Here is a 130,110-nt window from a genome sequence, read left to right as displayed (position 1 = left end):
GGGGATCCCTCATCATTTGGGTCTAAGATCTTCCTCACAATTAGGGATCCCTCCCCTTAGGTGCTAGCTGCTTTTATAGGCATGGGAGAACACTAAAAATAGAATGAGACAGTACAATTTCATGATTGATCAACATGAGAAGCAGGGGCTGGAGGGGAGAAACTTTTAAATTGTTTGGGGGCCATGTCCATCAATCATAATCACTTTGTCAGCAAGCTTTTGAGTCATCAACTACAGAGGTTTTCCTGGTAAAGGCATTCCACCTGACACCTCAGCAGGGGTTTTCCTAGGAAGCCAAACGTCTGGTGTTATGGTCAGCAGTATCCTAGGAGTTAAGGCAGTGGTGGGCAAGAGGAAATGTCACCAGGTAGCAGTGATAATGATTTATAGGGGTGAGGGGCATTGATGCTGCTGTAACAAGCTCCAGGGTTAATCAAATTATAATGTAATATATAACAGTCACATGATTTTATCCTGTATCCTACAGTGATATGACTAATACATAATATCAGTATCACTAATATAAAAGAGGTTATTTGGTCCTAACATATGTAACTCTTATCCTAGAATAATATATCTTGACTAACTTAAACCTCTTTTGCCTAATTCACCAGTACGATCACTGATACATCAAATCATGGGTAAATGCTTTTTAATTTGAGTAGGGAGTATCAAAATTATCACCACACATCTGCATCTTGTAATCTTTGCTAGGGGATCAAAACTACCAGCCTTGTCTCCTTGGAAGAAATAAAAACTCCTCTAATTGCACAAGGACAGGCAAAGACAGACAACGTATATTTTGGGGGTGGTACCAAGTTAACTTGTAACTTTTTTTTCTACTTTTTTTTTTTTGGTGAGTCAATCAGGGTTAAGTGACTTGCCCAGGGTCAAGTGTCTGAATTCGGATTTGAACTCAGGTCCTCCTGACTCCAGGGCCAGTGCTCTATTCACTGTGTCACCTAGCTGCCCCTTAACTTGTAAGTTTAACTCTGAAATTAAGCTAAATTCCTGAGCTCAACTCAAGGACATAGAAAGGTTTTAGGCAAATGCAGACAGTTGTAAAATTAATACAGCACAAATTATAAAATTACATAAAATTATATAAATTTATATAAAATGATATGCAGCATAAAATCAGTAAACTTGAAGTAATAATTTTGATCTTTTCAGTATACCCCCAACTCTTCTCAATGAGTGCATCCCCTCTATGGCATAAAACTGATTAGATGTCTGTTTTACAGGAGCATCACTTGTTAGTGATGGGAGCTCACAAATGAGGTAAGTCTGTTCCATATCTGAGGAGCTCTAATTTTTAGATCTTGTATTAGGCTAAATATTATTCCCACCCATTTGTCCTGTTTCTGCCGCACATCATGTTTAATCTCTCCTGTACAGGAGAGCCCTTCAGATGCTTGAAAATGGCTATTGTGTTCCCCATAAGTTGTTTCTTCAGGTTAAACCTCTCTAGTTGCTCCTGCTATTCCCCAAAGGATGTATGAAAGAGACCTCTCTGCAGCAGTCCATAGGGGGTTTGGCGATTGTCGCATAGTTTTGGCAAGAGGTGAGAGGCGAGAAGATTTGGACAGGTTGCCAAAGGAGAGAAGATGATGATGATGGACATGGAGCCAGGACGATTTTCTTCCACTTGTAGCCCTCATTCTGAGAAGCTGTAGTTGCAAGGCCTTAAATACTTTGGAGATCCGTGGTGAGATGCCTTGACTCTCAGTCCCTTGACCTCCTAGGTTGGCTCACTGGGCAAGTGGCTAACATCTCTTTTTTCTCCATTAGGTTTTTTTAGCATGTTGGTGCGGTAGCACGGGGAGTACCAAGTGGGCACACTCAAAAACTTTTTATCCTGTTCTTCTAACTTATGGTACTAGGCATTTAGGTCATTGTGGAAAATAAAGCATAGAGGACACCCAGCCTACATTCTCTAGAAGTTTGGGAAGTTGTAGTTTGGGAAAAGGGTGGTGAGAATACTTGTTATACTTAAGCCTTATGTTGCTAATATACCTTGCCTTCTATTTTAAGTCAGTGTCTTTTTATATTGCTATGATGTCATATGATTAATTCTGGATGGTCAGAGGGAGCTTCAGAGTAAAAAATGGTGGCTTGTAAGTACTGGCTGAATAGATGATGAATTCGAACAGGTTCTAGTCATCTGAAGGTGGTACAGACATGTAGTTTTAAATCCCATATACTTCCTGATCACCCTTCTCTGGATATGCTCTTAAAATGCCATGCGAACTTTTTGTGGCGGCAAAAAAAGCCCAAGATGACCATCGTTTGGGGAATGGCTAAACAAACTGTGCAGTAATACTGAGCCATAAGAAATGGCAAAGATTATGGAATTAAGAAATTTACACGAGCTGATATAGAATGAAGAAAGCAGGATCAGAAGAAAAATGCACGCAGTTAATAAAGGCAGCTGAACTCAGATTAAATTCAGGGAACCAGTCTGTGTCAGAGAACAGGTGGGGGATTCCAAGTAGGGAATCTTAAATATGCTTGCTACTAGAAACAACCTTGGTGTTGGCTGGTCGTGCTTAACTGTTTCAAGGGAGAGTTCAGTGGTAGAAAAGTGCATTGGGAAATGACTGTGGTACTTTAAGCAGAACAGACAAACAGGTATGAGTAATATAAAAAGTCATGCAAGAGCATTTGGGTAACCCCAGCACACTCACTGAGCTTTAAGTCCAGTAAAATCTTCAGGTTAGGTCTTTCCCCTTTTGTCATAGACATGTTAGCCATGCTTTCCAGTTTTGTGTCATCCATAAATTTGCTAAGCATGTTTACTATGCCTTCATCTAAATCTCAGATAAAAATATTGAACCAGAATAAGTCAAAAATTTTGTCCCCCCATCCTTCCAGAGCTTGCCCTCCAGTTTGGTCTCAGTTTCTTAATGGATACTCTACATCGTCTAATATTTTTCATACTAAAGAAGAACAATAAAGAAGTTCGAAGATATAATCACTTTTATTTTGCAAAACACACCAGCTCAGGAGACTGCTTTTGGGCAGAGTTGGGCAGACCTCACTCACCTGCATAGGCCTTGAAGTGACCCTATCATGGTTCAACAGGGCAAGTCCTCCCCAGCCCTCTGGCTGTGGATTGAGTGCTGTAGGTGGATCAAGAAAATAAACACTTTTTAAAAGAAAAGTTAAAAGAAAAAAATGCATGTTTTGGGGAGGGAGAGCTTAGGGACCGTCACATCTAAGGAGTATCTTTAGGAATGAGGAGCGCACCTTTTGTGTTTCCTTTGGTACTGAGGAAGCTCTCCAAGCTTTAGAGTGCCCTCTGCCTCCTCTACTTTTCCTAGAGTGCTTTGGTTTTCCCTCCCTCTCTCTCAAACATACTGCAGAGGAAAGAGCACTGAATGTGGAGCCAGAGATCCTGGATTGAAATCCCAGGTCTGGTTCTTACCACCAGTGTGACTTTGGGCATGTCATTCCCCTCATCTATAAAGGGAGTCAGAGGAGGTAACCTCCAAAGGCCCTTCCAGCCCTAAATGTATTATCCTGCATGTCGTAGGAGTTATAACATCATAACATTTTAGAACTCAAAGGGTCTTTAGAGATGAGTTAGCTCATAGGATAGAGATGGGAACTAGACCTGTGATTTTGTTGGCATGGGAACTTCCAGTTGAGGAAAATCTCTACCAATGTGGAGAGTCTTAGAAATGTCTGGAGAACTGAAAGGTTGAGTAACTTAGGATCACGCAGTTGGGAGGCCAGCCCTCTATTCACCACAGTATCTTTCTCATCATAGGCAGCTGGTAGCCCAGGGGACAGAATGCTAGGCCTGGAGTTAGGAAGACCAGAGTTCAAATCTAGCCTCAGGCACCTCCTAGCTGTGTGACCCTGGGCAAGTCACTTAACCTGTGATTGCCTGACAAAAGGATCTGCTGGATTAATAAGGGAAGTTGCAAACCACTCTACTTATTTTTGCCAAGAAAACCCCACGGACAGCATTGGAGGGTAAGGCAGACTTGGAACTGCTAAGAACAAAACCTTTCTCATCTTGTGCAGCCCTCTTCTCAAGGCCATGCAAATAGCAGCCAGAGGGAAGCGAAACTCCGGTTCTCTTACCTCCCTGGTAGGGAATTTGTGGAGTCCCTGCTCTACTATTTACTCTGTGGTTTTGGGGAATGCAGCTATTGGGTCTGACTTTTGGATTTGTGTATGAAAGGCAGTGATGTTATCTCTCAATGGGCCCTGGGGAAATGTCCAACCCTACCCTGGGCACCACATTCCAGGTCCTTCTAGTTAGCACTTACTGTTGTGGTTGTAAGTTCCCTGAGGGCAAGGATTATTTCTTATCTTTTTGTTCCCCCAGCCCAGAGCACAGGTTCCCACCTCCCACCCACTCCCTCCCCCCAAAAAAACCCCAAACCAAACCATATAAAACAGGTGCTTAAGAAATATTCACGGGGGGGGCAGCTAGGTGGTGCAGTGGATAGAGCACCGGCCCTGAAGTCAGGAGGACCTGAGTTCAAATCCGGCCTCAGACCAAACACTTGACACTCACTAGCTGTGTGACCCTGGGCAAGTCACTTAACCCCAATTGCTTTTTAAAAAAAGTACATGGAAAAAGAAGAAATGTCCATTGAAATGAATTGGTGCCTGCTTTCCTTTGCCTGTCTCTGCAGTAGTCCTGCTTTATATCTTGCCACTGGACCCAGATAACTCTGGAGGAGAAAGTGAGACTGGTGACTTTGCACAGCCCCACTTCACTTAAATCCAGTTCACTTGCAAGTCATGCCATCATCTTCCTGACGTCATGGTCCTCTTCAAAAGCGAAGGACAAACAACAGCTATTTAGGGGTAGGTGGGGGCCTCCCAAGGATTTTCACCTATCACCTAACCTCTGTGTGTGTACATGTATGTATGTATGTATGTGCCTATATGTGTATATATATGTATGTGTGTATGCATGTGTATATTGTGTGCATGTAATATATATATATATGTGTGTGTGTGTATATATATATATATATATATATATATATATATATATATATATATATATATATAATGTACACGAGCGAGCTTGCCCTGGTGAAAACAAACTGAGAACTGCAGGAGTGCAGGAGCAGGGCCACTTCCTTGGAGCTGTCATGGGGCTGTGGAGCAGACTTGTTCCCTGCTCTCAAACACCTGGTTTCCAGTCTTATATCACCTCTGTCTCCTGGTTTCCCTGGCTTCAGGCCTCAGCTGAAATCCTACTTTCTTCAAGAATCCCCTCCAGGTCTCCCTTGTTGCTAGTGCCTTTCCTCTGAGATTACTTTCTGTCCACTCTGTACATATTTGGAATGTCCGTGGTTGCATGTTGTCTCCCCTGTTAGAATATGAGCTCACTGAGAGCAGAGACTGTGTTTGCCTTACTTTGAATAACCGACATTTAGCATAGTGCCTGGTCCGTATTAGGCACTTAATATATGATGGTTGGCTGACTGGTCCCTTCAAATACTGGGACCTCCCAGTTCTTGACCCTTATCAACTTCCATCACCCTGTTCGCTTCACTCCCTTCCCTTTGCAGTCTTCTGAGATAATCACAGAACAGAAGAAGTGCAAGGGGCGTAAGAACTACATCTCCATTTGGAAGGGAGCCATGGAGGAAAGTTGTAGGGAGACAGATTTCAGCTCAGAATAAGGAAGAGCTTGGCAAAGGAGAGCTATCCACTGGTGGCCGTCTTGGCAATATGGGGAACTCTGGTCTTTGGAGGTCCATAGGTAGAGGCTGGAAACTACAGACTGCAGAGGATGGTTGGACTAGAATCAGAGGGTTCTTAACCTGGTGTTCAGATTGTTTTTAAAAAATTATTTGGTAACTTTCAAAATACCAGTTTCCTTTGTAATCCTATGTATTTTATTTTATCCATATAAAAACATTATTCTGAGGAGGGGTCTGTAGGCTTCACCAAACTTCCAAAAGCTGTTCATGACGCACAAAAAGTGGTTTAAAATCCCTGGGCTAGATGCTCCCTGATGCCTCAACTCTAGGTTCCATAGTTCTGGGCTAGAAAGCCATCAATAGTTGCCCTGCTTTGTGACCACTAGAAGGCAGCAGTGCGCCAGCTACATTCATCTCCAGCTACAGCCAGGATGGACAAATGTCCAAGAGAGTCATGGTTGAATTCATAATGCCTGTTCTTGAAGATGAAATTTTCTTTTTTTATATTCAGAATATTAAAAAAATTTTTTTCTTTGTGTTTGGCCTTTCAGCTAAAAATTTAATGTCCTTGTTTTTTCTCTTAAAGTACAGGTTAATTAAGGTTTCACTGTATACAGAACAGCATGGTTTACAGAACCCAGGTTGAAAGGAGCCTTAGCGACTATTAAGTCCACTCTGAACCAGAGTCCGTTTCATAACGTACTTTAAACTTTTTTTAAAATTTCACTTTTCATTAATTTATTTTGATTTATCAACAATCACTTCCATAAGCTTTTGAGTTTTAAATTTTTTCTCCCCCTTCCCCCCCGACAGCATGCAACCTGATATAGGCTATACATATACATTCCTGTTAAACATATTTTCACATTAGTGGTGTTGTGAGTAAGAATTAGAACCAATAGGAGGAACCACCAGAAAGAGGAAACAAAACAACAGAAGAAAAAAAATAGCAAATAATATGCTTCGATCTGCATTCAAACTCCATGGTTCTTTCTTTGGATGTGGATAGCATTTTCTAACATGAGGCCTTTGGAGATGTGTTAGATCCTTGCATTGCTGAGAAGGGCTAAGTTTTTCAAAATTAGTCATCATACAACGTGGCTGTTACTGTGTACAACGTTCTCCTGGTTCTGCTCACTTCACTGAGCATCAGACCATACAAGTCTTCCCAGGTTTTTCTGAATTCTGCCTGCTCATCATTTCTTATAGCACAATAGTATTTCATTACATTCATATACCACAACTTGTTCAGCCATTTCCCAATTAATGGGCATCTTCTCAATTTCCAATTCTTTGCTACCACAAAAAGAGCGGCTATAAATATTTTCGTACATGTGGGTCCTTTTCCCATTTGTATGATCTCTTTGGGATACAGCCCTAGAAGTGCTATTGCTGGGTCAAAGGGTATGCACATTTTTATAGTCCTTTGGACATAGTTACAAATTGCTCTCCAAAATGGTTGGATCATTTCACAACTCCACCAACAATGTATTAGAGTTCCAATTTTCCCACATCTTCTCCAACATTTATCATTTTCCTCTTTTGTCATGTTGGCCAATCTGATAGGTGTGATGTGGTACTTCAGAGTTGTTTTGATTTGCATTTTTCTAATCAGTAGTGATTTTTAATTTCTTCATCTGAGAACTGTTTATATCCTTTGACCATTTATCAATTGGAGAGAAAATGAAATTTTCAAGAAGAATGTTCCAGTACTTTCAGACCCATTTCTGATTATCTCTTAGGTATGCTAGAAACACAGTTTCCAAATTCCATACACGAGGTTGTTCCAACAACCTAAGATTTATCATGCCTGGGAAATTTCCAGAAAAAGGCAAGGACTTCAAACAAAATAACAGAAGGAACTCATGAGATTTTAGGTTCTGTAAGAGATCTTAGGGCTCGTGTCCCTTTATTTTTACAGAAGAAACCCTCTCAGGAAAAAAAACAAAACAGGATGGTAGCTTCAGGAAGTAGCAGAAAACATGGAATGTTGGAGCTGGGAAGGACCCCAGAACTTAGAATATCAGAACCCCCTAATTTTACAAATGGAGAAACTGAGACCCAGGGTGGTGCAATGACTTGCCCAATATCAGGCACTTAGTGGCAGTGCCAGGATTAGATCTCCTGTTTCCCAGTCGTGTGGTTGTTTTTCCCTCTCATTACTCTATTCTGTTGCCCTCTAAACTGAAGATAACTTGGAACAGAACAGAGACTGGTCAACGTGAGCTCTCAGCTCTCCCTCATGCCTCGTAAGGGAGAGAGTTCCCCTGGTTCCACACCAAATCTAAAGCTTCTTTTACATCCTCATCCTCCTTTAAGAATGCTTTTTATTTCTCTCCAGAAGACTTTAAAAGTGCCTCCTCAAGCATCATTTTCTGCTTGGGAGCATTACAGAGCAATTTTTTTAGATAAGTGAGGTGCCATATATAAGTAAGACCTCTACAGATAAGTAAGGGAGACAGTCTAGAGAACTGACCTCAGAATTGGGAAGTCCTGGGTTCAGATTTTGCCTCTGACACATTCTGACTGTTAATCATGAAGTGCCCCTGGCAACTTATTAAGATGATAATTTGCAAAGCAAGTGCTGTGTGCTTTGGTAGAATTTCCTCAATGGGAGTTCCTTCTACTAATGAAATCACAAATCTGGTGCAAAAGTAAAGGGAATCCCAAAGATAAGGGGCCTTTCCTTAGGTCATGTAGCATTGTCAGGATCATCTGAGTGGGCATGTAGGATGCTGACAAAATTGTCCCCAGTGGCTCAGGAACTCGAAATCTAAGAATGGAAATCTCTTCTGAAAGCAAATGAACTCAGCAGATCTTTTCTGGGTGATACTGTGTGGGAGAGAGAGAGAGAAGGAAAAACTGCCTACTCTTGTGGAATTCCCATTCCATTTGTGAAGACAAAGCAGTGACAGAACAAGACAGGGCAGTGTGTGCTTCTGGGCTGGATTGTGGGGTCTAAACACTAAGAACTAGAGGTCAGGGAAGAGATAGAGGCCTAGGGCTAGGATGATCAGTGAAAGCTTTCAGAAAGAGATTTAACTTGAGCTAGGCGTTGGAGAGATGGGGATGGAGGTGGGGAGAAAGAGAGGAAGAAGGAACTACTTTGAGCCAGGATGCTGAGGGGAGAATGAGCCTGGCAGGTTGTGGGGAGAAGTAAGAGGTGAGTGGAGGGCAGGGGTGAGGGAGGAGAGGAAGAAGTGACCGGACAGGTAGGGTCAGGGCAGAGGGTAAAAGGGCTTAGATTGTTGCATTTTGACTTCCTGTAGGCAAGATTTCTGAGCAGGGAAATGGCATGAAATCAACATTTTAGAATAATAATAGCTAGCATTTATATAGAGCTTTAAGGTTTGCAAAGCTCTCTTTGTGTTAATTTGTTTGACCCTCACAACAACCTTATGAGCTAGGTATTATTATCCCCATTTTACAAATGGGTAAACTGAGGCACAGAGCTGTTAAGTGACTTTCCCAGAGGAACACAGGTAATAAATGTCTGAGGCAGGACTCAGACTCAGGTTTTCCTGACTCCCAAGTCCTATGCTCTATCCCTTGGGTTACCTACCTGAAGACTTAGCCTGACTGTTTGGGTGTGTGCAGGATGTATTGAAGGGAGAGCAGCCAGAGGCAGGGAGCATAGTTAGGGCTTTATTAGAATAGCCCAGATAAGAAATTGGCAGGAGGTGGGGGTGGGATTGGGGTTGGGGGCGAGTCTGAACTAGGTTGGTGTCAATAGGATGGGTAGATGAGGGTAGAGATATAAGAGATGTGGGCATGGAAGGTAGAATTGACAAGAGTTTGCACATGATTAGGTAATGATAAATACATTTGACTGATTTTATTTGATTGATAAATTGACCTTTTTAGTTAAAAAAATTTTTTTTCAAATGAAAATCTGGCTTCCTTATCTATCATCATGTATCCCCTCCCCTTGAGAAAGCAAGGAAAACAAAACCCCTGTTACAAACGTGCCTGACGTGTTTTAAAATGCTTTAAAATTTGCAAGATACTTTTCTGTGAATAGTAAGGGCAAAAAGAGAGGCCAGTGAGCAAGCATTTATTAAACGCTTACTGTGTGCCAGTCACCGTGCTAAGTACTGAGGATTCAAAGAAAAACCAAAGATAACACTTGTTGCCAGGGAACTCACAGTCTAATTTGGGGAGACAATGTGTAAACAACTATGTATAAACACGACCCACGTGGGATAATTGGAGATGATCAACAGAGGGAAGGCACTAGACTAGAATAATATAGACTCTCTTGGCCTCCACTGCCTGAAGACTCTTACCCCTCCCCTGGGATTCTCTAGTACTCTTGAGAGGGATTGGGAGTGTGTAGGCTCTTTACCAATGACTCCAGCTTCCACTGATGGTGTTCCCCCGACTATTGTAAGGGTAGTCCCCTGCACCTCAGCTCCATTTAGCCACTGACATCTGAATTGGCTTTTACAAAAGAATATTTACTTCAAAAGGCATAATCACTTGGGGAAGCAGAGTTCCTCCCTCCTCATCCATCAGTGTCTGAGGAGAGGAGGGGATTCAATTCACAATTTAGCTCATTTCCTATACAGCACAGTCATAGTTCCAAGTCCAAAATCCACCTTGGGCTCACGTCCCAGGCACTCTGGCTTCTCCAGATTTCTCTGCTGGGTGGGCTGGCTGGCTGCCCCATCCTGCCTGGAATCTTTCCTCCAATGTTGCTATGACTTTGAACTGGTAGGCGTCACTGGCAGCACCTGAAATTGAGGACCAGTGACACAGGACAGAAATAAATGTCCCTCTTCCCATTTCTCTGAGCTGAGGTAAATGAGAGCTGAGCCAGGAATAGGCATTCTTCCCTTTTCACTTTCCCTTCCTACTTCCATTCATGGTGTCTGTGCTGGACCTTAGCAGGAACGAAGGTTTAGAAAAGAATGGGAACCATGCAAGAGAGGAGAGTGACTGTGCCAGTTATGCCAGTCTTAAATATGCCTGTTCCAGTTATGGGAGCCAATCAAAGGAGGCCTCATCCACCTCCATCTCAGAAGAACCTGCTATGATAGGCAAGGTCCCTTAGGGGTGCCTCCATGTTAGGTGGTACAGTGGTATGGGGTGGGATTTAAGCTGGAACTTGAAGGAAGCCAAGGGAGTCAGGAGGCAGAGGTGAGGATGGAGAACATTCTAGACATGGTGGACAGCTAGTAAAAAAAGCTCTGAGTTTTTTAAAAAAAAAACAACTATGAATTAAGAGGTAGATAGAAAGGAGGCCAGTGTCACTGGCTCACACAGTACATGGCAAAGAGTAAGATGCAGGAAGACTGGAAAGAGAGACGTTTCAGTTGAATGATGAGAGTGGAAGCCAGACTGTAGAGAGTTAAGAAGAGAGAGGAAAGGAAGTGGAGACATGTCTTGTAGATGGCCTTCTCAAGGAGTTTAACCAGGAAAGGGAAGAGAGCTTTAGTGGGGGCAGGTGGAAGATTTTTGAGGATGGGGGAGACATGGGCATGATTGTAGGCAGAAAGGGAAGGGAAGAATGAAGCTAAGTGAGAGACTGGGGTTGATAAGGGGGGCAATCTGCTGGAGAAAACAGAATGAGATAGTATCACTTGTGCATGTAAAGGGGTTTGTCTTGGCAAGGAGCAGGGCCACCTCGTTATGTGAGACAAGGTTGAAGGAGATAATAGCAGAAGGCATCTGAATGATGTGACATTAAGAGGATGGGGAGAAGAGGAAGCTCACAGCAAATAACCTCATTTTTCAGTGAAATATAAGGCAAGATTGTCAACCAATAGAGTTGACAGAGGCAGAGCTGTGGAAGGTTTGAGGGTAGATGAAAAGATTTGGAAGAGCCACTTGGTGAGTGGCATAGTTAATTAGGGAGATGTAAAAGGATTGCCTTTTAGCAGTGAAGGCCCACTTGAGGTTATGCAACATAAATTTGTGATGCACCCAGTCATCATGGTTTCATGATTTTCTCCAGCTTTGTTCAGCTGTGCGAGTAGGAGCGAAGCTAGTAGATGGTGGGAATGATCCAAGGCTGAGGTTTGTCAAGGTAAGATTGGTAATAAGGTACGTGGAGAAGAGGACTTAAGAAGAAGATGGTATAGCGTTGAACTGGCTTAGGGTCAAGATGAGTCAAGAAGGCGAGTTTACCTAGTGCAGGAGTGATGGTCTGGGAGAGAATCAAGGGGCTGAGGGATTGGAGGTCATGATATAGAGGAAGAACAGGGTTTGGGGTTACAAAGCAGAGGAAAAGGTAGAATGATAATAGATTATGATCAGATGAAGGAATTTCAGAGTTTATGAACGTGGAAGTGGAGCATTTGTGGGTCATGGCAAGACCAAGGGAATAACACGTTAGGACCCTCCACTTTCAGGGGGAGACAAGGACAGGTCATGTGGCTGTAGTCTAAAAGCCTTCCCAAATTCTTTCTTTTCCTCAGGAATCGAACACCTGTAGTGGGGACGTTGACACCTGTTAGCTGGGAAGGAAGCACTTCCCCACTCCCACCCCTGCCAGGCCATGGGTGGCTGGCTTCCTGCCACCACTGCCTCCCTTGTTTCCTCTGGGCTAAGATTGGCAGGGCAGAGGAAGGTCAAGAAGCCAGAAACTGGCTATTTCAGCTCCTGAACATAGTCAATATTTGTCTTTCCAAAATCCTCTGTTCTCTGTGTCTGGAAAGGGAGGAGCACTGGTTGGTGCCAGCTCCTGGCCAGCCTGTCAGATGGGCTGGTTGCAACCTGGGCTTCCTGGCTGCCAGTCACCCAGGGAAAGGTGCAGTGGAGGCAGGAGAAGGATCCTCAGGCAGTGCTGATGACCATCCCCGTAGGCGGAGCGGCTACTTGCTGGGCACGATGTAGCAGCCACTGGCTTGTCATGATGCCTGAAGTTTCCCCTCTGTCACTTCCATTCTTCCAGCTTTACTTCCTGTCAAAATGCAAATCTGCTGGTAGGAATAGGGCAAAAAAACTCCAAATAACCATGTGAGCAACACTGTTAATTTGCTGTGTGACTTTGAGCAAGTTATTACTGCTCTCTGGGTCTTGGGTTTCCCGATCTGTAAAATAAGGGATTGGGGCTCAGTGGTTCCTCCAGCTCTGTGCATTCTGTGATTCAGTCATAGAAAGGCAGAGTGGCAGAGAGATTTTGTTCAATGCCCTCATTTTACAGATAGAGAAACTGAGTCCCAGAGCCAGGAAATGACTTGTCCGAAGTCACAGAGAATTAGTGGTAATTTTGGGACTAGAATTTTGAGATTAGAACTTGGCAGTCCTGACTTCCAGCACAGGGACTAGAACTGCTCAGTCCCATGGTCAGGCCCCAGTAGAAGGGCCAGGAGGGCATTCCTCCTCCCACTTCCTCTCCTTCTTCCCACCCTATCCAGGGAACCCAGCTGGACAGGACCAGACCCCAGGGCCTGGGGAAAACGTAAACAAAGGAAGCACATGTGGCTGCATTTCTCTTTAATTACCCAGGGGCTTCCTGAAGACTGCAAGAGGGGCTTGTGTGGGAGGGTTGAGGTGGGGAGTTCAAGGGGTGATGGCTTGGATGACCGACTGGCTCCTCAAAATCAAGATGTCTCAAGCAAAAGTCATCATCTCTCCCGAAGGCTTCCTCCTTCCAACTTTACTTTTTTTGTTGAAGGCATGACCATCCTTCTTACCAGCCCTGCTTGAAGCCTTGAAGTCAGCCATGGGGTAGTGGCAAGTGTTCTAGATTTAAAGTCAGGGATCCCGCTCTTCCAAATACTGGCTGTGCAACTTTGGGTAACTCATTTCTCTTCTTTGGATCTCAGTTTCCTAATCTGTAAAATGCATTGGTTAGACTAGATCAGAGATTTCTTTTTTTTTAAATTTTATTAATTTATTTTGATTTATCAATAATCACTTCCATATGCTTTTGAGTTTAAAATTTTTCTCCCCCTTTCTCCCCACCATCCTGTCCAAGACGGTGCACAATCTGATATAGGCTATACATTTACATTCCTATTAAACATATTTCACATTAGTGATGTTGTAAGTAAAAATTAAAACCAATAGGAGGAACCATCAGAAAGAGGAAACAAAACTCAACAGAAGAGAAAAAAAAATAGCAATTCAACTTCCGTAGTTCTTTCTTTGGATGTGGATAGCATTTTCCATCATAAGGCCTCTGGAGATGTCTTAGATCCTTGTATTGGAAGAGTTAAGTTTATCAATATTAGTCATCACACAGCGTGGCTGTTGTTGTGTACTATGTTCTCCTGGTTCTGCTCACTTCACTCAGCATCAGACCATCCAAATCTTTCCAGGTTTTTCTAAAGTCAGCCTGTTCATCATTTCTTATAGCACAATAGTATTCCATTACATTCATATACCACAACTTGCTCAGCCATTCCCCAGTTGATGGGCATCCTCTCAATTTCCAATTCTTTGCCACCACAAAAAGAGCTGCTATGAATATTTTTGTACATGTGGGTCCTTTTCCCATTTGTATGTAGATCAGAGATTCTTAACTCTGTGTGTGTGTGTGTGTGTGTGTGTGTGTGTATGTGTGATGGACCCTATGGCGGTATGGACTCCTCAGAATGTTTTTAAATGCATAAAATACAGAAAATGCAAGATTACAAAGGAAAGCAAATGCTAGTGAAAATAAAGATGTATTTTTTTTTCCCCATCCATGTTCACTGATCCCTTAAAATCTATCCTCAGACTCCTTGGGGGAAATGAAGGGGATAAAAACTCTTGGACTAGATGATCCCCAAGATTCCTCTCAGTTTTAACCTCTATCTAAATTTGTCTCCTCTCTCAAGCTTCTCCCCCTGTCCCCCTGCCCTACATTCACTAATTTACTAAGTTGGATCGTGACTTTATCCACTCCAACAGTCACCCATGCCCTCTCCACCTTTATGATTCCTGTCTTTGTCCTCCCTTAAATCCTTCAAGGTGAGTCTGCCTGAAGTGCTGGAGGCCCACAAGCCATCTCTTGGTTGTCCCTTGGTATGGATATGGGATTGGCCTTCCTCCTTTACTTTCAGGCTACTTCCCATTCTGGTTTCATTTATAGCAAGCTCAAGATTATACTCGTCAGTTCCTCCAGTATTATATCCACTCATTAGTCATTGGACAAGGATCTCATATTAAAAGTACTGATAGCTATGTTGGTACTTCCAGGTGGTGTGGTTCTTAGCACCCTGCCTGTGCTCTCTTTCACCTGTCTGTCACTGTCACTGCAGAAGGGGAAGGGGTCCACATAGGACTGTACTTTTCTGTTTTGTTTTTTTTTTAATGGGTTACCAAAGTCAAATAATTCATTTACAAATTGTGAGCCCACTGGAGAGGACTCTGTCCACACTTAACTAGTCCAGGGCTCAGAAAATGAGCATAAAATGTAGCCAGGACCATACTCAAAGCCTTTCTAGCTTGGTAGGACCTTCTAGAACCTTCCCTCTGACACAGCCTTTAAGAACCTAAGATCACCTACATGCCATGGTGATGGAGAAAATGTTAATAATGTAATGTGAGCTGGTTGTTAAACATTAACCAGCACAGCCCTACCGAGGACAAACTATTTTTAAATAATTATTTTTATTTTTTTAGTTAACAAGCATTTGCAATTAACCTGTCCCCTCCCACTATTCCCTCTTGAGCAAACTGAAAAACAAAACAAAACAAAAACCCCCAATCCCTCAATACATCACCACATAGTTGACAAGACAAATTCCCATGTTAGCTCTGTCCCCAAATGCCTGTTTCTACATTTTAAGTTCATTGCCTTCTGTCAGGAGATAAGTGGTATGTTTCATCTTCATTCTTTTGGAGTCATGATGTATCTTTGGGTTGATGCGAGTTCTGAGGTCTCTTAAGGTTGTTTTCCTCTAAAATGTTAAATTGTTCTCCTCTGTTTATTTCACTCTGTTATCAGTTCATAAAGGCCTTCCCAGCTTCCTCTAAAACCGTCTATTTTATCATTCCTTATGGCACAATAATATTCCATTATTTATATGCCACAATTTGTTTAGCCATTCCTCAATAGGAGGATATCCCCTAGGTTTCCAAGAAAGAGGCTGCCATAAATATTTTTGTACATGTTTAAGCTCTTGGTTGAAATCTAAACTGCTTAGCCTGGCATACAAGACCTTTCCCAAATTGGCCCTAGCCACCCTTACCTGCCATTACTCATTTCATAACTCACAGAGTCTCAGAGTGGCAAAGGACCTCAGAGGCCATCTAGTTCAATATTTATCTGGGCAGGTATCTCCTCTATAACATTCCTGGCTAGTGGCTATCCTGTCTCCCCTTGAAGAAAAAACTTCCCATGGTAGAAGCCCAGTACTTCTCCAGACAGTCCATTCCACTTTGGGATAGCTCTACTTATTAAGAAGTCTTCCCTTATATTAAGCTGAAATCTACCTCCCTGTAGCTTCTACCCATTGCTGCTAGATGGAAAAAGTCTAATTTTCTTCCTTATAAGAATCCTTCAAATATTTGAAGTCACCAGGATCCTAAGATTCAGAACTGGAAAGGGTCATCATCAAGTCTATCTCAATTACTGCGACCTCTTCATTTCACAGGGGACAAAATTAGTCCTTGAATGGTGAAGCATCTCACCCAAGGTCATTATGTCTTCCCAGGTCTTATTTTGTTAGGTGATACTTCCAAGTTCCTTCGCAAACCCTCATGTGACATGGTTTCAAGTCCCTTTAATAGTCCTGGTCATCTTTCTGCATAGTTTGTCCATTTTCCTCCTAGAAGATGTCATAGAACTCAACAGGTATGGTTCAGAGGAGGGGATGCTACATTTGGGATCAGAAGAACTGGCCAACTCTCCATCTGTGACCCTATAATCTATGCAGCTGTGATTTTATGATAAAGCAGGAGTTCCCTGGGATTGCGTAGGTAGGTTAAGAGCAGAACTGGGGCCACAGCCTGCAGGATGATGGCCAGGACCATTAAAGGGACTTGAAGCCGCGTCAGTGAGGACTGGTGAAGGGATTTAATCGTTCTGGACCCGAGTGTCCTCATCTGTCTCATCTATAAAATGGTGGGATTGACCCATATGGCCTCTCAGGTTCCTTCTAGTTCAGAATCTGTGCTCCTTTGACAGCCTTCATTTTGGATGCTTGGCTTCCGCTCCGGCCGGTTAGTGACCTGCATAGTAATGTCACCTGGCATAGACTTAGTTTTTTTTTTTTTCTGACTGCCATATCACTCTGATGATTCATATTGATCTTTCAGTCCACTAAAACCCTCAGCTCTTTTTCACAGGAACTGATTGCTACCTTGCCATGGGCTATAAATAGAATAGCTATCTATCTTGTGCTTGTGGAGTTGAGTTCTTGAACCTGAGCATAGGGCTTTCTCTCTCTCTCTCTCTCTCTCTCTCTCTCTCTCTCTCTCTCTCTCTCTCTCTCTCTCTCTCTCTCTCTCTCTCTCCCCCCATATATATATATATATATATATATATATATATATATATATATATATATATTCTTTTTTTTTTTTTTTGGTGAGGCAATTGGGGTTAAGTAACTTGCCCAGGGTCACACAGTTACTGAGTATCATATGTCTGAGGCCAGATTTGAGCTCAGGTCTTCCTGACTCCAGGGCCATGCAATATGTTACTATTAAATGCCATCTTTTATATTTGTCTCAACAGGAATGTTAAATTCAGTTAAGCAAATAATTTACTGAACACCTGCTGTAGAATCGCAGAATTGTACAGTCAGAAAGCGTATAGGAGTCAAACATGTCCAGACCCTGACTGAAGCTGAATCCTTTTCCAACAAGTGATAGTCTAACCCAGGGGTGTGGACCCTATGGCCTCCAGGCCACATGTGGCCCTCTAGGTCCTTAAGTGCGGCCCTTTGACTGAATCCAAACTTCACAGAACAAATCCTTTTATTAAGGGGATTTGTTCTGTGAAATTTGAATTCAGTCAAAGGGCTGCACTTGAGGACCCAGAGGGCCACATGTGACCTTGAGGCCACAGGTTCCACACCCCTGGCTCTGCTTGGTGACTCCAAGTGACGGGGTGCTTACTAAACCTGTCCCCCTCCCACAATTATCTTGTATCTATTTGGTACCTACCTATATGTAAAATAGGGGGCGGCTTTTTCAGATTTTGAAGATTTTACTGATTAAAAGGGGGTTGGACCAAGACAAATATAACTTGTTTGTGTGAGAAACACTAAGAAAGCAGCCCATAGAGATAAGGCACGTATTCTGGGTAAGGACAGCAGTAATCTCCTTTTCCCAGCATCTAATTTGCTTATGACTGATAGGGGAACTTTGATAGTTGTGAGTTGGGAAATCCTGAAGCCCAGAACTGTTCTGTGATTATTGGACAAATGCACATGGCCTGGTTGCCCTTAGCTGGCAGAAATGAGATTTGGTTAATCACTATGAACTAGGGAAGGGATACAGCTTTGGGCCAATAAAGTAGGTTTAAGAATAAACCTCAGAGCCTGGGGGAAGAAAGGCTCTACCTCTCTCCTCACTACCACCTGCTGCCTGGAAGCTGGAAACCCCCTTGGAGTCCAGCCAAAAGATCAGGACTGGAAAAATGTTGGAAATTCCAAGCTGAGGGTACTGCCGTTTCTGAAAAAAGTGCAGCACTTCTCTGAATTGATAGCCTACTCATTAGTGAACTTGTTAATGGATTGTGCTGTAAGCTTTTGTATGGATTGTTCTGAAGGAAAAGGAAAGGTGTCAAGGCGTGCAGTTCCAGAAGTCTCAGCACATGGGCGAGCGTCTAAGGCCACATTCGAACTCTGATCTTCCTGACTCCAGGCCTGGCACCCTTATCTACTGCACCAGCTCCTGGTTGAAATGCTAGATTACAATTATTCCTGCTTTGCTTTTTGTTCAGTTAATGTTTTGGCTAAGAGTTAATGTAGTCTGATTTGTTGCACGCCGAAAGGGACTTAGAAACTGCAGATGGAAAACCTGAGTTTAAATGTGGCCTCAGACATTCAGCTGTGTGACCCTGGACAAGTCACTGCACCACTGTGCCTCAGTTTCTTTAACTGTAAAATGGAGATGGTCATAACATCTACCACCCAGGATTGTTGTGAGGATCAAATGAAATAGTAAGTGCTTAGCACAGTGCCTGGCACACAGTTAGTGCTTAGTAAAGCTTTGTTCTCTTCCCTTCTCCCTTCCCCTCTTCTTTACTGCATGACATTCACATCATCCTTCAAGGCCCAACTTAAATCCAGCCTCTTCCTGTAAGCCTTCCCTGACTGCTCTAGCTCACAGGACTCTCTCCCTGCCCTTTGAGCCCCTGCTACCCTGGCTATCTGCGCCCCTCATTCATCCCTTGGCACATTCCGCCTTGCATGCCCCTTTCCACTACTATATGGGCATGGCAGGGTCCATCCCATCTACCTCTTTTATAAAGTGCTTGAACAGGGGAATGGTTTTCTCATTAATCTTTGTATCCTCAGGGCTCAGAGCTGGCTTAGAAACATCTTGATATAGTAGGAAAAAGACTAGATTTGTAGAAGGTCTGGGTTCAAATCCTGGCTTTGCTATTTAATTATCCATGTGACCCTGGGCAAGTTGTTATAGAAATGAGAACCTAACTTCTCTGGGTTTCACTTTCCTCATCTGTAAAATGGGCTAGATGATTGCTAAGGTCCCTTTTCACTCTAAGTCTATGATCCTTTTTTTCCCAATTAAATCATTACCTATTGGCATCCCTCAAAGTCCTGTCCTAGGGTTCTTCTCACCAGGGAGCAATCCTACAAATCATGCCCCCTACTCAGAGTACCCTCCTGTTCACTGTCCACTCAGATCTGTCTGCCTCCTCCTGAGCTGATCTGTTTTGTTTTTTTTAATTTAAATTTTTATTTTTAGGCGGTTGGGGTTGAGTGACTTGCCCAGGGTCACACAGCTAGTGAGTGGCAAGTGTCTCATCTGAGTCAGGATTTGAACTCAGTTCCTCCTGACTCCAGGGCTGGTATTCTATCCACTGTGCCCCCTAGCTGTCCTGGCTGCACTGTGTCTTCCATAAAACCTACCCACCAATCCTTCTCACTAATTCACATGTTGGCTGCTAGCCCTGTGACTTTGACTACCTTCCTAGCAGTCAGAGCTGTACAAAAATGGGGTGGGCTGCCTTCTGGGGGAAGGGGGAAGGGTAAGCTTCCCATCACTTGGGGGGGTCCTCAGCTAGAGACTGAAGACAATTTATTTGAGGGGATTGATTCTCCCTCAGGGACAGATGAGATCAGATACCTTCTGAGGTTCTTTCAAGCTCAGATTCTGCAAATCATGGCACACCCCTGAGCCTCAGTTTCTCCACCTGTAAAATGGGAATGACAATAATAGCACCCACCTTTCGTGGTCGTTGGGAGGGTCAAATGGGACAATACTTGTAAAGTGCTTTGCAAATCTTAAAGCGCTATAGAAATGCTTGATGATGATGATGATGGTGATGGGATACATAGTCCTGTGATGGCACCTGGGGGTCTACAACACTAGGGGAAGACACAGCCTTCCTCCCAGAAATGTGCAATGACACAGGTGTGAAAGAGCAATAGAAGATAACAATAGAGAAGCTGCCCTAAGGCTGTGTGTAGTCATAGTCAGCTGAGAGACAAGAAGGGACCTTAGAGAGCAGAGCCCAATTTTGCAGACGGGCAGAAGTCACTAGGCAAGGTCACGGGGTGAGGAAGAGGCAGAGCTGGAATTTGGACCCAGGTGTCCCTGATGGCCAGTCCGACCCTCCTTCAGCTCTTCCACGACTGTAAAGCCTAGTCCTGGGGGACGGCTTCTGAATTTGTGTGTTTTCTTTCCTCTTGCAAACAAGGCCCGGACAACGTGCTCATTGCCCACCGTGGCCCTGTTCAGCATGGGGATCGAAGGGAGAGAGAGAGGGCTGGGCCCCAGAGGGGGGGCGCGGTGAGGAGCGGCGGGAGGGGCAAGAAGTTGGTGAAGGCTCGGGGTTGGCAGATCCCGGCCCTTGGCCTGCTGAGAGTTTCTGGGATCCCGTAAATTTCGTTAGGAAGAAAAAAAGGGAAAGCAAAGGTCTCCTGGCTCAAGTCCAAGGGAGGAGCTCGTACCCCCCAGGAAGCTGGCCTTACCCGAGTGACGCCCAAGCTCCTCGAATGGATTCTCTTTCTTTAAACACACGCTTATTTTTATTTCTGTCCGGGGCAAAGTCTAGCCTTTGCTGGAAGGTGGCACCTGAGTTTAGGGGCTGGGGCACTGAAAAGGTACAGGGAGTGGCCTGGGACCTGTTGGTGATTGGTCTGAGCAGAGTCAGAGACATCCATGGGGGGCGGGGGGGGGGGCGGGGAGCCCTAGGAACCTGGAGGGTAAGAGGACTGACTGAAGAAGGGGGAAAGAGTTCTGGACTGGGAAATCATGTTGTAGTAAGACTGAATGATAATAATAATAGCTAGTGTTTACATAGCACTTTAAGGTGTGCAAAGCACTTTACACATTAACTCATTTAAGGTGCTATTATTATCCCCATTTTACACATAAGGAAGCTAAGGCAGAGAGAGATTAAGTGACTTAGCCAGGGTCTCATTGCAAGTAACTATCTGAGGTGGGATTTGAATTCAGGTCTTTTTGACTAGAGGCCCAGCCCTTTATCTACTTTTCTACCTCACTTCCTATTTAGAAGGGGAAGGGACCTTAGAAATCATCTAGTCTGAATTTAATTCCCACAGAGGTCACAGAAACTTTCTGAGCCTCAGCTTCCTCAGCTGTAAAATGGGAATAACATTTGCATTCCCTGCCTCTCAGTCATGAGGAAAGCCTTCTGTGAGCCTTGGAGTGAAAAATAGGGATTTTTACCATCGTCTACCCCTCATTTTCCTGATAAGAGAGGGGGAGCAATTTGTCCAAAATCATACAGATATCAAGCAACAGGGCCAAGGGTTGAACTTAGATCATAGGATCATATAGTTAGGGCTAGAAGGGAGTTTAGAGGTCATTTAGTTGAACCCCCTCATTTTACAAATAAGAAAACTGAAGTCTCGATTTACAGATGAAGAAAGAAGAGTTAAGTGACTTGCCCAAGGTCACACAGATGGGATTTGAACTCATGGCTTTTTAACTTTAAATCCAAAACTCTGTCCTCCAGCTTCAACTGCATGACTCCTTTCACATAGCATTTAGCATACGCCATATACTGTATGCCATATATCATATACCTTTTGCCATATAACATCACAGGGTCATGAGCCTCACAACTCTGACCTTGGGTGTCTCTGTGACCTTGACTGGGCTTTACCCACTGTTGAACAGGGAGACTTCCTCTCCTTCTCTACCTTTGGATCAGTTTGCTACTTGTTTCTTTGTTAAAAAAAAGTACTTTATAACTGTTCTTTATTATTATTATCACTTCTTCCCTGAATGCCTTTCCCCCCTTCCTTCCTCCATCTAAGTCCTCCCCAACCTTCAAGGCCCTGCTTCCATCCCCATCCTTCTCTGACTACCTGCTTGCAGCAATCTCTCTTCTCTTAGCTACCAATCTTAGGGCTGGAAGGGACCTCAGAGGCATTGAATCAACCTATAATTGCTTTCTCTGCTCCTCAGTTTCCTCATCTGAAAAATTAAGGTGTTGGAATTGAACCTTTAGTCCTAGAGTCAATACTGTCCTGTATTCTTCTCAGATTGTTCTCTGTGTTCACATTGTCTCCTGGCTGGAGCACCACAGAAGGGCTCTCTTCCTTCTGTGTATTTTCACCTGATACTTCCTGTTAGCCTGGCCCAGGACTTTACAGGGAGTTCAGTGAAGATTTGCCGATGGATTCGTGGAAAGCCCGTGTGACCTGGGGCAAATCCTTTGCCTTCTGGGCCTCAGTCCCTCTGGTTCACTCTAAGGCCTCTTCTAGTGCTAAATCCTATGATCCCAAACATCTTACTGGAAAGAAACAGATGGTTATACTCAACAACGGAAGTATAAATGGTTCGGAATGCTTGAATCTGCTAATTGTTCTTCTGTCTTGATCGGTCACCAGCATAAAAAGGTCAAAGACGAGAGGGACTGTTCCCAGTTTACTGTTATGGAAATAGCATTGACTTTGGAGTTCAAATCCCACCTCTAATGATTAATTCCACCTCTACCCGTCTGATCTAGGGCACATCACTTAGCATGCCTGGGCCCAAGTTTCCTCATCTGTATAATGAGAAAGTGGTTAGATTATATAATCTTTACACTCTATTCTATGTGCTAAGTCACAGTCAAACTCTGTGAGGCAGAGATGGATAAAATGACCTTCTGAAGCTCCCTTCCTAGGCATGGTACACTTGGGGACACACACACACACACACACACACACACACAACACACACACACACACACACACACACACACACACACCCCCTTCAAAATCTGTGGGTTTAGCCTTCCTTAGCTTCATCTTCCTGTGTGACTCGGTGTCTCCAGGGCCATTGACTCCTCTCTATTAATAACCGGACAGAGTAGGGAACAGTTAATGACCACCAGCTGCCTCCATCTCCCCCAGGAGATAAGAGCATGTTCATTTTCCCAGGTCCTGGTTAATCTCTCTTTAAATAGGGCTCCAGATCTCTGTTTATAGTAACAAGGGTGGGAAGGGATTTGCTGGTGTTTACTCCACCTTCCTGCTCTCTCCTCTCTCCCCATAAATAATCTTATAAGGAAGGCACTGAAAGTCCACTGGCTCACCCTCACTGGGCTACATCAGCCAAAAGTAGCACAAGGGAGTTTGCTAAAGTCATTGCTATGGAGAGAGTGCTGGACCTGTGGTCAGGAGAACCTGAGTCTGAGCCCTATTTCAGACTCTTACTAGGTGGATGACCCCAGCCAAGCAAACATCCAATGTAGAGCCCAAACAGAAAAAGGATTCCATGTAAATGGTGAAATATTCCAGATAGATTCAAAATGATGTAGTCCACAAACTGGAGTACTGAAACGTCATGGAGCCTGCCAAATGAGATTCGTGACTACTTGGGAATTTGGCCTAACACTCCACACAGAAAAAGCCAAATGGTTGAGGAATATCTTTTGTCCAGGCTATGGTATACAGTCTGTTGAGATGTCCTGTCAGGACATATATCTAGGATAGGCATACCCTTTACCTTGAAGGACCTTGGCTGCCTGGCTATAAGAGCTGGCTGAAAACTGACAACTGGAGTGCCTTGAATTCTCTTTCCCCCTCCCCTGGAGACACCAGGGCTCTTCCAGGCTACATCCAGAGGAAGAGCGACATAGCTGTTCACATCGTTTAGGTGAGCCGAGAGTCACCAACTATAACCAGCTATAACACCAACTGTAGATAGAATATACAGATATTTGCAACTAGCCTTCCCCATTCCTAGATTAGACTCCTAACTGGTGGAACACTTGGGCAAGAAACTGATGTTTGAGAGCATAGACTGCTTCTAGAATGTTTAAAGAGTGATGCCTCTCAACAGGATACTGAAAACCCTCACCAGTGCAAATTGGCTCAAAGGAGTTTTCAATCAGCTGAAGTTATTTAGGCACCATACCTATTAAAGGACTTGCCTCACATGTTGGGCAACCTTCTGAGAAGCCCCTCAGCTTTCTAATGTCAGTTAAATGGACCGAGAACAGGAGTTGGCGACCTTTCAGAAGTGGCATGCCGAGATACCTGACCTTCCTTGTCTGTGGTGTGGATGGGGGTGGGAGGAGAGCTGCCGGGGACACTCCAGGACAATACTAGGCTGAGCTTTAGCAGATAGGAACACTGAAGAGAGACCAGCACATCCTTTTAATATCAAATATTCATGTCAGGGGTCACATAAGAGTATTGTTACCCCACTCCTTTATATGTCCAGCAGTCAGTTGTGGGACTAAAGGTCAGGAGAAGGGCTAGAAACGTGTGTGTGTGTGTGTGTGTGTGTGTGTGTGTGTAAAAAAAAACCGCACACACATACATAAATGTTCTACACAAATGACTCACATATGTGATATACATATATGCGATTTGTGTAGAAAAGATAATTGAACTCATGAGAACAAATGAAATCCCTAAAGGACAGAGTATAGCAAAAGAAAAGAAAGAGAAAGGACCCCTCAAGATACTGGAGTGAATGACGGAAGAACAGCTGAGCTTTCATACAGTTATTCCAGCAGGAAAGAAAAATATAGCACTAGATTGAGTAATGGTGAGGAAATTCAAAAAGAAAAGACAGGGGCAGCTAGGTGACACAGTGGATAGAGCACTGGCCCTGAAGTCAGGAGGACCTGAATTCAAATCCGGCTTCAGAGACTTGACACTTACTAGCTGTGTGACCCTGGGCAAGTCACTTAACCCCATTGCCTAGCCAAAAAAAGAAAAGAAAAGAAAAAACAGTGAGTGCATTTTTCCAGCCCAGATCCATACTGTACAAAGAGGAAGCCAGAAGCCCCAGGGTACTAGCAGAGAGATCCAGCCAGAAAAGTCTAACCCAGTACGTGGATTGAGGTGACCCAGGGAAAACCTGGAGCCTGCTCTTGTGTCCCTGAGGTTGAGTGTGGGGCAAACCTGGAGCACCTGGAGTCTGCAGCAGTATCTCTCTGACCCTGGAGTGGAGTCAGGAACCTGAAAAGTTCAGACTGGGAAGGCAGCAATCAGACTACATCCTGATCTGATCAGACCATGGGGCTCTGAAAATCTATAGCTTGCTAGCTTGAACTGAACGTGAGGTTTTTGAAGAGCACAGTGCTTAGTATCCAAAGGAAACATGGCAAGACCCCAGATAATATAGATCAGGGCCAAATAAAACTCCATAATTCCTTCCACAAGTGCATAGACTGGCCCTTGCACAAAATTCCAATCCAGCAAATCAAGCTGGAAAAATGAGTAAGCAAAGGAAGACACCAACAATAAAGAAATATTAAGGATCCAGAGACATCAAAGACACAAATCCAGAAGAAGGGAATAACACCACAGTATCTACAAGTAAAGCCTCAAACAAAAATAGAGGTAGGAGAAATGAAGCAAGAGTTAAAAAATAACATTCTAAATAAATAAGAGGTCTAGAGGAAAGAATTGGAAGGAGACTAAAAGTACGACAGATACAAAACCTTGTACAAGCAATAGACTCCATGAAAATTAGAATGAACCAAATAAAATTCAATGACTCTAAGAACTAATCAATAACTAATAGAACAACCAATAGAACAAAATCAAAGGACTAAAAAAAAATAGAAGAAAATGTAAGGCATATCTTATCAGAAAGAATTGATCTGGAAAATGGATCAAGGAGAGATAATCTAAGAATCATGGGACTACCTGAAAACCACAATGGGGGGAAAAAAGGCCTGGATGCCATATTTCAAGAAATTAGGGGTGAAAACTGCTAAAACTTATTAGAACCAAAGGCCAAAGTGAAAATGGAAAGAATACACTGGTTATTTGGAAGACTTCCCAAAATGAGAATTCCTAGGAATGTCATAACTAAAATCCAGAGCTTCCAGGTCAAAGAAAAAATGCTACCAGATTGCATGAGACTTGGCAGCTAACATTTTAAAGAAGTGTAGAGCTTGTAACATGATATGTTGAAAAGGAAAAGACAAAGGCTTACAAGAATGTCTTATCCAGAAAAATTGAGTATTATCCTACAGGAGAAAAAATGGACCTTTAATGAAATGAGCATTCCTGATGAAAAGTCCAGATCTTTGTTGTTGTTTAGTCATTTTTCAGTCATGTCTGAGTCTTTGCAACCTCTTTTAGGGTTTTCCTGGCAAAGATACGGGAGTGGTTTGCCATTTTCTTCTCTAGCTCATTTTACGGATGTGGAAACTGAGGCAAATATGGTGATGTGACTTGCCCACAGCCACACAGCTAGTAAGTATCTGAGGCCAGATTTGAACTCAAGAAGAGTCAACTCCAGGCCCAGCACTCTATCCACTTTGCCACCTAGCTGCCCCCAGATCTGAGTAAAAACTTTAAAATGCAAGTATTTGAGTCAAGAAAAATACAGAAAGGGAAATATATTTGAACACTTGGAAGGAATTATGTTCAATTATGTATTATTTATTTATTATTATTATTTTTTGCTTTTTGGTGAGGCAATGGGGGTCAAGTGACTTGCCTAGGGTCACACAGCCAGCAAGTGTCAAATGTCTGAGGCTGAATTTGAACTCAGGTCCTCCTGACTCCAAGGCAGGAGCTCCATCCACTGCGCCACCTAGCTGCCCTATTATTTACATTCTAAAAGGGAGAAAAGAAACAAATGTCCCTTCAAAGCCATAATGTCTTCAAGGGTAATCGTGGAGGCAGCTAAAAAAAAAAAGGTGGGGATGGTGGTTTGATGAGCTAAAGAGAAGAAAGAAAAGGTAAGGGAAAAGAAATATATTAGGGAAGAAAGGGGGTGGAACTTAGCATCTAACATTATCTATTAGAAATGAATGACTCGGGGCAGCTAGGTGGTGCAGTAGATAGAGCACCGGCCCTGAAGTCAGGGGGACCTGAGTTCAAATGTGGCCTCAGACCAAACACTTGACACTTACTAGCTGTGTGACCCTGGGCAAGTCACTTAACCCCAATTGTCTAAAAAAGCAAGAAAAAAAAATGAACGACTAAAAACAAAACAAAGACCCAACAACAACAACAAGAAAAGAGACAAATGGCTCTTGTTCATACATATTTGAATCATTTGTACTTGGTTATCAATTTTTTAGCAGAGAAACTTGTTGCAAAGATATTCTCCTAGTTCTTTCCTTTATAGTTATAGCTGCTTTGATTTTGTTTGTACAAAAATTTAATTTTATATAATCAACACTACCCATTTAACTTTCTGTGATTCTCCCTATCATGGAAGGTGACTTTTATTTTCCCAAATAAGTTGTAAAACTGAAAGGCAGGACAGAAATAAGTACAGACCAGTTGACCACTCTAACAGTGTAGTAGTGTTCTGGTCTTTCCAAAACTCTTGCAACATTGACTATTTTCATTTTTGTCATCTTAATCAATTTTCTGGGTACAACATAAAACGTTAGGCTTATTTTGCTTTACATTATTATTTGGAGCATTCTGATTATGTAATATGATTGTTATGTGATGTGATTGTTACTAGTTGACAATTATTATTAATAGTTATTATATTATTAATTATTAATTAGTTTTATTAATTATTATTAATAGTTGACAGTTCTTCTTTTGAGAACTGTTTGCTTCTATCCTTTGGCCACGTCTCTAATGGTTTTTGGCATCATATTTTTCTTCTAATTGTCTTTATGTGTATTGGATATCAGACTATTATCAGAGATGTTTGACACAAATTTTTTTTCTCAGTTGAATGCATCCCTTATCCTTTAACTTTGTTCACGCAAAAGCTTTTCAATTTCATGTAATGAATTCTATGCCTTGTGATAAGAATTCACACTTAATAATAATAATACTGAATATTATAATACTGAAAGGTATATAATCTTTTTCTATTTAATTTTTATGGATGACTTTTAATATTCAAATTACTTGTCCATTTTGAAATTTTTGTGGTATATAGAATGGCATTCCAGTTTTTCTAAGCAGTTTTTGTTAAATGGGGGAAATAATTTATGTTTTGAGGTTTATTGGACTCTAGGTTATTGAGTTCCATTATTTCTGATTCTTCTTTGTCTAGTCTGTTCCATTGATCTACTTTTCTGTTTTTTAATCTGTACTAAATAGGTTTGAAGAATAATGATTTATGGTAGAATTTGAGATCTGTAAGGGCTATTCTTCTTTTATTCTTCCTTTCCCCTCCTCCCCCCATTATCTTCCTTGAGATTCTAGGCCCTTTCCCCCTCCAAATAAATTGTCATTATTTTGTCTAACTCTATAAGAAATCCCTTTGGCAGTTGATTGGTATAACACTAAATCTGTAACTTAATAATGTGTCATCTTTTTTATTGTATTGAAGAGAACCAGCCATGAACACTAAATATATCTCCAATTATTTAAGTCATCCTTTGTTTCTTTAAAGAACATTTTGTGATTCTGTCTATACAAATCTTGATTGTGCCTTTGGTAGGAGGACTCCCAGCTATTTTATGTAATTTTGTACTTATTTTAAATGGGACTTCCTTTTATATTATATAGAACATATTATTAAAAGGAATTGCTTGTGAACATTTTTATAGTATTTTATTTTTTCTGTTACATGTAAGGACAATGTTAAACATTCAATTTTTTAAAGAAAATTTTGCTTTAAAAGTTTTTCCCCTCTTTCTCTTCCCTCCCCCTCCTTAAAACAGTAAGCAATTTGATGTAGGTTATATATATGTAATCATATAAAACATTTCCATATTAGTCATAATATGAAAGAAGAAACAGTTTGCAAAAAAAAATTATGATTTGCAAAAGGAAAAAACCATGAAAACAATAAAGAAAGTGAAAATAGTATGCTTTGATCTGCATTCAGACTCCATCAGTTCTTTCTCTGGATGTGGATAGCATTTTCCATCATGAGTCTTTTGTAATTGTCTTGGATCATTGTATTGTTGAGAAGAGTGCTAAGTCAATTATAGTTGATCATCACACAGTGTTGCTGTTACTGTGTACAATGTTCTCCTGGTTCTGCTCACTTCACTCAGCCTCAGTTCATGTAAGTCTTTCCGGGTTTTTCTGAAATCTGCCTGCTTGTCATTCCATAGCACAATAGTATTCCATTACAATAATATACCACATCATGTTCAACCATTCCCCAATTGATGGGCATCCCCTCCATTTCCAATTCTTTGCCGCCACAAAAAGAGCTGCTACAAATATTTTTGTGCATGTAGGTCCTTTCCCCTTTTTTAATGATCTGTTTGGGATACAAACCCAGTAGTGGTATTGCTAGATCAAAGGATATGCACATTTTTGTAGCCCTTTGGGCATAGTTCCAAATTGTTCTCCAGAATGGTTGGATCAGTGGCTTGTGACCATTTTGAAGGAAAGTTGTGATAAAAGTCACAGAACCTCAGAATTAGAAGGGACCTTTGAGGCCAAAAACCATACTTAACTGATATTCTTTATAACATCCTCAATGAGTACTCAAACAGAATTTGCTTGAAGATTTCTAATGATGGAGAACTCATTGCTTCCTGAGGCAACCCACTCCACTTTTAGACTAATTTAATCCTTAGAGGTATTTTAAGAAAAACACTGACAAATGGAGTCTACAGTAACCAGTACAGTGAGGGGACTGGATGCCACATTATCAAGGATTGATTGAAGGGTTCTTAAGTGTGAAGAAAAGAAGACTAGGGTAAGGGGAATATGAAAATTGTCTTCAAGTATTTGAAGGGCCGTCGTGTGAAGAGACATAAGGCTTGTTTAACTTGGTCCCAATGGGCAGACCTAGAAACAGTGATTAGAAGTTCCAAGGAAGCATATTCCAACATGATAAAAAGAACATTTTGCTAACAATAGAAGTTGTCATAAAATGGAATGGGCAGCTTTAGGAAAGAGTGGTTGGAGGTGTTTATTTGGACACTGAATGATCACTTGTAGCGTAGATTCCTGATCATATGCGGGTTGAACTAGATGCCCTCTGAGATGCCTAATCATTATAGTCTATACATCAATTACTCAAAGAGTAAAGGCAGAGGGGAGGGCCAAGTATCCTAGCACTGGGATTCAGTGAAGATCATACAAAGACATGGAGGGGCTGGGATTTGTGTTAATGATGTGATCATGAATCTTGAAGCATTGAAGCAAATAAACTTTAAAAACAGCATTTTAGATTGAGTGTAGGCAACAGTGCCATACCATCTGAAGGCAGATCTTTAGCAATATTGTACCCTCTCAGTGGTGCCTCATCCCTTAATGTCAGTAGTCCAGGTTCATGCTTTTCCTCTTTCACCCTCCCTCCTCTCCAAGTCTGCTTTCAGGAGAGGCACTGATTTGGAGTCAGATTTGGGTTCAAGTCTGCCTTTGACACTTGTTAGCTTGTGACCTCAGCCAAGTCAACTCAATTCCCTGGCCTCCATTTTTCCATCCCTAAAAGGAGGAGTTTTGACTAGATGGTCTCTAAAGTCCCTCCCAGCTCTGGTTTTCTGTGTTCTAATGTTCTTTCCAGTTCTGCTGTTCTCTGTTCTAAGGTCCCTTCCACCTCTAATATTTGTGATCACTCACAACACACCCTCCCTTTAGGTTGGAATCCCAGCTTTGGTACTTTCTAGCTATGTGTCCTTTGGCAAGTCCCTTAAAATCTCTTTGCCTTCAGTTTCCTCGTTTACAAAATGAGGCTGTTGGACTGGATGACCTCTAAGTTCTTCTTGCTCTATATCCTATGGTTCTAAGTGCTGATGGAGAAATTGCAGTTAGCGGCTAGGGAGAAGACGTTTTGCCCAAGTTGGATCCCACATCATGCTATGCAGCCTGTAGCCAGCCAACCCTGCCTCAGGGCTTAGTTCTTTGGGGAAATGAGGGCATTTTATAATCATTTTGTTGCTCTTCCTACAAATGCATGTTATTCCCTACAAATGCATGTTATTCCCAAGGACCATGCATCCCTCTTTCCTCCCTCCCCTCCTCTGTAGAGTCATTATTTTCTATAGAAGGAGAATTCATCCCTCATCTCCTTGACCTGGTTATCTGTGTCTGCCTGTCTCACTCCTCAGAGACAGAAGTCACCGGAGGAGGCAGGCCAATGCTGGGCAAGGGGGCAGCCACTTTTCTGCTTGCAGTTCCATGTAGTGGAAAGGGCAGATACAGATACACTCAGAGGATGTTGGTTCTAATCTTGGCTCCGCTACTTACTAGCTGTATGACCCTGAGCAAATCTCTTTCCTTTTCTGGACCTCCTTATCTATAGAATAAAGGAGTTGTATTTGATGATTTCTAAAGTTGTTTAAGCTCTGACATGCTCTGTCCATAGTCCCTCCCAGCTCTGACATTTTCTATGTTCTCTGTTCTTAAGTCCCTCCCAGCTCTGAACTTCTCTGTTCTGAGGTCCCTCCCAGCTCTGATATTCTCTGTTCTCTGCTCTTTCATCCTAGCTCTAAATCTTCTGCCTTCCCACCTTTCCAGTCTCCTTATACTTTATTTCCCTTGTGACTGACTGACTCCACAAGGACTTGCAATTCCTCACACATGATGCTTCCTCTGCCACCTTTGTGCCTTTGTTCTGTCCACCGTAGCTGGACTTCTCTGGTTCCTTTTTTTCTGCCTTGGCCTTTATCAGTTCCTTAAGCTGTTAATGTCTCCCCTTTGGAATGACTACTCATCTACTCTGTAAAGATCTTGTATATGCCTCATTGTTTACACGTTGTCTCCTCCATTAGAATGCCAGCTCTTTGAGGGCCAGGGACTGTTTTTTGCTCTTCTCTGTGTCTCCACCAGGGGTTAGCAGAATGGGAAGGACCTAGTTTGGCATATAGTAAGTGCTTCATAAATGTTTGTTGACTGATTGACTTCCCTGAGGGCAAGACTTTAGTTTACTCCTCATCCTTCTCTCTTCTCTCACCCCAGCATAGAGCAATACTCAATAAAATCATGGGGATTCATTGGACATTTCTGGCTCCTTCTGTTTAATACCCCAGGGAATGGTTGGTTTATGTGGTTTGGGCCTGGGACAAGTCGTCCTGAGCTATCCTTCCAGTAGTCTTTGGGGAGGCATCAGGTTCTTCAGCTGTTCCTTTCAGTCTAGTGATCCAGGTGGGAAAGAAGAATATCAGCATCCAAGAAGAAATAATAATAAAAACTAGCATTTAAATAGCAGTTTAAGTTTGGCAAAGTACTTTACAAATATTAACTAATTTTATCTTGGATTTGAACTCAGGTTTTCCTGACTCCAGGTCCAGTGCTGTAGCCACTGTGATGCCTCATGGCCTTACGAGCTCACAGCTGGAAGGGACCTGGCTCAGATTACCCCACCCACTGCCAGAATCTATCACTGTTCCTCTGGATCACAAGCTTCCTTTATTGTTCTTTGAGTGTTCTGGGATTCCCTCTACAACATCTGCCAATGTTGTCATGTGATCATTCTGCTAGGGCTCAAATACCTCCAGTGTCAGGAAACACATAATCCCCAGAGTTAACTCTTTCCTTGGTTGGATAGCTCTATTATCAAGTTATTTCTTATGGTGAGCTGAAATCTGTACATTCCCACTCCCCTTTGTCCCCTAACTCCACTGAATCCAGATCTCCTCTCTGATGGTATACCAAATGAGCCCTGCTCTAGCCATGGTGCTGAATTGATAGTTAACTTGGTTTCTCATAAACTACTCTTCCTTATAGATATATCTACCCATGTCACTCCTTATCTCAAAAGTCTCCGGTGGTTTCTTGAAGAGTTCAGACTCTTCTGCCTAGGGCCAGCCTGCCTTTCCAGCTTTATCTCCTATCACTTCCCCTCCAGCGCTTGATGCTCTAGCCAGACTTGTGTAATGGTCTCTGATGCACACTCTGCATTTTCCTATTTACAAGACTTTGCACATTCTTCTCTATGCCTGGAATGTCCTCCCTGTCTTTCTTCACCTTTTTTTTTTTTTGAGTTTTTTTCCCCTACCCTTAACAACCCAATTCAAACACCACCCATCTTTCCAGGAAGCCTTCCCTCATCCCCTCAATTGGTAATGACTTTCTGCATTGGAGAGCCTTGTCTGCACTTCTCTATACTGTGTTTTAGCTGTCTGTGCTTGTGTCATACCCTCATTTGGACTGCGAGCTCCATGAGAGCGGAGCTTTTGGCCTGCATTTTCTGTGCCCGATCCCTCGTTTCCAGAGCGGCTGGCACCCCAGTACGTGCTCCTTGTTCCTGTCTGATCACTCATATCCTTGACTCCTACAGATCCTGTTTGGAGCCTGGGCTCAGTTTGTACTTTCAGCTAAGATCCTTCACATCCCACCTTATTCTTCTTTCTTTCTTTCTGCATGCCCATCTCTCAAACTTCCAGCCTCAAGTCTGCATTTTATGTGAAACCTTTCCTGTCTCCTCCCTCAGTTACTAGTTATTCCTCTCCCTATCACCACCTTCTCTTTTGAACATTCCTAAATATGTCCACGTTTGTTTTTCCCAGTAGATGCAAGCTAGCTCCTGGAAGGGAGGGACTGCTTCATTGTCTGTGTCTCCAGCACATAGCATAGGAAAATAGCACATAGTAGATGCTTAATAAATGCTTATTGATTAGTCCCTAGTTACAGATTCTCAAGGTCAGACCTTTATTTATAAGTAGTTAATCTTGGAAGCAAATTTTGTCTCTTTTTAAAGTTAGCACCTAAAATATCTTGCTTAATTACTTGTCTCTTTGATGTGACATTTCACACCCTTCCTCCAAGGAAGGGAGGAGCTCTTTGAAATGCTAACACTTCTTCAGCGCAGCAACTGGGATGCTCTGAGAGAGCTCTGGTACTTTGCCTTAATCCAAGAGGATATTTGTCCTTTCTCATCCTGGAGGGTGTGTGTTTAGGAAGGGGTCTGGGATTTGAAGTCAGGAGGCTTCTTAAATATCATTAGTCAAGCCCCCCTCATTTTATAGAGAAAACTGAGCCTGAGCTAGGGGAAGGAACCTTTCCAGTCAGAGGTTGGATGTAGATAATCTGAGCCTTGAACTGTGGTTTTCTAAAAATCCAGCGGTCTTGCCATTACAAATATTGCCTTGAGAAAATGGCTAACCACATTGGTAACATAAGCAAACACATCCCCAAGTTATTTGGATGACTTCTGGATGAAAGATTCTTTGTGGTTTTGATTGTCTTTACTCTCCTTGGTCTGGTTCAGTTGATGACATGGTTCTGAAACTTACCTGGGCCAAGGTGTCAAGTCCTGACAGTCATCTCCTTCCTTGCCCTTCATCCCCGTGTTAGCTTTTCTTCTCTCCTCCCCAGGAAGTCACGAGCCCTGATTTGTCCCTCCCACTGGCCATGACACAGGCAGGAGAGGGGGTGGTCCTTGGGGGTATTGGAGCAGGGGCTGGAGGTCCAGGCCCTGAATGCTGGAGCAAGCAGCAGATGATGGTGATATGTGGTTAGGACTAAATTCATTTTCCTGATCAGTATACCCTTCCATGTCTGGGCTGTTTTTGACTGCCTGGAACCATGAACTGACTTCTGTTGATTACTTTCTATTTATCCTGAATATATCTTGTTTGTACATAGTTGTTTACATGTTACCTTACCCTGTTAAATTGCGAGCTCCCTGAGGGCATAAGTCTTTTGCCTTTCTTTCTGTCCTCAGAGCTTAGCAGAGTGCCTGGCACATAGTAGGAGCTTAATAAATGTTTGCTGACTGAGTGACTGACTCCTCCACGCACCTGCTCTTGGCTACCCATGCCATGCAGAGGGTTTGGGGAATGATAAGGATAACCAGATAATCCTCTCTTGCATTTGTGTACATGTTGTGGTTTGCAAGGTGCTTTCTATACATTATTTCATCTGACCCCACCAGAGTCCTGTGAGCGGAAGGGATCTGCCCAAGGTTGCCTAAGGAGTAAGTGGCAGTGTTGAACTAGAATTCAAATCTAGTTTCCTAGTCCATTGGGTCTGTAGTCCAATTCTGGAGAAGGAGCCCTTCCATGTTAGACCCAGGGAGGCCAAGGGGTGAGGCTGGGGGTAGATATGATGCATCTGACATATCCCATGGAGGAGGGGAATAGATATCTCAGTTTGTCTTTGATGGGCCATGACTTTCCTACACCCTTCAGGGACTCAGTGTCCTAGGCTACCAGAGGCTCTCCTATCCAAGAGGAAAGGCTATGATCATTCTCATCCCTCTCAGGTGCTGAGGGCAAGATAGCTGAGCTGTCCTGGGCAGAGTGGGAATTGAGAGAAGGTGTTGCATGCTACAAAGCTCTCATGATGGAACTTTTGACATTGTGACAGCCCAGTAGGGGAAGGTATTTCTTCTCAGAGGTGTCTTCCTAGAGTTCATATCCCATCAAATCCTACAGGAAAGTCTTATAACCCTTCTATCTATCCTGTCCCTGCAAGGGGCCCTGCAAGAAAGAGGTTTATAGTAAGTGTGGATAATAATAACCATAGCTTATATTTCCATATTACTTTTTGGCTACAAAGGGTTGCACGTACATCATTTCACTTGATTCTTAACAATAGCTCTGTGAGGTAGGTGACATGTGTTATTAACCCATTTACAGATGAAGAAACTGAGTCCCAGAAAAGGGAGGGGACTGGCTTGGAGCTACACCTCTAGTAAGTAACAGAGCTGGGTTTCAAACTCTGGTCTCCCAACTTTGAATCCAGGACTCTTTCCCCTACCCCACACTGAATGTGACATCTCCAAACGTGCTTCCTATTCCCCATTCTCCACAATCCTTCCCTCTTGTCTGAGCAGCAGGAAGCCCAAGGAGCCCAGGAGAGAGTGTACAGGTTCTCCTCCTAGAATCTGTTGGGAGGTATGGGTCTCAGCCTTCTGCCCTTTTCCTACTTCCTCAGTCACATAATGGAGACGGACTGACTTCTTCTCCTCCTTGCTCTGCCATGCATACTAGAAATCTTCTTCCCACATATATGTGTACAGATACATATGCCACTTTGCAAACTTCTGCCTTTGCCCAGGATCTTTTTGCCAAAGGGCAGTTTGCTTTCACCATCTGTGACTGGCAAAAAAAGAAAAGGATGTGGTTCCCTGCAGAGAGAGATGGAGGGTTTCTCTCTACCTGTCCAGCAGTTTCCTCCAGGGGGCCACGTGGATTTGCCAAGGCTGGAGAGGAATTTGTGAGCTTCCCAGAAACCTGAGCCCTTCCCACTTATCCCTCTCCCCTGGCCCCATGTCACTTGAGCTACGGCAGCGCCTGGGTCTGAGGACCAAGATAGGGGACAGCTCATGGGATAGAACTTAGTTAAGCCTGGGGAACTCCAAGAATGTTTGAGCTTCCAGACTGTGGGCTAGTTATGCCTCTGGAAGCCAATCAAAGAATTCTAACAGAGAAGAAGAATCTAAGAGGCATCCTGTCTGAGGCAGGCTTTCCTCTAGCTTACAGTCTTCTCATCTTGAGTGCCTTTTTGACTGCCCCTTTCTGTGACCAATACTCTGATATATAGGGGAGGGTTGGGGACCCTGGGGTGAGAGGTGCCCTGGTCAGACTAGCGAAAAGTCAGCCTGGAAACTGGAGGAGCGTCGGTCCTTGGGGCTGGTCCGTGTCAGCATGGAGATCTGTGTGCTGAAGTTGGAGCCATTGCTAGCCACTGATGGGTGGTGGTACTTGAGGTCCGGGCCCAAGAATCGTTCCAGGCGCCACCGCCTCCATTTACGTTTGAATTCTGCCTGGACCTAGTGAGGTGGAAAGGTTGACAGGGGGAAGAGAAAGAAAGAGTCCTTTAGACACAGACATCATGAGGAAAAATGCTCAGACACTGATAGGGGTAACCAAGAGCCAGGGTGGCCTCAGTGGAGCATTCCTGGATGTCCTCTTCTCCATTTCTATGGAGGCTAGGACTAATTGTGGTTAAGAGAGCAGAGTAGAACTTTAAGTCAAATAGAATTTTGGCCTAAGGGGAGTAGGGAGCCACTAACAGGCAATATGGGGCACAGGATGTCATTCAAAGCCTGCTGTCTTTAGAAATATGTGGCTTTTCCTAACCTTTGACCAATCTTGTTTCCATGACCTTACATCAACCTACTCAATTATCTGGGACTAGTCACTTGGTTTGCAGATTATTTAAACCTTTGGGTTTATTCATTCCTTCATTCAACAAGAACCTATTGTGTATACTCTGCTCAGCATTGGAGAGAAACAAAGTTTAGTTGAGACTGTTGGTGAAGAAGGATCCAGCCTTCAGGGGAAAAAATGAGTTCTCATAAGAAGTTACTCTTTCAAGGAAAAGTCCACTTTACACATGGGGACCCCTTAGTGCCATTTATTCGTTCTATTGAGCTGTAAGCTCCCTGAGGTCAGGGACTTGAATATCTGGGGACTATTCCTTCTTTCCCCAATCCTACCTTTCCCATCCCTCTCAATCTCCTTACTTCCCTCCAGCTCTCATTTCTCCGTCCCTGAAGTAGTTTTTCCTTCTAGTCTTTTTGCTTTCTCTGAAGTAGTTTTTCCTTCTAGTCTTTTTGCTTTCTCATTGATCTCCTTCCTTCCTTTGACCTCATTACAGATTAATGTGCTTAATATGAGACTCTGCCTATACTAGGTACCTAATAAATGTTTGTTGAATCATTTTTTTTTTTTGCAGACCACTAATTACTAAGCAAAGAGGCAGAGATGTTTGAATGAATTAAATGAATGAGGGGAGAAGAGAGGCAGAAACACTGAAAGGTGAATTGTTTGGAGTTCCAACTTACTGAAGACCCATGAAAAATAATGATGTGTTTCAGAAAAAGTCATGAACTTAGTGGGGAAACCCACTTTACATATACTCGATTTATATATTCACCTTACAACCTACTTGTTTTACACAGCTTCACTTTACGTGCTCTTATTCAATTTTACCCAGATTTCACTCCAGGCTAGCCTTTCTGGACCCTGCCGCAGGCTACAGTAAAGGCTGCCCATATTTATTCCCATGTCACAGGATCACTCTGTCATCTTACCTCCCCGTTGAGGAAGCAGTACAGGACAGCCACCACAAAGCCCTGGGGAGAAAGGAGACAGGCCTTGAGAACTAGATTGGGTCCAGGAAGTCACAGAGCTCACCCTTAGCCCAAAGGTTGGTGAGGAAGGGGGCATGCACAGGCCAGTCTGGGACCTGAGATAGTCTAAGGAGCATGGGGGAATCATTTGAACCAGTTAAAGGGCTGGGAAACTAGGAATCAGGGGTATAGAAGATGAGGAAGGTTGGGATTTAGAGACTAGGGGAAAGAAGGAGGGAGTTGAGATGAAATATCTTTTTCCAAAAGCTACCCAGTCCATTGGACTCCTAATCATCAGAAAGAAAGGGAAGGGAAGGGGAAAGGAATAAGCATTTATTAAGTTCTTATTACATGCCAGGTGCTATGTTGTGTTGTAGAAATATTATTTAATTTGTTCTACCTCCCATTCCTTTTTACCACTCCCATTTTCTATTCCTACCTTCCCCATCCCTTTCAATCTCCTTACTTCACTCCGGCTCTCATTTCTCCATCCCTGAAGCAGTTTTTCCTTCTAGTCCTTTGATTTCAAATTGATCTCCTTCCTTCCTTCCTTCGACCTCATTACCGATTAACTTTTATTCCCCTCCATTCTCTGCTTCCTTCCTTTGCTCCATCTTCCTCCACACCTCTCTTCCTTCATGCCTTTCCATTTTGCTTTTCTCTTCAACTCCTCATCTCCTTCTATTGACCCCATATTCCTAAATCCTCTTGCTTTTCACCAGCCCTGAACTTCCTCCATCTCTTTTCAGTCCCTATCTCTCCATTTCCCTCCATCCTCTTCAGTTCTCTATCTGTGCCTTGGTGAGCCCAGTTCAAGCCCTCTGACCCATGGATGTAGGGTCTGGTTATCCAGGTGCAGCTACACCTGACTTCTTCCTTTGTTTTAGGGTCAATTTCCTGTTAAAGCCACCTTCCCCAGGTAGAAAGAAGGTAGAAAAGTCACCTTCACTCCTTCCCATCCCTCTCCCTCTTCCCCCTTCCCCAGTACATATTTCCTTGGGCAAAAGGCTGGAGCAGAGGGCCAGTTATAACCCTTTCCAAATTACAAGCTTGAATTAATTATTCAGGCTATAACAGTAACACTGAATTAAACTCTGGCCTTGAACCCACATCCATTGAAATCATCAGCAGTGTCCTTTCCCACTCAACCACCTCCTCAACCCTGGACAAATCCCTGACCTTGGCCCCAGAGTGAGCCCCCAACCTTGGACCCAGTTTTGTACCTGGAAAGAGCCCCAAATAAGCTCAAACACCATCTTCAATTCTTTCTTAAAGTTGTCTGGGAAGAAGGCAAACATGATATAGTGCACGCCAAAAAGCGGGATCAGCAGCAGTGTTGATTTGGCCAGTCTCCTAGGTACAGAGGTACAATGAAAGGGTCTGCTGGTGTACATATGTGTGTCTGATTAGGTATCTTCATTGCTTGAGAACTTTCCATGATTTCCTATTGTCTTCAGAATAAAGTCATAGGATTTTAGGATTTAAAACTAGGAGGGCTCCATAAAGATTGCCCACCCTAACTCCCTCATTTTAAATAATCCAGCCCTTTTGATTCCATAAACTTTGCCATACTACTTCCCCCATGGCTAAGGGTAAAGGTATAGGTAGAAAGGTTAGTTGGGTTATCAAAGACAAGTTACTTTTCTTGTAGACTGAGCCCTGGCCAAAAGACCGAGTGCTGTCCAAATATTAGAAGGGCTACCTTTGGAAAGAAGGATTAGATTTATTCTCCTTGCTGCCAGAGGGAAACAAACAAACAAACTAGAAGCAATGAGGGGAGAGGGCAAGGGGAAGAAGGGATAAAGTTGCAGAGAAACACATTTTGGTTCCATGTAAAGAGAAACTTCCTAACAACTAAAAATGTCCCAAAGTTGAACTGGATGCCTTAGTAGGTAGTGGATTCCCCATCATTGTAGATCTTCCACCAAGAGGCTGGATGATTACTTATTGAGGCTGTCATAGTAGACTCCTACTCAGAAAGAGGTTGGATCAGACACTTTCTGAGATCCTTTTCAGCAGCAGACATTTCAGTTGCTAATATTTCCCAGCTTGATGCATTATTACAGCTCTACCTCTTATTGTCTTTGTGACCTCAGGCAAATCTCTATTTTCTGGGGCTGTTTCTTGCTCGATAAAATGAATGGGTTGGGCTCGAAGATCTCTATGGCCTCTTCCAGTTCAAAATTCTGTGATCCCAGACTCTGTCTGCCCCTGCCAACCCACATCTCTCCCCTTGTCTCTCAGTATCACTCTCTAGACCTACACTCACAGGTCACCTCAGCAAGGACAGAGCTAATGTGACAAGGGCCTATCCACTCATATAAGGGCTCCATCATCCACAACTGACCCTGACTAACCTTTCCAACTTGGGATATCTATTACAGACAGCTGGGTAACACAGTGGATAGAGCACTGGGCCTGGAGTCAGGAAAACTTGAGTTCAAATCCAGCCTCAGGCACTTATTAGCTCTGGGCAAGCCACTTTTCCTTTGATTGCTTCAGTTTCCTCAACTGTGAATTGGGATAATAATGGCATCTACCTCTCAGGGTTATTGTGAGGATCAAATGAAATAGTATTTGTAAAGCGCTTAACATAGTACCTGGGAACACAATAAATGCTACATAAATGTTAGTTATTATTATTATTATTATCATCCTTTACTACAGCCCAAAGACTCAGTCAAATTTGCACCCAGGCCAGTCGTGGGAATGGAGGAGTCAGGACTCAAGCCTAGGTCTTCTCTTACTGTTCTGCCCTGCCTTAGGTGATGAAGTTTCCCTCATGAATACAACTACATTCCTTCCCTACCAGTGGTGGGCAGAGGGCAGCATTCGTTATCCTAAATGCTTGATATAGGGAAAAATACACTGGTTCCTTGTTCAGGGATCTCTAGACCTCTTCCATCTACCCTCCCTCTCTCTAGATTTCCTCATTCTGAGAGAACATCATTTCCCATCCCACATATGTAGGACTGTTTGAGACTGTATTAATTGGTTAGCTATTTCTAGAGGTGGCTGACAGGCTCCATGGAATAATGGAATTATGAGTAGGCAGGAGGTATAACTTGGGTGCACACGATCATTATGCCACCCAGTTTCACCAGGGTCACAGTTCCAAATAGGAGATGACCATTTCTCTTGCCCCTAAACCAGGTTGGTCTTGTTTTAATTAGACATATTTGGAGTAAAATGTGTTTGAACATATTTCATAGAATGGGAAATACCAGAATAAGAATAGGACCCTAGACTTACAAAACTGAATCACAGACTCAAAATCTGAAAATCATAGGAAGGAATCCCAGAATTCTAAAATCATAGAACAGAATACTAGAGTAGAATCTTGGAATCATAGAACAAAACCCTAGAGTCAAAATAGAATTCAGCATCCCAGATTCCTGCAAAGAAGACTTCAAGAGACTACTTGGTTCAAACTCTTGTTCTCACAGAAATGACTAATAAACTCCTTCTGCTCAGATGTTCATCCATTCCCTTCTGGGGAGATGCCCTGGGAATGAGACTATATATTCCTCCCTCTGTGGAAGAGGAAGTCGAGGAGCTTGGTAATCAGTACTGTGGACAACTCCAGATGTGGGTGGGGAGGGGAGAGGTGTCACCATACTCACCTATATTGGCTGGTCTCATTTCTCCCCATGTCTGGGGGGTGTAGCTTCTGAACCAGAATTCGGATGATGAGGATGAAGAAAATGAAGTTCACCTGTAGGGCCGGGGTTGGCCAAGTGGATGAAGGGGAATGGTGTGGTTAGGTACCCCTTTTTGCCTGGGGGGCCCCATATACCTGGGTGCTCTTCCATTTAATTTGAGTCCAAAGGGATACCTTGGCCTAAGAGAGAGCCCTTCTTTGCCATTTCTCAGTGGGGGAATGATAAAGTCTTGATCCACTGAGGACTGATGTTATATAGATAATAGACTGGTACAGTAGAAAAGAACCCTGGACTTGGGAATCTGAACACACAGGTTCTATCACTTACTAGCTGTGTGATCCAGGGTAAATTACTTTTCTCACCTGTGAAATGTGGACACTTCCCCATGCACTGCCTATCTCACAAGGTAGTTGTGAGGAAATCATTCTGCAAACCTCCAAGAGCTATGGAAATGTGGTATGTTGTTGTAAGTGACATTATTTTTGGTTATTAATCCCCAGGAACCCCAGGTGCAGAGAATCTGCCTAGTTCTGTCCCCTTAGGGATCAGGAGGGGCTCTCAGCTTCTAGAAAGGGCTGGGACCTTACCAATATAGAGGCCAAAATGGGTGCCTTAATGATCCACCAGTATGGAGACTGAATGGTGTGCCAGCAACTGCAAATTAGGAAAGGGGACTCAGAGAAGGCTGGAGACTTGAGGGAAGTTAAAGCATCCCATGACCCTCCCTTCATAAAAGTGGCTTTTCCTAGCTCCAAGTGGTTCCCAGGGCTCATCTCCCCTCCCCCAGTGGTGGGAGCCATCGAGGTATTATATGATCATGGGCAAATTTTTTTTTGGTTTGGGGGCCTCAGCTTCTCCATCTGAAAAATAGGGTTAAAACTTGCACCACCTATCTCATTGGTCTAGGAGGGGAAAATTGTTACCTATCCCTCCTCAAAATTCTTCTTTCCCCAAGGCCCTGCTCTCAAAATCTCTGATATATTCATTTACAATGAAGTATTAGTGACTGATAATAGACCTTCCTCAGGTCTATTTGCTTCTTAGAACCACAGAAGAAATGCCTAGCAGCCATCTAGGCATAACATATAAATATCCATAGCTCTGACTTCTGTAGTGCTTTTATGTTTACAGTTCTTTACTCACAACAATTATATGACTTAGGCAGAGAAGTAGGATTAGCATCCTCATTTTACAAATGAGGAAACTGAGGCTCAGAATGAAGAATCAATTTTCTTAAGGTCAGGTGGCGAATGTTATCAGATCTGGGATTTGAACCCAAGACTTCTGACTCCAAGCAAAGGGTTCTTTCCACTAACCCATGTTATCTCTTATAGTTAGAGCTATTCAGGAGGGACCCCATAGATAGAATCGTTAGCCCTTTAGAGCTGTCAGGGAATTTAAAAGTCTGGCCTTATTTTAAAGGAAAGGAGACTGAGCCCCAGAAAAGAAAGGGAAGGAAGGAGCCCAAGGTCACAGAGGGATTCAGTGGCAGCCTTGGGATCCCTAGTTCTGGGACTTCTCCCACTACACCACAATGCCTCCAGTATGACAGAATTCTTTCCAGACTAGTTCAGGGACTCAGGTCCTGTTAAACAGGGAGCTAGAGGTTCTGGAGACCCAGGTAGGGGCAGGCCAGGTGATTCCACTGATCAAGGGATATCCCATACTAAGCAAAAGACCCAGGCCAAAGAAAGTGAAGGAAATCCATTTTCTGAGTTGGATGGAAAAGAGCTCCTTTTAGGGAAGGGAAGAAGGGAATCCACAGATGAGTAAGATGTGTGCTCACCCAATGTTGTAAAAATGGAGTCTGGTGAGTGCCCATGAAGTGATGAACAAGCCAGGGACCCCTGTGGATGAGAGAGAGGGTAAGGGGAGGAAGGGAGGGAGGAGAGAGAGAGAGAGAGAGAGAGCAGAGAGAAAGAAAGAGAGAGGGACACACACACACACACACAGACAGAGAGACAGAGAGACAGAAAGACAGAGACAGAGATAGAAGAAAGAGGAAGAGGAGAAAAGAGACACAGAGAGAGGAAAGAAGAGAGATGAGAGGAGAGAGCAAAGAGAGAAATGAGAGGCAGAGACAAACACTGGGAGTTAATTTATTCCCTGAATCCAAGACCAGCCCCTTGTCACCCACCCCACTAGGAAGTAGCCTAATTTAGGGAGGAGTAGGAGAATGTCCCTAGGGCCCAACTTGGGCCAGACAGACACCAACAGTCATCAGTGCTTTGCAGGTGAGTATTCTGATGACTGATTATCCCCCCTGGATACTCTTCTATCAGAGCTTCAGTCTTCTCCTTAGTCTGGTTAGGACCCTTGGCCTCAACCTGGAACAGGTCCCTGAGGCCAAGCCCTGGGGGAAATGGAGGAAAGAGTGGAAGAGGTATAGACAGAGCTAAGGGGAGATAGGGAGGGAGGGGGAGACGATAGAGAGAGGCAGAGAGGGAGAGAAAGAAAGGGAGAGAGAGAGAGAGAGAGAGAGAGAGAGAGAGAGAGAGAGAGAGAGAGAGAGAGAGAGAGAGAGAGAGAGAGAGAGAAGAGACATATAAAGTCTAGAGAGGCAGAGAAGAGGTGAGACAGAGACAGACAATAGACAGACAAAGACAGTGTGAGAGGAAGGAGACACGACGACAGAGCAAGAAAGTGAGTGTCAGAGCAAAGTGGAAGTGGAAGGAGGCATGAGGCTCCCATCCTTGTCCCCCCATTTTAGGGGAGGGGCTCTCCAGGTCACCCAAAGGCTTCTCCATGTACAGAAATGAGGCGGACTCAAGCTCAGGAGATGCACCTAGAGTGAGCTGTGTCCAAGAGTTTGTTCAATGGGGTGACAGGTAAGGTTGACTGAAGGCACTCCCTTCCCATTTGACGACCACACACCCCTGGAACAGGCAGGATCCAATTAGGATTAGCAGCAAATTAGGTATCAAGCTAACCAGTCTCAGCAAACAATGACAGGTTCTGCAAACAGTGACATGAACATGGCCACTTTTTTGACTATAAGACAGATTTGAGGGAGGAAGAAGGGAAGGGAATAAACAATTAAGATCCTACTATGTGCTAGGCACTGTGCTAAGCATTTTACAAATACTATTTTGTTTAATTCATTACAAGGATTATCTCTTGAGGAGAAATACACTTTCTCAAGTCCAGGGAAAATTTGAACTTGATATCAGTGATCTCAAAGACAGAGGTCTTTGATACCTTTGGTGTAGATGGCAGGGGAATAGGATCCCTGGTAGGCCAATTCTTACCTGGTGATATCATCCCTCAGCATTCCCAATCTCTGGAACCATGGGAGGTTGCTTTCCTTCCCCGCACCTCAAACCCAGTGCCCTGGATTTTGTGAGGGAGGACCCCATCTCATAGCACTCCCTCCCATCCCACCCAAGTTCTTACATACCCCAGCCAATGAGGATGTACCACCAGAAGTATTTCCGTTCAGAGAAGAAGGAGATGGCCAGCAGGGTGTGAAGGTAGAGGCCTTCTACCAGCAGCCAGAAGAAGTTGGCCATGACGCAGTATTGGAAGAATACCATGGTGGCTTTGCAACCTACCTGCAAGACATGGGACAAGGTCATTAAAGGACTAGGGGATGAGTGGCATGAGGCAGGGGGCAGGGCAGGGAAAGAAGTGGGGGATGGAGGGACAGAGAAAAAGAGACAGGGAAGGGGAGGGAGAGAGAGGTATGGGGAGACAGACAGGGAGGGAGAGATAAGGAGAGGAGGGGGAGATACGGAGATAGAAAGAGTGGGGGAAATAGGGAGAGGGACGGAGAGATAGGCAGAGGGAGGGAAAAGGAAGGAGAGAGGGACAGGGAGAGATAGGGAGAAGGAAGGAGAGGGAGAGAGACGGACGAGATGGAGAGATAGAGAGAGGACATGTGTTTTACATTGAGAGAGGCCAAACAAAGTGGGTGAGGTGTGTATCTGATAGGTCTATAGCCGAGGTTCTCAAATTTATTTGGCCTACTGCCCCCTTTAAAAAAAATTACTCAGCACCCCTCTGGAAATCTTTAACCCTTTAATGTTTTGATTTTTCCTTTAAAATTTGCATCATTTCAAAAAATATAAAATATGTATTTTTTAAATGACACATCTTATATTTAATAATTTATTGTAAATTTGTCATTTTTTTCTGCACTGAAATTTTGATTATGCAATATTGTGTCATGCAACCATATAGCACTGTATTTTTTTAATGATTCACCATTTTCTTTATTTGTACAAAATATTGAATAGAATAATCATACCCTGACTGGGAAAAGATGGTAGTTTAGGGTTTAAACAAGTCCTTCTGTCCTGAAGCATCTATTTTGAAGGCTTGGGACTAGCAGCTTTAGCCCCAGAATCTTTGGGTTTGGACTCAGCAGGCTTAGCACCCTTGGAATCACTGGGCTTTGTGGCCTTGGAATCACTGGGCTTTGTGGCCTTGGGATCAGACTTGGCGACCTTGGCTTCAGATTTGCTGGGTTTGGGGCCAGATTTGGTAGCCTTGGGATCAGACTTACTGACCTTGGTGGCAGACTTGGCAGCCTTGGGGTCAGTGGGCTTGGCAGCCTTGGGGTCAGGCTTCATGACACTGGGGCCTGGCCGTTTGATGCCGACTCTAGGGCCTGGGTGCTTGGTGGCCATCTTATGGCCAGCACGCTGGACACTGGCCTTGGGGATCTTGGGCCTGAGGAGCTTGGCCTTGGAGGCTGTGGTGCTCAGGGCCTTGATGGCCTCTGCTCGTGCTGTGATGGCTTTGGCGTTGTTGGTCTGCATCTTCTTCAGCCCCTTCTTCTTATGTTTCTTGGCAAAGCACATGTTTCTCAGAAACTTGGGGTCAACCCTTTCAGAGACTCGTAACTCTGTGACCTAGGTTTCTTGATGCCATTTCTGTGCCATTTTCGTGATTGATTATGGGTGGTATGGTTCTTAGACTTAGCCATCTTTACACCACAGCCTGTGCTAACAGGCACTCCACCGACCGGAAGAGGCCAAAGTGAGAGAGAGAAAGCTGTAGCATTGTGTTGTAAACAGGTCATTTCATACATATATTCCTGCTGTTACGTGCTGGACTTTCTGACAATGTGTGACTTGCTTGCCTGCCAACACTTGCTTGTTAAGACCTGTTGGTGGACTTGACCACCGATAGGCAATAACATGCATTTTGTGTGTTTATTTGGAAAATAATGTAATCACTATGACTTTAACTCTGTTACAAACAGATGAAACGTGTGAATAGTTTTTCAAAATTTTCTTCTCTTCTTTCCTTATGCTTCCACAGCCCCCTTATTTTTATTTAATGCCCCCCAATTGCACCCTAGGCTACTATTGCCCTGGATCATTCCAGCACCCACCCCGAGGGTGGTATCACCCACTTTGGGAACCTATGCCTGTATTGATCCCACCGTGACTTACATTTCCCCTCACCCCTGTTATCACCTACAACTGATTTAGCTTCTATTATCAGTATTATTTTTCAGGGTACACACTTAGATATTGTTTTCCTTTTAAATAAGTCTCACTTTAGAGGTGTGGCCTATAGTTTGTGGTGGATATGTGTGTATTAGGCTTACATAGCCCATGTATTGATGGTGTGCTTGTATACTGGGGGCTGGGGTTTGCGTGGTATGGGGTATGAAGAATGTGTGAGAGAAAGCTATTGAGAAAGAGAGATAGAGACTCCTCTCTTTGGAATTACAAATTCTTCCCAATCTGGCTCCAACCTAACTTTTCCAATTTGTTTTTGTGTTATACCCTCCTCATTCATTATTTTCTGTCTAGCTTGGCCTGGTTGCTGTTCCCTATATGTAACCCTGGTTTTTCCCTATGCCTAGAATGTCTTCTGTCTTCACCTCAGTCTCTTGGAATCCTTGGCTTCCTCCAAGGTTCAACTCAAGTGTCTCCTCTAACATGAGGCCTTTCCCAGTCCCCTCAGTTGTTCGTACTACTCCCCATTCACCTCCTGCCTTATCCTGGCCACCAAAACGGCTTTGTACAAATTTCGTACCACCAAGTGTATCTGTGTACACATTGTTCCCCCTTCCCTGGAAGACTATAAGCTCTTCAAGGGCAGATACTGTTTGATTTTTTATTTTTGTATTCTTAGTGCCTGGAACATAGTAGTTGCTTAATAAATGTTTGTTGAATCAAACTGAATATGGGGAGAGACAGAACAGAAAGAGACAAAGAGAGAGAAGGAGACTGAGAAAGAATAGAGAGACAGAGGAGAGAGAGAGAGAGAGAGAGAGAGAGAGAGAGAGAGAGAGAGAGAGAGAGAGAGAGAGAGAGAGAGGAGAGAGAGGAGAGAGGAGAGAGAGAAAGACAAGACAGAAAAGAGAAAAAACCAGAGAGAGGTAGAGATAGAGAGCAGAGACAGATAGAGAGGAGAGAGAGAACAGACAGAGAGACAGAAGGGAGAGAAACAGAGAGGAGACAGAACAGAGAGATAGAGAGATGGAAAGAGAAAGAACAGAAAGACAGAGGAAGAGAACAGAGAGAAACAGAGAGAGACAGAGAAAGAGAACAGAGACACACAGAGAATAGAGACAAAGAGAGAGAAAAAGACAGAACAGAGAGACACAGAGAGGAGGAGGGAAGGAGAAAGAGAGGGAAGAAAAAAAAAAGAGAAACAGAGAGATGGAGAGAGATGGGAGATATGGGGAGACAGATGAAGAGAAAAGGAAAGGGAGAGGGGGACAGAGAGGGACAGAGGGGGACAGAGGGAGACAGCTAAGAAGACAGAGAAAAAAAGGAATGACAGGAGGGAAGAAGAAGGGCATAAAATAGAGCTGAGACAGAAAGTGAGAGATGGAGTGGGAAAGGCAGAGAGATGTGAAGGGAGAAGACTAGGTTAAGGAGAGGCAGAAATATGAAGAGACAGATTGAAAGAGACAGACAGACAGAGAGATAACAGAGACAGAGAGACAACAGAGAGAGATAGAGACAGAGATAACCAAGAAGATAGACAAAAATATGGAGGCAGAGAGAAATGGGGGAGAGCAGACATTAAGAGATAGGGAGAGAGTTAAAAAGGATGTTGGAAATGAGGGGTACCCAGAGCCCCCCAATCTTGGCTTCAGAAATTCCTCGTGTAACAGTTTTAGTTCCCCTAGGGATTTTGTCTGCCCCTTACTGAGCCTGGGACACATTCTTCATGCTCCATGACTGGGAAGACGACAGTGTCTTTGAGGAAGACAGCAACTGCCCGAAGGATGAAGGATGTGAACAGGTGCATGTGGATGTAGTTGCGGGTGCAGTGCAGCTTTCTGTGGGCAGCAAAAGGGCAAAGATCATCCTGCCTGTCCCAGATCCTTCCTTCCCTCCTTCCTCCCCTCTCCCAAGCCATCCTGGTTAGCTTTTCACCACTTCCAGACCACAGATCATCCAAGACCCTCTACTGACCTCCTCCAGTACAGAAGCATTCTGCGGGTTTGGTTTTCTAAATGATTTCTGGTTTAATCCTGATAACATGGGGTAGGGAGATATAAAGGACCCAAAAAAACTACTCTTAAATACCAGCTCTGATCCTGGGCAGGAATCCCCTCTATAAATGCCTCAACCAAATAGTCACAGCAGCCACTGCTTGAAGACTTCCAGAGACAGGGAGCTCTATCTTCCCAAGATGGCCCAGTCCATTTTTGGACACCTCTAATTGTCATTAAGTTTTCTCATACACAGAGCCCAAATCTGCCTCCCCCCCCCCCCACCCCATAGCTTTCCCTGTTGGTCCTAGTTCTTTCTGGAGACAAGCAGAACAATTTCACCCCATGAGGCTGTCAACAAAGGCTGGATCTGGGTAAGAGCCAACATGGTATGGTAGACAGAGCACTCAATTTAGTGGAGTCAGAGGACCTGAATTCAAATTCACCCTCTGACACTTAACTAGCTGTGTGACCTTGGATGAGTCTTTCTCCCATTTTGGCTCTCAGTGTCCTTACCCATAATTATCATCATCATCATCATCATCACCATCATCACCATCATCATCATCATCATTAGCATAGCTAGTATTTATATAGCACTTTAAAGTCTGCAAAGCACTTTACAAAGATTATCTCATTTAACTCTCATAACCTCTGTCTTCTTAGCTCTAATCTGTGAGGTAGATGCTGTTATTATCCCCATTTTACAGATAGGGAAATCGAGGCTAAGAGAGGTTAAGTGACTTGCTCAGGGTCACATGGTCAGTCACTCTCTGACTCCAGGTCTAGTGCTTTATGCACTGTGCCATTTGGGTGCCCAGGAAGTGAAGGGTCTCAGTGAGATATGATCTCTAAGGTTTCATCTTGCTCTAGATCCTCTCACTCTCTGGCTATAGCACCAGGCTCTCTATTCCTGGTCATTCCAAGATCTTTGCAACCCTCTACCTTTGCCCGCGGATAAAACCATTGTACTCCTTGTTTGCAAAGTCCATTATTTGCAAAGCCTGGGACTCGTGAGTCAGGCTGCAAAGAGGGAAGAGGGCAGAAGTGGCTTGATTCATCACCCACCATCCCTGGAGCTAAGTGGGAAGGGTGTGAGGGCTTCAGCTCCTGTTAGGAGGAAGCATTGGAGGTGGTCTTAGAGATCTCACTCCCTCTTCTCCTATACTCCTCTCCCTCCCTTCTCCTCATCCCCCTGCCCCCCACCCCCCGACCCCAGCCTCACCTGAACACACACAGGATGACCATGGCTATGGTGAGTGCACTGAGGGAGAGGCTGTGGCCTATAGTGTATCCAGTCTTCAGAAAGCCAAAGAAACTCTGCTTCATGTGAAAAAGGGAGGTGGGAGGAAAGAGAAGTGCATTAACAAAATGATGGCTTTTTGGGAGTTGGGGAGAGTTAGGCCCAGCTTTACTCCTCCCAAGTTGCCCCACCACACATCTAAAGCTGCCTCACCCCACCAATAATCATCATGAGAGACCTGGGCCCTGCTACTCACTAGTAGTGTGATCTTGGGTGAGTCTTTTTCCCTACTCAGACCTCTGTTTCCCCATCTGTAAAATGAGGAGGTTGGACCAGATTATTTCTAAAGTTTGATTTCCAACTTTGAAGTTCTATGCTTCTGTAATTTTGGGGGGATTATTGTCTATTTTAGACAATGCATATCATCACAGTCACATATCCACCCTGTCAGAATGTGTCATTGACTGTTGGCTGAATACAAGAAACTACTTTCCTGGTTGCCCTTATCATCCAGGCCTCAGAGTGAAATGCCCAACATGTACTAAGTGTAAGTCTCCTGGAGCCGCTCCCCAGTAGAAGGCTCCGTCCTTTGAATTGACAAATGGTCTTGTAAACTATGCATTCCTTGAAGGCAGGGATGCTTGTCTTCTGGAAAGACCACACCTTCCCTATGGCAGGTATTTGATAAATATATATTGTATTTGTGGACCACAGATACTGTGGTCCTAATGTACTTCACAAAGTTATTCTGAGGAAAGGTAAGGCTAAAAAGTTCTGTTGAAAAGTGACTTCTAATTTTCATTATCTATACCCTAAGCTTTCTGACCATTGAATAACAGAAGAACTTGCTGCCTGCCTGCCTGCCAATTTTGGTTCAGGGAAGAGAATGTCAGCTACTTACCCCTTTCTGGTATGAAGGAAAAGAAAATCAAAGGAAAAGGGAAAAATAATAAGCAGCTTCCTCTTTCCTGACCAACTGCCCCTTCCCCAAAAGCTCATTAGGCCATGGAATTGGGTTGAGTTTGGTAAGGGAGATAACCACAAAAATGCAAAGATGTCCCTTCTGCCCAGGGAGTGGGGGGTCAGTGTGGTGAAGGGCAGCTCGTGAACTTAGCTTGTTTTGGCCTCTTGACTTCATACCTTTTGACCTAGAAAAAACCTTAGAGGTCATCTCCAGCACTTCTTAAACTGTGGGTCACAACCCCTTATGGGGTCGCAAGAAATTTGGCAACAGTAAAAGGTCTCTGAACACACAACGACCAAAAATTAATTCAAAATCGAAAAGAAAATGAATGTAAGGTGTTTCTGGCAGTGCCTGTCTGTGTTGCATCCTGCAACTTTGCTGCAGCCTTGGTTCTGAACACAAAGCATGCACACTGCATTGTGCATGTCATCACATCACGCAACACCAACGAACATTGCCGAAAAGGGAAAAGCGGCCCCAGTGGAAAAAGTTTAAGAAACCCTGATCTATGTGACTCCTCCTACTTCTGCTTTCGCTGAATGCAGAGGCTTTCATATGCACAAAATGAGCTCTGGCAACCATAAGACAAGATTCAATGTCAGACACTGGTCATCAGGAGCTGAACTGTAGGTCACTGGTAACCTGAGTCACAGTTCTTGGTGGGGGAGAGGTTGCCTGGGAGGGAAGGGGTTCAAGGAGCAATCCATCCCCTTTTCCTGGACAGTGTTGCTTAGCCCCTGAGAGCAGAACCAGGAAGTATGGAGTCGAAGCTGCCAAGTGGCAAATTTAGCCTTGAATTCAGGAAAACCTTTCTAAAGATTGGAGCTGGAGTTCCAAATGGAAGAGGTAGACCGAGGGCTTAGGAGGTTCCCACATATCCAAGGCTGGATTCCCTTGTTGGGAAGCTTGTAAAGGGGGGGACTCATGTTAGCCAGCCTCTGGGGTCCCTTTCAATTCCACAATGCTGAGATTCTGGATTTTATTGTGTAACTAAACAGACCCAGAATGTACCTTAAAGAGGGATGAGTAACAGAATCAAAGCATCTCAAAACTGGAAGTGACCTTGGAGGGCATGGGGTCCAGCCTGTACCTGAAATATAATCCCTCCAGTGGTCATCCCGCCAGCTGCTCTGCTCAAGCATTTCTAATGCTAGGGAGCTGCTTCACAAGGCAGTCTTTTCCATGATGGGGCAACCCAAAGTGTTAGATAGTCCTTATGTAGAGTTGAAATCTAATGCTATGTAACATCCTATTAGTCATAGGTCTTCCCTCTAGGGCAGGTCTGCACAACCTGCGGCCTGCCCAAAAGATTTTGAGCATGGGCCACCCGAAATCCTATGGCCGGCCACAGGTTGTGTAGGCCTGCCTGCTCTAGGGCAACAAAGTAGTCCAGTTCTTCTTCTACCTTCCAGTGACAAAAGATGGTGGTTGGCTGGAGCTGTCTCTCCAGCTAGAATCCTCACTCACTCTTTGTCTGGGTAGAGCTGATCCCTGGGAACCAGCATGGTATGGCAAAGATCACTGGATTTATAGTCTGAAGACCAGTATTACATACTTTCTCTGGAATTTGGAGTCAGGAAGGACTTGTGTTTGAATCTTACTTCTGACATGCATTATGTGATCATCGGTTTGGCATTTCCTTTCTTTGGGTCTCAATTCCCTCTAGCTTTGAAATAGAGCAAATAGCTAATAGTTTCTAAGCATTTTAAGGTTTATGAAAAGCTTTGAATGCATTATCTTTTTTGATCCTCTCAGTAACCTCATGAGGTTAGCAGTATGGGTATTGTTATTCTAGTTTTATAGACAGGAAACTGAGGCTTAGAGCTGTTGAGTGAATTAACTGAAATCACCTGCGCTCATAGGGCGGAGTTGGGTGGGACTTAGAACCCAGCTCTTCTGGCTCTTAGGGTCTCAGTAATTATGTTTCCTCATTGTCTGGGGCTAAGGGATAAGATGAGGAAGTAGATGGAACTCCAAAGTCTCTAGGAGGATGGGGAAAATATTTTGGTAGGAGGGCTCAGCATAACCCACCTTGTCACGGGGTGTTGTTGTGTTGTCATCTGAGCCACAGGCAATAGGATAGGGAGCTGGGATCATGTCTGTCCATCCTGTGATGGTACATTTCCTGGTCACGTTACCACCTGGGTAGAAAGAGGGAGACAAAGGTCATGCAGGCCCCAGGCCCCAGAGCTGGCCCTGGCAGTTCAGGCCAGAATGTAAACTGTCCAGAGGATTGGACTGTGACTGCATCCATAAACACCACTCCTCCCAACCTGGAAAGCCCTGTCTGGTCTGCTTGTCACCCTTCCCACTGGCTCTGGGTGAGCTGTTTGATTCAGGACAGAGCAGCCCTCTCTGCAAATATTCTAAGTCCAAACAGATGTATTCTGAGGATTGCAGGAGAGAAGCTTGGAATATGTCCCTTCTTTTCAGGGATAACAGCCTTATTGTTAGCCCAAAGCATGAGTTACAGTCTCTTAGGAGATGAATAGATCCCTAGCCCCAGAATAAGCTCTGACCTATGGCTCAGGTTTCCTACCTCATCCTCCTACACAAGTGCTCTGGATTTACAAGCACCTGCTCAGGTCCTGATCAAGAAGGTCATTTTCTGTCTGGCTCTTCCTGCCCTCTTATAGAATTACATATATATGTATATATATGTATATATATATGTATATATATATATATACATATATATATATACATATATATATATACATATATATATATATATATATATATATATATATATATACATATATGTATATATTCATACCTAAACACAAAGGTCTCCTTAAATGTGGGTCCCTGACTCTTACGTGAGCAGTCAGTGCACTAAATGCATGTTAGGTGTGGGATAGACATTCAGAAAGTGCAAAAAATGCAAAGGGCAGAGTTGTGAGCAGTCCACCCTGTGGACAGACAGAAAAAACACATTAAGTACCCACACAGCCCACAGACTCCTTGGGATGTTAATACGTTTTGGGGGTGGCTCAATAAACATTTCCCTTTACCATGGACCTGCGCTGTCCCAGCAGCTCATAGCAATCTAGGGGAAGATTGGCAAGCTCTAGACTTCCTGGCCCTCTGGAAGGCCTGGCTCCAGGGGCCACCAATGTGATCCTTTCCTTTCTTAACAAAGCTAGATGTGATTGCAGAATCTTCCTCTCAGAGGCTGGTGGTGCCCAAACTCTAGCACTCTGGAACTTTGAATTTAAAGCGTCCCATGAGGCAACTCCCAAATGCAGGGAAAACCACTCTCAGGGTATCTCCTCTTACGCCACTGTCCCTTGAGACTCCCATCTCAAGTTACTATCACCTTGTTTGTTCACAGCAACAACGGTCACTACAATGATTCAGGCCACAGTGGCTGCAGCCTGCAGTCTTGATTATCCCAGTGAAGTCTTGGTCACAGGAGCTAAAAGTGTGGGTTAAGGCCACCAGCAATACACGGGCATAGGACCTGAAGGCTGAGGGCTACCTGGACCAGCATGGTGGACCACAGCCTGATTCCCTCCTCACAGCAGAGACAGGCCATGGTCAAATCTCAGTCCTAATCCTACTGGCCCTGTTACAAACATATTCACAAAGGAAACTGTCCAAGGGTGTGTGGCTGGCTCCAAATGACCCAGACTCCTCCCTTCTGGAGACAGCTCAGCACTGTGGTTCTACCATTCTTGGGCTAGAGTCAGTCTAAGTGTGTTCAAAGCAATCCAGCTTCCATTTTGTGGAGGAGCCCAGGCTGTCCTTTATTTCTTTTCTGGGCCTGGGACTTCCCTCCATACCTGGAGACTTCTTGCCCTGGAATATAGATAAGAGTCATCTCTGTAGCCTTCTTAACCTGCAATAACATCTACCCTCCTTTCCTATTGGTGAGTTTCTCCTAGGGCCTCCATTTTGTGAAGAGGACCAGGCTGGCCTTCATTTCCCAACCTGCCATGTTCCTGGCCTCCAGTCTTCAAAACCATGTACCTGAGCTAGGTACTTTCATTCCCCCACCCATGTTATACTAATAAATGCTCCTTCCTTCACTTCTTTCTTCCTTTCTTCCTTTTCTCCTCTCCTCTCCTTTCCTTCCTCTTGTAAAAGATACCAGGGGAAATTTGTGGCCTATATTATCAATCCATCAATCCCCTCTCCCTTCCTGCCTTACAAGAGGATAGGACCATCACCATGGACCCTTACCTGTACTACCCTCCTCCTCTAATCCTTCCCCACTATTGTCTGAATAAGCCAAGGAGTGCTGAATATCTCTTTTTGCGCACCCCTTTTGCACTGCTTTGAGACCCATGGTGAAATCACATTCATCAGTTATGTGACCTGAGTGGACCATATGTTCCTGAAGTCTCCCTCTAAGGCTACCTTCCATCTAATCTCTCTGTCACTTGTATGTGTACAACAACAACTACATTGTAAAGAAAAGTCACCTTGAAAGACTTGGGAACTCTGAACAGAGCGATGACCAAACACAACTGATGTCACATGCTGCCTCTCTCTTGACAGAGGGAAGACACATTCAGGGGACAGAATGAAATACACATTCTCCAGACACAGCCAAAGTTGGGATTGTTTTGTTTTACTATGCGTATGTGTTACAAGGGTTTTCTTTTTCTTTTTAATGAGAATGGGCAGGAGGGTGAAAAGTTGCCAAAAAAGAAAAGAAAGAATAGAGAATCATTCAGAATTTTGTTTTTTAGATTGCACAGAAGAGAATGGGAGGAAACACAGTCAAGAAGGGCAGTTTTGGAAGTTATGTGTTGAAAATGTATTTACTTAAAAAGGAATCATTAAGAGAGGTTCACATCTATGTGTATAATTTTCTTTCTCTGTTTTACTTTATAAAGAGGAAATTACATTTTCTTTGGTGTTTATTAAGTTCAGAATAAATAAAAATATCCATCCTTATGTATTTATTTACATGTTGTCTTCCTCACTAAAATGTCAGCTTCTTGAGAACAGAGACTATGTTTTTGTCTTTCTTTGTGTGCCCATAGCTTAGCACAGTGCCTAGCATGTGTTAAACCTTAATAAATGTTCGTTTGATCAATTAGGCCGGGATTAATTTCCATCGTGCCTTGGGGCTTAATCTGGTTCTTTTTCAAAGTGCCATTAAATTGGCACTTTGTAATGAACATTGAGCCTTTGAGGGAGAGAAGAGGTAAACAGAACAAAGGATTAGTTAGAAGGAATCAAGATAGTTCAGTAAGACAGCAGGCATGGCATAGTGGAACCTAGCTAGATTTGGAGTCAGAAAGACCTGAGGTCAAATCTGATCTTGGACACTTACTAGCTGTGTGAGCCTGAGCAAGTCATTTAACTCTTTTTGCCTCAGTTTCCCCATCTTTAAAATGAACTAGTGAAGGAAATGGCAAAGCACTCCAGTATGTTTGCCAAGAAGACCCCAAATAGGTTTACGAAGAGTTGGACATGACTGAAAAACAACTGAACAAGTTGTGTGCCCCTGAGCAAGTTAACTAATTGCTCTTTGCCTCAGTTTCCTCAACTGTAAAATGGGAATAATAACAGCATCAAATAAGATAATATTTGTAAAATGCTCCATACAGAACCCAGCACATAGTCACTGTTATTTGTTCTTCATTTTTGAAGCAGACCAAGGTGACATCTTGACTTGTTTGTAAATTGGATTTAAGTGAGGCAGAGCTGCACAAAGTCATCAGCCTCACTCTCTCTTCCAGAGTCATCGAAGTCCAGCGGTAAGACAAAAGTCAGGATGTCGGGTGATGGCCCAGGAAGCAGTAGATGGCCTTGGTGTCTCTGATGTCTGACCAAGCTCTAAGCACACCACGGGGCCTGCTTCTGCTACCTTTGTGGCTGTTAGAACAAATTGTTCTCATCTGCCCATTCTGCTGGGGGAAGTCTTCACGTTGGGGTAGACGCCCCCCTAACTCACCGATGGGTTTATGGCCATTGGTTCCCCTCATCCAAGGTTACCCTGGTTCAGCCTGTCTGCCAACACGGTTCGTTGGGGTACAGCTGCTCTGTACCCTCTCGGAAGCTCACAGCTTCTTGGAGCCATAGGTGAGAGTTGAATGCTAAGTGGATGCCAAAGGTGAAGGAGTGACCCTGAAAAATACTCAGCAAGCCCTCAGACCAGAGGTGCCAGTCCTCCTCCAACACCCGTATGCACAGTGGACGTGATGGAAATGTTTATTCCCTTCCCATTCATAGATGTTGTGAAAGGGTCCCCTGAACTTGTCTTTTTGAGTTGCCATATTTTCCAGAAACACTGGACCCAGAGGATTTGGGAGACCCTGAACGTGTCAAGGATGAAGCCCCTCTGAGTTGACACAATTTATTGGTTTTTTTTCCCAACTGGACTCCCTGTATGTGCTTGGGAGTCAAGACAGGTGCCAGCCAGTCTGCACCAGACTGAGAAAATGTAGATGAGCAGACCATGATATCTTCACAGTCTAGCAGTTCGTGAGGGAAAAGAATGATGCTTTTGCCATTTTACTTATTCATGATTTCTCTTCCCCTTTGGGAGGGGATTAGTCCCTTTCCCCTCCCCTATGACTTCCCCTTTTCCTCCACTTCTGGGCTCCTTTGTATAGGGAGTTCCCACATGCATGTGGCTTTCTCTTATAATAAATCCAGGTGCAACACATGTCTCATGGACTTATGATATTGTTTTTGGCTAACAAAGTATAGAATTTAAAGGTAGAAGAGACTTTAGAGATCACCTAGTCTGACCTCCTTATTTGAAGAGAAGTTAAGTGACATCCAAAGTCGCAGAGCTAGTAAGTGGGACAGGGAGGGTTTGGACTTTGGTCCTCTGTCTTTAAATCCAGTGTTCTTTCTACTCTATGCCCAGAGAGGGGCATGTGACATGAAATAGGGTCTAAACATGTTTGGAAGATTGGTCCCAAGGAATAACTGAGGAGAATGAAAGGGTGTGTGTGTGTGTGTGTGTGTGTGTGTGTGTGTGTGTGTGTGTGTGGTGTCCCTGGTCTCTGTAGACAGCATCAGAAAAGACAAGCCCAGATTCCCCATGAGAATGGAGATAATGGCTGCAGAGTACAGGCTTGGAGTGATGGCTCATACAAACTAGATTCTTTCAGGATGAAGCTCAGAGATGCCCATTCATGGTCACTATGTGTCTTGGTGGAATCTGTTTCTGTGCTCTTTATCTCAAAAGCTAGATCCTCATCCATTGAAGGACATGTATAGGCAAGTTGGACTAATTTCTAAGGCAAACCAGCCTTTGTTTTCCTGAGATTAAATAGAAGAACTATTAAAAAAAAAAAGGTGGTGATAGTGGTGGGGACCAGAAGAGTTCTCCCTACCTGACCTGGTCCAAAGCATCTCTGGGCTGAAAGAACAGAGAGTTCCTTGCTTTCTCTTTGCCTCTGTCTCCTTCCCTCTCCTTGATCATGTTGATCAAGGACCGAGGCCAGAAAGAAGGTCCTTTCTGTATCTAGGCAGGGGTAGAAGGATGTGGTGACCCAGGAGTCAGAAGACCTGGGTTCAAATCCTGACTCTGTGACTTTCTAGCTGTGTGAATATGGGTAGGTCATTTCCCATCTTAGAACCTCAGTTTTCATGTGTCTAAAATGGAAAAAAATAATAATGTACCACCTACCTTAAAAGCTTCTGAGAACATACATAAATCCCCAAGCTCTACAGACCAGGGAGATGTCACTGTTGCTATCAGATGACCTGATGATTGGCCCCTTTGCAGTCCTATGTTCCTCTCTGATCTGAGGGCAGGGGCATTTGTTTCCAAAGACCAGGGAGTCCCCAAGGGTTTATCTTCCCCATAGCACAAGGGCTCCCTGAGGACAGGCACTAGGTCTCCTACGCAATAGAAGGATAGGTGCTATGGCTCCCCCACAATGTAGGACCTCCCCCAAACTGGGCAGGAACTTTGTCTCCCGACCCCAGTGCAGGGGCTCCCTGAGGGTGTCTTCCCCCATAGTACAGGGGCTCCATAACAGAGGGATGCCGTGTCTTCTCTATAGCATAGGGGCTTCCTAAGTGTGAGCAGGCACCGTGTCTCCCCCATAGTGCAGAGGCAGCCCAAGTCCTGGACCTTGTCTCTCTGCTCCACTCCTCAGTCACCCTGCCCTCAGTCACCATGGTGTTTAGAAAAAGCATCTCGAGAGGCAGAAACACCATGGATAAAGGGGCAGTTTGTGTGTCTGACAGCTCTGGTTTGTGTTCTCAGCCTTGAAATGGGGACTTCCCCCTTTTCACAACTTCCCTTTCACAAAGAGAGAAAAGGAAGAAATACAGGGCCTCAGCCAACAGGCTTCTGCCAGATCAGAGAGATCAGATCCCACAGCCCAAGCCTTTGTCACTGCTAATGACAGAGCCAGCTCCCTCTTACGAGACCCTGGAGTCAAGGGTCCCAGGAAGAGTACAGTCATGAGCTCTGGGAACAACCAACCTCTGTCCTTCCGGGGCCCCCAGATGGCCTCCCGGCTACTCTCTGGTGAGAGGAAAGAAAAGCCTGTGTGTGAGTGTGTGTGTAGTGTATATGTGTGTGTTGGGGGGGTATATATGTGTGTGTTGTGGGGGGGTTGGGCATCTCAGAACTTTGAGCCCTATCCATCCATCCATCCATCCATCCATCCATCCATCCATCCATCCATCTATCTGTCTACCTACCTACCTACCTACCTACCTACCTACCTACCTATCTGTCATCTGCAATTGAATCATAGCTATGTGTGGGAACTCTCAGTGTGGACATTTCTTCAGTGGAAGGAGGCGAGCAAATAGTTGAGACAGGTAACTCATCTGTAACTTACAGTCTTAGAGAAGTGTCCGAGGCATTGAAAAGTTAAGTGACAATGTCCATGGTCGGCATGGGTCAGAAGCAGGACTTGAATCTGGCTCTCTCTGCCTCTAAGGCCAGCCCTCATTCCACTATGCCGCAATGACCCATTATAGGTAATATTCCAATTTTGGTCTCCTTGCCGTGGGTGTGCCTCCCAACAATTCACATCATAATATAATTTGACAAGCTATATAATATGACATGACATGATACAACATAACAATATATAATGTGAGATGGTATAATCTATGTCACATATCGTATCATGTTATATCATATGTTAGCTATTTTGATGGGCAGCTATATAGCTTGGTGGATAGAGTTCTGGGCCTGGAGTTAGGAAGACATGAGTTCAAATACAACTCCAGACACTTACTAGCTGTGTGATCCTAGACAAGTCATTGAACCTGTTTGCCTCAATTTCCTCAACTGTAAAATGGGGATAACAATAGCACCTATCTCAGGGTTTTTGTGGGGATCAAATGAAATAATATTTGTAAAGTGTTTGGCCCATAGTAGGTGCTATATGAATGCTTACTCCCTTCTCTTCCTGTTCATATCATATCACAAAACATAAGACTAGGTTCCATGTTTATAATACTTTAAGATTTTTAAAGGACTGCTCACACTACAACTCTGTGAGGTAAAGAATACCATTATCATTAACCTCATTTTTCAGATATGGAAATAGCTCCAGTATAGTCAGCATCCCACAGCTAGGGAGTGTCCAAGCTTGAGCTCCAAGGCGAGGTGAAACAAGGCACCAACACAGGATTTTTCTGAGACCACAGAAATGGCCTCCACTGATATCTTATCATGGAGGCTGGGGTGGCTCCAGGCTCTGTGTGCTCTGAGAGGTCCTACACCGAGCTGAAAGGGCTTCACAAGAGTGTCACTAGTACCACTGGCCTAGGAGGACAAGCCTGGTGAAGCTTGGAGAGGGCATTAACAGGGAGCAAGCTGCCTCGTGATGATTAATGGTTTTTAGACTTAGGAGCTCAAGGGGCTTGTCTACTAAGGTTGGGCTGGGTCCAAGCACTCACTTTGATGAAGTCATGCACCCCCAGAATTCTGAAATCCTTCAGTGCAGTTCATCTGAGCAAAGGCTGATTAAATGATAATGATAGGCCCTGCCTTCAAAGAGTTTACAATCCATTCAGTAGGCACACAGGGAAGTATGACACCGAACAGGGTGGGATGGTGGGCAAAACAAGCTGAGAAGGGAAGAGCACTTTGTGGGGGGGAGGGGAAGAGATCGTAGAAACTGGGGCCCAGAGAAATAAACTAAGGTCGCATAGGTAGTAAACATCAAAGGCCGAATTTGAACCCAGGTCCTCTGATTCCTGAATCACCGCTTTTTTTTTTTCTTCTTCTCAATGTATTGCAAAAGCTGAACTTTGAAGGAAGAGAAGGCTTTTAACAGGTGGAGATGGGCCAGTGGGGGGAATGATTCTAGACCTAAGAGACAGACAGACAATCTGTGAGAATGACTGGCATCAGGAGAGGGCAGGACAGATTCCAGGTCACAGAGAGTCATCTCTTAGACTGGAATAAAGAGGGCCCAAAAGGGAGTGAGGTATAATCAGGGTAGCTAGAAGGCAGATGATGCAGAGCTTTGGGTTAAGGCAAGGATTAGAAGTTTCCATTTTATTCTAAAGTCATCATTCAACAAGCATTTAAGGACCTACTGTGGGGAGATTTAAAAATTAAATAAGACATGATCTGGGCCCAGTTTTCAGGGAGTTCCACAGTCTAGTAGGGGGAGAAGACCCAGGCTCCGATCCTTAATCCCTGCATCTCTCTGCCTCTTGGGGCTGTCCTAAAGCAAGTGGTTTGTAAACCACAAATCCCCGTGGAATGAGAGCTTTAGTTGTTGAATGGCCAGAGCTGCTAAGCGGGGTTTATTTATTTGGAATGATGATGCTGAGGGTCCCTAGCTGCCAGGACCACCGAGTTCTTAGGCTCTCCCAGACTTTAGAGTCATCCCATCACCACAGGAACTGACAAGCGTTTCCCAGCTCCACCCCCAGGGCTTGGACTGTTTATCCTAACTCTAACCTACCCTTCTTCCCAAAGAAACAAAGGGAAAACAGACAGAGCCCAGGCTTCTGATCTGAACCAAAGGAACCACAGCCCCACCTTGACAGGTTTGGCCAGTACTGCTTATGGGACTCCTAACCTTCATTCCATCTAACCTCACCTGGGAAACCTACCTTCAAATCCCCTCCCCACACCCATTTGTGACCTTGGGCATTCTAACCCCTCCCCTGGCTCCTTTAGCTTCCAAAGAAGTATCATATAATGGAAAGTCATAAGAGTCACAGGTCCTGGGTTCAAATCCTGATTTCTACCACTTAAAGGCAATGTGACCTTAAGAAAATCCTTTTCTTACCTGGATCTCAGTTTCTTCCACTGCACAATAAGGGTATTAGACTAGATCAGGGGGCTCTTAAAGACCCCTGAGGAGTCCATGAATAGATTTCAGAGGGTCTGTGAATTTGGATGGGAAAAAATTCCATCTTGATTTTCATTAACCTTTAACTGAAATGTAGCATTTTCTTCAATTAAGAATTTAGGGAAAAGTATTAGCAGCTAGAAGCAGCAGTGGATAGAGTGCGGGGCCAAGGAGTCAGGAAGACTCATCTTCAAAAGTTCAAATCTGGTCTCAGACACTTAGTAGCTATGTCACCCTGGGCAAGTCACTTCACCCTATTTGCCTCAGTTTCCTCACCTGTAAAATGAGCTGGAGAAGGAAATGGCAAACAGTTCCAGTATCTTTGCCAGAAAAACCCCAGATGGAGTTAAGAAGAGTCGGACATAACTGAAAAGGACGGAACAACAGTAGTAAAGTACCAAGTCTCACCAGCCTGTCTTAGGGGTCCACAAAGAACCTTGTCTCAAACGGTCTTTCTTTTTCTCAGTCAATGTACATCTATTACCAGCTTTGGGTGAGATGCGTCCTGGGCTTAATTAGACTTTGCAGGTCCCTGAGATCATGGGATCACACATGGATCAGCCCTTAACAGGGTGCCCAGCACATAGTAGGTACTTCATAAATGCTTGTTGACTGACAGCAGTCATCTAGAGTAGACCAACCTTCTCACTTTGTAGAAGAGAAAGCTGAGGCTTGGAGAGTTGCTTGAGGCCACACTGGGAGTAAGTAGTAGAGCGAGGATTTGAATTCAAGGCCACACCCTCACCTCCTTTTCTATCATTTCATCCAACTGCCCTGGGGCACAAACTCCTCAGTTTTTACAGCTGCAAAATGGAGATGTTGATGCTTTACACAGCTGATCTCACAGGGTCATGGTGAGGAAAACATTCTGTAAACTTTCAGAGGCTTTAGAAATGGGAGTTGTTATTGTTATTGTCTAGGGGACCTTTGCATGGGATCCCGGGGCTTTCACTTTTCTGTAATCTCTAGGTCTCTGTGATCCCTGAACACTTAATCAAGCCCTCAACCCCTGTCCTCCCTGGCTCCAAGGCTTGGAGCGGGGGTATGCCAGTCTCTGAAAAATGCCACATTTTATATTTAATTTGCATTATTAACATTCTCTCCATTACTTTCTCAAGTCTAGACAATAAACCAAGCCCCGACTGATGGCATCTGCTAATTTTCGAGGGGCCAATGCTAACACAGAATTTAGTAATCAGGGTCGAGCTGGCCCCAGCACATTATACTTCCAGCTCTGAAGGTCACCCACAACTAGTCAGTAATTCCTCCTCATGAAGCTGCCAGCACAATTCAGTGCACAGTCTGGTATCTCTTTACCTCTAATTCGTCTCCAGGGGATCTAGATCAGGGTAAGATCTCTTAACCTGAAGCTCGTGGACTTTTTTTTCTTTTAAAATATATTCTGATGACTCTATTCCCATAGATTCAGTTTCCTTTATAATATGTATTTTTTGTGTGCATTTAGAATCATGATTCTAAGAAGAGGTTCCATAGGATTCACTAGATAGTCAAAGGGGTCCATATCACAGAGAAAAGTTAAGAACCTTTGGTCTGCATCACAAGCGTTCCTCAGGGTTTACTTGAGGGGAAAAAAAGAACCATACCAATGCAGAAATAATACACAAAATAAAGGCTAGTTGCATACATAAAAGCAAATGCCCTGTCCCAGATAGGGGTCCTTAAGCACTCTCAGCTGCCACATATAGGCCATAGCTTCTAGGCTTTCCTTGGCTGCCATGATCCACGGAAGGCTGTTCTCTATGGTAGAGTGGACAGAGCTCTGGTTTTGGAGTTGGAAGACTCCTGGGTTAAATCTTATCTACAGGACATTGTGTTCTTCACCGTGTGACACCGGGCCAAGCACTTCCCTTCTGTAATTGTGTCACATACCTCTTGGGATAAAAGGACTTTGTCAAACCTAGAGCATCAAGAGAAACAGTTATATGCCACTGGATGAAAGACTGGCCTTGGAGGCAAAATTAACCTGGGCTGAAGTCTTATCCCTGACAAGTGCTCTTTGTGTGACTGTGGGAAAGTCTCTTAACCTTGCAATGTCCTGGGCAACCCACTCTAAGATTATAAATCACATAGATGCTGTCAATCTGCATCAAGTCCTGATTTATAGCATTTGCTGAAAATTGAAGAATTAACTCTAGAGCAGGTATGAGCTGGCTCCAGCACCATTGGCTGGAAAGGTATTAGAGGACATCTAAGCCAGACTCGGCAGATACTGAGTGCCAGAGAAAGGGGTGGGGAACTTGCACATTTGTTCTGTGAAGTTTGGATTCAGTTAAAGGGCCGTATTTGGCGGCCTAGAGGGCCACATGTGGCCTCGAGGCGACAGGTTCCCCACCCTTAACTTAGATAAAATCAAGCACCTTAGAAACCAGGGTCCTTATCACTCCCCCTGCCCCTCTCCTGCCTTCTGCCCCAACCCACTTCTGGAATCCAGGCCCTACTCACACCGAGGTATCATGCACCTGGAACCAATGTCTTCTGGTTTAGCTCTAACAAGGGCAGTGTGGTGCAATGAAAGGGTGGCAAACTGAAATGAAAGCAGAGCCACTAAATGGTAGATCCTTGTGGGCTGCGTGTCATGGTTTAAAAATGTATTGTTATCTGTGTTTTATTGCATTTTTATTTATTTATTTTGTTAAATCTTTCCCAATTTCACTTCAGTCTGGTTCAGTGCACTTTGAAGTGTCTCAGGCCTCCTTCACAGCTGAGTTTTGGACATCTCTGGTATAATAGAAAAACCCAGGAAGACCTGAGTGTGGATCTTACCTCTGATTCTTATAGGCTATGTGACTCAAAACAAGTCACTTCACCTCTGAGTCTCAGTTTTCTCCTATATAAAATGGGGATTAAAAACTACCCATGGGGCAGCTACATGGTGTATACAGATACAGAGCTCCGGCCTTGCAGTCAGGAGGTCCTGAGTTCAAATCCCGCCTCAGACACTTGACACTTAATAGCTGTGTGACTCCGGGCAAGTCACTTAACCTCAATTGCCTCACCAAAATGCAAAAAAACAAAAAAAAATTACCCAAATGGCCAGGTTATATAGCATACTTTGACAGTACTCAGAACTCAGGGGAGGTCAAGTACAGTGGTGATGGGAGAGGGTATTTGGGGAATGGGACCTGTAGAAGGTAGCTGAAGTCAGATAAGAACTATGCCTGTATCTGAATACTGTATGCAACATTTCCTACCCATGTTCATTCATCTTTCTAGTGAAAGGAGAGAGGACCATTTTCTAAGGAGACTTTGATCTGGCTCTCCCAGGAAGACTGTTTGTTACCTAACTTATCTCCTTAGGGACTTCTGTCTTTCCATTATGGACTTATTTTAATCCCTGAAAGACCCCTAAATTAGCCTCAGACCAAATCTTAACCATATTAGAGTCCTGATCCCTTCCCTAATCCACATGCTAGCCATACCAGTATGTACTTTTAGTAAAAAAAATGTGTCTGGGTAAGATTATAGAAGGGGCAGCTATCTGATACAGTGGATAGAGTGTTGGGCCTAGAGTCATGAAGACTCATCTTCCTGAGTTGAAATCTAGTCTCAGACACCTACTGGCTGTGTGATTCTGGGTAAGTCACTTAACACTGTTTGCCTCAGTTTTCTCATCTGTAAAATGACCTGGAGAAAGAAATGGCAAACCACTCCAGTATCTTTGCCAGTATCAAATGGTGTCAGGAAGAGTCAAAGACAACTGAAGAGTAAGATTAAGGATGCCTGATATGGGCTACCCATTCTGCTGGAGGAATAAATGCAAGTCTCATGGAGAAGAAATATGTTTCCTAATCTTGGGAGCCCCTACCTGAGAGGGCCAGGCTCTCATGTAGCCCATTGTCTAAAGGAGAGAGGCTCAGCACAATCATCTCTCCTATCTAGCCATATTTCTCCATTTATGCAGCCGTCTCTTCCCCAGACCACTGCAATAACCTCCTGATGGTCATCTCCGCCTCCAGTCTTTCCTCCACATAGCTACAAAACTGATCTTCCAAAAGCACTAGTCTAACCTCGTCACTCACATGCTCAAAAGCCTTCTTTGGCTCCCCAGTAGAATGCAGACTCTTCTGTTTGGTACATAATGCCCTTCAAATCTGTCCAGACTTCTTTACACTGCTCCCCTCTCACCCTAATTTCCAGCCAAATCAGCCCATTTACTGATCCCCACACATGACATTCTTCTGTCTTCATGCTTCATGTATAGGCTGTCTCTCATGCCTGGAATGCTCCCCTTCCTCGATTTCAGCCCTTGGAATTCTTAGCTCCCTCCAAGGCTCAGCTCAAGAACCTTCTCCTATGCGAGGATTTTCATGATCCCTACTCCATTTTCTCCTCCAAACTTTCTTGAAGGTGTTAGTGCTCTCCCCACCCCAAAATTCCTCTCCTCTCCAGCCTAAACAGGAGGCATAAATAGATATGTGAGCGGCCAGAACACTGGGCTGAGATGGAGAAGTCCAGAGCTTTTGTCCCTGTTCTGCCATTATTAACTCACTACATGCCTTTGCTTCCCCTTTCTGGATCTCAGATTGTCCTCAGGTAAATGAGAAAGTTGGGTGAGATCAGGAGTTCTCAACTGTTTTTGTGTTATAGACCTCCTTGACAATCTGATGAAGTCTATGGGCTTCTCAGAAGAATGTGTTTAAATACATAAAATAAGACACATAGGATTACAAGGGAAACCAATTATATTGAAAGACAGTTACCAAAATACTTAAAAAGCCAGTTCGGAGCCTCAGGTTAAAAACTCCTAGACTTCTAAAGTCCCTTCCAGCCCTAACATTCGATATTTTAAAGTCCTTTCCATTTCTGATGTCCCGAGTCTATGGCCCTAAGCTGAAAAAGCGGATAGGTGGGAAAGTTAGAGGACCAAACTCCTCAGGCTTTGGGGCAGCAACTAAGAAACTGGGTGGTAAGAATTGAGAATTTTGTTCCCGAAATGCAGGTAGGGAGAATATGGATTGTAGGCTCATCAGTTGTTAGAACCAGAGGAGAACTCAGAGGCCATCTAGTTCAACCCACTTTACAGATGAGGAAACTGAGATCTAGGGAGGCTGAGAGACTTGCTCAGGCTAACACAGCTCATAAGTATCTGAGATGAGATCTGAACCTGAGTCTTTCTTATTCACTATGCGATTACTGCAGACAACCCACTTTGGACAAGACATAGAAGGTGACAGCTGATGCAGCTTCTGCTCCAGGTCAGCAACCAAGGAGTTAATATCATTTGGCCAATAAGAAGCCAGGACCCCGGAGAAAAGGAGAACCTTCCAAGTTCAAGTAGAAAAAAAATCAGAACCTTAATGAGGAATTTAATTAGCCCCAACTATTCCAGGAAACTGAGAGGAGAGGCCAGTGAATTTGATGGCCAGGTAATGCTTAGCTATACTGATGTGTTCTAACCATGGGACATCACTGCCCTGTTCAGTTGAGACATGGTTCTTCCCACAGGAGACAGGTTTGATCTTCAGTTCAACTCCAATACCATCTCTTCCAGGCAGCCTTTGTGGATTACCTCCCACCCCCAACCATGAATCAATGGCCTTTCTAATTAGATTTAACACAGCACTTTGTTTGCAACCATTTGAGGCTTATGTAAAATGTATTGTACTTATGGATGTTAGTAGTTAGAAGCTCAATGAAGGCAGACCTTCTTTAAACTTTTACATTTCCCCCTAGTTCTGAGCATAGGACTCTGCACAGATTAAGGGTTTAATAAGTGTGTTACAGTCAGAAAACACCATGGCCTCCACTTCTGCCTGAGCTATTATAGTAGCCTTGTAACTCTTTCTGGTCCCCCTCTCAATCCATCTATCCTTCACATATCACCTGAGTAGTCTTCCCAATACACAGCTCTGACCACGGTGCTCAAAAGCCTTCCCTAGGGTCCATGAAAGAAAAGAGAAAACTCATTCTAGATTCTCTACAGCATCCAGCATACCTTTCCACTTCACTCCCCTTTCAGTATTCCATATTTCAGCCAAATTGGATTACTAGCCATCCCCTAATCTTGTCTAGCCATCTCCTACTCTATGCATTTGTCCAGGCTGGTGCTCATGCCTCTCTTGTCTTTGCATACTGAAATCTTCCTTTGTCTTTTTTTTTTCTAGTGCCTGGGTGAGGTGCTACTTCTTCCATAATCTCTTCTTTCCATGATCTGCTCAGCCAAAAGTGATCTCTACCTCTTTTAATTTTTCTGTTTTGCCTCACTTTCTCCTTTTTCTGTATCATATTCTACCTTAATTATCCTTAATTATCCTTAATTTGTCTACAAGTTCTATGCTTTCTGTTAGACTGTAAGTTACCAGATGGGAGGGGATGTGTGGTTTTTCATCTTTGTATTTCTAATGCCAAGCAAGGTCCCTGCACATAGTCAGCAATTAATAAATATTTGTTGAATTGTTTGGTATGCATTAGCGCACCCTAAATCTTGCTCCCATCCTAACTACTGATATTCCAATCAAGGACACATTCCTCCAATTTTGTATTTTACCAAGAATCACAACATAGCACCACCCTAGAATGCTGTGGTTAAGCATTTGTGATGCTTTCCAGGAATGAGTTTACAAGACTGAGCCTTCCAAAGGCGGTTAATACTAGGACATCAGACCTGGAAAGGACCTTAGAGAAATAAAGGCCAGAACTATCACTTTACAGATGAGGAAATCCAGGCCCAAAGACAGAAAAGAACTTTTCCAAAGTCATGTAGGGATTTCATACCAGAGCAGAGCCTAAAGTCCAGGATTTAAGCATTATGCCTATAGTTCAGGTAGCTGCTGAAGCCTAGGTCATGGTTTTATAGTCTATACAACTGGGCTTTCTAAAGATTATATGAACATCAGGTTAAATCATAAGACTGCAATTGATTTTGCTTTTTTAAAACAAAAATAAATTCTACTAAATTAAATAATTAAATTATATTCTATTCTATAAGCTTTTATTAAACATCTTCTATGACCAAGGGATATAAAGATGAAAAATGACAGTCTCTGCCCTCAATGAGTTTACAATCTTTGGGGTGGGGGGTAATAAGTATATATATAATTAATAAATTGTAACAATTAAATGCTTACATTATAAGTAAATAATATACAATTCATAGTTAGATTTAAAGAAAAACACCTAGGTACAATATGGTACCACTGTTACTAAACTTCCACTGTTACACAATCACCATATCATCTTTTCTGCTTCTGTTTTCAAATTTGAATCAATTATTTTGCCTTTCCTGGAATTTTTATAGCGCTTAACTGTCTGAATGCCCATTTCAACTCTGGGTCACACTCTGTCCTAATGTGTTCCTTCAGAAGCTAGTTCTATTCTTCCCCTGTTTTCCCAGACTATGAGGTTCCTGAGGGTAGAGTCTCAGGTTGCTATCCCTCTTTCTCTCCTTATTAGACAGTGAGATCCCCAAGGACAGGGCCCACCTCTGCCTCTCCTCTCTGTCGAATTGATCCTCTGCTCTCTCTCTTCAAATGAGGAGCTCTCTGAAGTGAAACCCAATTCTCTCTTTTCCTATCCACCTCCTCCCTCTCTCCTTGGTCCCCCACCCTGTATTGTAAACTCCTTGAGAGTAGTCTCTGTCTGCTCTTTATTTCTCTTATGCTGTATGTTCACCAAATGCCTTTTTCATTTCTTCTTCTGTACCCCACTAGATTGTAAACTTCTTGAGGGAAAAGCCCTCAACTACCTCTTCTACACAGTAGCTGGTCACATCACAAGGCTGGATACACAGGGATCTCAGAAAAGTCTTGATGACAGGTTAATTGAGAGATTGGGTTAAAGCACATAATGTCCCACAGGAGTCAGAGAAGGAAGTTCTGCATACTGACCACTAATCCCTCTGCTTGCTTGCCCCCTTCCCCTCCCTCAGACCAGACTCTTAATCTGAAGCCACTTACCCTGGCTTGAGTACAAGTGTTCAAAGATCTTGGGGCAGGGCTTGATGACCACTTGGCCCCAGGCAGCTGGTGGCCAGCACGTAATATTGTCCCACATCTGCTGGCAGCCTGGAAGGGAAGAGGAAAGAGAGAAGGGAGAGGAAACATTAAACATGTCCCTGGCCATTCTTGACCATGCAGGGCCTGCTGGTTGGTGTTACCAGGGCACAAATCTGAGCTTTATTATTTATCAGTTGTGCTTTGGGTCAGTCACTTCCTCTCCTGGGGACTTGTTTTTCTTATCTGTAAAACAAGGGCATGTGGGGAAGGACTAGTCTTGATCAGTGGTTCTCAGTGGTCCAGTGATTCCTTGGGCTCCCTGAGACCCTTTCAGGGCATCTGTAAGGACAAAATTATTTTTATAATAAAAGACATTTAAATTTCTAAAATGGTATACATCAATAGAGATAACCTATACTAGCAAAAGTTCTTTAAGGAGTCCTCAATAATTTCTAAGAGCATAATAGGGTCTTGAGACCAGAAATATCAGGTGAATCTTTAAAATTCTTTCCCTTTACATGAATGACCTTATGATTCCCCCCTACTCTCTTCTCATTCTTCCAACCCCTCTACCTTCTTCTTCAGCTCTTATCCTCTCTATTACTGCAAGCTCTGCTAACAATATTTTATATATAGACCTTTAAAGTTTACATCATGCTTTCCCCACAACAACCTATGTGGTTCATAGAATATTATGCCCATTTTATAGATGAAGAAACTGAGGCCCAGGGTCACAGCTAGTGAGCATACTGACAAATAATCAAGCAATATTAAGTGTCTCCTATGCAACAGGCACTGTGCTAAGTGATGAGGCTATGATAAGAGGCAAAAAAGGAGATCACAATTTAGTGGGGGTGACAACAAATATGTATAAACAAGCTGTTATAGACAGGGTGCATAGGAAATAGCGAGAACAGAGAAGGCACTAGAATTAAGATGGTTTGGGAAAGGTTTCTCATAGAAGATGGGATTTTAGTTGTCACTTAAAGGAAGCCAGGAAAGACAATAAGCCTTCCAGGCATGGGGACAGCCAAAGAAACTACCTAGGGCCCAAAGATGGGGTATCTTGTTTGTGTAACAGCCAAGAGGTCAGTGCTGCAGTCTGTGTCTCGGAGTAAGGCATAAGAAGACTGGAAAGGTAGGAGGGGGCTGGGTTATGCAGGGCTTTCAACACCAAGTAAAGGATTTTGTATTTGATCCTGGAGGCAAGAGGAAGCCACTGGAATTTGTTGAGTAGTGAGGTGACCTGGTCAGACCTACACTCAAGGAAATCCCTTCGGTGGCTGAATGGAGGATGGATTGGAGTGGGGAGACTTGAGGCAGTCACACCCACCGGTGGACTGTTATAACAATACAGGTGTAAGGTGATGAGGGCCTGCATCGCTTTCATTCCTTTCCCTGTATCCCACCAGATTGTAAAGCAATAAAGCAGAAGAAGTAAGGAAAACGCAGAGGGAAAATCTGCAGTGCTTTGGACAGTCCTCACTGAACTTAGTTGTGATTAATTTGTTGATTTGCCTGTCAACCTGGGTCATCTCCTAGAGTGTTTCATATAGGACCTACATCACAGTCAGGGATCTTTAGAACTGGAAGGGAGGAAGGAAGGAGGGAAGTCAGGAAGGAAGAAAGGAAGGAAGGAAGGAAGGAAGGAAGGAAGGAAGGAAGGAAGGAAGGAAGGAAGGAAGGAAGGAAGGAAGGGAGGAAGGAAGAGGAAAAGGAAGGAAGGAAGGAAGGAGGGAAGGAGGGAAGGAAGGAAGGAAAGAAGGAAGGAGGGAAGGAAGGAAGGAAGGAAGGAAGGAAGGAAGGAAGGAAGGAAAGAAGGAAGGAGGGAAGAAGGGAAGGAGGGAAGGAAGGAAGGAAGGAAGGAAGGAAGGAAGGAAGGAAGGAGGGAAGAAGGGAAGGAGGGAAGGAAGGAAGGAAGGAAGGAAGGAAGGAAGGAAGGAAGGAAGGAAGGAAGGAGGGAAGGAGGGAAGGAGGGAAGGAGGGAAGGAGGGAAGGAAGGAAGGAGGGAAGGAGGGAAGGAGGGAAGGAGGAAGGAAGGAAGGAAGGAAGGAAGGAGGGAAGGAGGGAAGGAGGGAAGGAGGGAAGGAGGGAAGGAAACATTAAGTGCCTACTATGAGCCAGGTACAGTGCTAAGTGCTTTACAAATATTTCATTTTATCCTCACAACAACACTGAGAGATAGATACTATTATTATTCCCATTTTATATTTGAGGAAACTGAGACAAACAAAGGTTAAGTGACTTGCCCAGGGTAGCACAGCTAGAAAGTGTCTGAGGCTGGATTTGAGCTCAGGTCCTCCTGACTCCAGGCCCAGTGCTCTATCCATTGCACCATCTAGCCACCAAGAAGTCCATGTCCAACCTAACCGTTTATGGATAGAGAAACTGAGGTTTAGAGAGGGGAGGGAAATAATAGTCCAACTAGTAAATGGCAGAACCAGAACTCAAATCCAGGTCTTTAGACTCTAAATCCAGTCTTCTTTCCTCTATTTCCCAGGTGCCCTCCTGAAATCCATTGTATATATAAACACTACACATAGACGCATCCTGATAGTAACACTAGGAGGTTGAGAACCAAAGGAAAAGGACATGTCCCCATTCCTATGGAGTATGAGGGAGGGTCACAGTGTCCACCTGGTCTGAGAGGGAGACAGCACACTAATAACTCATGAGAGCTCAAAAAGCCATTTAAGGAAATATTTACTTGGACCAAACTGGGCGTAATTGAAATTTGTGAGAAAGTTGGAAGCTTTCCAGGAAATGCCAGATAGTTACTTGGGAATGTTGTAGGGAGGGAGTGGGATCCTGTTCAGATATGGGTGAAACCAAGTGATCAGAAGACTTACAGCCAGAAGAGGGATCACCTAGTCCAATCCCACTCAATTTACAGAAGAGGAAACTGAGACCAGGAGAAGAGAGAAGACTTGCCTGTGAAAGTCAATAGAAGAGCTCCCTCCAGGGCAGGGTCCAGGTCTGTTCTTCCTCTCTCTGTGCCCCGAGAAATGGGCTGGCACAAAAGGGACCTTGAGATTCAGTCTCTCACCAAGAGCCCTTTCTGCTCAATATGAAATACACATGCTTGTTTTCAGGGATATAGGGGAACAGATCAAGGTCAGCCCATTGCCCTGAACAAGACTGGGCCTTTGTTTCCATCTTTCTCCATGCAATAAATGTGTTAATCAAGGCTTTTCCAAGCCCCTGAAGTCTCAGAATCTTGATGGAACCCCACTGAAAACCTAGCTTCTGGGAGCTGTGGTTTTAGGAAAGACATTAGAAATTTAACAATAAGAAATTGCCCACCTCTGGGGAGGCCCATAGGCAAGCTATCTGAATGTCAACCTAGCTGGATTCTCTGGAGAACTTGCTTTTCCTCAATTAACCTCTAGGTTCCCTCGCTCAGGGACAACCTCCCCTGGAGGTTGGGGAGCTCAGTCTAAGGAAGACAGAAGAGCAGGGAAAGAAGGGAAGGGAATAAATATTTATTAAATGCCTACTATATGCCACGTAAATACTTTATCCCAGAAGCACAGGGGTTCTTAAACCTCCCCAAGGCATCTGTGGATAGATGTCAGGGGGTGTGTCGCCTTGCATCTTCATTTCAATATAACTGGTTCTTTTTTGTAATCTTATAAGTTTCATTTTATGGACTTCATTATTTTGAGACGGGATCCATAGACTTCACCAGACTTCCAAACAGGTACACGACACACAAAAAAAACTAAGAACCCCTAGGTTAGAGGGTTAAGACTTACCTTCTATGAAACAATAAGAGCACAGGATAAAGCCCGTGTATAATCCAGGGTTGGATTTGGGTTTGAGCCATAAGGGCTAGAAAAGGTCTTCAGAGAAGTGGGAGAACAGTGTGGGTTCTGGTTCTGGATCAGGGAAGGCTTCCTCCAGAAAAAAAGACTTTCCTCAGGCCTTGCAAAAAAGATAGTTTTTGGATAGATGGATGGATGGATGGATGGATGGATGGATAGAAAGTTAGATAGACAGATAATTGATTAAGCACTTACTGTGTGCCAGGTACTGTTCTCACTTCTGGGGACAAAAATAGAAACAAACAAAGGAATTCCTACCCACAAGGAGCATACATTTTTAATGGAGGAAGACAATATAATAAGGGGGGGCTAGAAAGTGAGGGTAGGGAAAGGTAAGATGACTGGAGAGGTAGAGGAGTCTGGAGAGTACGTTGCAGTAGAGGAGAGCTGAAGGGAGCATGGCTGGGGCCCTTTCTGAAATGTCAGTTCAAACCAAGGAATCAACAATCAGGAAAGTGGGGCCACAGGGCAGAGGTTTCTCCAGGGTGGGAAGATGGTTATAGTAGAGGCAAGGTATATCTGCACTGGGAGCCAGAAGATCAGTATTTTAGTACTGGCTCTACCCCTAACAGGCTGTGTGACCCTGGCAAACCACTTTTCTGGGCCTAATTTTCCTTATAAAAAAAATAAAAATCCTCTCATTTTAAAATGAATGTGGTTGACCAAGATGCTATAAATCACAAAATCTCAGAATTGTAGGAGACCTCAAGGAGCATCCAGTCCCACATGTTACTATGTGATATGTGCCCAATAAGTGGTGATCTGGACTTTCATTACCTCCCAAGGAAGTTCATTCTACTTTTTGTGTACCTAAAATCGTGAAGAAGTCCTCCCTTATATCCTGTCTATATCTACCTTGCTACAACTTCCATTCTGTGCTATTAATTTTACCCTCTGAGACAAAACAGAACAAATCAAAGCCCCTTTAAGCATGACATCCCTTCAAATACTGGAAGAAGGCTACCATGTTGCCCCTCAGTCTTCTTCAGATTGAACATCCCCCATTTCTTAAAGCCGTCTTTGTATGGCATGACTTTCAGGCCCTTCATCATCCTGGTCACTTCACTTTGGGAACTCTGTAATTTATCTACACCATTTTCTAAAATACAGCACCCAACACTGAAAAAAAAAAAAAAACAACCCACTCTCTGTGCCCTCATAAGGCCAAAGCATAGAGAGACTTTCACTTTCCTTGGTTTGGAGGTTATGCCTCTCTCTCTCAATATAGCTTAAGAGCAAACGAGCATTTTTGGCTTCCATATTACATCATAGACTCTTTTTTTTTAACATTTAATTTTTATTTTATTTTTTTCTCAATTACATGTAAACAAAAAATTTTAAAATTCATTAAAATTTTTTTTATTTCCCTTTCTCTCTTCCCTCTCCGCTCATTGAGAATACAAATAATTTGATAGAGATTATACATGTGTAGACATGTAAAAACATTTCCATATGTTACAAAAGAAAAAGCAGACCCAAAAAAACAAGAATAATAAAGAAAAATTTTTTAAAGTATGATTCAATCTGCATTCAGATTTCATCAGTTCTTTCTCTGGAGGTGGACAGCATTTTTCACCATAAGTTCTTCAGAACCATTTTGGATCATTGTATTGCTGAGAATAGCTAAGTTATTCATAGTTGATCACTGAACAATATTGCTGTTACTATGTACAATGTTGTCCTGCTTCTGCTCATTTCACTTTGCATTAGTTCATGTAAATCTTCCCAGGTTTTTCTGAAAACATCCTGCTCATTATTTCTTATAGCACAATAGTATTCCATCACAATCATCTACCATAACATTCAGCCATTCCCTAACTAGTAGGCAATCCCTCAATTTCCAATTCTTTGCCACCGCAGAAAGAGCTGCTATAAAATTTTATACATATAGGTCCTTTTCCTCCTTTGGTATACAAACCCAATAATGGTATTTCTGGGTCAAAGGGCATATGCAATTTTATAGCCCTTTGGGCATAGTTAAAAATTGCTCTCCAGAATGGTTGTATCATTTCACAACTCCACCTAAGAATGCATTAGTGTCCCTATTTTTCCACATCCCCTCTAACGTTTGTCATTCTATCATTTTATCATATTAACCAATCTAATAGTGTAATGTGGTACCTTGGAGTTATTTTAATTTGCATTTCTCTAATAGGTTGTGATTTATAGCATTTTTTCATATGACTATAGATAGCTTTTATTTTTTCTTCTGAAAACTGCATGTGTAGTCATATCCTTTGACTATCTACCAGTTGGGGTATGACTCATATTCTTATTGGCTCAGTCTCCCCTCTATATATTTGAAAAATGAGGCCTTTATCAGAAAAAAACTTATGTAAAATTTCCCCCCCAATTTCCTGCTTCTCTTCTAATGTTGGCTGTATTAGCTTTGTTTGTGCAAAATCTTTTTAGTTTGATGCAGTGAAAATGATTCATCTGAAATCCCATGATGCTCTTTATCTCTTGTTTGGTCATAAATTCTTTCCTTATCCACAAATCTGACAGGTAAAATATTCCATGCTTCCCTAATTTGCTTATGACATCACTCTTTATGTCTAAATCATGTACTCATTTTGACCAGATCTTGATATCTGATATAAGATGTTGGCCTACAATAGGGCTTCTTAAGCTTTTTCTAATGGTGACCCCTTTTTGGGTTCCAGCAGTGTTCATTGCGTGGCCTGAGGGTATGCATAGAGCAAAGTGTGCATGCTTTGTGTTCAGACCTCAGATTCATTATGCATTTGATTTTTAATTAATTTTTGGTCACTGTACATTCAGAAATCTGGGTCACGACACACAGTTTAAGAAGTGTTGGTGTATACCTAATTTCTGCTGAACTGCTTTCCAGTTTTCCCAGAAATTTTTGCCAGTTTGTGATATCTTGTCCCAAAATCTTGACTCTTTGGCTTTATCAAACACTAGATTACTATGGTCATTTACTACAATGTATTGTGTACCTAATCTTTTCCACTGGTCCACTACCGTATTTCTTAGCCAGTGCCAGACTGTTTTGATGATGACTACTTTGTAATACAATTTGAAATCTGGTACTGTTAAACCACCTTCCTTCACATTTTTTTTTCATTGATTCCCTTGGTATTTTTGACCTTTTGTTCTTCCAGATAAATTTTGTTATCATTTTTGCTAGCTCTATAAAATAAATTTTTGGTAATTTGATTGGTGTGGCACCAAATAAGCAAATTAATTTAGGTAGAATTGTCATTTTTATTATATTGGCTCAGCCTACCCATGAGCAATTTTTATTTTTCCAATTGTTTAGATCTGAGTTTATTTGTGTAAAGTGTTTTGTAATTGTGTTCATATAGTTCCTGGATTTGTCTTGGCAGGTAGACTCACAAGTATTTTATATTGTCTAGAGTTAAGTTAAATGGAATTTTCTCTTTTTATCTCTTCTTTCTGGACTTTGTTGGTGTACATGGGACGACTGATGACATATGTCAGTTTATTTTATATCCTGTAACATTGCTGAAGTTGTTAATTATTTGAACTAATTTTTTAATTCCTTCTCTAGAATTCTCTAAGTAAACCACTGCATCATCTACAAAGAGTAATAGTCTTATTTCCTCATTGTCTATTCTAATACCTTCAATTTCTTTTTCTTCTCTCCTTGCTATAGCTAGCATTTCTAGAAAACATTGAATAATAGTGATGATAATGGGCATCTTTGCTTCACCCTTGATCTTACTGGAAAAGTTTCTAGATTATCCCCATTATAGATAATACTTGCTGATGGTTTTAGATAGATACTACTTATCATTTAGATGAAAACTCCATTTATTCCTATGCTTTCTAGTGTTTTTAATAGGAATGTTGTATTTTTTCAAAAGCTTTTTCTGCATATGTTGAGATAATCATATGATTTTCATTGGTTTTGTTATTGATGTGGTCAAATATGCTGATAGTTTTCCTGATATTGAACATTCCTGGTATAAATCCTACCTGGCCATAGTTTGATATATTGCTGTAATTTTCTTGCTAGTATTTTATTTAAAATTTTTGCATCAAAATGCATTAGGGAAATTGGTTTTAATATCAGCACCATATTTGTGTCATAAAAGGAATCTGATAGGACTCCTTCTTTGCCTATTTCCCCAAATAATTTATATAGTATTGGAATTAATTGTTCTTTAAATGTGTGGTAGTTGTGAATCCATCTGGTCCTGAAGAGTTTTCCTTAGGGAGCTCATTGGTGGCTTGCTCAATTTCTTTTTCTAAGACAGGGTTATTTAAGTATTTGATTTCCTCTTCTGTTAACCTGGGCAATTTATATTTTTGTAAATGTCCATCCATTTCACTTAGATTGTCAGACTTATTAGCATACAATTAGGCAAAATAACTCCTAGTAATTGTTTTAATTTCATTTCCATGGGTGGCAAATTCACCCTTTTCATTTTTGCTACTGGTAATTTGCTTTTTTTCCCCTTTCTTTTAAAAATCAAATTAATTCATGGTTTATCTATTTTATTGTGTTTTTTTTTCTCATAAAATCAGCTTCTAGTTTTGTTTATTAGTTCAATGGCTTTCTTACTTTCAATTTTAATTAATCTCTCTTTTGATTTTCAAGATTTTTAATTTGATGTTTAACTGGGGATTTTAAATGTGCTTTTTTCTAGATTTTTAGTTGTGGTTCATTGATCTGCTTTTTCTCTATTTTATTGATGTAAGCATTTAGAGATATAAATTTTCCACTAAGTACTGCTTTGGCTGCATCCTATAAATCTTGGTATGTTTGTTTCATTGTTGTCATTCTCTTTAATGAAATTATTGATTGTTTTTACAATTTATTCTTTGATTCACTCATTCTTTAGGATTAGGTTATTTAGTTTCCAATTATTTTTAATCTATGTTTCCCCAGCTCTTCATTGAGTATCATTTGTATTGTATTATGGTCTGAAAAGCATGCATTTGGCTGTGAAGTTTTTATGCTCTAATACATGGTCAGTTTTTGTAAAGATGTCATGTACAGCTAAGAAAAAGGCATACTCCTTTCTATTCTTATTCTCTTTTCTCCAGAGGTCTTATCATATTTAATTTATCTAAAATTCTAATCTCCTTAATTTCTTTCTTGTTTATTTTATGTTTAGATTTGTCTAATTCTGAGAGGGGATCCCTCCCTGGTATGGTTTTTACTGCCTGTTTCTTCCTGTAACTCATTTAACTGTTCCTTTAAGAATTTGGATGCTTTGCCATTTGGTGCATATATGTTTAGTATTGATATTACTTCAGTGTCTATGGTACCTTTTCACATCCCTGCTTCTCTCTTTTAATTAGGTCTCTTTCTGTTTTTGCTTTGTCTGAGATTATTATTGCTATCCCTGCTCCTTTGTCTTCTGGAATATCATATTCCAAGCCCTCTAATCCTTTAATATGGAAGCTTTAATATGGGTGATTTAGATCTGTGGCTCTGTGATATTTGAATTGTTTCTTTCTAGTTGCTTGCAATATTTTCTCCTTGACCTGGGGACTCTGGAATTAGGCTGTAATATTCCTAGGGGTTTTCATTTCAGGATCTCTTTCTGGAGGTGATCGATGGGTTCTTTCAATTTCTATTTTACCCTCTGGTTCTGGGGATCAAAGCAGTTTTCCTTAATAATTCTTTAAAAGTTGATATCTAGGCTCTTTTTTTGATCATGGCTTTCAGATAGTCCAATAATTCTTAAGTTATCTCCTCTGGATCTATTTTCCACATCAGTTGGTTTTTTTCAATGAGATATTTAACATTTTCTTCTGTCTTTTCATTCTTTTGATTTTTTTTTCTTGTTCCATGGTGTCTTGTGGAGTCATTAGCTTCCATTTGCCCAATTCTTGTTTTTAAGGAATCATTTTCTTTTTCTTGTACCTCTTTCCATTTGGTTCATTCTGTATTTTAAGGCATTCTTCTCTTTAGTGGATTTTTGTGCCTCCATTACCATTTGGGCAATTTTGTATTTTAAGGTGTTATTATCTTCAAAATATTTTTGTGTCTCTTTCACTAAGCTTTTGACCCTCTTTTCATAATTTTCTTGGATCTCTCTCATTTATTTTCCCAGTTCTTTCTCTACCTCTTATTTGATGTTTAAAATACTTTTTGATCTCATCTAGGAATTCTTGTTGGGCCTGTGACCAATTCACATTTTTCTTTGAGGCTTTGCATGTAGCTGCTTTGACATCATTGTCTTCTGAGTTTGTGTCTTGCTCTTCCCTGTTACCATAGTAACTTGTTATGGCCCAGTTCTTTTTGTTGTTGTTTGCTCATTTCCCCAGCTTATTTATTGACCTTAAGTTGGGCTCTACTCCAGGTTATGAAGGGGGCGCTATCCTAAACTTGAGGCCTTTCTAGCTACTGTTTGCAGAGCTAGCTCTGGGAGTCTATAGATTTTTGGTGATCTAAGGGGAGGTGCAGTCATTGCTGTCTTGGCCTGTGCTCTAGTCTTTACCCAGGAAGGTACGTTGCTCCCTTGTAGCTACTAGTGGTAGCATTCCTCCTGGCACTAGGACTGTGGCCAGGTCCCTCATTCTCCTGCAGCTGCGATTGCTAGTACTCCCCTCTATCTTGGAATTGAGATCAGAGTCCCTCCTTTCCTGTGAGTAACTGTAAACACTCCTCTCCGCCCTGGAACCCGGAACTGGGCCCTGGCTCCTTTGAGGCCTCAAGTGCTATTGTTCCTTTTGGCTCTGGTCTGTGACCCAGAATTGTGTGTGGGCAATGTAACAGGGTCCTGAACCCAGCCCTGGCAAAGGGTCTTCTGCAATCTCCTTCTGACCAGTTGTTTGACACCCCTCCCTACCACACTCCTGGGCCCACCACCACCTGGGTGAGACAGACCTTTCCTGCTGATCTCCTGAGTTGTCTTGGGCTGGAAAATTGTTTTCCCTGACCCTTTGCTGGTTCTGCCACTTCAGAATTGTATCTGAGGCACTATTTTAGGGTTGTTTGGAGGGGAATTGGGGGGAGCTTGGCTGAGTGCTTCTCTACTCTGCTATCTTGGTTCCACCTCTGCACATCATAGACTCTTATTCAGTTTGCTTATAGTCCACTAAAGTCCTTATATCTTTTTCACATGAACTGATGTTTAGACACATCTCTCCCATCCTATACTTTTTTAAAGCTAAAGTATAGGATTGTATACTTATTCCTATTAAATTTCATCTTATTAGATTTAATCTAACATTCTAGCTTGCTGAGGACTTTTTGGATCCTTACTTTGTCATGATACAAGTTAACCAACTGTTTCTGTATGCTCCCCCCAAAATGATTTTTATGTTTTTAAATATAATAAAACTTTATTTAAAAATGTAAAAACCATTCTTAGCTTGCAGGCCCTACAAAAACAGGGTTCTACAGCCATAGTTTGCCTACCTCTGGCCTAGATGCACCTTCCAACTTTTGGATTGTGGATCCAAATGAATTCATTATAAATATGTAAATCAGCTCACTAATACATACTCCTCTTGGGTCACACACACACACACACACACACACACACACACACACACAAAACACACACATTCGTACAGAGCCATAGTTGGAAGTTTCCCAACAAGACCTGGACTTACACTAATTTCATTGATTGGCACCCCCTAATGGGAGGAGGAATCATGGAAGAACTCTGGCCTTTGATCCGAGATTGCCACTACTCCATCCCCTACTTATCCCAGCCCTGATCTTCCCATCCTGGCCACTGTTCCATGAATTTCATTCTATTCATAGGAAGAGAGAGGAGGAATTTCTTTTTCCATTGATTCCTTTGGGAGGGAAGGAAGGGAATATGCATTTGTTAAGCACCTACTATGTATCAGGCACTGTGCTAAGTTATTTTATAAATATCATCTAATTTAATAATATTTGTAGATGAGGTCATGGACCTCATTGGCAGATGAGGGCTTGGACCAGGCTATTTAGTGGTTGGAGACAGGACTGTGGCAAAAAAGCAAACCATTAAAAAGAATAATAAAATTTTAAAAAGCAAACCATTAATAATTGTCCTTTGGGTCTGGTCATTCAACCAATTTAATCATTTCTCCATCTTGTCCACAAGGAAAACATAAGAGACTTTGTCAAATGCTTTGTTGAAATTTTTACATAAACTGTTATCTACAGCATTCTCCCAATCTACCTTCTAGTAAGTTCATCAAAAAGGGAAATGAGGTTGGTCTGTCACGGCCTTTTCTTAGAGTTATGCTGGCTGTCAGCGACCACAGCTTCCTTTTCTAGATGTCATTTACTCCATTAATACTTTCTGGAATTTTGTCAGGAACCAAAAAGCAAATTCATTGGCTTAGTTTGCAGTCTCTACTGTCTTCCCTTAAAAAAAAAATCAGACTCTTTACTCTTCTCCAGTCGTAAAGTATCTCTTCCATTCTTCACTATCTTTCAAAGGTTACTTACTGACAGCAGCTTAGCATCCAGTTCTTTCAGTGTCCTGGAATATGCTTTGTTTGGGTGAGCTCACTTGAATCCATGAAGGGCAGCCATCGCTCTCTCTCTCTCTCTATCTCCCTACCTATCTTGGCTTTTAACTCCCTGCCATCTTTGTTCTTTTCAGTCCTTGGAACTGTTAGGAAAACCAGAAGCAAAATGAGAGTCCACTAGCAGTTTGGCCTTCTCTTTGTCATCCAAACAGGAATACTCTCCCTTCTTTGATCTTTCTCTTTCCCTCTGAAAGCTCTGTTTGAAAAGCCCCTCCTACACACTGTCTTCTTAACCTGGAGTCCATAGATCTCCAGTGAGGATAGATTTCAGGGAGTGGGCAGGTCTGGGAACTTGGATGGGGAAAAAAAATACATCTTTACTTCCACTAACTTAAATTGAGCATTTCCTTTAATTATTTAAAAAACATTATTCTGAAAAGAGGTCCATAGGATTCACCGATTGGCATAGCTGTCTATCACCAACAAACAAAAGAAGTTAAGAACCCTCAATATAGAGGTTATGCCTGTCTCCTTAAGGAGAGATGTTAGTGAGTTGCAATAAGTAATCATTTCTCTTTTTTTCAACTTTTTTTTGGTGAGGCAATCAGGGTTAAGTGACTTGTCCAGGGCCACGCAACTAGTAAGTGTCCAGTGTCTGAGGCTGCATTTGAACCCAGGTCCTCCTGACTCCAAGGTGGGAGATCTATCCACTGTGCTGCCTAACTGCCCAGTAATTATCACTCTATCAGATCCCTATGGAAGGAGAGTGTATGTGTGAGTTTAACTGTGATCTCTGAAGATCTAGGAGATCAAGTATGAAAAGGACTGAAAATGTGAGGAGGAACTTTTTTCTCATTAGAACTATCTTAACTGTTATTTTGCGAAGAAACATACAGAGGATTTTAAGAAGTGAGAGTCTGGAGAGATGTTTAGTAAGAGCTTGAGGGAAATTTAAACAATTGTTTTCCTATCATGGGTGGAGATAAACTGGAGAAGTTAGAAGGAGATCTTGCTCTTTCTTTATGAAACTAGTGTACTTTTTATATTTCAAAGAGATTCTTTGGAAGGGAGTTGTGTGTTTTTTTATCCTGAAAGAACTAAATGGTGTGGGATTGTGTTCTCAAAAGTGAAGAGATTCATCTTCAGTTACAGTGAAGCTTTGAGGCAACTCTGGCTTTGATATTTATCACAAATAAAATATTTAAGATAATTATCTATATCTTTGTTTTATTGAGTTCACTGCTAATGCATGATTGATCAACTACTTTTGATATTTATTTAAGCCTAGATTAAGGAATTTAATCTAGAGATATGAGTAACTACTATCAGCAAAGGGAGTTTCCTCAGTTTACTAAATAAATAATTTTTGATGAACTCAGGTGGGGGCTCTGAGCTTAGTCGATTAGGTTAGAGATATGTTGAGATTTTATTAATTAATGAGAAAATACACATTTCTCTAGAGTTTGGGATGATGAAATTAAGTATGGGAATGAAGAGTGCTTCAGTATGGACTGAGAAATCATTGACGAGTGAGTTTGGTGGTGACAGATAGGTTGTCCTTCCTAATCCTGTTACACCTCAATACAGATATAAATATTATATATATATACATATATGTATATATATAATATATGTATATGTATATATCTATACATACATATTATATATACACACACATATATGTATATGTATATATACGTATATATATATACATATATATATACACACATACATGTATGTATCTATGTATTTTTAAAATGCAGCTCTATTATGTCTACCCAGTTCTAATACTTCTTAGCAGTCTAACCGTAAGCAAGTTCCTTCTTCCTCTCTGGGCTTTCATCTGGAAAATGAGAATGATAATACTTGTACTAACACTCTTATGTTAAAATGCCATAGAACTGAGAGCTCCTATTATTTTTGTCTTTTGTCTGTTTGCTTATACCTGACTGTCTCTATAGGTATGTATGTATGCATTCCATCATTCTTATGTAGAGTTCAGGAGTCTCAAATCAGGGCACAGTGGATAGAGCACTAGCTCTAAAGTCAGGAGAACCTGAGTTCAAATCCAGCCTCAGATATTTACTAGCTATGTGACCCTGGGCAAGTCACTTAACCCCTATCGTCTCCCCCACCACCACCAAAAAAAAAAAAAAAGAAGTCTTCACATCCAATCTATACCAGAGCAGAAACCAAGAACTCAAAGGTTGGTTGGAGAGGCAAGGCTCACCTGAGAATAGTCATGAAACAAGATAGGCCAGTATGTTTAGGTTTGTGAGGCATGCGGGAGGAAACCAGAGAGGGGGGAGGACTCAGGGTGGCCTGCTATGGTCAGGGGACACTCAGTAGGAGGTCAAACTTGAGCCTGGCCTTGAAGGATTCTGAATATTAGGATAGACATGCAGACCAGCATGATAATAATAATAATAATAATAATAATAATAATAATAATAATAATAATAAAAACCCAGCAGCTCTTATTGATAGAACTGGAGGTGTTAAGTTTTGCAAAGTGCTTTTCTCACAAGCCTAGAAGATAGGTATTATTATTAGTCCCCCTTTTAATGCATTATTACCTCCATTTTACAAAGGAGGAAGCAAGGCTCAGAGATGGAAAGTGACTTACCCAAAGTCACACACACAGCTGGTAAGTAGGTAAGTGGTACAGTGGATGGAGCTCCTGGAGCCAGGAGGACCTGAGTTCAAATGCAACCTCAGAACCTTACTAGCTGTGTGACCCTGGGCAAGTCACTTAACCTCTGTCTGCCTCAGTTTCCTCATTTGTAAATTGGGGATAATAATACACCTACCTCCCAGGGTTGTTGTGAGGATCAAATAAGATATTTGTAAAGTGCTTTGTAAACCTTAAAGTGCTATATGAATGTTGTTATTGTATCAGAGTGGGAATTTGGAGCTTGATTTCTTGTTTTTTGTTTTTGTTTTTTTTTTTTAGGGGGTGAAGCAATTGGGGTTAAGTGACTTGCCCAGGGTCACACAGCTAGTACGTGTTATGTGTGTGAGGTCGAATTTGAACTCAGGTCCTTCTTGGAGCTTGATTTCTTAACCTCAACTTCAGTGCTTTTTCCATTGCACCCAGCTGCCTTTCCACTCCTGGCATCCTGAGGCAGTGAAAAGAGCCTGGAGTGAGAATCGTGAGCTGTTTCTTTTAGTTCCTCTGCTCTGTAGCTCGCTAGCCAAGCAATCCAAACAAGGCCATTTCCTTTCTCTGCGTCTCAGTTTCTTTGTTTGTAAGAGGAGAAGGTTGGTGACAGTGGGGAAGCAGAGGCCGCAGTCTCAGAGTCTCTGACTGTGATTCCGAGTAGGGGAGTGTAGCACGGCAGGAGGGTAGATTTGGGGGGCTTTGTGTGAGGAGGGCAGCCTCGGTCGTCTCTGCGGGGCCTGCAGAGTCCCTGGTAAGAGAGAGTGACTGGCAGGAGGCCAGCAAGCCGAGGTTCTCAAATCCAGGTAATTGGATTCCCTGGAACAAGGCCACCTGCCTGAGGGGCATTTCCATTAACAGCCCTCATTAGAAGGGAGGCGGATCCAGCATCTGGATGAGTCAGTTAAAGGCCCTTGAGGCTAAGCAGGGTGGTGTTTAGGTACCTGTGGGCCAGCCTGGGCAGGGTGAGGCATGGCTTTGTTTGCCGGGCTCCGACCAGAAACGAGTCACAGTGAAGTGCACTGACCTGTCTCTTCCTTGTCACTTCTTATGCACGCACTTGAACACATTCATCCGCTCTCGTGGTTAGCTACTCACAACGGGCTGACACGCTCATGTACACAGGTATACACATTTACAATACACACTGAGGGATTGTACCAGCACAGACTCACACGTGTGTATCTCCCTGCACCTACAGTTACTAAGCAGGGGTTTGTGTCAGGGCGTGGGAGCATGAAAATGCGGAGAAATGCCAAGGATTACATCATCAGGGAAGGGAGTCACGAGGCAGACCTGCCTTGCATGCCCTCCTGTGCCCTGGCTGAGTGACCTGGGGCAGGTGCCTGATCTCTGGATCTGGATTATATGGGGATGCGGACTCTGGAAAGATAAGGCTACAGAAGGCCGAGGGCAAGGTCCCCAGATGTCACCCGCATTGCTCCTGGCCTTGGCATCCCTTGTCTTTCAGGCTCCTGTGCCCCCAGCCTTCAGCTGACAAAGTGCCCAGCTTGTCCAGAGAGGTCAGCCTCCCTGGCCTTTCTGCCTACCCAAATCATATTGGGCCTGTCGACCATGATGAGGGGGTCAGATTAGCCCAGTCCCAGAATCACACACTAGTAGAGTTGGCCAGGATCTCATAATACAGGACAGCAGACCTGGAAAGATGTCTCCAAGAGTTGTCCAGGCTCACGCATCTGGGAAGTGTTCGAGCCAGCACTGGAACCCAGATCTTCTGACTCTATCATGGGTTACCTTTCGATCAGTTGTAGTCCCTCCCTATGATTTTGCCCAAGCCCTCTCCACAGTGGCAGAAAGGAGACTTCAGTTGGGTCTGTGGCTACTGTGGCTGTAGGGAGCTGATTACTGAGGCAAAGAATAGGTCAGAATCCTTAGCAAGGGAAGATCAGTGATGCTCTGGCTCTGGTCCTTAATTCAATTAAAGATGTTTATTAAATGCCTATAATATATATGAGGTCCTTGTTTGTGTGTGTGTGTATACACATCATACATATGTGTATATATATATTCATGCACATATATGGGCATATCATATGAATCTAAGTATACACACACACACACACACACACACACACACACACACATGAAGTGCTCTAATCCAAGGGAATACAAAGACAGATCCATAAGGGAAGAGACTGACACAGGTACTGCTTTCAACAAGTCTACAACCAAATAGGAGGACAGACATGTGAACAAATAAACTGTTACAGGAGGGAGGGAGTACAAAGGAGAGGTTCTGGCAAATCTCTAAGAGAAATTTCAAGAGAGGAAATTAGAGAGGGCTTCATGGAAGAAGGGGCACTTGAGCTGGGCCTTCAAAGAAGGGAGAGACTCGGACAGATGTTCATGAGAAGGGAGGAGGAGTCTTATATAGGACCGTGGATATCAGAAGAAGATATTTATTCCATTTATTGCATAGTAGACGATGAGTAGCCACTGAAGGTTTTTCAGTAAAGGAAGGCTATGTGCTTAGTAGCGACTTAGAAAGGATTCTTAGGCAGAGAGTGGTATGGAGAATGGAACAAGGAAGGGACAGACTGGAGTCAGGAAGACCAGTTAAGGGACCATTGTATGGGGCAGCTAGGTGCCGCAGTGGATAGAGCACCAGCCCTGGAGTCAGGAGGACCTGAGTTCAAATCCAGCCTCAGACACATACTACTCACTAGATGCGTGACTCTGGGCAAGTCACTTAACTCCAATTGCCTCCCCAGGAAAAGAGAGAGAAGAGAGAGAGAGAGAGAGAGAGAGAGAGAGAGAGAGAGAGAGAGAGAGAGAGAGAGAGAGAGGAGAGAGAGAGAGAGAAAGAAACGATTGCAATAGTGCCATTGGGAGGGGATAAGCACCTGACTTAGGGTGGTTGTAAAGAGGGGAAGAATGTAAGCTATCATAGAAAGGAAAGGTCATAGGACTTTAAAACTGATTGGATATTGGTAGTGATTAAAAGAGAAGAGTCAACAACTTCATTCACTCTTGACTTGTCACCTCTTGGCAGACTACCGAAACAGTTCTGTCTCCAGCCCTGATCTCTCTCCAGAACTCTGGTGTCCTTTTTCCACTGGCCTACTAGATCCCTTCATCTGGATTTCTTGCCTTTAAACTTAACAAATTGCAAAATGAATCTATCATCTTCCTCCCCCCAAACCTGATCCTCCCCATAACTTCCCTATTTCTGTTATTGCTACCACCATCCTCTGAGTAGCTGTAGTTTGAAACATTCACTTACAAGGAGACTCAGGCTCATAGGGGATCAGTGACCAGCCACTAAGTGTAGTAGCGGGATTCTATCACCAGTCTTTCCTGACTCCAAATCTAGTGTGGAGGGAGGGGAAGAAAAGAGAGAAGACAAAGACGGGAGAGGGGAGAGAAGAAAAGTGGGGGAGAGAAAGAGAAGGGAAAGAGGGAGAGAAATGAAATGAACAAAGGCAGCGAGGTGGCATGGTGGATAGAGCACCGGGCCTGAAGACAGGAGGACCTGAGTTCAAATCTAGCCTCAGACATTTGACACTTACTAGCTGTGTGACCCTGGGCAAGTCGCTTAGCCCCTTTTCCTAGCAAAAACCAAAAAAAGAGAAATGAACAGCGAGAGAGAAGAAAGGGAAGAGGGAAGAAAGAGAAGGAAGAAAAAATGAGAGAGGGAGGGAAGAATTGGAGAGAAGAGGGAAAGGAAAAGAGGGAAGGAAGAATCAGAAGAGGAAAGGATAGGGAGAAGGGGTGTGTGTGTGTGTGTGTGTGAGTGAAAGAGTTAGTTACATAATCCCCCAGCTGGGCTTAAAGGAGAAAAAAAATGATTTGGAGAGGGTGGAAGCAGCTTTCAGGAAGAGATGGTTATGTAACAATTGTATCAGCTTCAAGGAGGTAACTAACTTCCAGTCGACAGATGAAGAAACCCTGGGGCTGTGGGTACATAGGAGAGAGATTGACTGATAAAGGAGAAAAGGAAAATCAAAAGACAACCAGAGAATCCACAGAGACAGATACAAATGAATTCTCATTTAAGCATCCTAGGAAAACGCATGCCACCTCTCTTATATAAAAACAGGAAGAAAGCGGAGCTCTTCTTTTCCATTCTAAACAGGAAAGGGATGAGGAAACCAAAGCAAGATGGGCTGAGGCCCACTTCCAGAAAGACCCTTCTGACACCTCACACTTTTCCATTTAAAAAAGCACTTTATTCACAACACTCCTTTGAGATAGGAAGTGCCGAGATTTTCATCGGGAATTTACATGTGGAGAAGCTGGAGGCCAAGGGCTGCCCAAGGTCATGTACCTAGTAAGTGAGAGCGCTAGGACTTGAACCCAGATCCCCAGGGTTCTTTCTATTGTCCTACAATGCCCTTCTCTCACGAGGTTGATCCAAAGGCAAGGACAGGCAACCCTAAGTGGCTGTGCCACTTTTACATCATCCAAGACAGAATAGGTATCCATTGATCCTGGCGGGGGAAGGGGCTTAGAGGGGAGAGTAAGACACTTGTCTGTCTGCTCCTGGGTGATTCTATGTCTAGAAATAGTCCTATTGCCGTCTACTCACCCCTACCAACACCCATCCTCCTTACCTCCCACCCTCCTCACCTCCCAAAGACTACCTTCATCCTAGGTATCATTCTCTCCCTCTACCTCCCCAGAGCCTCCTCTGCCGTTCAGATTCAACAAGGTGGTGCAGTGGAGAGAGTGCTGGACTTGGAGTTAGAAAAGGCTGAGTTTAAATCCAGCCTCAGACCCTTACTAGCTATATGACCCTGGACAAGTCACTTAACCTCTACATACCTTACATTTACCTCCAGGTCTGTTATGAAGATAAAATGAGATTGTGTTTATAAAGTGCTAACTATCACTAGTCTTTCTTCACCCCACTCCAAACCATTCTCTTTCTCCATCTTTTGACCTGGGCTCCTTCAAGTCCAACCTATCACTGCAGCCTTTGGTTCTATACTGTCAAGCCTTAGTCTCTAACTGCTCCATAAGTATGCATCTTCCCACCCCCATAACAGATCATGAACTCCCTGAGGGTGGGACTCAAATCTACTTTCTTTCTAACTCAGACTATAAATTCCCTGAAGGTGGGGACCATTTCCTCTCTCCCAGTTTCCCCCACAAGGTAGTCCAACATGGAAATAATAACCCCCGAAGTGGTCGAGTTATTTGAATTTACACCATATGTTTACACTGGGCTGAAATAAAGACCATATTTTATATAATCATAACTTGAAATAGCGCAGATTTGAATGCAGGTGACCATTTCAGGGGATTCCCGAGCTAGCTGTAAGTACTTAGTACATTCCTAAGGTACACTTCTATGCCTTCCCAGGGATCCAGGTTCCTTCGCTTACAGCACAATCTGATCAAACCAAGCAGTGAAGACACAGATTTTATGCCTCTTCAGTTCCTAACACCCTGTCCCCTTGAGCCGCCCTATCCCCTGTACATGACAGTGCCCAGAGATTTCCCTCCTCCCCCAGTACCTGGCCAACAGAGCTGACTGTACCCTCCCTGCTCCAAATCTCACTCTCCTCCATCCCTGGCCTAACTAAGCCATCTACTAACATCTGGCAGGGGCTACTCAGCTGTACGAAGAGATGTGATTTTAATCCTGCTCAGTTAATTAGTGAAGATAATGAACTGGCTGCTCCAGCTAATAAGCCAGCTGATGGGGTTGGGTGAGGGGAGGAGAAGGACAACAAAGATGTTGTATGATAGCCCCAGAGTGCAAGTCTAAAGGATGATGCTCTCAAATGCTTTGTGTGGTAGTGAAAAGAGCCCTGTGCTAGAAGTTAGGACAGCCAGGTCCAGATTCTGCCTCAGTTTCCCCATCTGTGCCAGGAAGTCAACTGTACCCATAGTTCTCATTCTCCCAGGGAGACTTCCAGTACCAACACACAAGTCAACCTAGTCTCTCTCAGTCTTCTCCCACTAACAGCCAAGGAAGAACTGGCACCCAGCCGGCTCTGACATCCCCTTAGTTCCCAGGCTCGGGTCTTGGTGCTGCCCGTTGTCCCAGGGAATATTAAGGGGAGTCAGTAACCCTGCCCCAGATCTCCAAGGTGATTCCTTTTTTTTAGTTCCCATTCTGTTTATTATTCCCTTAGGGCACAGCCCTTCTGATAACCACAGCGTGCTAATGTGAGCACTGATATGTTAGCCCTAAGCAGGTAAGACAGGTGCATTTTAACAGGAAGATTTCCAGAGAAGACAGTAGCTCTCTCTAATGGTAAAATTTCCAGATCAGGCAGCCGAGGCAGATCGAAATGCCTGGGGTCCCAGCTGCTGTGACATCACATTATGTGTACAAGCAAGGCTGGCTATGGTCTGCTCACCTCCTCAGAAACACGGGGCAGCCCTTGACTCAGTCTTCCCCTGGGACTGGGAGGTCCCTGAGGGTAGAGGCTGGGCTTCCTTCTGTCTGACTTCCTTCAGGGGTCTCACTGGTGCCCACTCCAACCCCTCCCCTATTAAAAAAGGGCTGGTTGAGGAAGGAGACAACTTCTCACCTTCAGTCCTATTTTGTATTTGTTCATATTCCAAGCACTTTTCCCGCTCCAACTCTATGCTCTGTACTAGGAGACATTCTTCGTGCAGGTGGTTGGCTACCTGTGAGACAGAAAGTAATCCAGATTAGTGGCCCAGGAAATCTCAGCCCCTGGCCTCTGTGAAGAAGGGGCCACTGCCCAACAACACCCCAGGCCCCCAGGGTCGGAGGACAAGACCAGCTCTCTCTCCTCCCCCAACCCAAGGCCCAACAGGGATAGTAGAGTCCCAGCCCTGACGCTAACTTGCTACGTGACCTTTGGCAAGTAACTTGGTCTCTTGGGGCCTCAGTTTTCCCATCTGTAAAATGAGGGAGTCCGACTCTGACATTCCGTGATTCTATAATTAGAGAGGTTAACAGGGCTGACGGAAAAAGAAAATTCCTGGCACATAATAGATGTTCCATTAATGCTTTTTGACCAATTGACTGTAATGCAAGAGCGGCTTTTGAACTATATACTGTCTTGCATTATCTGGGATTTGTAAGGAGATGCTTCTAGCTGACAGTAGCCCATGGCACATCTCACCCTGACATCATTCTTTATTGCTGTTGTTCAGCCATTTCAGTCGTATCTGACTCTTTGTGACCCCATTTGGGGTTTTCCTGGCAAAGATACTGGAGTGATTTGTCATTTCCTTCTCCATCTCATTTGATGGGGAAACTGAGGCAAAGAGGGTTAAGTGACTTGCCCAGCGTTGCACAGCTAGTAAGTATCCGAGGCTGGATTTGAACTCTGGAAGATGAGTCTTCCTGACTCTAAGACTGGCATTCCTATGAATCATCCATATAATGGAGCTGAGAATAATTCTTGCACCTCCCTGCCTTCTTCCTGGGCCTGTGTTTTCTCCCCTTTCTTTAAAAACACACAAGCATTTCCACTGAGGTCAAGAGGACTTTGAAATCTCTTGTTCTGTCGCCTTCAGTTTGCTTGGTGTCTGGCACAGCTGGCATTGCCTTGGCAAATTTATAAGAATAGCTTGATGTTTTCAGGGCCTCTGTGTTCTAGAATGGTTTGGGTGGCAAACCCTGCTAAAGGTACAAGGGATCCTTGCGGCATCAGGCTGCATTTTCTCCATAGCCGGCAGTTTAAGCTCAGATCTACGGCACTCACTAACTCACCTAACCCAAGAAGTAGGTCCTCTCTCCCAACGTGGTTCCTAGGAAATCCTTTCTTCCACTTTCTGTTTTCATTTGACAAGCATTTTATAAGTCCCTATGATGTGTCAAGTACTGGGCTAGACCCTAAAGATGCAAAAATAGTGCCTGCCAACCTACCCAGGGGTAAATGCTTTATTTGGATAAATAATTGTGAAATAGATAATTTCAAGGGGCAAGGAAAGCACTATTAACTAGGGAGGGTGCCCCATCAGGAAAGACCTCATATAGGAGGTGGCGCTGAGCTAAGTCTTGGGAGTAGGGAAGGATCCCACAAGGTAGGGTTGAGTAGGGAGCATATTCCAGGCATGGTGGGGGATAGCCTGTGCAAAGACATGGGAATTGCAATGGAGAGTTCGTGAAGGAGGGGTGATGTGTAATCATTTCAGAAAGAGATGTTCGAGCCAGGATTTGAAGGGTTTTAAGTTTCAAACTTTATTCTAGGGGTAATAAGGAGCCATTGAAGCTTCCAGACCAGGGGGTGACATGATAAGATCTGTGCTTTAGGAACATGAGTTCAGTGGCTATAGGAGATGATAGAGAGGGGAAAGGCTGCATACAGAGACATCCATTGTGAGCTTATATGAACAGCCTAGGCAAGAGGTAATAGGTGCCTGAACCAGGGTGGTGATGGCGTGAGTGGAGAGAAGGGGAAGGAGATGGAGTAGAGGTCAAATCGGGAAGATTTGGCAACTGACTGGTCATGGCAAATAAGGAAGAGGTGAATCCCGAGTGCCTGGAAAGACCGTTGCAGAAACAGGAGGAGAAAGAAAGGGTTTAGGCAGACAGATAATGAATTCTGTTGGGGACATGTTAAGTTCAAGATGCTCCTGGGACATCTTAGAGGAGAAGGAAATGTCCAACAGCCAGTTCGTGACACAGGACTCATACTCAGGCTGGACGTATAGCTCTGGGAATTATCTGCTTGGAGCATACCCAATAAGGGGCAGCACATGGATGAGATGATGGAACAAGGAAGACTAAGAAGGAACGTTAGGTAGGTAAGAGGAGAACCAGGCAAGAACAGTGTCATTAAAACTCAGGAAGGAGAGTTAGTATCACATGGTGCAAAGAGGGAAGAAAAATGAGGATTGAGAAAAAGCCATTAGATCTACCATTGAACAGATTTTTCAGAAGCTAGAGGAGACCAGTTTTAATCGAGTAGAAGGGTTGGAAGTCAGAGTTCGAGGGGCTGAGAAGTGTGTAGATATGTGTGTGGAAGTGGAGGCAATGATTATAAACAGCTTTTTTTTTTCTAGAATTTTGACTATGAAAGGAAGGAGAAGCACAGGATAATAGCTTGAAGTCATGGAGAGGTCTGGGCGTGTTCCTGGGAAGAAGGAGACAGCAGATGGATAGACAAATTGAAGATTAGTGATGGGATCAAGGGCACACACAGGTAGAGGGGTTGGCCTTGGTAAGGAGTAAGGGCATCTCTTCTTCTGAGATTAGAGGAAAGAAGGAGAGAGGAAAACACAATGGAATTTGAGGCATAGAACTAGGGGGCGGGGGAGTCAGTTCACAACAGATGGTCTTGATTTTCTCAGTAAAGTATGAGGCAAGGCATCAGCTTCTGAATGCTTCAAAAACTGCTAAATCTTAAATAAAGTTCCAGCAAATGGGCAACTATGTGGAAGATGGATTGGTGAGAAGAGAGGCTAGATGCAAAGATTCCTCAATCAATAGCTGCTGAGAATTGGGTTAATTTGAGAAGAAATTCAAGGAGGGGGGGATGCATGGCAGGGCATGGGGATTGTCTTCTGACTCTGATCTGGTTTCTCCCTTCTCAGAGTTCTGGATATGTTGTCTTCATTACAGTGGGACTCCCTAAGGACAGGGCTCTGCTTTCTCCCATCAGAGCTCCCCCATCCCCATCCCTGCATAGCCCAACTCTAAATAGGTTGAAAGGCTCCTTCCCTAGCCCTTCAGATATACAGCACACCAGCACATTCTCACATCAGTGCTTATCACATGACATATACCATACCATGCCATACCATATCATGCCATGCCATACCATTCCACATCATATCATATCATGCCATGTCATACCATACCTTATCATGCCACACCATATCATTCTATACCATACCATATCATAGGTGAGTCAGTAAAGAAAAGTGATATTATACTATTTGGGTTATTGAGGCAATGGGTATGTGAGGCTGTGGGTAGTTAATTAGCCAGTCAGTGATGAATAAGCCAGAGTGGAGTAGAAAGAAAGTTGGCTGTGGAACCAGATGATTACTGGTATAGAGCCTGATTCATGGGAACTCCATGACCATTGGCATTCTCTGAGTTTCAGTTTCCTCCTTTGTGGAATGAGGACCTGGAAGGTCCCTCCCAGCTCTAACTCCTCTGATCTATGACCTAAGATTTTCTTCTCTAACCTGGATGGGTCGAGGCTATGGACTAGCTGTCACTAAGGTAGAACAGCTGGCACCTTGCCCCAAGGTGCAGGAGCTTAGCAGTATCCTGGAGTGCATTCCTCCCACCATACCCCTTGGGGCCCTCCTTGCCCTCCCTTGATGACTAAAGCCTCATCCCAAGATAACCCCCCTTCCCTCTATCTCCCATTCCCACTTCCCCAGAATTCTTTAGCAGTATAGAAATTTTGAAGTGTCCCAGGGCAGGTATTCTCCTTCTCAGCCACTCTAGCCCAGGTGAGCTTCTCCCACCCCCTTCCTTGACCTTCTCTCGCTTGCTTCAGGTGCAAACATTCCTAGTTCATACTTTGCCCCTGAACACTCATGGACATAGTTGTGTGCCTGTGAATGCTGGAGAAATACTTATCTCAGTAGAAAGACCACTTGCTCTAGCATCACAAGACTTGGGTTCTAGTCTCACCTCTGATACTTACTACCTGGATGGCCTTGGACAAGTCACTCAGGGCCTCAGTTTCCTTATCTGTGAAAAGAGGGTGGGGTTGGACTACATGGCCTCATACATCTACGTTCCTAGGTTTTGCCTTTCTCTCTGTTCCATCTCCTGGTTGTATCCCTTCTTCGTTATAATGAAACAATGCCTATGTCTCCTTCCATCAATGGGTATTTCCCCTATCATCCCCGCACAGCCCTATCCTGAACAGATTAAGCCTCCTTCCTCTGCCCTCTAGACATTCAGCACACATAGCTTCTGACGCTCCTCATATCCTCATGTTTAGAGTTATGAGATAACACACAGGAAGCATTTTTGCAAACCTTAAAGTACTATAGCAGTGCTATTATTATTATTATTATTTATTACTAGAAGGGACATTAGAGATGATCTGGTCCAACCTCCTCATTTTACAGAAGAAGAAACTGAGTCTCAGAATGAGAAATCAGTTCTCCATATTTAATTGCTGCATAATTTCTTTGGGCCTCTCCACATGATTAGTTTTAATAGTCTGGGTCTGCGGCATTTCCCCACCACTAACCTTCCTCACCAACCCCACCAAATTATGGCAGCAGCTTCCTCATGGATGTCTCTGAATCCTCTCCCATCAGAACAGTGGAAAGAATGGTGAGCTTGAGATCCAAATATCTGGCCTCGAGGCCACAGCCTCCCCACCCCCATCTAGATTGAAGCCCAGGCTCTGACATTTACCAGCCGTCTGCCCTTGGGTAAATTACTTCCCCATTATAAGGCTTCGGTTTCCTCCTTTATACGATGGGGAAGACTGATACAGTGGCAAAAGCACATGACTTTGGGCATGTCGTTTAAACTCTCTAGGCCTCAGTTTCCTCAGATGTAAAATGAGGTGGTTGGACTAAACGATCTCTAGTGCCCAGTTCTAGCATTCTATGAATCTGTGATTCCCAGACTTTCCAGAGATTTCTCCTTCCTCTCTGTTCTGTCTCCTGGATGCATCCTGTCTTCTTCATCATAATGGGACAAGGCCCATGTCTTCTTCCATCAAGGGATCTTCTCCTCATCTTTCTCACACAGTGCTGTTCTGAACAGGGTCTTACTCGCTCCCCTCCCACTCCAGACTTGAACTTGAGACCTTGGCAGAGACACACTGGCGTCTTCCCTGGAGGGAAGTTGACGCTGGAGACAGATTTTACAGGAGAAAGAGATATGGAGACAGGGAGATCGAGAGAGACACGGAGAACCAAGCCATGAATGGTAAGACTGTGAAGGACAGATGTGGAAAGCTGCCTGGGGACATCTCTTTTGGATGGCCCAGCCTCCTCATCTGTCAAGTTTAGTTCCTTGGACTCTTCCCCCTAGATCTCACCTCTAACCCTGGAAATTTAGCATCTACCCGCAACCCAAGACATCTACTGTGAAGATTCAATGAGATCAAAGATTCAGAAGGGAACGTCAAGGTAATTTGGTCCAACTTTCTGCCCAGTGCGGAAATGTTAACTGATTCACATACATTATTTCATTTGATTTTTTTTTTGAGGCAATCAGGGTTAAGTGACTTGCCCAGGGTCATACAGCTAGTAAGTGTCTGAGGCTGAATTTGAACTCGGGTCCTCCTGACTGCAGGCCCATAGCTCCATGCACTATGGCACCAGCTAGCTGCTCCGATTTCGTTTGATCTTCACCTTTTTGTTATCTCCATTTTACAGGTAATGAAACTGAGGCTCAGAGTTAAATTAAATGACTTACTCAAGGACAATAATGTCAATGCAAAGATTATTATTCCCATTCCACACATAAGGAAATAGGATCCGAAAAGGGAAGTAATTTGCTTAAGGCCCTCATTTAGTCCAGAGCCCAAAGCGTAATCAAGTCTTCCAGGTTTGTGTGCAGACTTCTGTGCCCCTCTCTACATTGATTTTACAGCACCCCCAGGAGGAAATCATCCAACATTGCTTGAATACTTCCAGTGCTGGAGAGCTCATTACCTCAATAAATCAGCTCATTCCCATTTCATACAACCCTCATTGTTAGCAAATTCTTCTTTATGCTAAGGCTAAACCTGCCTCCCTATAACTCCTGTCAATTATTTCAAGCCCTCCTCTCTGAGGCCAAGTGGAATACATCTAATCTCACTTCTAACTCCGAGATTCTCTTATTTTAGTGTGGTGCACTTGTTAAAGCAAATAACAAAACCAGCCTGAACGTAGGTAACATGAATAGAACTGGCCATACTTCGCTATTCAGCAGGAAGGTGGGGGGCTAGGGGTGTGGAATGTTGCATGCACTGTTCTATGAAGTTTGTTTTGCTTAGCTTTATTTCGTTACAAGAGAGGGTTCTGTTAGGGGTGAGGCAATATCAGGAAACCACTGTGGTCACATCAGTGACTTTTTTGAATAAATAAAATGTCCAGAGCAGGAAGGTGATTGTCTAGCAGTCTTTTCCCCTTGCTTGAATTGCAGGGTACTCAGATTCTGGGCGCCACATTTTAGGGAAGGCGCTGATAAAGGCAGTCTGTCCAGTGATGGGGAGGGCACTTGAAATTATGTTATGTGAGAAAGAGTTAAAGGGACGAGGACTGTTTAACCTGGAGAGAAGCTGTGAGGCTGGGAGCAGGGCAAGGGGAGGGGAGGAGTCTGAAAAGCTGTGGAAATAGAAATAGATTTATTTATTTTTATCAATACTTTAATTTATAGATTAGTCCAAAAATAGAACCAGAAACAATTGTTAAGGAAAGTGTTGGTAGTAGGAAAAGTCACAGGTACTGGGTTCTATGAGACTTTGGACAAGCCTTCTACCCTCTTTGGGCTCAGTTTCCTCATCTGTAAAATGATGAGTTTAGACCACATGCTCTTTAAACTGCAGACTCTGATATTCTATGTTCTATGTTGTAAGATCCTTCCTGGCCCTGGCAGTCATCACTGCTCCTGTATCTAGTGGGCAGGTTTGGGTTGGGTAAGGCCAGATAGGGCTGGGGGGTGCCTGTCCACTGCTCTGCACAGAGGTAAGTGGCAGGCCTACTTTGGATCTGCCTTGAGAACTCTCTCATGGGCTGTGTTTTAAGGTTAGATCTGCCTGAAAGGGGAAGGGGAGGTGATGAATGAATGATCTGTCAGGGTGCTTCCTGGGATCAGAGAAGCCGCTATCCCTTCTGCTTCAGTAGGAAAGGACATCAGAGAGGGGCATCAGGGCTGACCTTCCTTTCCAGTTCTCAACAGCCTTCGGGGAGCTCCCATTATCGGCCTCTAGGCTGTGTCTATATTCCCCCCTGCAGCAACTTTGTATTCCCATACTACAGAGACCCTCTTTCCAGGTCACTGACAAGTCAGAGTGTGGTGCTTGTTAGCCCCATAAAGGCACAGGGATGACCCAAAGCCTCAGGCCTGCCACCCATACCTGGGCCCTTCAGGCTGCAGTCACTGGCTCTCTGTTCTTCCCTCCCCTCTCCTCCCCCCACCCCTCCATCAGCTCAAGGAACCTGCTGCTCCCAGAGAAACAGGCCAGGCCACCACCTCCAGGCCTCATGGAATCCCTGGCCTGAGAGGGAAGACTGGGACCTGCCCTCAGACAGCCAGGAAAGCCGGCCAGAAATCTTCACCCTGCCATGCCAAAATTCCGTCTTGGCCCACCCAGGCTCCATTCCCCAAGAAGCCCAACACTTCCCCCTTCTCAGTCTTTATCACCTCAGTATTAATGAGTTTAGCAGATACTTCCCCGAGACCCGGTAGGAAGTCAAGAGAAGAGAGAAAGTGCTCCTGTCACCGGCTCCCTCAGAAGGAAACGGGGTGCTGCTGTGAGGATGGAAGACATGGGAAGGGCAGACTGGGATGAGCCAACTACACAAACTTCCCAGGGGAAGTGCATGGAAGGAAGCCACTGCCCTCTCCTGACAGACAGTCTGAGGCCCAGCTTCCCAGGGCCCCTCAATCACTGGCCTGGCAAACAGGTCAATGGGTTGTTAATCAGAGAAGGAGCAGAGGCAGCTTTTGCCGCATCTTTTATCAGAAGGAATTTAGGCCTGGACTTTGGACTTCCTCTTAAGTATTTCCTTATTCTAAACATCCTCATTATCCCCGCTTACACACTGTGAGAAAAATGACTCCAATCTGTTCCCTCTGGCAATTATAGAAAGTGACTGGGACATCACTCAAGTCCCTCTGGTGTTTTCTCACGGGATACCAGCAACCCAGGGATGGGAGAGTCTTCTCCCCATTTGGCAGGTGGGGACATTGAGGCTGAGAAGGGGCAAGAGGCTTGCCTAATTGGTATGACACAGAAGGACCCTGGAGGAGCCGGGATTGGGACATAGGCCTCTTGATTTTTAGATCCTGCACCGTCTGCTCCATCAGCCAGACTCTCAGCAACATCATTAACAACAATCATAAGGATAATGACATTACGCCAACAATAGCAAGAAAATCACATTTCTGTAGGGCTTCAGGGTTTACAAAGCCCTTTCCAAACAAGTCAAGGACTGAGAGCTGCAAGGTACCTCGAAGCTTATCCATCCTCCTCCTTTTACAGAAGGAGAAACTGAGTCCCAGAGAAGGCGAATGACTTGCCTAAGGTCCGACACATCCAACAGCCTCAGAACCAGGATCTTAGAGACGAGCTGTCAAACACTGTCTGAGTCCCACAGGACCCACGCCCGGGAGGGTGCCGCAACCCAAACCAGATTAACGTGGAATTGGGAAATATTTCACAAAATAAAAATACAAGAAAACACAGATGATATCCCTTGTAAAACTAAGTCAATACGCAGCCCACGGGACTCCCATTTCTATTTGAGTTTGACGCCTCGGATTTTAGAGAAACGATTTCTCACTCAAGCCTGCCTTTCCCTGTGACCCCTGCCTTCATGGATGTTTGGGAAATAGGCAATCAGGGTCTCTTCTCTCTGCCTTCTCCTTCCTGCCCCCAGTCTCCTGCAGCAGCGTTCATCAGTATTTTTGTTCGGTGATTCATTATGTCTGATGCTTTGTGACCCCATTTTGGATTTTTCTTGGCAAAGATACTGAAGAGGTTTGCCATTTCCTTCTGCAGCTCATTTGACAGATGAGGAAACTGAGGCAAACAGGGTGAAGTGACTTGCCCAAGGTCACTTAGCTAGTAAGGGTCTGAGGTTGGATTTGAACTCATGAGGATGAGTTTTCCTGATTCCAAGCGGGCACGCTATCCACTTTAGAGATAGGAATGTCAGGGAGGGGAAGAGACAAAGCTGATTGTGGTAATTGTAAGAAACATAGGTTCTGGGCACTGGGATATACGAGAAGGAAAAGACAGTGTCCCTTTTTTGGGTAGTCCCAGCAGGAACGGGGGGGCCCTTTTTAAATTCAATACCATAAACAATTATTAAGAGTCTTCTGCGTGCAGGGGCTACACTGGGGGGAAAGTACAAAGTTCAGATTAGACATGGTCGGGGGGGTGAGTGGGACTGCTTTTAAGGAACATCCTAGTTGAGAGATGAGACCCCGACACAAAAAACCATGAAGCACGGTATTTTATGATAGATGCATCAAAGAGGGGCAAAGTGCCATTCAAGGTCCCAAAGGAAAGGCTAAGGAGAGAGAGGGATCAAGAAAAAGCTTCCCAGAGAAGGTAACCTTTAAATTGTGCTTTAAATAGCCAGTGGGAAGAGGAAGAATTCCAGCTGTTCAGATCAGCAAGAGCAAAGTCATGGAGTCACAGAAGTCCTGTGTGTTCTGGGACTGAGCTGTCCAGTGTAAATGAAGCAGAGAATGAATCCAGAGAAGTAAGAGGAGGTAAGGACGGAAAGAGCGAGTGACACAAAATCACACACGGTCTTGAGCGCCAGGTAGAGGAGTTTAAACTTCATTCAGTAATCAATAGGGAGTCACTCAAGATTGAAGAGAAAAGCACCATGCCTAGGATAAGGATAGGGAGTGGACTTGTGCCTTCATTAGTATAGGGAGTTCCTAGGTAAGGAAACCCTCCCTTTTTCTAAAGCAGGTCAGCCCATTCTCCGTAATTTTATAATCTTGGAGAGTTGCCTGCATCACTAAGCAGTTAAATGACTTGCCCAGGGTCACACAATCAATGTGTGTCATAGGCTGGACTTGAACCCAGCTCTTTCCAGCTCTGAGGCTAGCTGTCTACTGCTAAACCGTGCTGCCATGACCAGGTCTTTTCAAAAGGAAGCTTATTCTAACAATATGTGAAGAAGTATAGATTGGGGGGCTGCTAGGTAGCGCAGTGGATAGAACTCAGGCCTTGGAGTCAGGAGGACCTGAGTTCAAATCCGGTTTCAGACCAGACACTTGACACTTACTAGCTGTGTGACCCTGGCCAAGTCACTTAACCCGGATTGCCTCACCAAATAGAAAAAAAAAAGTATAGATTGGAAACCTAGGAGGACAATGGCAACAGAAAAAACCAAACCAACAAACCAGATATTGTAATTCAAAAGTCTAGGCCCTGAGTGGCAGCTAGGTAGCACAGTGGATAGAGCACTGGCCCTAGAGTCAGGAGGATCTGAGTTCAAATCCAGCCTCAGCCACTTGACACTTACTAGCTTTGCGACCCCGGGCAAGTTACTTAACTCTAATTGCCTCACCAAAACCAAAAAAAAAAAAAGTCTAGGCCCTATCTAGACTAAAGCGGCCATGGCAGAAGTAGAATTATAGGATTTAAAGTTAGAAGAGACTTTAGAAACTAGTGATTCTTAAGGATCAAGTGAAGTATATTTGTAAATTTGCAAATTTTGGCAATATTTCTGTAGATAATATTTGTGTACAGTGCCTAGCACACACAGGGCACTTAATAAATGCCTATTCCCTTTTCCTTCCCTTCTCTTTTGGCAGTCAGGTAAAACCTGTTGACCCCTTCTCTGGATTTTTCACCCTTCTGCTGGGCTCGGTAAGAAGCCTCCTGCTCTGACCTTCAGGGGCCAGAGAGCTGACCATAGCACCAAAAGGGGAAGTAATTGCTGCCTTCAGGGAGATTCGTTGATCATTCAAGTCACTTCCCATCCCCAACCCCCTCCTGCCTCCCCATTCCTTCCTTATTTTCAGGGGACACCCAGGCCAGGGAAGGGATTCCCCTGGAGATGATGGAGATCAAGGAGAGAAGATCTGGTTGCTCATCTTCCAGGAATGGTAATCATTGCTGACAGTCTTGTAGCACCTTTAAAGTTCATAAATCACTTTCCTCACAACAATCCTGTGAGGGAGACAGTGTAAGTGTTTTTATCCCTGTGTTACAGATGAGGAAAACTGAGGCTGAACAACTTGTCCATATAACAAATAGGTAACAGAGCTGGGATTTGAACCCAGGCCTTCTCATTCTTTCCACTGTACCACAACCTGGGCCAAACAGCTCTGGGGCTACCTTGACTTGGTAGTGACCTTCCAATAGCCAAAGAGCTGAAACTGCAGCTGGCTGAGTTTGTGGGAAACAAAAGGAGATTTCTGCTTCTAAGGGCTGGGCCACACTGGAATGCAGGAGATTGTCTGGGAATTCTTCACCAGAGGGTCACCTGCTAATGTTGGAGGTGGTTTTACAAGGGGTCTAGGAGCAGGCCCAATAACCCCTAAGGTTCTCCAACCCAAGAGAAGAGTCAATTCAAGCTATCACACAGCTGGGGGGGGGAAGGAAAAAACCCAATAAACACTGGAGTTCAAATTCAGCCTCAGACAAACTTAACTAGCTGTGTGACCCTGGGCAGCTCACTTAACCCTAATTGCCTCAGGGGGAAAAAAAAGGAAGAAAGAAAAAAAACAATAAGGGGTATGGGAAGGAGGGACTGAGGTTCAAGGAGATGAGGGTCACTGTGCGACCTTGGAGGCAGTGTGGTGCAGTGGAGAGAGCACAGGACTTGATAACGGAAGGCCCGGCTTTATGCCCTGTCGTTGCAACCTGATTTATTACCTCAGATGAGGTATTTCCTCTCTCTGGGCCTCAGTTTCCTTGACTGTAAAATGGGTATAATACATCAACTATCTCACAGTGTTGTTATGAAGGGCTCTGTGAATCATATAGAAATGTCAGTTGTTATGATGAAGATTCCTAACGAGATAGGTGGCTAGTCCTAACTGCTTTCTTTTCGTCTCATAGCAGAGATGGACTTATAGGGTCTTTAGGAAGGAGGTGGGGAATCGGGGAGAGGGGAAGAGAAGGGAAAGAAGAGAGAGGAAAAACAGGAGGTGAAGGAGGGAGAGAGAGAAAGGGGGAGAGGAAGGGGGAGGGAGAGGAGAGGGAAAGGAAAGAGGAGGGGGGAGAGAGGAGGAGGGAGAGAGAAAGGGGAAACAGAGTAGGGAGGAGGGAGAAAGGGGAGGGAGAGAGGGGGAGGGAAAGGGGGAGAAAGGAGGGATAAAGAGAGGGAGAAAAAGGGGAAAGAGAGGGAGGGAGAGGGGGAAGGAGGAAGGAAGGAGAGGGAGAAGGGAAGAGGGAGGGGAGAGAAAAGGAGCCAGGGGAGAAAGGGGGGAGGGGAGGGGGAGGGAGGGGAGGAAGGAGAGAGAAGGGTAAGGCAGTGTTGGTGAGTAGAAGGAACACTGCATTTTGATTCAGAGTACCTGTGTTCAGATCCCGGCTCCACAACTGATAAGCTGTGTGATCTTTCCCCTCTCTGAGCCTCACTTTCCTTACCTGTCAAATGGAAGAACTGAACTATGTCTCCGAGATCTCTTCCAACCCCAAAGCCGGGTCCTGCATCGATTCCACAGAGCATCCTCAGACACTGTGTCTGACTGAGCTCTCCCGTTGCCCACACTCCCTTCACATGGTCTGGCAGACAGAGCCCTGGCCTCTTTGTATAACCTTGAGCCCGATCATGTCCCTTCCCTGGGCCTTGGTTTCCCCACCTGTCTGACATGGGACATGTTCCTAGCCCTGTCCAGGGATGAGAAGAGCTGAGTGTGGATGACTTGATTACTGTGTTATTTTCCCTTCCCATATCTTCCCTCCCTAAAGCAACCAACCCCACCCTGAGAGCCTGGCAGCTGTGATGCCCTGGGCTCTGCCTTTAGCTGTCTCTGTTTGCTTTCTCTCCCACCCCACAGGAACTAAATCCAGGTCACAGAGAACTGTATGTTCCCCTTTCTAGCCTCCCCCACCTCCTCTCCCTGCTACTTGTAGCCAGGGTTCCAGCGCCAGCTCTCACACCCTCTAGCTGTATGACTTTTGACAAGTCGCCTTCCCTCTGAGACTCAGTTTCTTCATCCATAAAATGAGAAGGTTCCACTAGATTGGCACTTCTTAACTTGGGGGTCCACAGATCCCTACCAAGGGGTCAGTGGATAGAATTAAGAGGTTCTATGAACTTGGATGGAAAAAAATTACATGTTTATTTTCACTTTCCTTTGTAATCCTATGTATTTTATTTTATGCACTTAAAAATATTCTGAGAAGGATCCATTGGCTTCATCAGACTGACAAAGGAGTCCAGCACATTAAAAAAGAAAAAGAGTAGGAACCCTTGCACTGGACAGTCTCTAAGGTTCCTTCCAACTTGGAATTCACAGAGTCCTAGTGTACACGATTTACCAAACGCAGAGGGATTCAAACTTGCCAATGACATGATAAGGAGGCAGTTAGGTCCTACATTGACTAGAGGATTGGACTTGGAATTAAGAAGACCTAAATTCAAATCCTGCCTCAGATACTTAGCCAGCTAGCAGTGTGACCTTGGGCAAGTCATTTAACCAAATGCTAGCTATTATTGTCATATAAGCTAGCATTTATATGGTACTTTAAGATTTGTAAAATATTTAAAGTGTTATCTCCTTTGATCCTTACAACAACCCTGTGAAGTAGAAGCTATTATCACCCCCACTTTACAGATAAGGAAACTGTTCCCATATTAAATGACCTGCCCAGGGTCACACCTCTAACTAAGAGTCTGAGGCAAGATTGAACCCAAGTCTTTCTGACTCCAAGGCCAACATTCTGTCCACAGTACCACATGAGGAGGAAGGAAGAAAGGAATATTCCCTTTTTTTTTTTTTTAGGCAATTGGGGTTAAGTGACTGGCCTAGGGTCACAAGGCTCGTAAGTGTCAAGTGTTTTGGTCTGAGGCTGGATTTGAACTCAGGTCCTCCCGACTTCAGGGCTGGTGCTCTATCCACTGCGCCACCTAGCTGCCTGGATATTCACTTTACAGAAAGGTGTTTCACTTTATGTTATAGAAGATTGCTCCAATTTATTAACACCTAGTTTAGGCCTTTAATTAATATGTGAATCTATTAGACTGCCAGACAGGGATTACATCTCACCTAAAAAACAGACACAAGGGTCTGCACATATAGGCATCTAATAAATGACTGTTGAATTGACCCAAGACTGTCCTAAATTAATTTTTCTTTCAATTAACAAACATGAATTTTTTTTTTTCACCCTTCCCTCACTGGAACAACAAAAAAAGAAAAAACAAAACTTCGGTAACAAATATGGATAATCTAGCAAAACAGATTCCCATACTGGCCCCGTCCAAAACTGGGTGTCTCATTCTGCGCATTTAGTCCAAGAAGGAGACACCTAGTTTGGGATAGGGCCAGCATGGGAATTTTCTAGGCAGACTTCTCTGGGAAGATGGAAGTGTTTTACAGGACAGATTGCTACTTGACAACAAGATGGGGGTGAGAAGGCAGAGCAATTCCCATTAAAAATATTCATTTAAATCCTCTGTCCAGTTCATCTTTAGCTTCTCTGATGACTAGAAGGAGAAAAGGATTTGATTAATGATGTTCAATTTATATAAAACTGCCAGTGTAGTCTAATTGGAAAAGTAGTTCCTGGCAGTGGAGTCAAAGAACCCAGGTTCACATTCTTCCTCTGATTTTACTGCCTTGGTGACCTTGGACAAGTCCCTTAACCTCTGTGGCAGCAGTGTCCTTATCTTTAAAATGAGACTAGATGGTCTCAAAGGTCTCTTTGAGCTCAGGTGACCCAACTTTTGTGCAGTAATAATAATAATTATTACCCCTCTGTCCCAGGCAAACTGGCCTTCTTGTTCCCTAATCTCTTCTGTTTCCCACCTCCAAGCCTTTGCGTATAGGCTCTCCCTCCTCACCTTTGCTTCTTAAAATTCTTAGCTTCCTTTGAGGCTCAGTGATGTGGAGACAGGCTTGAAAAGTAAAAGGAATCAGACAGCAGGCTTGCAGATCTAGGCCAGATTCAACAACCCTTTCTTGATTTGCAGATCCTTCTGGAGCTCTCTGCAGTTTCTGACTTCTGCATACTTTCACCGTTTCGGGTTTTCATGGCCGTGCTCTCTGCTTAGTCTCTTCCTGTCATTCTTTCTCAGTTTCCTTTGTTGGATCTCCATCAAGATCATGTCTCCTCACCATGGGTATCACCCAACGCTTTGTCCTGGGCCCTCTTCTCCCTCCATACTGTCTCATTAGGTCACCTCATCATGGGTTCATTTACCATCTCTGCAGATGATTTTCTGAATTATTTATCTAGGCCTACCTTCTCCCCTGATCTCCAATCTCATATTCCAGCTGCCTATTGGACTTCTCAAACTGGATGTCCCATAGGCACCCCGAACTCAATGTGTCCAAAACAGAACTCATTATCTTCCCCCTCTTCCAAAACCATCTCTTCTTCCCAACTCTCCTCTTCACGTCAAGGGCACTACTATTCTCCCAGTCACCTTGGCTCTCACCCAGGTATCATCCTGGACTCCTCATCCTCACTCACCTCCCATATCCAATCTGTCGTCAAAGCCTTGTCTTTTCCATCGCCACCATATCTCTTGTGTGTGTTCGCCTTCTCTCCACCCACACTTTGGAGCAGGCTATCACCTCATACCAATCAGTTATCTCGTGACTCAAGGCTCTTCCCACTCCAAACCATCTTCTACTTAGCTGCCAAAGTGATTTTCCTAAAATGCAAATCTGTTCATGTGTCTCCATCATCAGTAAACTCCAGGGGTTTCCTATGACCTCAGCATCAAATACTAAACCTTGTCGCTTCTAAAGCCTTTATTACAACATGCCTTCTTTCTGGTTTTTTTTTCAACCTTCTTACACGTAGCCCTTCACATACTCTATGATCCAACTGCCTGCTATTCTTCCCACATGACCCTCTCTCCCTCTCCATCTCTGTGCTTTCACGCTGGCTCTTCCTCCTTACCTCTATCTTTCAACTTCCCTGGCTTCCTTCAAATCTCACCTTCTGCGTATGGCCTTTCCTCTGAGATTACTTATTTTCCATTAATCCTACATAGATCTTGCATGTACATGATTATCTGCATATTGTTTTTCCCCATTAGAGAGTCATCTCTTTTTTTGTTGCTGCTTTTTGGTGAGGTAATAGGGGTTAAGTGACTTGCCCAGGGCCACACAGCTAGTAAGTGTCAAGTGTCTGAAGCCGACTTTGAACTCAGGTCCTCCTGACTCCAAGGCAGGAGCTCTATCCATTTCACCACCTAGCTGCCCCAAGTTGGGGGGGGGGAGTTATCTCTTTGTTTCCCTAATGCTTAGCCCAGTTCCTGGAACAGTTGTGGTTAATGAAGGCTTTTTGACCGACTGACTGACTGTCTCACTTGGACAGCCAGTTATGGTGTCCATGGAAGAAGGGAGGAAGAGTGATTAGGGATTGGGGCAGAGCCCATTCTCTGAACCCCAGAAACCAAGCATTAGGTTCAAGGGACTCACGGTCTTCATTGGGGTTCATGGAAGATAAGGTGTGGAACTGATGAGATCTGGGTCAAGAAGAGAGAGGGCCCACACTGATGAAATCATGAATCTTTAGAAGTTCTCAAGTCCTTACATGCCAATAGCTACACTTTTCAAACAGCCTTCTTGTTAGTCTCTCATCACTCAGGGCATGTGTTGATGCTCCCATTTTATGGATGAGGACACTGAGAAGTGAAGGGGTTCACCAAAAGTCACACAGCAAGGCAGTGGCAGAACTGGGACAGGAACCAAGCCCTCAGACCTAAGTCCAGGAGTTCTTCCTACTGCTGAAAGTCTCAGAAACATCTAGAAGAGATACAGTCCCACACAGAGCCCTGGAGAAAGGAGGGTACAGAGTACTCAGAAAAGAAAATCTCAGCATTTCCAAGGCAAAAGCCAAACTCATCAGGTGCCCAAGTCTGGATTGGCCATGGGGTCAACATTAGTCAACAATCTGGAAGGAAAATACTCAGCTGAACCCACTGGGCACCTTCTGTTTCTAAAGAGCCCCAGGCCAGGAACTAGGCCTCAGGGACTTATTCTCTCCCCAGGCCTCGGGAATTTGTTCTCTCTCTGTCTCCATCTGGTCATAATCCATCTGGGGACATCAAGGAGAGAGTTAAAGCCCACAGACTACCTGACCAAGGGTGGTGGCGGTAGAGCGTTAAGCAGGATAGAGCTGTCAGAGCTCTGCCCTGGGAATGGGAAGTTTGGAGGGGCCTGACAGTACCACGGTGGGGTATGGGGTATTGCTTCTCCTCCCCCTCCCTTCACTCCCACCTTTTTCCCTGTCTGCTCCCTCTCAGTTGCAATGGTCTCCCACTGGGATGCTTCCTTCCTTTCCCCTTAGATGAATGATGAGATCAGAAGCACCATTGCAAAGGGAAAAGAGAGGGGGAAACTATATAGACCAACTATGTCTGTATCTATCTATACCAAGTATAGACAACGTTTTATAGGAGTTTGGCTGAGAAGAGAGGAGACATATAAGAGACTTGGACATGTTTATAGGCGGCAGGGAAGGAAGAGAGAGGCAGTGGGGGGGGCGAGAGAGAGAGAGAGAGAGAGAGATAGTGGGAGCAGTCTGCTGGACAAGATGGAGGGGATGGGATCAAGGGTACAGAAATAGAGGGGACATCTTCAGCAAATCCAGCAACAAACAAGGAGATCATGAACAATGATGTCAAGGGGTTGTGAGATGGGAAGGGAAGAAGGGGGAGGTTGTAGTAAATGGCCCCAATTTTCTTGGTAAATTATGAGAACAAGGCCTCAGCTGTAAGGGTGGGGAGCAGGGGATGCTGTGGGATACTTAAGGAGAGAAGAGGAAAGTTGGAACAACTGCTGTGTTGAGTAGACTAAAGAATCCATCATAGATTGAATTCTGCATTGAGTGACCATTTGGAATTAGATACTATGAATCTTGTAATGGAGTCATTGTACACTTCCTCCAGCTAAATATAAAAGGGAATGAAGGAAGTAGATGGGGAGAGTAATCCAGGGAGAAGGCTGGCAAGCAGTGAAGGATGATTCAACAAGGGATCAAAGGATTCATGGGTGGAAGATACAATACAGGTGAACTGCTACCCTACTAGGCAGATGGGAAGGAAGAGAGTGTAGCCAGAGGAGGGGTGATGGTCTGGGGAAGCACTGTGGGACTGGAGGTCATGAAAAGGGCGAACAATAGCCTTAGAAGGGGTAAGGCATACGGAAAGATGAAATGAGAGATTAGGATCAGAGAAAGGAATTTCAGAGTTCTTGTTTCTAGAACACTTGTAGGTGATGATAAGATCAAGGATATCATCATCTCTGGGGGTAATTGAGCTGAAGTGGAAGAATAGGTCATGGGTCTGGAGCAACAGAGGAACTAGGAGATTAGGGCATTTGAGGGAGCATCCATATCTATGTTGAAATTCCCTAGTATGAGGGCAGAAATTGGTGTGGAGAGAGACTATGGGCAAAACAGTGAATTTGTTAAGAAAAGGAGAATGTCTTAGGGGCTGGTAGTTAATAACAACCAGGATCTGGATTGGGTGCTAAATTTGGATACAGTGAACATATGGAAGGTGTCAGGACTCTCCCAGCAGCCCATCTTTAAAACTTATCGTCTTTGGAAAGTCACCAACAATTTAATCCAATTAACATTTGTAAGTTGCTCCTATGTGACAGACCCCTGTGGGGATGTTGCTCATCCTTCGTTTTCCAAGAAGACCAGTGACATCACAGGGTGATATCTTGACTTGCTTGTGAGTTGGATTTAAGCCAAGTAGAGTCACACAAAGTCGTCCAGTGGCAAGACAAAAGGCAAGACAGCTGGCAATGGCCCCAGGTGACAGTGGATGACCAAACTCTAAGCACTCCACAGCACCAGCTTCGACTGCCTGCACGGACATTGGAATAGATTGTTCTCGTCCCCCCATTCCACCCAAGGAAATCTTCACATGCTTGGGGTAGAGCCTACCCCAACAACAGCTCTGAGGCCTGTCGGATACCCTCAACCTGGTTTAGCTAGGGTGTGGCCACTGTTCATGCTACAGCTTTTTGGAGCCACAGGTGAAAGTGGGGCGACAGGTGGATACCAAAAGTGCATGAGCAGCCCGGAAAAGGGCTCAGTAGCCCTCACACCAGAGGTGCTAGTCTTCCCTGAGCACCCCGTACACTGTGCCCCCCCCCAACCCCACACACCCAGGAATACATGGAAGAGGGATCAGGGCAGGTTTCATGAAAGGGATAGCACCTGGGATGAAGGCAGCGGGAATTCTAAGGGCAGAGTGAGGTGAAAACACATTTCAAGAGTGGGGCAGGTCCATGCTGTCCAAAGGTATGGAATGTCAAGTTCAAGGAACAGCTAGGTCAATTTGGCTGGCTCATTCATAGAATAAATTAAGAGTAAGAGAAGATAAGTGGATCTTGGAAGGTTTGCAGGACCCAGATTGTGGAGGGCTTTGGGTGCCAGGCTGAGTTTGTATTTTGTCCTAAGGGTCAATAGGGAGACACTAAGAATTTTTCAGCAAGGGAGTGGCTTAGAAGTGATAGGCACAGGAGTCAGTGACCTATACCTTAAGAAGATTATTTTGGCAGTTGTATGAGTAATGGACTGAGAGGGGAAAGATAATTTGAGGCTATTTATTTATTTATTTATTTATTTATTTATTTTAACTAAACCATTTAATTGCTATAGGGAACTTCCAGTGGGTGAGGAACTTCCTCTGCCAGTGTAGGTCAGCTCCTTCTCTGTGCCTTTAACAGTCTTACAGGGTTGTTTGTTAGTTACTGAGAAGTTGAGTGATTTACCCAGGGTCACACAGCCAGTAGGTGTCAGAAGGTGATGAGGACCCGAATTAGGGCAGAGGCAGGATGAGTGGAGAGAAAGTGACAGATGCTAGAGCTGTTAGGAAGGCAGAGGACAAGATCTGGGCCACTGATTGACTGGATCTAGAATCAAGGATGACTCCAAGGTTGTAAACCTGGAAGTATCGTGCTGAACTTCCAGGAAGTTAGGAGGAAGAGCAAATTTAGAGAGAAAAGGAATTAGCTCTGTCTTAGCCATGTTGAATTAGAGATGCTGGTGGGACATGCAGGGGGATTAGATTTCAGGCCAGAGGGAAGGGTTGGACAGATAGATCTAGGCATCACCTACATAGAGATGATCATTGAACCCCACAGGCACAGGAGCAGATGAGATCACCAAGGCAGAAAGCATGAAGAGGAGAGAAGAGGCCTCAGGACACAACCTTGGGGGACATTCATGCTTAGGAGGCAAGACCCCAATAATCAACCGGCAAAGGAGACTGAGAAGCACTTAGTAAATGCTTGTGGCTGGAAGGACTGAGGTGGAATGGTCAGACAGGTAAAAAGAGAACAAGGAGAGAGAGGACTTTAAGGAAAGCCTTGATGGTGGTAAAAGCTACAGAGAGGTCAAGTAAGATGAGAGCAGAGAAAAGGTCGTGGGATTTAGCAGCTAAGGGATCATTGGTAAACTTGGAGAGAATAATTTCAGTCCAATGGTGGTAGGGTCTGAAGCCAAATTGAAAGAGTGAAAAATGAAGAAAAGGAGGCAGTGAATGTAGATGCCTTTTTAGGAGAGTTTGACTATGAAAAGGGAAAGAGATCAGGAATAGCGGCTTGAGATAGCAAAGTGCAGTGAAAGCTTTTTAGCAAACGGTTGAAAAACCTAAGAGTTTTTAGGATTGAGAGGGAAGGAATCTGCAGAGAAATTGAGAAGTGCCAGAAAGAATAAATTCCTGAAAGAGACAGGAGAGCATAGGATAAAGTGCACAAGTAGAGGTTTTGTCCTGGGCAAAGGGAAAGGCCTCCACTTCCTCCAAGACTGGAGAATGGAGGAATGAAGCACGAGGGGTTTTGAGGTATAGAATGGATGAAAGGAGGAAGCAGATGACAAAAAAAGTAAAATCACAAATGTCAGAGGACTACAGGGAAGCAGGCACATTAATGTCTTATTGGTGGAGCCAAGAATTAATTAGTCTAACAATTAGTCAAAGCAATTTGGAACTATGCCCGCAATGTCATTAACCTGTGTACAGCCTTTGACCCAGCAAGACCTCCCTCCCTCTTCCGAAGAGCTAGAGGGATTCTGGGTATAGAATATCAAATATAGGATTCTATTAATGTATTGGTTATTTTTGCTAAACTGCTCCTTTGTTTTCTACCCTTTCTGTTTGTTGTTACAAAGGATGGATCTCTGGGTACGGAAGGGGGAAGGGATATATTTGGAATGTATTTGGATGTAGGGAGGGGGAACGGATATATTTGTATTTAAAATCAGAAGATATCAATGCCAGCGGGGGGAAAACCTCACACTACTAGAGCTGGCATTACAGAAAAGGGAAGTCAGGGAAGGATAGGGGGAGGAACAAACAGGAAGTGGTAGCAGGGAAAAGCAGTTTTTGTTGCAGTGCGGGGAGGGGGGATGGGGATGTGAGAATGCCCAGAAGCAGGTGAGGGTGGGACCAGCAGCACAAAGAAGCCGCAGTTTGGTTGAACGTACACTAGTGGGAAATAAGGTTGATAGGTTGGAGCCCAATGATGAAGGGCTTCAAATGCCAGGCTAAGAAGCAATGGGGATAATGGGGAACCACTGAGGCTTTTTGATTAGGGCCACCATTGTCAGACCTTTGTACTGTGGACATCATTGTGGTGACAGGTGGAAAGGGAAGAGATCAGAGACAGGGAAGGCAATTAGAAGGATCTTAAGGGAGCAGCTAGGTGGAGTAGTGGATAGAGCACCGGCCTTGGAGTTAGGAGGACCTGAGTTCAAATTCAGCCTCAGACACATACCACTAGCTGTGTAACTCTGGGCAAGTAACTTAACCTCAATTGCCTCACAAAAAAAAAAAAAAGGATATTAGGAAGAGGAAGCACCCCTTCCAGGCAAAAAGTGATGAGATCTTCTCCCAGGGAGTTTACCTAGAGCACCCCATAAGACTTAGAGTCTGATTCCCATCATAATACAGAGTGTTCCCTAATAGTTCCATGTGTCTTCAAGGTCTTGTCTACTCAGCACCCTTTTCTCTCACGGCCTCCCAGAGTTTTACCGCCTGCAAGCCCTTAAAGACCATCGAGCCCTACCCCATCATCCTTTTTACGGAGGAGGAAACTGAAGTCCAAAGCGATTGCTTACGGCCATACAGAGAATGATCCAAGATAGGTGAGCGTCCAGATTTTCTAACTCCCAGTTCTGTGTTCTTCCCATCACGGAACTCGGCCTCCACCAGGGCTCCCAAATTATAGCTCAGATTCCTTTCTAGAATTTTTATATTCCAGCTTGCATTCTATTTTAAAGTTTCTATTCTGGGATTGTGGGATTTGAGTGAGGATTCGAGGATTTGATGCAGAATATGGCAGTCCAGCCTCGTCATTGTTCATGTAGCACTTGGGCAGATTTGGGGACACAGAGGGCAGGAGATGGGGGATCCTATAGTCTCCCATAGTTGCCTGGTACAGAATCCTTCTGAACGAAGGACAGGCAATATAGCAAAACCCATTCTCCATCCCTCAAATTGCCTGAGTGGAAAAATATATCTGGATTCAGTAGCCAGTCTAAAAGGTATGTGTAAGTATTGGACAGGAGAGACTTTCTTTCTTTTTTTTAGGCAATCGGGGTTAAGTGACTTGCCCAGGGTCACACAGCTAGTGAGTGTCTGAGGTCAGATTTCAACTCAGGAAGATGAGTCTGCCTGGGCCTAGAGTTAAGAAGACCCGAGTTCAAATTCTGCTTCAGACACTTACTAGCTGGGTAACTCTGGACAAGCCATTTAACCTCTGTTTGCCTCAGTTTCCATATCCATAAAATATGGGTAGTAATAGCACCTGCCTCGCAGGGCTGTTGTGACAATCCAATCAGATATTTGTAAAGTGCAGTACCTGTCACATAGAAGATGCCATCTATATGTTGGATATCTGTATTTTTATCTCTCTGAGCTTCAGCTTCCTCCACTGTAAAATAATGACTTTGTAAACCTTCAAGTTTCATTGAAACGTGAGCTAATCGTGGCACTGGGCAGTGGAGGTGAATGGGGGTGAGGGCAGGGAGGAGCTGAGAAACAGCTCTTTCAGGCTTACTTCCACCAACAGGCTGGCAGCTCATCAGAGTTTGGAGCACCACCCAGAAGGGAATTCCTCCTTAAGGACAGGCTGCCGGAGATGAATCACGTTGCTCCTGGCCAGGAGAGCCAGGCACCTGCTAGCACCAAACCCAGTAGGGGGTTGCAAGTTCCAGCTAGGTCTGCCCACAACTTGCTAGGTTACTCTGAGTCAGGTACATCCCTTCTCCAGACCTCATTTCCACTCATTTCGACCTCCACCTTCACCACCCCATCTGAAACAGGGTGCATTGTTTAACTACAATGGGTTTTTACTGAGCACGTCTGTGGGACCAGCCCTTTGTTAGACTCCACTGTAGGGGGTGAGGAGACAGACATGGCCGCTGTCCTAGAGGAGTTTATACCTCAGTTACAATATGCCCTAGACTCAGTGGTGTGCTAGTAATGGTTAACGACCAGACTTCCAGAAAGAAGAAAAAAAATATCTGTCCCCATGCAATACTGGGGTTCTTAATCCTTTCTGTGTCATGGACCCTTCTGGGCAGTGTCTGGTCAAGCCTATGCATCACTTCTTAGAAGAATGTTTTTAAATGCCTAAGGTAAAATACCAAGATTACAGAGAAAATCAATTATACTGACGTATAGTCATTGTGACTTTTTTTGTTTAAAACAAGTTCATGGACTCAGGGTCAAGAACCTGCTCTAGTCTCTCCTTGTTCAATCCACTCTTCACATGCTGCCAGATTAATCTTCCTAAGGCATTAAATGTCTGACTTTGACTCAGCTGCTCAAAATTCTTCTACGTTTCCCAATTGTCTTCAGAAGAAAATATAAACTCCTTAGCCTGGCATTCGAGGCCTTTTATAATCTGGCTCCGAAAGTCCTTTCCCGCTTTTCCTCTAACTACTTCAAGCACTCTTACGTCAAAACTAACTGCTTGCCAATTTCCAAAACAGGCCTTACATTCTCTAGAGCCTCTGCCTTTGCTGGTGCTGTTGTCTAGGCTTGCAATGTCCTGTTCATCCTTTAGGGCCTGGTTCAAATGCCACCTCCTCAATGAAGCCTTTCCTGAACCCTACCTCCACTGAACTTTATTTATTTATTTTATTTTTCCAATTCTCTCATGCATTTAACTATTATATAAAAAAGAGGAACGCATCTGTGTGAGATGTAGTAGACAGAGAGAAAACCTTAGAGCTAAAGAGACCTGGGTTCAAGTATTGCCTCTGAAGCATACTGTGTGACCTTGAATAAGTCCCTTAACTTCTCAGTGCCCTGAACAACACTCTAAAGATATAAATGGCACAGCAGGAACCCATTTGTATTGGTGGAGGGAGTTTCTTCCCTGGGACTTCCCTAATATCAATGAAATTAAAGGTCTATTCTTAAAATATATATATATATATATATATACATATACATATATATATATGTATGTATATATACGTATATATGTGTGTGGATACACACACACACACATCTTATAGGACACCTACCTCCCTTCTACCCAGAGGACTTCTTGAGGGAGGAAATTCTTCCCTAGTAATCTTTATATCTGCGCAGGCCCCTGAACATAAGAGGCATACAATATAAATGTTAAGTCGTGTTTTCCTCTACTCGACAGGGATGTGCCAACAATACAGTGACAGAATGGATGAGAAAGGGCCTTGACGAGTATTTTTAACCATACAAAATCAAGAGTTTCCTATTTCTGTGTTAACGACCATCCCCTTCTGCTCAGGTCCCCATGGCGCAATCTCTCTCCACCTGGTCAATTCAAATCTCACCAGTCTTTCAGGCTCCATCTAAAATGCTGCCTCTTCTCAGAGGCCTTCTGGGAATGCCTCGCCCAGAGGGGTCTCTTGCTACTCAAGCTAGTACTTGATCATACAGAGATTTGGATTACGTCTGTTTCATCCGTCAGTCATCCTGTGTCCCTAACTAGACTGTAGACCCTGTGGCTGGTCCCTAGTTCGGGCTGCCATCTTTTCTTGTCTAAACTCTTGCTGCCTAATGGCCTCCTCACTCATCCTCCTGCCTCCAGTTCCATTCTGCGTAGATTGCCCAAGGACTCTTCTTAATACACTGCTATGATCCTGTCACTCCTTGGCTCAAGGGCTTTCTGTGGCCCCCAACAGCCTGTTGAATAAAGTACAAAACTCCTGATCCTGGCATTCAAGGCCTTCAATAATCTGGCTTCAATCTATCATTCATCTTTATTTTAAACTACTATCCTTTCTGTACTCTGTTTCAGCCAAACCAGGCTGCTTTCCATTTCTTGCTCTCATCCCATGCTCCCCCAAATCCAAGCCTTTGTTCACTCTTCCTTATTGTTAGAATGGATTCTTTCCTTCCATTGCCCTACTGAACTCAGAATTAGGAGCAGGGTTAACCCTAACCCTTCCCCTAATCCCCCTTCTCCAAGTGCTCCAGTCTCTCCCTTCCTTGAAGGTAGAACTCAATTACTACCTCCTCCAAGAAACCTTCCCTGATCCCACTCCCAAGCCAGAAGTCATCTCTCTTAGATTTCTCAGAGCTGCTTGCCTGGACCTCTCCTCTGCATTTACTGTATCTTACTCTCCTTTGTATCAATTATTTGGGTGCAGGACATCTCTGCCCCCTGACCCCTGTAGTAAAGCATAAGTTTCTTGAGAATAGATTCTGTGGTATCCTCAGGATTGAGCACAGAGCCTTATATATTAAAGAGGCTTAATGAATATTTGTTGAATTGAATTCTTCTATTTGCCTCAGCCTGAACACAGGGATGTGGCAGAGAACTGAGGGTAGATATTTTTTGATCTGATTGAGGGTTCTCAGTCCTTTGCTAGGTAAAAACAAGACTGGTAGGCAGACAGACTTGGGAAGATACAGGATAGAGAGAGTTAATGAACAAATTAGAGGTGCCTAACCTCATACATTTTAGCAACGCTTCTTCTACATACATACTGGCTATTTTCTTCTTCTTTTCCCCCCTCCTCCTTCCCTATTCTCAGACTTTCCCCTTCCTTACTAAGGTCATGGGGTTGTAAACAGAGTCAGCAAGGCCAGCTCCTGCCCCCAAACCGAACTTTGCATCTGGCACTTTATGACTTTGCTGATTGGCACCTGAAAGACCTGAGAGAGGACAGGTTTTGCCTTGTAATAGCTGGGTCTAGGGGGATGGAACAGAGGAAATAAGAGAAAGAAATGCCCATTTCGACCACCCTCTGATCTTCCTGGGCCTGAAAGAGACCCTAGAAGTCATCTAGTCCCCAAGTCAACTCCTATGCCCTCCTCGGTTTTCTAATGAGCCACTTCAAGTCTTTCCTGAGACAACCTTATGCTTCATCTATAAAAGGAAAAGGTTGGACTAAATGATCTCTTAGGTCCCTCCTACCTCTGATATGCTATGAGTCTAGGCCAAAGAAAGAAAAGATGAGATGATTGCTGGGGAAAGCCCTCTGGAAAAGCAGGGACTTGAGGGGCGGGGAAAAATAGGAGAGGTAAAAGACAAGATGAAAGGTATTCCAGGCAAAGGGGAAGGACATAGAGTTTAGGTTGTTAGAGGGTAGAATAGAGCTTAGCATTAAGGTCCTTGGCACCATCCCCCCCCCCCAAATCATGCAGATGGGGAAACAGAAGCCTATATGGGAAGGGATCCTGATTCAACTGGAACACAAGATGATAAGAGTTTAGACCTGGAAGGTACTTCAGAGGCGATTTAGTCCAGCTCTCACCTTTTCCAAATGAGGAAACTGAGGTCCATAAACATTTAGTGACTTATCCAAGGTCTTATCCAATGGACAGCTAGGCAGTGCAGTAGATAGAGTGCCAGTCTTAGAATCAGGAAGACTCATCTTTCTGAATTCAAATCTAGCCTCAGACACTTACTAACTGTGTGATCCTGGGCAAATCACCTGTTTGCCTCAGTTTCCTCATCTGTAAAATGAGCTGGAGAAGGAAACAGCAAACCACTCCCATATCTTTGCCAAGAAACCCTCAACTGGGGTCACAAAGAGTCAGACACAACGAAACAACAACAAAACCCATGGTCACTCAGGGATTTCAACCTACACTCTTTGTCTCCAAAGCCAGCATGCCTTCCACTGTGGTAGGCAGCTTCCCTAGTACATAATGTGCTTGAAAGGAGAGAGTGAAACCCCTTTCAGGAACCAACCTGTTCCTTCTGCCCAGGAGCCTTTGAGGGGAGTCTTATCTTCTCCTTGGAGGATAGCTGGGTTAAACTAGAGAAAGCCTACCCCACCACCACACTCCCTCGGTGGCAGCCACTAGGTCTTCATTCAGTGTGAGCAAGCCTTACCCTTGTGTCTTGAGGAGGGCTGGCCTGGGGCTCAAAGATGTGGGGTCTGAAGCCAAGGAGAGCAGTTTGGAGATTGACCAGATCCCTGGGGAGGGCAGGCCTCACCCTCCCTCCCCTGGTCACTTGCTCGTGTGTTTTTGCCATTGGCTGTGTATGTATATGTGTCTATGTACACACACACACACACACACACACACACACACACACACATACACACACACACACACACATTGGCTCAAATTTTTTGGAGCTATTAAAAGGGGTAGTTGGTGGGGAGCAAATTGGTGGGGACAAAGGGAACATAACTCCAATCACCTAGCAGGCTCTGGAGATACTGATAACAAAGAATGACAATCCCTACTCTCATGAAATTTATGTTGGAATAGGGGAGACATTGAAGACAGATTGAACACAGATTGTTCCAAATCCTCAACGCAGCTATAGGTTTCAACCTTCTTTCAACGTCGATCTTTTCCCAAAATTTGTGGTGGTGAGGAGGAAGGTCTTGAGTTTAGAGTTTTGGTAGCAGAGTGGAGGATGCTAGATTGGAAGCTGGAGAACCCAGATTCTAGATCTAGATCTTACCACCAATATAAATCAGAATAGGTTATTTCTTTTTTATTCTGATCTTTAGTTTTAAAGTGAGGAGTCTCTTCTAAGCATACATTCTATAAACAAGGTATGAACTGGATTGTCAACCCTCACCACAATAAAATCAAGAGCTGGCCAGAGGGTGCCTGTCCATGAACCACAGTCCTTTACAAAACTGTCCACCCTCAGTCATTTGGAACACACAAACATGCCATGACCCCGCCTTCCATGCATTGCCAACTCTACAGGATCAGGGCCAATTAAAATCACTCTCCAAGAGGCACTGGCTCCACCTGGCAAGTTGCCAACTCAGTAAAAGAGGAAAAAACCACAGGCCCATGAGAACAGGGATGTTTGCTTTCTCAACTGCTAGCCAGACTTTCCTAAAGCTACACATTCCACCTTGGATTTAGAGTGGGAGGACCTGGGTTCAAATTCCACCTCTGCCATTTACTACCTATGTAACATTGGGCAAGTCACATATGCCCTTCTCTGGGCCTCGGTTTCTCCATCTGTAAAATGATGAGGCTGGAACAATTAGGGCTTCTCAACTTGGGGTCTGTGAACTTGTTTCTAATATTTTGAAATCTATATTTTGACATTATTGGTTTCTCTTGTAATCCTCTGCCCTTCATGAATTTTAAAAATTATTTTAAGATGGGGGCAGCTAGGTGGCGCAGTGGATGGAGCACCAGCCCTGGAGTCAGAAGGACCTGAATTCAAATCCGGCCTCAGACCAAACACTTGACACTCGCTAGCTGTGTGACCCTGGGCAAGTCACTTAACCCCAATTGCCTTAAAAAAATTATTCTAAGAAGTATTAGGTATTACCAGAGTACCAAAAGGAGCCACTACACAAAATATGTTAAGAGTCCTTGGTTTAGGTGGTTCTTAATTCCTAGGACAGCACCTACCTTGCAGGGTTATTGGGAGGATCAAATGAGATAGTATTTGTAAAGTGCTTCGCACAGTGCCTGGCACATAGTAGGTGCTGTATAAATGCTGGTTCCCTTCCCCTCAGCCCCATTCCGTACACTGTGGCACATGCTGTACCCGCCTTCATGGGAAAATGCCAACAAACTCCATTCCTTTGCCTTCCAGAAGGGTCCAGATCTCTTCAGATGCTTCAGGTCCTCTCTCTGACTGCCCTCCTTTCTGCTGCCGCCAGTCTCCCGGACCATCCATTCCCAACCATCTACCCCCATCCCATCCCTTGCAGCCTAGCTGAGCTTAAGTGACTCCTCAGATTCTTTACTCTGAGTCTTGGTAATGTTATCATCATCTGTATTAGCAACAAAGGCACAGTAGAAGGTTTCTAAAGATCAGAAAATGGAGCTTCAGAAGGGAGGGAGTGGGGCAGCCAGGGGCACGTGGCTAGCACTGATCGAATCCAGGATGTGGACCCACTCTTCCAACTTCTTCCAAGTTCAGTGTGTTTCTTCTACCCTCCCCCCCGCTATACTTCTGAGGATGACAATCTATGCTGAAGAGAGAGAAATAAGAGGGAAACATTCAGTGATAATGACTGCCTACCCCTAGTTATTGGTGAAGTGGAAGGTGCCCTGAAATGAGAGGCAGGGGACCCAAGTTTGGATAGGGACTCTTTGCTACTTATTACTGGCGTGAACTTGGACAAGTCACATCCCTTTTCTGAACCTCAGTTTCCTCTAAATTCAATGATCCCTCTTCCAAGGACTAGGGGAGGGAGCAAGCATAGAAGGACTCAGCCAGGCCAGATTGTCTTTATTTCTTCCTCTTTCCCAGGGACTCTGAACTAAGTCCTCAATGATGTTTTTCTTGATGTATGACAAAGCCTCCTTAAACTGGTCCCATCTTTACCCCAACCAGAGGGTATCAATTAAGCCCCTTCTGGCCCCCACCTATACAACAAACAAACCTACAAAGTTTAGAGTTAGAAAAAACCAGTTAGCCTAACCCTCTTATTTTATAGTTAGGGAAACTCAGGCACGGAATGGTGAAGCAATTTGCCTGAGGTCACCACAAAGGTAGTCAGTAGCAGAGCTGATTCTGAATCTTGTAGCGCTCTTTTCATGCACCAGGCTGTGTCTCCTTGGGGGTGAAGGAAGCACAGAAAGGAAGAGAATCCAACATCAGTTTCTTCTGTTCTGACAGCTATCCCTTTTCACTTCCCCCCACCACCTGCATGGAATATGGGAGTTCTTTTGGAGAGGAGGAGAGTTGATGGGAGAAATATCAGAGTTAGCATTTTCAAACATGTTTTATTCTTCCATAGGGGCTACAGGGCTCTCCCTGCCTCATCCGCAACTCACCCCATTAGATGCTGAGCTAGAAGGGAGTTGGTGGAGGAAGGGTAAAGCCAGTAAGAATACTCAGCTGGTGCTTCCTCTCTTCACATTCTCCTCCTCCCACTCACCCCCCACCCTTAAATACACACACATACTGAGCTAAGGAAGCCTCAGGAAAGACAATGGATTTGGAGTCAGGAGTAGGATTTAAATACTGGCTCATTTACTCTGACTTCGGGCAAGTTACTCTGTGAGCCTCGATTTCTCCTCAGAAAAGCTGTCTCTAAAGGTCCCTTCCAAATATAAATCTGTAATCTGAAGAATGGTCACAGAGCATGGTAGATGTGTAAAGAGATGAACTCTTAGCTGGCCGATTTAGGCATGAGAAGAAGACCTAAGCCTAGGGGCATGGGGACCCAGCACCGCAAAAGTGAAGGGAACAGTTTTTGGCACTTGGGAGTGATGGGAGCGGGTTGAAATCACTGGCTTCTGGATCTACTTGTCCCGTCCCCCCCGACTGCGGGACAGTAGTCTGGGAAAAGTCACTGTAGTTCCTTCTCAATGACATACCACTCAGGGAAGAAGGAATGAGGAGGGAAAAGCCACGGTGAGATAGATACAGGTCGGGGGGGGGAACAAGGGGAATGACAGATGGGTGAGGGAGCATAGGTACAGGGGACAGAAGCAGTGGAAAACAAAGCGGGAAGCAGAGAGAAGGTCCAAGGAAGGGGCCGGGGGTGTGGCAGACGGAGAAGGAAGGGAAGGAAGACCTGCAGGGGTAGAGGGCAGATACACGGAAGAGGGGCAGTGACACAAGGGAAGCCCCACGGAAGGAGCGGTGGTAGACACGGGAAGGGGCACTGAGGTGCAGCGGTGGATGCGGACAAAGAGGAAGCCCCGGGGGGGGAGTGGGGCGGCAGACACAGGGAAGTGTTACCGGAGACGCCGCAGAGGGGCATTTGGCAGACAGGGGGAGGGACTCTGGGGAAGCCCCAAGGCGAAGAGGAGAGATGAGGACCGCAGGCGCTGGTCACTTACCACCAAACCGAGGAGGGCGCAGACCCACAGGCACTTGAGGGTCGCCTCCATGGGGCCGGGAGCCCCTGCTCTTCTTTGCCCAACTTGGCTGCGGAGTGAGTTTGACCTGGGCTTGCCGGGGAGATGAAGCAGAGGTTCCTCTGGGCACCCTCGCCTTCTCCCGGGCTGCGCCTCTGGCCAGGGGAGGCAGAAGTGAGCCGATCGGGACGCCGACGGTTTTAAGGCTTCTCCAGTCTCGCTCCCCCGCCTTCCTCCCCCAGCTCTTCAGAGTGGGAGGACCCAAATGGGGGCTCGCCTGACGAACAGCGCGGTCGGCCAATGGAGTGTCGGAGTTGTGGGACTCCAGCCAATGGCCAGGGAGGGTGGGGCCTCCTTCTGGCAGGTACTGAGTGGGCAGGGCTCCCTCTCCTCCAAGGGACTGGGACTCCGGGATGGAGAAAGGGGAAAATGAGGAGGCCAAGGGAAGAATGGAGAGCGAAGGCTTCGTTGGTGCCTGCCCCCCAAGTGAGGGGTCCTTCAGCTCCGCGGCCAGACCAGCTCTCTTCCCAAGAGTTGCCCTAGGGCACGGTTGCTCCTGCCCTCCAACCCACCTTGGCCTCTGGAAGGGATCTTGGAACTCAGAACATGCAGTAGATGGTCAGAAATGAGAACCCTCCCCTAAGCTAAGGTTCCCAAATGACCCCAGACTGGACCCAATCTCTGACTCCCGACCCTGCTACGTCTTGCTGAGCCCCGGTCTGCTGACGTGCTGTAGAAACCATGGGATCGGGGTGGTGGGCGAATATCCTTTAACAGCCTGCACAGATGTCACCAGGAATCCAACCTCAGTTAGATGTAAATTGCTGAGAGACAAATTTCAGGATGGAATAGGAGAAAATATGTCCGAAAACGGAATGGGAAAGGTAGTGAGCTCCCCCCATCACTAAAGGTTTTCGAGGGGATGCTGAATGACCAGTTGATGGGAGTCACTGTAGAAGAGATCTGTGCTGTAGGAAAGGTTAGAAATTACCTCTGATATCTCTTTATTCTGTTGAGATTCTGTGATTTTTGTGATCCTAACACGAGTCCCTAGCCTCTGTGTCCGTAGCCCCTCTCTTTGATTGACTGGCTTCTTCCAGAACCTCACTTTAAGGAAGAGCACCCAGGCTTGCCTTGTCCCTTTCCTTCTTTGTTCCTTTCCCCACCCCCGACTCTTTTCAAATGAGATAACATTTGTAAAGCACTTAGTAAGGTGCTTGATAAATGCCTATTACCTTCCCCCCACCTCCCACCCCAGGCATCTGGTGTGCAGTAGATACAGCACCTGGACTGGAGTCAGGAAGACTCATTTTCCCAGGTTTAAATCTGGCCTCAAGCACTTACTAGCAATGTGACCCTGTTTGCCTCAGTTTCCTCATCTGTAAAATGAGCTAGAGAAGGAAATGGCAAACCACTCAAGTATCTTTGCCAAGAAGACCCTAAATGGGCTCACAAAGAGTCAGACAGGACCGAAGAATAATTCCCCCCCCCTTCAGCTTCCTTGTAGTGTTGGCTTCTTCCATTAGAATGTAAGCTCTCTGAGGGTAGGGACTGTCTTTCTACAGATATTTGTATTCCCAGTGCTTAGTACAGTTTCTGGCACGTTGTTTAATCCTTGCTGCTGCTTATCCCTCGTTTCCAAAGAAGACCAAGACTTCAGGGAGGTGATGCCACAACATGTGAGTGAACTGGATTTGAGTGAGGGATGGCTGTGCAAATGTTAATTGATTGACTGACCGGAACAAACAGACCCCTTGGTTCCTCTGCCTCCTTATTGCCTACTGAAATTTGGCCATAGATTCTGGCCAGCCAGCTCTGGCCACTGCCATCCCCTCACCTTGATGGGACCCTCAACATAACCCCCACCAGGCAACATAAGCCCTACCTCCTTTTCCGCTGCCAGGAAGGAGCAACACAGTGAATGGAGACATGAGAGATGGAGGAAGACAGGATTTCTTTAACCAAAAGTCTTGAGTCTTTACCAGCAAAAGGCAAAAGGAGACTTGATTAGAAAATTGTATTCTGATAAAGCTTTGGCTACAGTCGCCTCTGATCAGATTGAATGCAATGCATTTCCCTCACTGCAGCCCTGGGGAGCCCCTCTGTAATTTTATTGGCTGCATTAAGAGAGAGATTGGTAAGGGCCTAAAGCCAAGAGGGACTGGCTGGGGAGGACAGCAAGCTGAACCCAAACAGGGAACAGACTAGACTCTCAGTAGCTGCCAGGAACTGTAGAGAACATCAGGTCCAAACCCCTGTTTTACAGAGGAGGACATTGAGGCCCAGAGAGGGGACAGGGCTGGCCCCAAGGTCACCCAGCCAGTCAACGGCATGGCCAGGACTTAACCCCAGATCTGCTGACAATCAGGCCAGGGTTCTGTTTATCTTCATAACCACAACCTATATTTATGTGGCACTTTTAAGGTTTTCAAAGTGTTTCACCTATATTATCTTTATTTTATAGCAAAAGTAACTAAGGAAGATCAGAGGTTAAATGACTTGTCCAGCATCCCCCAGTGTCTGTGGCAGGATTCAAATGCAGGTCTTCCTGGCTCCAAGTCTCTAGCTCTGTCGATAGACAGGGCCGCCTCACCTACTGGTCTAGGAGTCAGAATAACTGGGATCATACCCTAAATCTAACACTTACTGGAACGTCACTTCCCTTCTCTGTCAAGTACAGTTTGATGATCTATGATCTCACGTGGGTGGGAACTCCCAAAGGTCTATGACTTAGGAGATAGGGTGTTACCTGAGGCATAAAATGTGGTTAAGAGGTAGTATTGGAACCTAGATTTCCCTGACTCATAAGCCCTGTGGCTACCTCCACAGGCCAATTCACTTGAAGGTATTAATGACCCATAAGGGAACCTGCTTCCTACATTGTAGGAGGATTTGTACTTTAAAGGTTTTTGTTCAGTTGTGTCTGATTCTTTGTGAACCCACGGAGTTTTCTTGGCAAAGAGACTGAAGTGGTTTGCCATTTCCTTCTCCAGTGGATTAAGGCAAACAGAAGTTAAGTGACTTGCCCCGGGTCACACAGCTGGTGAGTTTCTGAGGCTGGATTTGAACTCAGGCCTTCCTGCCTCCAGGCCCGATGCTCTGGCCACTGAACCACCTAGCTGCCTCTCTAAAGGTTGTTGTTGTTCAGTCTTGTCCAACTCTTCATAATCCCATTTGGGGTTTTCTTTGCAAAGATCCTGGAGTGGTTTACCATTTCCTTCTCCAGCTCATTTTACAGATGAGGAAACTAAGGCAAACCAGGTTAAGTGACTTGCTCAGGGTCACACAGGTAGTAAATGTTTGAGGCCTGATTTGAACTCAGGTCTTTGTAACTCCATGCCCCGTCTTCTTATCCCCTGCACCAGCTAGCTGCCCTCTTTAAAGGTTCAAACTCTTTAATTAAAGGACCAACCCTTTAATCCTGGGGCTTCAGCCAACAGATGGAGAAGGCATTTGGGAGATGGAGGTTGAGGTCTTCTCCAATCTCTTGAAATCACAAGTGGTTAGCTGTTTGTTTGTTTGTTTGTTTGTTTGTTTTTCTCTGCCCAGGGTTGGTCCCAAGATAGACAGAGCTGTTTCCCTATTATCTTACTCAGACTCAAAGGATCTGCATTCAAATCCTAACCCTGCCTGTTGCTAACTGTGTAACTAGGTGGGAAAATCACAAAACCTCACTGAACCCCATTTCATCTGTGTTGGTATTGTAAAAGGCATATTAATTATACTAAGAGCGAAGCAGCCTGGGTTCAAGTCCTGGTTTTAATATTCACTAGCCATATGACCTTGGGGCAAATCACTTAATATCTAAGCCTCAGTTTCCTTCTCTGTAAAATGGGGAGAGGTTAATACTTGCATTACCTACATCACGGGATATTATGAAGATCTATTGAGTTAATAAATGTGAAGGAAGCAGTAAAGCATCATATAAATGTCAGCTGCTGCTATTATTATGGTAACCCAAGTTTAGCATCCTCCAGTTCCCAGCCTCTCACTTCTGCTTTGAGAGAGCTGGCTGGCTAGGGAGAGCTAGTGGGTGTGAGAACACGAAGCTCGCTTTCTCTTCAATGTTCTGTGTCTCCTTTTGCCTGGGGGAGGGGCGGACCCTCACTTCTTGAGCTTCGGGCTACCCCTTGTTGGAAGGAGACTTCCATTTATTTAAGGGGGTGAAGGTCCCAACCTTCACCTTGACATTCACGTCCTCAATAAAGAATTTCCATTTATAGAGCAGTAAAACACTTTATAAACATGATCTCATTGGACCATCCCAAGAACCCTGGGAGGTAGATAATACAGGGGTTATTATTCCTATTTGATGGATGAGGAAACTAAAGCTCAGAGATGGGATCATTTAATGGTGTGTTATTATCTCCAATTTATAACTAGGGAAGCTGAAGCTAAGAAGAGAAGTGACTTGCCCAAGACCACATAGCAAATTAGTAGCAGGGTCAGGACTCCAAGTCAACTAGGTCAAGAGCCTTCTTAAACTGTATTTCAGTTTGTCCTTTCCCACTATCCTACATTCCCTAGTCCCAACTCTGCCCTTGACTATGTGACCCTGGGCAATCCCCTTAACCCAGGGGTGGGCAACCTGCATCTTCGAGGCCATATGTGGCCCTCTAGGTCTTCAAGTGCAGCTGATTCAGTCAAAGGTCTGCTCTTGAAGACCTAGATGGCCATATATAGCTTTGAGGTTGCAGGTTCCCGGCCCCTGCAACCCTTCTAGGAGGGATTAGTCCGTCAAACATTTTTTAAGCACCTACTATGTGCAGGGCACTGGGGATACCAAAAAAGGCAAAAGACAGTCCCTGCACTCATGGAGCTCAAGGCTAATGGAGGAGACAATATGAAACAACTACGTGCAAACAAGCTATATATAGGAAAAATTGGAAATAATCAACAGAGGGAAGGCTATAGAATGAAGGAGTATGGGAAAAGGCTTCCAGTAGAAGTGGACATTTTAGCTCACTCTTGAAGGAAGAATAGTGCCTCTTTCTATATCACTTTAAAGTTTACAAAGTGCTTTTTGCACAAGAAAGGTAAGTGCTTACCTTGCTGGAAGGAAGGTAAATCTCAGGATTCTTGTCCTTTTTTATGGATAGGGAAACTGAGGCCTTTTGTTGGTACGTCATTTTTTCAGCCATGTCCAACTCTCCATGGCCCCATTTGGGATTTTCTTGGTAAGACATTGGAGTGGTTTGCCATTTCCTTCTCCAGTTCATTTTACAGATGAGGAAACTGAGGCAAACAGGGTTAAGTGACTTGCCCAGGGTCATGCAGCTAGTAAGTGCCTAAGGCTGGATTTGAACTCAGGAAGATGGGTCTTCCTGACTCCAGGCCCTTAACTCTATCCAGTCACCCACCTAGCTGCCCCCAAATGAGGGCTAGAGAAATGAAATGATTTGTTCAAGGTTACATGACTTTTAAGGGTAGGAGATAGGCTAAAAATCTAGGTCCCCTGACTTCAAGACTTCAAACATAATGTTTTTTCCCCTGAACAGTGGAGCCACAGACATCTAATCCCAACTCAACAGATTCCCCACCCCCACCCAGTGCCCAACAGTACTGAAGACAGCTCTGCCAGGCTCTATCACTTATTAGCTATATGGCCCTGGACAAGTCACTTGCCTCTCTGAACCTCAGTTTCTTCTTCTGCAACAAAATGAAGGGGTGTACCAGATGATCTCCTCCTACTTCTAAATCTATGACTTCTCTGGTCCTCAGTTTTCCCATCTAAAAAATAAGGCTAATCATTCTTGTCCTGCCAGGCAATCACTATGAAAACTGTCAAATGCTTTAGAAACGGGAGCAGCAGGGTTGTCAGAGGAGAAAATGTAAGTCTGCATATTGAAGATCTTTGAAATCATAAAGAAAGGATTAAAAAAAAATGGAAGGGGGTGGGGCAATGCTAATCACCAAATTGTTATTCCCTTTCAAGGAACTCATTTACATCCTCAGTCAACAAGAGTTATTAAGGGGCCAGATGCCTGGCTAGAGATCTGTCTGGCTTCTGAGTCCAGAGGACTTGGGTTCAGGTCCCACTTTTGACCCATCCTGGCTGTACACATATTTGCCCTGGTGACCCTGGGCAAATAACCCTACCTCTCAGTGCCCTGGGGAATTCACTAAGACCAGAAAGTCCTAATGTGCATCCCTAGAGGAAATTCCTTCCTAGAAGCTCCCTATATGGATAAAATCACAAGTCTGATTTTTTTTTTAATGCCAGATTAGGAGTGGGAGTGATAGAGGAAGGATGATATAAAGACAAAAATGAAATAAGCCCTGCCTTCCTGGAGCTTATGCTGAATCGGGGGGGATGACCCATTCACATTTAATTATTTAGCATGTGTATATGTATATATTCATTCATATGTACAGGGTGTCCCAAAAGTCTAAGAGCAGCTTAAAACTATACTAAGACTTTTAGAATACCCTGAATATATACACATGTCTATGTCTGTGTCTATATCTATGACTATGACTATGTCTATGTCTATGTCTGTATCTATGACTATGTCTATGTACATGTATATGTACAGTTATCTCTTCCACATTATGGAGGTTAGGAACACAATGATTTGGAAAATCCATGTAAAATTTTTGGCCCTCCCTTCATACCAGAGAAGAAGGCTGAATTTTTTTCTTTTTCTTTTATGGGGTATTTAAAATACCTTATTGT

The 130,110-nt window shown here is 44.1% G+C and overlaps 2 protein-coding genes across 3 annotated transcripts; both read right to left on the bottom strand.

Moving 5' to 3' along the window:
* Positions 1 to 35,518: 35,518 nt before the first annotated feature.
* Positions 35,519 to 123,654, bottom strand: VIPR1 (vasoactive intestinal peptide receptor 1). Of its 2 annotated transcripts, none has more exons than XM_020999207.2 (13): positions 123,417 to 123,654; positions 91,976 to 92,075; positions 70,533 to 70,640; positions 53,393 to 53,502; positions 50,380 to 50,477; positions 48,866 to 48,998; positions 45,147 to 45,300; positions 43,536 to 43,596; positions 42,337 to 42,403; positions 41,711 to 41,802; positions 39,311 to 39,440; positions 38,049 to 38,090; positions 35,519 to 36,782 (listed from the first exon to the last, which is right to left on the bottom strand). In XM_020999207.2, the coding sequence occupies exons 1-13, from the start codon at positions 123,465 to 123,467 to the stop codon at positions 36,591 to 36,593; spliced, it is 1,338 nt and encodes a 445-aa protein (XP_020854866.1). In that variant the 5' UTR covers positions 123,468 to 123,654; the 3' UTR covers positions 35,519 to 36,590. The 2 variants fall into 2 exon arrangements, with proteins under 2 accessions (XP_020854866.1, XP_020854867.1); XM_020999208.2 differs by having other exon boundaries at positions 50,380 to 50,474; positions 123,417 to 123,653.
* On the bottom strand, positions 45,975 to 46,744 carry LOC110217057 (uncharacterized). Its single transcript, XM_078152404.1, is given in 2 exon segments — positions 45,975 to 46,574; positions 46,577 to 46,744. Coding segments are annotated over 2 exon segments (621 nt in total). The 5' UTR covers positions 46,677 to 46,744; the 3' UTR covers positions 45,975 to 46,053.
* Positions 123,655 to 130,110: the final 6,456 nt, after the last annotated feature.

Source organism: Phascolarctos cinereus, unplaced genomic scaffold (assembly GCF_003287225.1).
Source record: "Phascolarctos cinereus isolate Bilbo 61053 unplaced genomic scaffold, phaCin_HiC Scaffold_4;HRSCAF=312, whole genome shotgun sequence".
Lineage (NCBI taxonomy): Eukaryota > Metazoa > Chordata > Mammalia > Diprotodontia > Phascolarctidae > Phascolarctos > Phascolarctos cinereus.
Note: the sequence above shows the minus strand (reverse complement) of the source record. Positions and strands in the feature narration are given on the sequence as shown.

Coding starts and splice junctions, on each gene's coding strand:
- VIPR1 (XM_020999207.2), bottom strand. CDS start 123,467: ATGGAGGCGACCCTCAAGTGCCTGTGGGTCTGCGCCCTCCTCGGTTTG. Junction 53,503..70,532: donor ACACTTGTACTCAAGCCAGG/GTAAGTGGCTTC, acceptor CTTTCTACCCAG/GTGGTAACGTGACCAGGAAA. Junction 36,783..38,048: donor ACTGCTTCCTCAACGGGGAG/GTAAGATGACAG, acceptor CCACCTCACTAG/GTCCAGGCAGAATTCAAACG.